The 144179-nt window shown below is 39.5% G+C and overlaps 5 protein-coding genes and 1 long non-coding RNA gene across 6 annotated transcripts; 4 read left to right on the top strand and 2 right to left on the bottom strand.

Moving 5' to 3' along the window:
* Nucleotides 1–24283: 24283 nt before the first annotated feature.
* LOC111608441 (E3 ubiquitin-protein ligase TRIM21-like) lies at nt 24284–26001 on the bottom strand. Its single transcript, XM_023332781.1, has one exon. The coding sequence runs from the start codon at nt 25988–25990 to the stop codon at nt 24284–24286; it is 1707 nt and encodes a 568-aa protein (XP_023188549.1). The 5' UTR covers nt 25991–26001.
* Nucleotides 26002–33129: 7128 nt separating this feature from the next.
* Nucleotides 33130–34147, top strand: LOC111608458. Its single transcript, XR_002752679.1, has 3 exons — nt 33130–33171; nt 33920–33989; nt 34104–34147. It is a non-coding gene; the product is annotated as an uncharacterized LOC111608458 (long non-coding RNA).
* A 14738-nt stretch (nt 34148–48885) lies between these two features.
* Nucleotides 48886–116552, top strand: LOC102216626 (para-nitrobenzyl esterase-like). Its single transcript, XM_023332132.1, has 10 exons — nt 48886–48994; nt 51612–51885; nt 53337–53757; nt 55160–55267; nt 56734–56930; nt 112418–112617; nt 112686–112744; nt 113518–113685; nt 114600–114827; nt 115663–116552. The coding sequence occupies exons 2-10, from the start codon at nt 51619–51621 to the stop codon at nt 115803–115805; spliced, it is 1791 nt and encodes a 596-aa protein (XP_023187900.1). The 5' UTR covers nt 48886–48994; nt 51612–51618; the 3' UTR covers nt 115806–116552.
* LOC106700455 (E3 ubiquitin-protein ligase TRIM21-like) lies at nt 105618–112411 on the bottom strand. The gene is made up of 2 exons (XM_023332133.1): nt 110464–112411; nt 105618–108252 (listed from the first exon to the last, which is right to left on the bottom strand). Exon 2 carries the CDS (start codon nt 108241–108243, stop codon nt 106585–106587), a length of 1659 nt encoding a protein of 552 aa, XP_023187901.1. The 5' UTR covers nt 108244–108252; nt 110464–112411; the 3' UTR covers nt 105618–106584.
* Nucleotides 116553–119123: 2571 nt separating the features above from the next.
* On the top strand, nt 119124–135456 carry LOC102225663 (USP6 N-terminal-like protein). Its single transcript, XM_005812905.3, has 14 exons — nt 119124–119414; nt 123468–123541; nt 125690–125775; nt 125863–125902; nt 125979–126059; nt 127084–127191; nt 127269–127378; nt 128602–128650; nt 129027–129147; nt 129922–130016; nt 130106–130171; nt 131678–131777; nt 133091–133243; nt 133317–135456. The coding sequence occupies exons 2-14, from the start codon at nt 123476–123478 to the stop codon at nt 133847–133849; spliced, it is 1608 nt and encodes a 535-aa protein (XP_005812962.1). The 5' UTR covers nt 119124–119414; nt 123468–123475; the 3' UTR covers nt 133850–135456.
* Nucleotides 135457–142363: 6907 nt separating this feature from the next.
* LOC111608390 (centrosomal protein of 112 kDa-like) lies at nt 142364–143365 on the top strand (the record flags this gene model as incomplete). The annotated part of the gene is made up of 2 exons (XM_023332316.1): nt 142364–143207; nt 143340–143365. Coding segments are annotated over 2 exons (870 nt in total), but the record flags the coding sequence as incomplete, so codon positions are not given.
* Between the last annotated feature and the right edge of the window lie 814 nt (nt 143366–144179).

The following is a 144179-nucleotide window of genomic DNA, read 5'->3' as shown; positions in this document are numbered from 1 at the left end:
ATTCACATATATGTACATTTATTATTATTAATAGTTTAATTAAGGAGGAGTTGTACAAGTTTATGTCATGGGGGGGAAGCACATGTTTGCATTCACCTCAGAAAGTATGTAGTTGCCCTGCGCTGTAGTCCACTTCCTGCTTTTGGAGCGGTCTCCGGTCCGGTTGGCGTTCACATTCAAACTGCAGCAGAGTTCACTTCAGCCAAACAGAGACAGAGGCTTGTAGGATCAGAGTTCGCTCTTTTAATCCCATCAGAGTTTGATTACTCATTCACATCTCCTCAAACGAACCGGAGTTGGATTAAAATGGACTAAAACAAAACACAAACATGCTCCATATAAAAATATACTTTTTCCCACTGCTCTTCCTTATCTTTGCTTTCTGTGAAACCCTGCAGTGAGGCTCCCTTATTGTCAGTGTACATTTGTAACCTCTGGAAACATCTTTAGGGAATATTCCACATGTGTACTGACATTAACTAGATAAATAATCACACCTGACATGTTGTTGTCATACATTTGCTCTTTTCATACTGCAAACAGATTGACGGAACCTCACAGCCCACACTTTGCCTTCCTGAGCGTTGGAAACTGACACTGATCCAACCTAAATATCCCAGCAGCAGGAATGAGTCAGGAAGTCCGGTAAGACGCACTAACTCAGGACTTTCAGCGGAAAGCTAAGAGCTCCGACTGCAGACACAAATCTGGCTGATTTGCAGGAGTCTGCTGAGGAAAGCCTGGACCTCTCCTGGGTACTGAGCGTCCGGCCGGAGTAAACGCTGCGTCAGATCCCTTTCCGATGACTTTGTCACGTTTCGGGATGAATATTTAGGCGCGGCTCCTGCGCGGCCACCCACAGCAGAGAAAATCCCGGGGTCAGCAGACAGCGCGGCTGTGTGCTGGACACAGAAGATTAGCTTTGACAGTGTTTTCCACTGATTGTAATGAAAACAAATTAGCCAGTGTGGAGAGTGGGGCTGTTAATGCTGGGCCCCATGAGGGCCGTAAACGGCCTCGCACAGCAGAGCATGACTAACCTAATTAAAGCTGCTACACAAGTGGATAAATGTGAAGTTTCTCTACCAGCGATCAATACACCGACTGTCTGCAGCTCAATCAATCAATCAATATATCAATTTACATTAAACTCATAAATACACTTACTCAGTCCAAACTGATTGCTTCAGGGTGGCTGCAGTTTGGAAATACATGGAAAAGTATTGAAATACAAATTTAGTTTTAAAACTTTATATGGTCGTCTAAAATATTGACCATATATTTTACACCTTTTTATTTCTTTCTAGATAAAAATGTTTTACATAAATTCAGTGTGAACTTCAGTGTTCAGACTTAAATTGTTCTACGATTATGGAAAAGCAAATAATTAACATTAAAAAAAAGTACAGACAACCCAAACATTTAGTTTGTTCAAATCAAAAATGTTTTTTTAAAATACTTGGACGAATTTTGATTAGATTTTATTGCAATTAGTCAATATTTTCCTATTTTAGATACAAAAGTAACAAGTTGGAACCTTTGTGTTGTGTTTCTGGTACGCCTGTAAATCTGACGCACAAGTGACATCCGCTAACAACAGCGATGGATAACAAAGTTGCTTCTCTCAGCTCTGTGGGGGTTCATTTCCAAACAATCTGATTGGATCCTGGAAAAACTACTGTTGTGTTTAAGTTGTGCTAAAAGGAGTTAGCATGTCAGCAAAGCTATTCAAGTCTAAAGTAGCATCTCAATGCTAAATGTAGCTAATGCTAATGTTAGCGTTCACAGTCCACATTTCTAAAGACCTTCCATGAATGATCAGTGGCTAGAATAACTCTTTGCTTCACATAATAACCTGAATAACCGTTTAAAAATAATAAATATATTTGTAGTTGAGCTCATATGTCTAATTAGTCAATAATTTAACAGCAAAAAGTTTTTTTTTTTAATTGAAAATGTTGCTTATTTTGTCTACATATGATCTTTGAAAAAAGTTATTCTGCACTTTCAGTGACGATGTTGACCTTGGAGTCACAGCAAACTGAGAAAATGTCTTTAATTTCTGTTTGAAGCAGCCAATCAGACGTCAGGGATTCCCCTAATCCCGCCCACTGAGTTTGATGGGTCAGATTGACAAAACCATCATCCTGAAATGTAAATCTGCAGAAATGATAGATGGTTTAGTTTATGTTTCCATAAATTTGGCAAACTAAAACAGATTTCTGTGATCACAAAACAACTTTTATGTGAGAAAACCCATAGCCACTCATAAAGGCGTTATTTAAACAAAGCATTCACAATATATTTTAATTATTGCATAGACTTATTCACAGTCAATATCATTAAAAAAAAGACCGAACTCCAACATTATTTTGCTAAAAAGATATTATTGTAGTTTTTCTGAGGCAGTTTGAGTCAAAAAGAAAGAACATCATCATTTATCTCTGCTGTCAAAGCAATCAAAGCCACAAGGGAGAAAAAGCCAACAGGACTGTCAACACGCCGGCGGTGGCGTTATTGTTGGAGCGCCGCTCAGGACGGCTGACAGCCGGGACCGATGTGTGAAAACTGACACACACGTAACATCCTCTGCCCAGACGCCACTTCACGTTTCAGACCTGAATGTGACACAGTTACATTTTTACTTAGTAAGATGAGTTAGAAACAAACAACTTCAAAGATGATGCTCTGTGTTTACAAATGTTTAATATCTTTAACGTATTTCATCTCTTCAGTTTAACATGGATTTTGTTGCACTATAAAGTCTAGAAATACATAAAATAAAATCCACCTCTTTAGCTTGCTGACCTTATTAATACCTACGCTCACATTAGCATGTTAACTTTTACATCTGGCTTCATAATGTGCATCAAAACTTTAGCCTGTTTATCCTCACATTTCAGTTCAAGCTGTTTAAATTGAGTACAATCACGTTTTTTTACATTTTTTGTAAATAGGACTGACAAAATTACAGAAATTAGCTTTTTAAAAAACACTGATGTGTTTCAGTGTTTTTTAACTAATACTAATGTTGGTATTAGCTTACCAACATTAGTATTAGTGTTAGCGTCTATGTAATAATTTACTACAATCCTAGACTTATTTTGTCTTTTTGTGATAGAAAATGTGTTAAAATTACCTTTTTGAATGTTTTTTCTTAATGATCTGCGGCTCAGATTAGCACTGATATAAAATTACAGTAATTAGTGCTAACATCAATGTTAGCATGCTCAGTCAAATTAGGCCACAGGGAACTATGGTCCATTTTAATTGATTAAATATAATTTTTAACATATTAGATTACCATATTGGGTAAAACACTCAGTCCACATAGAAACATGTTGGATTTTTGGATCATTAAATCTTTGCAGAGGTTTGAATCGGAGCTTTTATCCTAATTTGGACATAAAATGAGGTGGGAATTTGATAAAACTGTATAAAAGTCAATTTGCTGGTAGATGTTGAGGAGTTGAGGGAGGAAAATGCTAACACTGAAACAGCTGGAGGAAGGAGCTACTTCTTGAGCAGACTATATCTGCAGCCTGGTTATGAATAATTAGGTGGGATGGAGCCAAGTCAAGGACGAGTGGTGGAAAAAGTGCTTCTTCCTACCTGGACTAATCTGAAGGCCCATTATATTAACACCACCAGCCGCCGCTGTAAATTAAGGTAAATTGAAATGCACTGTCCACTTTGGTGCATGAAAAATAGGGAACCTGCTTCAGAGTGGATGCATCCTCCATTAATCCACCTGTGCTTTCTGTGTTTGGCGTCCGTTTGAGTGTTTTACCGCTGAACGGAGCTGAATCTATCTGCATACGCCTGAATGAGAGACAGAAACGCCTGCAGCCTCTTTCCCTCCTCTGCCTTCCTTTCACAGGGCTTTTATGTTAATATTGTAACAAAATATGCAAGATAATGTCAGGAGAATCACTGATGTAATAAAAATAAATGTAAACAAAATGTAAATATTCATGTAGAGTTAGCAGTCAACTGCAGCCTCGTTGGTTTTTTGAGATTAAACTTTTTTTTTTAATGCTATAAAATGTTCCTGGACGTTTGACAAGAAAAGTGGTCAAACGTCCAGGCAGATTTTGTTCCAGATGTTTGTTGATGGACACAAGTGGTGGGCTAACTGCTAACTGCTAAACTACAGCCCTACACCAACATGGTATTTATCATAAGCTAATGCTAAATTCAGCCATGTTGATGGAGCCTAATTAGCCTAACTGATCACAGTAGGACTTCGGTCATAAAGCCTGCAGGAACTGTGTAATACAGCAATGCATTATGGGTACAGAATAGTGTTTTAACAGTCTACACCCCCTTCAAAGTAAAAGTATGAATATAAACTTGAACAACTCTTAACCAAAACTGCAGATGTTGAACTTTGTTCAACTGAAAGTTTAGAAAACATCTAAATACATATAAATTAAATTAGAATTTATATTGTTAAATTAATTCAGGAGATGACAGAATAGATTTAAATAAATTTAAAAACTCAAAGCTTGTTTTTAAAATAAATTTTGGTGCAAATAAATAATGAAAAACCCCAAATTAAAGCTGTTCAGGCGAATGATGAGAGGAAAATCCTGAGATCGATTCTGTAGACATTCAGACAGACTGCAGTGTTTATCCAAGCTTAGAGAGGGAGTCTGTGTGGTATGTTTAATGAAATTAGTTTTAAATATATTCACCTTTAATTCTCCACCATCATTAAAACCCTGAACATGTGGGATCTGAGGCAATATGAGAGCCTTAATGTATTTATGGCTCAATTAGTGCTAACTTCTGCGCTGCTTGTTCTAATCATCTGCAATCATGGGGAAAAGCAGCTCATTAAAATAAGATCAGGCACAGGCCAAATATGAAATAACGGTTCTGTAACATCAACAAACTGACGCATGGATCAGTGTGAGGCCAGCTCTTCAGAAGAGGCACAATGGGCTCTAATGGATTCAGCTCGCCTCCTCTTGGAGACATGAGAGGGATTATCCAGAGACAGCTGGAGGACGGAGACGGGACGCAGCGTCAGCTTTGATCCAGAGACTCGGCGATACGTCACAAACACAGAGAGCAACGCAAAGCTGCACCGAAACATGGATATTCATGAGCCGCAGTTTCACCTTTTCCTTACAGGATCGAGTGCAAACACATCAAAACCAGAGTTTTCTGTCAGTAAGTTCAAATTAATTAACATAATTCATAATAATTGCAGGAAAATAAAGTGTTCAGTGAGTTAAACACCTTAATTATCCAGACTGTGTGATACAAAGTGACATCCTGCACAAGTCCTGATCAATTCTTTATTTGTTTTATATTTTATATCTCTGGAGACAGAATGTTCTGTAATTATTCTAGTTTCTACTGAAATTCTGCTGCTTTTTCATACATTTTGTTTATGCTTTTCTTTATTTTTAACCATAATTGAAAAGGTGACAACTGATTTAAAAATATTTCAATTAAACATTTCAGTCAGGTTGTATAAAAAGCAATTCTTATTTAGCTTTTATGAATCATGAACATGGTTTTATTTCCCAAACATTTAGCTAGTATGTAATATATGGATCTACAAGTTTCTGATGTAATCATGCAAAGCTGGTGCAGAAATACATTGGATTTTTAACACCTGCTGGCCAGGGTCACCTGACCAGGGTCACCTGGACAGACTGGCGACCTGGACAGACTGGGGACCTGGACAGACTGGGGACCTGGACAGACTGGCGACCTGGACAGACCGGCGACCTGTCCAGGTGACGCTGCCTCTCACCCGAAACGTTCCCTGGAGATCGGCACCAGCACCTCCTGACCCACCAGGGCCAGCGGTGTGCAGAGAATGGATGGATGGATGGATTTTTAACTTGGGACCAATTCAAATGCATGCCACACTTTTCAGATTTTTGTTTAAAAATAATTTAAAACCATGTTTAATTTTCTTTCTTGGATCATTTTGTGTCTGTCACATAAAATCCCAATAATATGTTAGTTTGTGGTTTTATGTGAGAGAATCTGATGAGAATTGTTTTCTAAGACAAGTTATACAAAAAGCTTAAAACTTCAAACATTATTGAAAATTACTGTAAGTTTATTTCTTAAAAACATTTAGAGACAATAAAGAAAAAGATGTTCAGTAAATGTATATGCATCCTGTCTAACATACATGCAGTGAATTGAACAGTTAGTAATTTGTTTGAGTCTTTCAAAGAATCAATGGATGAATGTCGCAGCTTTGGAAAGTTACTAAGAAATTTTATTACTTTTAGTCTAACATGGATTTTAAAACTATTGTTGCTTTTGTAAATTCTCAGCTGCACCAGATTTTCTTTCTGCACCTTGACAAACATGTTCAGTTATTTCTAAAGACTCAGGACAACCAGCAGAAACGCGCCTGGTGGCCTCGGCTGCTGGAATCTGTCCTCCAAAGCTCAGATTCATTCAAAGGAAGCAGGAGAATTAAAGGACAAACCAGACAAAGTGAAGGTCATCTCATTTATGAAAGAACCTCAGCAGCAGAATTTCACACAAACAGAACAAATAACTCTGTCTCTGCAGACTGATGGAGCAGTTTAATGTCGACTGAACGTTCACAACTGTCTAAATATTATACCAGTAAACTGTCTAAATATTATACCAGTAAAATGTCTAAATATTATACCAGTAAAATGTCTAAATATTATACCAGTAAACTGTCTAAATATTATACCAGTAAAGTGTCTAAATATTATACCAGTAAAGTGTCTAAATATTTATTATACCAGTAAAATGTCTACATATTATACCAGTAAAATGTCTAAATATTTATTATACCAGTAAAATGTCTACATATTATACCAGTAAAATGTCTAAATATTATACCAGTAAACTGTCTAAATATTATACCAGTAAACTGTCTAAATATTATACCAGTAAACTGTCTACATATTATACCAGTAAACTGTCTAAATATTATACCAGTAAAATGTCTAAATATTATATATTATACCAGTAAAATGTCTAAATATTATACCAGTAAACTGTCTAAATATTATACCAGTAAAGTGTCTAAATATTATACCAGTAAAGTGTCTAAATATTTATTATACCAGTAAAATGTCTACATATTATACCAGTAAAATGTCTAAATATTTATTATACCAGTAAAATGTCTACATATTATACCAGTAAAATGTCTAAATATTATACCAGTAAACTGTCTAAATATTATACCAGTAAAATGTCTAAATATTATACCAGTAAAATGTCTACATATTATACCAGTAAAATGTCTAAATATTATACCAGTAAACTGTCTAAATATTATACCAGTAAAATGTCTAAATATTATACCAGTAAAATGTCTACATATTATACCAGTAAAATGTCTAAATATTATACCAGTAAAATGTCTAAATATTATACCAGTAAAGTGTCTACATATTATACCAGTAAAATGTCTAAATATTATACCAGTAAAATGTCTAAATATTATACCAGTAAAGTGTCTACATATTATACCAGTAAAATGTCTAAATATTTATTATACCAGTAAAATGTCTAAATATTATACCAGTAAAATGTCTAAATATTATATATTATACCAGTAAAATGTCTATATATTATACCAGTAAAATGTCTAAATATTATACCAGTAAAATGTCTAAATATTATACCAGTAAAATGTCTAAATATTTATTATACCAGTAAAATGTCTAAATATTATATATTATACCAGTAAAATGTCTAAATATTATACCAGTAAAATGTCTACATAGCATCTTAGGAAGGTGTTGAATTTCCTGCATTTCCCCCTAACAGATAAAATCTTTTACAGTTGATTCATTCACTGGGGGAAATGTTGCTGCTTTAACTGGATCCCAGTTAAACTAGGAAGGACACCAACAGAATTCTCCAGTAAGAACTGGCGTCCTGCAGGTGTGTGTACTCGGCCCTCTGTTTTTCACTGGCTAATTCTGAGGAAACCAAAAGTTTGGGAAGGAAAAACTTTGTTTCAGTTCAGTTTATTAAATAATAAATAATTAAATGTATTATTTATTTATTAAATAATAAACTGAACTTAATTCACTGCTTAATAACTGGGATAAATTGGAATGAAGGGATGCTCGTCTTAAAATAAAGAAATAATGTACGGCAAAAAAAACTCAATTTTTTAGTTCTCAAAAATTTTCTAGAAAACTCAGAAATTTTTAGATTAATCTCAGAAAAATTTAGAAAAAACTTGAACATTTCTGAGTTTCAGGAGTCAGAAAATTTCACACTTTTTTTTATAATTTCAGGGGTTTTTTTTCTGACTTCTCAAAATCAGAAATTTCCAAATTCTTTCTAGAGAATCTCAAATATTTTGACTTTTCCTCTGGAACATTTTCAGCTTTTGGAGTTCAGAAATGTCTTTGTTCTTTTTGTTTTTTTAAAAAATTAATGAAATTAATCTCAGAATTGTGATTTGGTTGTGTTTATTTTGGCATAAATTTACTCCTTTTTTCTATGTACAGTGGCTCTAGTAAGCCATCGTAGTTTTCTGCAGTGGAGTACAAAATATGTGCATATGTAATTTTACAAAGGATTTAAATATTTAAAGTCCTGCATCAGTACCGTGTGAAGCTAAACATCAGCTCCTCCAGGCGGCAACAGCAACTTTTATTCTTTAATGACGGCAGTGAAAGTTTTACATTAGAGGATGCAAGTCGCTAATGCAGCCATAAGTGACCACAAGAGAGCCAGTAAAGCTGGCAGATCATTAATTTAAGGAGACATGTCAGAAAAAAAACTTTTTAGAGTCATCAGCCGCTGAAACTTCTTAGTGCTTATCGGCTCGGAGCGTTCTCATTTACTTATTCAGGACCAAGCAGCATTAACACGCAGCCACACTCGGCTGCATGCGTTCACAGTCCACTGCACCGGCGCCGCCGCGTTCTCACTCCAATGCAACATTAATCGCATTTGTGATATCACTGCACTGATTTCTCAAACATGCAGAGACCTCAAAGGTGAGGCGGAGGAGAGAGCAGAGATCACATCTTCTCCGTCTTTCATGTGCTGGAAATAATTTCATGTAGAAATCCAGTTTATTCTGCCGTTAAGACGCTGCAGGGAAACAGTGGAAGGAAGATTTGAAGGAAAACACTTTAGGAGTGAAGGACGATAAAAAGATTGTAAAGGTGACGACACTAAAACTTCGTCACTGTTTCTTCTTAAGCATGTAGGTGGAATGGAAAACATCCATCCACCGTCTGTAAACGCCTCCCTGCAGAGTCACAGGGCGGCTGGCGCTCAGCGCTGACTTGGTTCACCAGCAGATCGACAGTTTATTTCATATCAACGGTGACCTGGCATCATGAAAATCTGACCCAAACAACAAGAACTTATTTGTGTCGATGCATAACTTTTCATCAGAGTGGAAAAACGTCACATCCTCTCAGGTTCTGGTTCTGCTCTGCATTCAGAACCAGAACCGAACATGGAGAAGCAGCATTCAGCTTCTATTTACCACAAATCTGGAACAAACTTCCAGAAAACTGAAAAACTGCTGAAACACTGAGTTCCTTGACATCCAGACTAAAACCCTTAAGCCTTAGTTGGGTTTGACTCATAATAACTGGAACATTTTTCATTTTAGTCTCAATAACAACGTTTTATTACTTCTCTTAACATTTCTTTGTTGTTGTTCATGGTACATATCCATATCCAGCACAAATAATCTTAACTTGACTTATTGGTCGATCTGTTGCTAAGCAACGACCTTGATTTTAGGTAAAAACATGTTTTAAAATGTTTTTTTCATGTGCAGAGGAGGAATGTCCTCACATTTATTCATAACTTCCAGATTATCAAACATCTAAATCCTCAGTTTGTTTAACGTTTTGTGCTGTTGGTTTAATCCACACGTTGGACGACCAAACTGCAGCAAGTAGCTGAGGAAGCTCCTGGAAAAGGTCAAACCTGTGAATGTTGTTGCATAAAGTAGACGCTGACCTCCATTTTGACAAGGAGACGGCGCCGCGAACTTCCTCGTTTTCCCTCCTAGCAGCGGCGGGGTCAACCGGGTCACTCATTAATGCGTCCAGCTGAGCGACTCGGCGGACAGCAAGGCCACTCCGGTCCTGACAGGGATGAGGGATACTCCGAGCGTAATGCGGCCCCCGCTGCCCTACTTTCCTGCGGTGGAGGAAACGCCGCTCTGCAGAGGAAGGCTAATTGTCTGGAGGGGAGCAGAACCGAACCACCTCTAATTAGGACGCGATTAGGCCCAACTCTCACAGCTGTACGAGTCCATTAACCTTTAATTGTACAGTTCATCACACTGGAGGTTGAAGTGGCTGTGAGTCGTTGCACCAGAGGAGCGAAACATGAATCAGTCTGAGGCAAAACTAAGAAAGAAAAACAGAAGTTAAAGTTTGAGATTTAGTTTTACTTATTTTTTGGAATATTTTTTTATGCAGTGAAATTAAAGATTCATTCTAGGAGAATGTCCAACAGTATTTTCATATTTAATATAATATAAAATATGCAACAATTCTCCATAAATTTGATTTAAAATGTTTAATTCATTCCCTGGACTTAAATTTAATATATAACCCATTTCAAAATTTACAAATTAACAGAACCAAACAAACAAAAGAGATTTGTGTAAATTGTTTAAAGTTGTTCATTTTAAATGGAGATAATCACACAAAGAAAGATTTTACATTAAAATCAAGAAAATTATGGACAAAACTCACAATCTTCATGAGACTGTCAAAGAAAAACCGAGTCTTCAGTCAGAGGCTTCTTCACATTCGCTGCAACACAGACTGCTACAGGAAATCTCTCTACCCACCACTGCTACAATAACTGAAGAATTTTGAGGAAGATTAACGTTCATATACTTTATAAGTAGGAATGATTAGAAAGATAAGGAGAAGGGACGCTTCTCTAATCATTAGTAACCATGGAGACAGTGCCGCACCGTCATGTAGCCTAGCATGTATAAAAAAACTGGTTGGCGTCTCGTCTTTTGTACGTTTCTAACGCTGCTCAAACGCTGTTTATGACATAGAGACATAAATCATGTGGTGTGAATTCAGGCAAAGTCGGTAATTTGGTCAACGGGTCAGGATGGAGGAGGTTCTGGTCGGTTTCTCAGCTGTTTCAGGTTTCTGTAAATCCTGCCGTCTTTGAGCCCAACCAGGCGAGTTACAGACTAATTAGTTTGACTCAAACAAGTAGAGGCCATGAAAACAAGTTTTGGAAATTGTTTTCTGAAACAACTTGGGAATAATTTCAGTCTCTCTGTTCAATATTCCCGTCCCTCATTTCCGACGTCCATCATGATTTTAGCCTGGAACGATTTAGTGACGTAGCTGCAAAGAGCCCGGCCTCTTCAGCAGAGCAACAGCCATGCAGTTTGTCACCAGCTGCAGCTGATGGACCCTAAATTAGTGTAAAAGGTTGATTTTAATTGAAGTGTGTCGTCATGGCAACATTTAACCAGTCTTAGCAACTTTCTGCTGAAAAGTTGGTTTAATTTCCTCAAATGAAATGTTTGTCTGCTGTGCATCTTAAGCTACAGGAGTTTATGTACTTTGTGTAAATATAGGATTTCTGGGTGTAATTAGATTTTCTGAAACTTTATCAGTGTGGCTTTTATTTATTAATAACTTATAATTAGAGCTAACAATCTCTTGTATGTCTTTGTGCACTTGAGGTTAAGTTTAAATAATTTAAGATCTTCTTAAAAATGGAGAAATGCAATAAAACAAAAAGTAGAATTTGAAGCTAACAGAAAAAACAAACCATGAGACGATCCAACCTAAACGTAACATTAAATCAACTTAAATTGGAAGTTTTTAAGCTATTAATCAAATATATAATTAATTTTCTATAAAAAGCACAATGATGCTAATCATTTTATGCTGCAGCACATCCATCCATCCTTGGGTCAGCAGGATGTGACCTGCAGCTCTCCGGTTTCACCTGTTCAGGTCATTAGCCAGTGACGGTTCAGGTCTTTATTTTTCCAGGTATTTGCTGCATCACGTTGAATCGGGCAGCTGCAGCTGGGTCAGCCTCTGCTCATTAACTGGCACCTGTTTGTCATGTAGTTTAAGTGGTCCCAGTCCTCGCAGGTACACAGCGCACCAGCAGCGTCATTATGGCCGCCGAGCGACACTGAGCTGGGCTCTAAATTAGAACGGCAAAAATAAATATTTGGACTGAATGTCAGCAGAAGGCCGTGCTTCAGCTGGAGAGGCGGAAGGAAGTCCAAACACGTCCAAACCACCTGAGCCTTCCCTCCCTGAGCTCAGCTGAAAATAACCACCTTTACAGATCCGGTAAAGAAATCCTACTTCTGACGAACCGAATGTTTCATTTTGTAGAGGCGGACCAGTCAGGGTTCCCAGTTTATCCAGCCTGGAACCAGCAGCAGAAATACACGGCAGATACCGGACAGATGAAAACCACAGCAGCTGGTAGAGAGGTTACATTTATTTGAACAAGTCACGCTGCTGCAAACCTCAAACAAATTTCTAGATAACATTTTTTTGTGTTTAGGTTTTTTTCTAATAATGGATTCTGAGTTTCTCAGGTTTCCTTTAAAGGTTCCTGGTAACAGGAGATCCGTTATCTGACACTGATTCCTCACCAGAGGTTTTTCCTGCTCTTGTTCAGTTTGGTTTATTTATCAGAATATTAACATGATGATCTCACAACATGTCCATGATTTAACTGGGTCACAAACCACCACTCTGAAAATCCTGCAACTTTCTGCTGGAAGATCAGAACCACTGTGGCGTTCAGAGTCCAGACCAAGTCCAGTTTCCACCTTGCAGTTAATTATTTAAACATGACCTCTGTAGGTCTGATTGGCTATGAATTGACCTATAACTAATGGCTTAAGGCAATTATTAACAAAACTAGTAATTTAGATAAAAATTACAAAGTCAGAGCAAAACTTGATTAACAAGAAAATAAACAGTTCAGTGTCAGTTACTCTCTATAAATACCTGCTGGCTAAAGTTTAGGTAAAGTAAACCCTGAAATGGACAATGAAGCAGGACTTGATTTGGTTGCTGTTTTATCTCCACCCAGAAACAAACTCATGTTTCAGTCATTCCTGAGAGTTTTGGAGTAATTTTGATGAACGAGGCAACTTTGGCGAAGTGGTGAGAACCAGCTGCAGTCAGAATATTGTTTCCTCTGATCCTGGAAACAATGGCAGCTGTTAGCAGCAGCAGGAGTGCGTGCAGCTAACACGCTAGCTTGGAGCGGAGGGCACCCTCTTAGCGCTGGTCTAGAACAGACATCAGGCGACCATTGGCTGCTCTTCAACTCCTCCAGAAGTCTGAATAAAACCAAAATCAAGACTTTTTGCTTTGGTCGGAAATACAGTTACTAGATGCACAAAACATTAAGCTGCGTATATCTGGATCCAGGCTTCTGATAAGAGGCGGACCAGCAGGAAGAGGAAGAGGAGCGGTGAGTCTTCTTGATGAGCGACGGGTGAACAAAGAGAGGGCTGCTTCCTAAGCAGAAGGTTCTTGTACACCTGATGTTGGATTTTCAGAGTTAAACTCCTCATTTTCCTCTTGAAACTAAATCTAGATTATTGTCCATCTGAAGAACTCGTCACGATCCTGCAAGACCAAACAGTTTCTGGCTGGTTTATCGGCATAATACCAAGAATGACCAGATAGGACAGACCTCCTTGTGGTTGGAAACCTACTAAGTTACTGAACTTTTAAAGCATTTAATGTTTCTTTGTTTCTCCAGTGTTGCTGCATCTCAGGGAAATCAAAGCAGCTCTGAATGAGTAAAATTAGAAGCCTCTCTAGATTCAATCAGAAGTTTTGTTCCTGAGGGAACATCCAACCTCTGTCTTACTTAGCATCAGATAAACATCGCGTCATAACGCTCCATCATCATGCATTTCCATTAAAGGTCAAACTTTTTTATGCAAACATGTGACAGCACCGCATCCGTTCTTGTTCTGATCTTTACGTCAGGTTGCTGATTGGCCGGAGGGAGATGCTCGAATCAAAAAACAGCGTTTTACATTTTTAAAAAGGCCATGTCTGCTGAAAGTTAGATGGATGACACATCTCGTTACTGGGCCGCCTGGAGGCAAGTGACTCACTCTGAGCTGCTGAGGTGTTTACTCCATTTATTTATTTCCATGTTAATGCAGCCCAGCGCTCTGAATCATGTAAATCTGTTACAAAGCCATGAAGCTACAAGCTCTGTGGAGGCAGAAGAAATATTATTCACCATCTTCTGTCAATAAAAGAACAAACTTCTCCATCCATCCATCACGCCATCGACATTTTTCAGATTTGGTTAAAAAAATTTAAACTACGTGTCATTTTGCTTCCACTTCAGATGAGTTCTACTTTGAGTTGCTCTGTCTCCTGAAATACCAAGAAACTACACAGAAATTTGGGCCGTTATGGTGGAGATTTGTAAGACTGGGGTTCGGTTAACGCTGGTGAGGAAATGATGAGACCAAATGATGAGTTTCTGGTTTTTAATTAGCAGGTTTAGGCAAAAGGTGTGTGCAATTCTACAAAACCAAATAAAGAAAACAAATTATAATCCAATTTAAACGTTAGTCACATACTTGTCCTTTAAGCCTTACTACTAGGCCCAAGACCTTTACTTAGAGCCTAAGCCACATTTAGTAATACATGAAATAAAACATTAATCTCACTGCTCTCCAATCTTGCATTCAAATTGCTAAAGTAAAAGAAAGCAAGTAAGTATGATGAAAATCACCAGTTTAGAGTCAAGGTTAGCTTAGCTTAGCTTAGCTTAGCGTCCAGAAATGTCCAGATTAATCAAACACACAAATGATGATTCTGAAACACAAAATACTCTGTAGCTCACCAGTCTCATTGAGGAACCACATAAACATCACTACTTCTTCTTTGTTATATTAGCGATAGGAAAATAACTGAAGGAAGCATTACTGCCACCAACTGGTAAGGAGTGCGACCACAGGCCAAACAAAACAGAAAATTAAATCCTATTATAACACATATACTGTTTTAAAACATGACTTCTATGGATGACGGCTTTCATGAACACCATTTTACATCTAGAACAAAACAATGCTCACAAAACAACCGCGCCCCCTAGTGGCGAAGCTAAAAACTGCATCATAGTTTTGATTACAGAACAGCTTAATTGGGACAAATGAGGAAAAACGGCTTCACTGAGCCACTCTACATGATTAACTTTACAATTAGAAATATTCCTCTACAAACTGTCAGATTCTTGACTGAAACTAAGTGAAAAATTCCAAATAAAAAACCTCTGAAAGCTTCATAACGTCTGAAAAACATTTGATAGTGTTGTGTAAAATATGAAGAAAGTTGGGCTGTACACAGGATTCTATCCAAACCTTTATATGTTCTCATGAAAAATGTTTCCAGCTTGTTTTTGCCTCTGCAGGAAACTTCCTGTCCTCACATGAGAAACCGCCGCCTTACAGAGAGAAAGAGCCAGTTTGTGTTTTACACCATCAACGCCACCATGGATGCAGCAAATTAGCATTTTGACAAGTGTTGACTTTAATTATACATGATGATGTTGAACAACAAACACGCCTGAGACGATAATGGGGGAACGCTGGCACATTAGCCCAAATGACGGATTATTAAAGTACAATCACACTCAGAGAGGAAGTGTGTGTTGGTGTGTGTGTTGGTGTGTGTGTTGGTGTGTTAAACCCATTTGGAAATATCATTAGGAGAGCTGCTATATCTGCTCCTCCATGTTTTCATCTGCATCATTACTGAGTGACGAGGGTGTGGTTCTGTCATCCAGCCTCAGCAAGTCTACGGAAGCCCATTTGTGCCATGAAAGAAAAATTAAAAGCCCAACAGGAAGTCATACTTATCAGTTTTTTACAAGAATAAAAATTGTGTCTTTGACTCATAACTCATAGTTATGAGCTACAGTCATAATTTGGACTTTTAAACCCAAAGATATAAAGTCATAGTTTTGACTTTCAGTCATAATTATGAGATTTAAGGTCATGATTATAAAATTCAGAGTCACCATCCTAACTTTGAAAGTTGTAATTATGAGGCAATAAGTCATAATTTTGACTTCTGAAATCATAACCTTCAGTTATAATTGAAATACAAAGTCATGATTTTGACTTTTTAAGTCATAATTATGAGATTCGAAGTCAAAGCCTTTTGTCTCCTGATTATTATTTTAAAACTTTTAATTATGACTTATTGTTGGACTTTTATTTTATTTTTTCCATGCTGGAAATGGGCTTCCATAGAGAAAGGGAAAGTCATCACGGCTGTTTGTTGATGCTGCTGCATCAAACTGGGAACATCCTGCTGCAGGCGATTACAAACTGGATCCCAGTACAGACTGGAGGGAGACGCTGGTCAGCAGACTTCAACTCAGAAACACAGAAATTCATTTAAAACCAGACAAGGTGACATGAAGAGAGTAAAAGTGATGATATTCAGTCAAACTTTCTCCAACGCTGTGATGTCTTTACGGCTTCGTCTGGATTGCATCATGTCTCCGTGTTTTATTACAGTTACGTCCAGATGCATCGCGCCAAAGGTTGCGTGTTTGTCTACGAGATCTTCCAGGTTTCCTTTGCATCCATCACTCTGGCAGCGCCGGACAAACTAATCTTCTCCCTGTCTCCTCTCATTCCATCACTGTCGCCCGGGCAGCAGCATCAGCATCCGGCCGGCTCATATCAAAGTACCTGGAGGACGAATTCGTGTCTCTGAGATAGACTGAGGTGTGGATTGCTTTCTTATGACCTAAAACTCTGCTGGCTGAGTGGAAATATGAACTCTGCTGGGCGTTTGGCTGTGGGCGGGCCGTGCAGTTCACAAACTAAAACCTGGAAGTTAATCTGGGAAAGGTGAGATATCACCTGGGTTAGCCTCATTATCTAACGATGCTAACGTAATGAGGTTGTTAGCATCAATGCAGCTTTACAGACTTAAATCATACTGCCAAGAGATAAAAATCAGTTTATGTCTGTTATCTTATAAAGACTCTGGGAATAATGGATTTTTGACATGAAAAATATGTTTGGATAAATACATACAGATACCCCAATAAATGTTTAGTTTGGGGTTTTTTTAGGTTTGGGCTTTAATACAGATGGGGATTTGGGCCACCGTCTGGAAAAAATTAATTCTGACTTTTTTCTCAGATTTCTGAATTAAATTTCAGAATTTTTAATTTTCTTCCAGAAGACTAAAGTCAGTATTCTGAGAAAAGAAGCTGAAAGTAGCCAGAACTGACCAGACTAGTGTCTCATTATCTCGGAATAATTTTGCACAAATAAAATATAATGAGCATGTTTTGAATAGGCCACTTCTCTATCCTAACCTGTCCAGGTAAGTCTAACGGGTCACCTGTAATGTCTGAACATACTAACTGATACTAACTGTATCAGTGGAGGTTTGACAGCCTGTTCTGTTTGGTTTATCTGTTGCTTTTTGTAACTCCAGAAATACGGTAAAACAAACACGTCCTTCATTTCTGTCATGTGAAATGAACCAATCAGTGGGAGCCGTGCTGCAGAACCTTGTGCTGTCAGTTCCAGGTTGCGGCTCATAAAGCTGTCGCCCCCCCGACGCTGCGCCCCCCGCTTGGCCTCCAGAGGAGCATTTTAATAAAGCCACGTAATTGGAGGATGAAGGCCGATGGTCGATTTGTTTTTATGAACACATGCTGCTTTAATTGCAGATGTTCCACAGAAACATTCCTGGATTTTAAATCACTGGGCCTCGCTGCTGTGTGCTGCATGCAGCTAGCAGGCAGAGCAGGACGTTTAAACGCAGCAGAGCAGCTTCAGTCACACACGGTGGTGAAACAGCGTTTCTGTAAACAGGTTTTAAATGAGCTGGAACTCTGTAGCACAGAAAGGTAAGTTTTTTTCTAATTTGTTAGCTCTGTAATCTTTAGGACAATATTTGGTTCTCAAACTAGATTGAGTGATGAAAAAGTAAAGAACTAAACAGTCTGTCATTTTCTAGGGCTTCACTCTGGATTAAACTTTATGACAGAACAGCTAGAAAAAGATGGAAGAGTTTAGTGGAAAAAGCCTCCAGTCTGTAAAGAATCGGCGTTTTGAATGAACCTCAGGGCTTCTGGAAGAGTGATTTCCTTTTGACCTTTGACATCAAAGCAGAGATGAAATCTGATTCCACTCCATTTTTGTTTAGATTTGGTGAAGAAGAAAGTTGTGCTCAGTGTCTTCAGAGGTTTTTGTGTTGTTTCCTGCAGTGGTTGTTGGTGCAGCGCCCCCACAGGCCAGGAGGGGAACAGGCTGGTTTGACTCAGAGCAGAGAAAAAGAACCACAGCATCTGGAGATGGAGCAACATTTTGTAACTTTAGGATTATTTTAGAATCACAAGTCATTTCTTCTGCTAGCGCTATCAGGAGAAATGTTTGTGTTTTGGTTGTATTTACCCAGAATGCCCTGCTCTGTAGTCCTTTTCCTGCTTTTGGAGCGGCCTCCAGTTCGCTTGGTGTTCATATATGCTTTGAAATACACCAGAGTTCACTTTAACCAAACTGAGACCCAGGTTTGCAGACGGACTGGAGTTCACCTTTTGGCCGATTACACATCCAGACGTCTCCAATAGAACCGGACTTGGAACCAGTAAACAAAGTAGAGTTCAGTTAAAGTGGACTAAACAGAGGTGGTGGGAATGCACCCTAAAAGAAGGTGTACTTTCTTTTTACCCTGACACTCTGGCGAATAGCCCGGCCGGAGCGCAGTAACCAGCAGCAACAAACACAAAGTCAAAGCCCCGGATAAATATCCTCATTATGTTAAAGAAATATTCCGTTTCAGCGGTGGATGTGTCCGCTCAGCCGCCCAGCCGCCACATATCAGCCCACAACAACTCCCATCAAAATTACCATGTAAATTACTGGCTTACAAACCGCAGCGGAGCCGTGTTTTCATGATTGAACAGGCATATCTTTATTAAATAAACACATAAAGAGAGTGTGATGTGAGCTCATGAATGCAGAGGTAGAAACACTGCAGGAGGAAAATGTAAATGAGCGGACGATGTCTGTGTGTGTACAGCGAGGCGGTGTGTGTTGTGCCGCTGCCCGCTCCAAAACACGGCACAGATTTATGGCTCTGAGGGAAACCATTAGCAGGCTTCCATTTCAGCTTCCACCGCGCTTTCTAAAAAAGCTAAACAGACATGGAAATATTAGTAAAACTCATTAAAAGGCTGAAATGTTGTTGTTTAGTTTACCAGAGGGGAAAACAAGACAGAGAGGTTTAGGTTTAAGAAGCAGGAAATGGAGGAATGTAATTAAAGGGTAAATGATCATCAGATGGGATAGTTAAAGAAAATCTCTCACTCCAGAAAGAGACTTTAAACTCCGTCAGGGTTCATCTCCTCCTCGGCTGGAGAATTTGGTCTGAAATAATGAGGATGTTGATCTGGTCAAGAAGCTCCAACACTCTCCTCCGGTCACAAGGATCTAATTTCTGACGCTTCCGCCGCCATGTTTCCCATTTAACTCTGTTTTTAGGTTTTAAAGCCTCACCTGAACTCAGAGTTGGTTTCTCCTGTCGGTCCGGATGTCAGGATCTGCTCCTTATCTGTGTTTATTTTGAGTTTCTGTGTCTCTTAGTCTCCGTGTTGTCCTGTCTCCCCGTGATTGTTCCCAGGTGTTTCTTGTCTCCTTGATTACCCTCTGTGTATTTAACCCCACCTGTGTTCTTTGGTCCTGGTCGTGTTTGTCCAGTACCGGTTGTCACTGTTTGTGAGCTTCTGCATCCGCTCCTTTGTGCTGCCTGGACTTTGTGTTTTGGATTCCCTGGATTATTGTTTCTTTATTAAATTCACCATCATTCATCCTACCTGGGTCTCAGCGCCTGCCTCCACCACTCACCACTCACCACCGCTAAACCTGACACCAGACCTTCAGTGGAAGTGAGAATCCAGTCAAAACGAACCGCAGTGCAGAACTAACAACCGGGCCGAGGCCCATTTTTTAGGTGTCTCGATTCGCAGTTCGCTTCTCGCTGTGAATCAGACTCGATCCGAAACACGAACCTTTTTGTACTCCACAAGCCACCGTTGCTGGGCATTATGGTAAGAATTAGCCTCACTGTCTGCCCCAGTGCAGGCCATGGGCGGGCATTGGGGGCAATGGGGGCTTTGGTCACTTTTTTCAGCAGTTAAAACTGCTAATCCGTTGTTAACACGTCGTAACCTGCTTTTCCGAGCCGCCTTTAAACGTAACATGAGCGCTAAGACGCTAGCTGGGTTTACACCTGTGCAGCTACTCAGGTGTGTTTGAATCATGGCAGCAAACCAGCTAAACACAAAGAACTTTGCACAGTTTTCCCCCCAAAACTAAAAGATTGAGTTGAGTAAAGCTGTTGGATGGAGCTAATGTTAGCTAAGTGATGACTAGCTAATGTTAGCTAAGTGATGACTAGCTAATGTTAGCTAAATGATGACTAGCTAATGTTAGCTAAATGATGACTAGCTAATGTTAGCTAAATGATGACTAGCTAATATCAATACAGCACCTTAAGCTTGTTAACTAGCAGCCTGTAGACTACTGTTGTTGTTTATGTTTAAAAGTGTGCAGTACTTGTTGCATTCACTTGAGTAACTTTTTTGGATAAAGGTACTTATAAAAGTAGTTTTACTCCACTAAATGTTTTTCTTTTACTTGATAATATTATTATTGCTACATATTCATTCCCCCTACCCCCCTGGAGCCAGGCTGCTCCAGTGAAAGAGGAAATGCTGTTTATGACATAGTAATATAAATCATGTGCCATGAATTCAAATCAAATTTGATCAAATCAACAAATAGCAGGAAGGAGAAGAAATGAGTCGGTTTCTAAGCTGTTTCCAGACTTTATGAATGTTATGAGTCCTGACTGGATGAACTCCGTCCACAGACACATCAGCTCAACTTGAACAATCAGGAGCCACAGCTAACTGGCAAAAAATAACAAAGTAGCATCTGAATGCTAAACATGTAGCAGCAGCACAGATGCTAATGCTAATGTCAGTATCCACTTTTCTAAAGAAATTTCTGAAAACCAGAAATCTGAATGGCTAGAATAACACTTTGCACCAATCTGATGGTTTAATAACCTGAATAACAGATTACAAACTATAAATATCCCCATATGTCTTTTTATTCAATGAGCTTTCAGCATAAAAGGGTTTTAAATTGAAATGTTGCTTTTTTTGATGGTTCTTGACTAAAATTCTGAGTTAATTACAGATTGTGAAATTAACTCATAACTTTTCTCAGATTGGTGGGAGGAACAGATGTTTTATAAAAGGTCACTAATGATTTTATAGATCTGAGAGTAAAATGGAGCAGAAAAGAGAAAATTAAACCTTGAATTTGTTTGTTGGAACACAGATTCTGTCATGAAGTGCGGGTGGTGAGAGTGGTGAGGCAGATGCAGCGGACCCAGGTATGATGAATGATGAATTTAATGAAGAAGCACAGTCCAAACAACGAACAGCAGGCACATGGAAACACTGACGACGAAGAAGCTAACATTGACGTTGACGAGGACCCGACGAGGAACAAGGAACACAGGTGGAGTTAAATACATGGGAGGGTAATGACAGAACGAGACACACCTGGGAACAATCAAGGGGAGGACAGGACAACGAAGAGACGCAAGGACACAAAAAACTCTAAATGAACACAGAAAACACAGATCCTGACAGATTCATACACTTTCTCTGCATTACCTGCTAATAGCAAGGCAGATCAGTTAGCTTTACATTTTAGCTTTAATGGATCCTGATAAACCGTTAAAACTGAGAGGGTGTATTTCTGTTGGTGCCCTGTAGATTTGATCCAGTCCAAGACAAATCTAAGAGTTTTAAAGGTGATGTATTATGAAATAAACCCATCAGGAGGGAGGAAGCGGTCGGTTTCTAAGCTAGCTGTTTCCAGTTTGCTTCCACAGATAAAACAGCAGGACGCGAACCAGTAGGAGACGTGGCTGTACTGGGAAACAATCACAGTCGGTTCTGTTCGATACTGGGATGTCCGTCATGGCGCCGCAGCGTGATCAGGTGATGTAGTTGCACAGGCTCAGTAGATGCATACATTCATGCCACACTTTTCAGATTCCAGGGACCATCTTCTCTCTTTTCAGTCCTGCAGCTGTTTGTGTTGCTCTGTCACATAAAGCACCATTTGGAGGAGGAGACCTCTGATGCTCTGAGGTTAGAGGATCAGAGGTCTCCTCTCTGTGATCCGTCCTGACACCCGGCCCGTCGCTCCCCTGCCCGACCCGGCCCGGTCCGGCTGCAGGATCATTATCACCCTGAGTTTCCCTCTGCAGCCTCGCTGACTGACAGCTTCACTACCTGCTCTGACATGGAGGTAACAGCAGCAGCTAATTATTTCATGAGCTCTGGACACTTCTGTCACCTCTCCGTCTTTCCCACGCTCGCTCTGGGACGCTGTTGTCAGCTTCCTGGAAGTCCCACAGAGTGAAGTTTGCGTCCTCCTCTTCCTCCTCTTCCTCCTTTCGGCTCTTTCAGGAGTGAAGTAGCAATCTGTCTGCCAGGCAGAGATGGAGGATTTTTATTTCCTCTGACAGCCTCCAGTTTCTCTGGCCCAGTGTCGGTTTTCTCCTCTGTGAACAGGCAGAGCTGCGCTTCAGGTGTGTGTGTGTTTTCAGCGCCGCGGCCTTACTGAGCCATCTGGGCCGACTGCAGGCTGGCCATGCCGGCCCACACAGCCTCAAACCCAGCAGACCGCACACAGGACGGCAGACATGTTGGAAGAGGGAGCTCAGATCGCCGCGCTGACCTGAACGCAGCGCTGCAAATCTGAAGCTTCACCTCCACCTGTTGCTGAGTTTATTCAAAACCAGAACCAAACATGGAGGAACATTCAGCTTCTATGCACCAGAAATCTGGAACAAATTTCCAGAAAACTGCAAAACTGCCGAAACACTGAGTTCCTTTAAATCTAGACTAGAACCCAGCTGGTTAGAGTTTATTTTGAAACAATGACCATGTTGTGATCTGTGTTTTTCTGTATTTATTTCGAGTTTTCTGTGTCCCTGAGTCTTCGTGTTGTCCTGTCTCCCTTTGATTACTCCCAGGTGTTTCTCATTCCCCAATTACCTCCTGTGTATTTAGTGTCACCTGTGTGTCTGTGTCTTTGTCGGGTCCTCGTCTCATTTGGCGTCTAACATGCTCTCAGTCCTTCGTGTGTCCATAAGTAAAACCAGTTGCTACCGGCGTTGAGCCCTGGCTTCCGCTCAGTCGTGCTGCCTGGTGTTTTTGGACTGTTTTGACTTCATTCATCATTAAAACCATCATTTCTCACTGCATCCTGGGTCTGCTGCGTCTGCCTCACCACCTCTCACCACACCGTTACATGACGGACCAACATGTTGATGTGTGATAATGACTGCATAACATAATGTACATAAATTGAGGTTAAATAATACTCTCAGTGTTTTAATAGTAACTAAAAATAGTGAAATAGATCAAGTTTAAAAGTCACAAAACGAGGGATTTTTCTATCATGTTCACATTTGTGAATAAAAACTGTTCAAATACAATGAAATTAATCTAAAAAATTATTTTCTTTTCTTGAATAGTTGTGGAAACCAAGGACAATAAATAAATATATTATCTATTATGACCTGACGAACAGAAAGGTGAACTGGGTTATTGCTCAGGAAACCAGACAGCTCAGTAATATTTGATGTTTTTCAGTGCAGCAGCCCTGGTCATAATGTTTTGTCTCATTATTGCATTAAAATGCAGCGCAGGCTGGAAAGGAGCAGAAGGACTTTAAGGTTTCAGCTTCAGCCAAAAAACTAAAACATTATTTTCTGATTATCTGCAATCATAACATCAAAATTAATAGAAAAAAATCCATTCCACAATTTTCAATTTAATCATCACAAGTTAAATTTTGACTTCTGATTAAAAGTTCAGACCAAACCACCAAGAAGCAGAACTAATGAGGAAAAACAAGATTTAAATGTTACTATTGTTAGAAATCAGTTTAATTTGATGAACAGGTTGAAACATTGAATGCAGGTTTAAAACTGATCATCAATAAAACATGAAAAAGGAAACAAGATGAAACAATCAGTAGAGCAATAAAATAAACTCTGAGATAAAACAATTTGATTTGACTTTATAACTAATCAGAAGCAGAAAATAACTGATTTCCTGCTGAGGATGTTTCCAAACTCTCCTCTCCAGCAGCAGGACTTCACCTGCAGAGTCACTCAGATTCATCTTCATCATCTTCATCAGATCAACAATCAGCCTGATTAACAGGACAGATGATCAGAGGATCAGAGTTTTTACCTCCAGCATTAGGACATGGACCAAAGTATGGGTAGAGTTTCTCCTTGAAGCAGCAGCCAGTAAAGGAGTAAATCAGAGCTGCAGCATCTACATCATAAAAGGAGACCAGACCCTCCTCATAATCCACAAACACCCCCACCTTCTGAGGACCAGGATGGAGATGGAGACGCACTGAAGGTCCAGCAGCAGCTTTGTACTCATTTCCTTTTCTCAGCACAACAGTCCAGAAACCGTCCTGAGGTCTCAGTGTGATTATTCCCTTCCTGTTGATGGATTCTCTGGCCACTCCTAAATCCCAGTTAGTCTTTCCTTTAACCTGAACCTCAAAGTAAAATTTGCCTGCAGAGAAACTCTGCTGTCCTAAAACACACGGACACTGGGAAAATCTCACTGGTTTGTCTGGAAGATTCTTCCTCTCGTCTCCATTTTTCACCTGTTTTCCATCATCAGACAGGATGAGGTTAGGATGAGCTGTATCAGGATCCAGAGTCACATCAACAGCAAACTGATGGATCCTCTTCATCTCAGCCTCCATCAACTTCTTCATCATTGTCTCCCTGATCTTCTGCTCAACCTGAACCACAGCTCTCACCACAGTCCCCTCATATGATGGTGGATGAACTCTGACCTCTGTCCAGGTCTTGGTGGGTGGAGCATCTTTCAGGGAGGAGAAGCTTTGGAGGAGGTGGAGGTGATCTTCATCCTGTGAGAGCTGCTTGACCTCAGAGCTCCTCTTCTTCAGCTCAGAGATCTCCTGTTCCAGATCTCTGATGAAGTCTTCAGCCTGTTTCTCTGTAGTTTCCTGTTTGTCTTGGATCTCCTTGAGGAGCTCCTTCAGGCCTCTCTCAGCAGACTCTATCAGAGCCGTGAAGATCTGAACACCTCCAGCTTTCTCTCTGTCTGCAGCATCTTTACTGATCTTCACCGACTCTCTGATCTCCTGGATCTTCAGTCGTCTCTTCTGGATCATCTCCTGAACTTCAGCCTCCGTCTTCCTCAGCTCTGCCTTCTTTCCTTCAGATTCTTCTCTCAGAGGAACAAACTCGTGGTTCTTGTGGTCTAAAACAGGACAGACCAAGCAGACGCATGTCTGGTCTGTCCTACAGAACAGCTCCAGAGGTTTATCGTGCTGCAGACACATCCTGTCCTCCAGGTTCTCCACCGGCTCCATCAGCTGATGTTTCTTCAGACGTGGAGCGGTCAGGTGAGGCTCCAGGTGAGTCTGGCAGTAGGAGAGCAGACACACCATGCAGGACTTCAGGGCCTTCAGTTTGGGTCCAGTGCAGACGTCACAGGGAACTTCTCCTGGTTTGGCAGCTTGTTGCTCTGAGCTGCTGCTGGCTTCCTGCTGAGCTTCACCTCTGAACTGATCAACCATCTCTTTTAATAAAGTGTTGACTCCCAGCTGAGGCCTGGAGGTGAAATGCTTGTTGCACAGAGGACACTTGTAGGGAACATTTATATCCCAGAGCTGAGTGATGCAGGTTTTGCAGAAGTTGTGTCCACATGGTGTGGTGACTGGATCAGTGAACACATCCAGACAGATGGAGCAAAGAAACTGATCTTTAGACTGCAGGTTGCTGCCAGAAGACATTTCTGAACTCTGAGGACAAATCAGGGAAACTTCAGTTAAAACAAGTTGATTAAGGGGCATTTATTTTAGTATGTAGAGATTTAGAGGCATGTTGGGCCATTTTATCACAATCAAGGGTAAAACTTTATTTGAAGGTTTGTGCATAAAACTGTCACGATGCTGTTATGAACATGAAGGAGTCTTGATGAATGTTTGATCGCTGTCATGAAGTTCATTTGTTAAAGGACACTTTTAATGTACTTTTAATACAAGTTTTTATGTAACTTTGCATTAAAAATGTCATTATTTACAGAATGACACTTTATGACAATATTCATAAACATTCATTAAGACTATATGTTTATGACAGCATCATGTCGGTCTTCACCCCTTCAAATATTGTTACCCAATAGAGTAAATATGTTACTTTAAGTTGTTCTAAGAATTAAATTTGTCAATATTGACATATAAGAAATTTGTCTTCATAACCTAGTGCCTTGAAATTGGGCCTGTCTCTTTAAGAAGCTTCTGCTCTTTCTGAAGCTCCGCCTTCATGAAGTCATCACAACATGGCTCCTCTATTAACCCTTTAACATTTTACCAGCGTTTCATTGAGAAGTTCAGTGGTGATTGTCTATCAAACCCACTGCTGCTGTTTCATACGCAGGCAAAAGAACTAATGCACAAAACTTGAAGGTTCCTCTTTATGGTTTATTTTCTCCAGATTGACAAGCAAATAACAAAATTGAACTTTTCATTGTTTCTTGCTGCCTCTCCTGCTCTGGTAAAAACCTATAGGCCCCAAACCCAGTGCGTGCTGGTTCTGTACCAGTCTCTATAGAAGATGGACCCACAGTTCTTTCTGTCTTACTTAGTGTTGGAGCTATTTATTCTTTATTTCTTTATCCATTTGAATTTTGTTAGTTTATTCTTAAATTTCTATTTTTTGTATTATTTACAGAGTTTATTTGCAGGTTAATAATTGTTGATTCTATTTATCTTTTGTTTTATTATTTTTTCTTATTTATTCTTTCTGAGTCAGACAGGAAGTAAGGTGGGTCAGTCCACTTTCTGTAAATGTAAAGGACCTGCAGGCTGTCATGTGGTCCACACTCCTTACCAGTTGGTGGCGGTAATGCTCACCCAACGTTTTTTGCCAACCGCCAATAAATTTCATCAAGAAGAAGAAGGACCAGCAGGCATTTGGGTTTGGGGCCTATGTTTTTTACCAGAGCGACAGAAGTAGACAGGAGAACAAAGGAAAGTTTGAACGTTGTAATTGTTTGCTGAAAAGGAAAATAAAAGCAACCAAGATAATCAACAAGTTTGGACATTAAACTTCTTTTGCCTGCGTGAAGAATCTGGACCCCAGTGCCATATAGTGGCTGATGGAACTTTTATTGGATGTTTGGTTTGACAAACAATCGCCACTACACTTGGAGAAACACTTAAAAATAATGAAACAAAAATAAATAAAATCAATAATTATTAACCTACCAATAATGACTCATAATGACCTCAGCAGTTCCAGCAGGTGTTTGCTAATTACTGCTGGCTAGTCTGAAGGAGCTGAGTGAGGGAGTCGTAGGGTTACGCTGCTCTGTGAAACTCAGAGGAGGAGCTGCGTCTGGAAGGCGGGGCTAGGTCCACCAAGGTGTTTTCCACAGCTGAATGGCTGCTGCTGTCATGGTGGGTCTCAGAGAGCCAATCACAGACAGGCTGGCATTAGGCTGATTTATTTTCTCTATAAACTTTCTCTTTAACTTAATCAGGCCTGATGTGAGCAAAGAACAGAGCGAAACTGAGCAAAACAGAACAGAAAATCCAGCAGAGCAGGAAACAAAACTAGGAACCTGAATAACTGGTGAAACTGGTTGGTGGTGTAACCCAGTTTGGTTAAATGGGTTTGATTACTGGGACAAAGTAGCTGAACTGAGGAACTGGAACCAAGAAACAGGCCTGATAATAATCTAAGAAAATAAATCAATGTAGACAAGAAACATAACACTAAATAAAGCATCAACATAGCAACACTTAAAGAAATAATGAACAACAAAACTAAATGGTGTTGTTATGATTTATGGTTGAAGGTTCAGAGCCAAAAGCAGAGTTAAACTTAGTTTAATGATTTAATTAATATTATCAGCAAATACAAACTGCAGGCAGAACAGGTGAGCAATAAAACTAGAACTCAAACTCTGGTAGATGTCAGGATCTGCGGCTTCGGCAGTTCCTCTGGTTTCCTTCTAGGGGGCGTTCGAGAGCTCGCTGGCGTATTCACACACCCTCTCCACAGGTGTGTTTCGGCACACCTGTGGATCATCAGCGGGAGCATATTAGGAGCGGGTTCCCGGCACTTCGTCGCCAGAGTGTTGTCGCCTTTGTGGTACATCTGGTCCTGAGATCTCTAGAAAGATATCCAGTCTGTTTCGCACGCTTACCTGTCCTGTACCTTTCTGTGATTCCTAGGCTCCTGTTGTCTGGACACTCCATGCGAAGTACGGGATTTGCAGTTCCATCCGCTGAGCTCCCTGACGAGTTACGCCCACCTACCAGCTGTTCGATCACACCGGCCCGCTCCTGATCGGACACTCCTGCACTACACACCAATTGTCCTTTGTAAATAAATCTTTAATCTGATCTCCTGAGAGTGTCTTTGGATGTAGGTTCGGAGAGTTCAAAGCAGCATGACAGAACACTCTGGCCACTCGAACCCAGCAGAGGCTCTCAGACCGACCATGGCGGAGCAGCATTCCCTACTGCAGTCTCATGAGGTGGTTCTCCACGCTCTGAGCGAGAGTCAGGAGGCGACAAACCAGCGCTTGGATCGTCTAGCCAGCTTGCTCCAAAGCCTTCAGCCTACACAGTCACCCCGACCTGCAGAGGAAGCTGAGACATCCGCACCCGTTGGGCAGCAGATAAGTCCGACTCATGACGTCAGAGCCCCCACTCCCGATAAATTATCTGGTGAAACGGGAGGTTGTGGGGTTTTTTTACTCCAGTGCTCCCTGGCTTTCAACCGATCTCCTCAGGCCTACCCCCATGACAACGCTAAAATCTCTTTTGTGCTCGGGCTGCTCACAGGCAAGGCATTAAGGTGGGCGGAGGCACGATTTGATGATCCGACAGAGTTTGGGTGTTTCTTTTCTGAATTTATTGAAGAGTTTAAATTAGTATTTGACCACACAATAGACCAGGCGAGCATATCTCGCAGCCTGTGGACATTAAGGCAGGGACAAAGATCGGTTGCTGAATTTTCTATCGAGTTCCGTACTCTTGCAGCCGCGTCCGATTGGAATAGTTGCGCACTTAAGAGCGTATTTTTCCAGGCGTTAAATAAGTCAATAAAGGACGAGTTAGCACCGTTAGATGAGCCGCGCACTTTGAATGGGCTTATAACCCTCGCTACCCGTCTTGATCGTCGCCTTAGGGAGAGGAGGAGTAAAAGAAGTGGGAAACAAGCAGTCAGGGTTCCTTTATTGGCCTCCCAGAAATCACTACAGCCACCGTCACCCAGAACCGCATCTCCAGAGCCTGAACCGATGCAGATCGGCCGAGCGCGCCTCACGCAGGAGGAGAAGCAGCGGCGTAGAGAACTTAACCAGTGCATCTATTGTGGAAAGTCGGGTCATTATATTGCCACCTGTCCGGTTCGCCCAAACCCGCAGGTCCGTCAGTCGGAGTGGGGAAACTGACGGACCGTGAAGGCATCGCATCATCCCCCGGTTTCTTGTTACCGGCCACACTACTGTTCAATAATGACTCCATGACTCCATTTCAGCACTCATTGACTCAGGTTGTGAGCAAAATTTTATAGATCAATCTCTAGATCAGCAAGCTGGGATTGAAACCGTTAGACTCCCTGTTCCGTTCAGTGTCTCCGCCCTAAATGGAAAGCCATTACCAAATATTACCCACAGGACAATACCGCTCCAGCTTATTGCCTCAGGTAATCATCACGAGACCATCTCCTTTTTTGTTTTTCCCTCGACTCAGTCACCTGTAGTTTTGGGTTTCACCTGGCTACAGCAACACAACCCGCATATAAACTGGCCACACAATCATGTGGAATCCTGGTCTACTAACTGTCTCTCCTCCTGTCTGCAGTCAGCCATCCCTCCAAAGCCATCTACGGCGGAACGAAAAGGAGCGGACCCCGTAGATCTCACCAGCGTTCCAGAGGAATATCACGACCTTAAACAGGTATTTAGCAAGGACAAAGCGCTCTCTCTACCCCTGCACCGACCTTACGACTGCGCCATTGAGCTTCTTCCAGGTGCTCCGCTCCCTTCCAGTCGCCTCTATAATATCTCCCGGCCAGAACGTCAGGCTATGGAGAAGTATATAAGCGAATCTTTAGCGGCAGGTCTCATCAGACATTCCTCATCACCGTTGGGAGCGGGTTTCTTTTTTGTCAGTAAGAAGAATGGGTCCCTCCGTCCTTGCATAGATTATAGGGGGCTAAATCACATCACTGTTAAAAACAAGTACCCTCTTCCCCTTATTGCTTCGGCATTTGAACCTGTACAAGACGCGACCATTTTCTCCAAACTCGATCTCCGTAATGCCTACCATCTTGTCCGTATACATCAGGGTGATGAATGGAAGACGGCCTTTAAGACCCCGCTAGGCCACTTTGAGTACTTGGTTATGCCATTTGGCCTGTCCAATTCAGCTGCCATATTTCAGGCCCTTATAAATGATGTCCTCCGCGATTTTTTGAATGTCTTTGTTTTCGTCTATCTAGATGATATTCTAATCTACTCCCGGGACATCGAGTCTCACCGCAGACACGTTCGTTTGGTCCTCCAGCGCCTCCTCAAGAACCATCTTTTTGTTAAGGCCGAGAAATGTGAATTCCATAGATCATCCATCTCCTTCCTTGGCTACATCCTAGAGAGGGGACTAGTCTGACCGGACCCAGAGAGGATCAAGGCTGTCATGGACTGGTCAACCCCGAGCTCGCTTAAAAGACAGTGAGGAGGGTTGGCTACCGCGTCGGGGAGCTACACGACTGCTGTTCTTTGTGAACTTGGAGGCGAGAATCGTCTTGGACACCGGAGGAGTTGTGGTTTCGTTTGGAAAAGGTGACCGAGATCGACTACACGGTGGGGACCGGGAGATTCAGTGCTGCGGGAGTCCCTGCAGGAGGCGCGTGCGGAGCCACGACAGGTCCACGCTGTGAGCACGTGAACGCTCTACTCTTCACTTGTAAACGCAACGAGTCAGGTACCGAGTCAATTTCTTTTGTTTGCTCATTGAGTGAAGCGGCCAGTGTTTAAGTTTCCAGGCCCCAACGCACTCAAGCGACGTTCAGGCCTGCAACGTACTTTTTGGGTCATTTTAGTTATTATAAAGCCGGCATAGCTTAGGATTTGCTAATGACTCTGATGATTTTGCTTGTTGTATTTGTTTGTTAATGCCCTGCACTGTTATCCTTTGCTGTATTTTCTACAGCTAAATACCACAAAATGCCCAGTAAAACTACCGTAAAACATCTTTACAAGTAGTTACTGTAGTTTGCATTGCATTATGGGTATAGTACATAGTATTACAGTAACTTACTGTATGTTTTGAATTTGCAGTAATTTACTGTTTACACATTACAGTAGTGGTACTGTACTTATAATATACAGTAAGAATTATATTTGATTCCCAACGGTCATCATACACTGTTAGCCTTTGCTGTATTTTTTACAGTTAAATACCACAAAATGCCCAGTAAAACTACCATAAATAGGGTGACCATATTTTCAGTTGGGAAAACCAGGACACGTTGCAGCGAGGGGGGGGAGGGGGGGGGGAGTCTGAAAGCGGGGAAACTCTTTTGTAAATAGTAGGTAAACATACATTTGCGCTTTCGTATGTTGTTGGCCACTGACAGCCACGCTATCTATCTTCTGATTAAGAACAGGGCTGCCCGCACTGACGCGGCTCAGGGATTACGTCACACGCAGGGCCGTGCGCAGTGCCCTAGTGCCTGTAAATTTAATGGTCCAATGAAGGTAATTTAAAAAACAGGACATTTCCTCACTTTCTAAAAAAAACCCCGGGACGCCCGGGACAGGACGTGAAATACGGACATGTCCCTGGAAATACGGACGTTTGGTCACCCTACCATAAGACATCTTTACAAGTAGTTACTGTAGTTTGCATTGCATTATGGGTATAGTACATAGTATTACAGTAACTTACTGTATGTTTTGAATTTGCAGTAATTTACTGTTTACACATTACAGTAGTGGTACTGTACTTTTAATATACAGTAAGAATTATATTTGATTTCCAACGGTCATCATAGCTGCTTCATCGTGGTTCCCTGTTTCTGTATTTTTACTCCTTTAGTGGTTAACATATTTTTAAGGCAGAAAGAGAGCATGTACTTTTGTTTTTTTCACATCCTAGCTAACATTAACGTGCAGTTTATCTAGCTACGTCATCAAGCGTGGCTTCGCTTCCAACTGTTTTCTGATGACGTTTGTTTTAAACTCCGAAGCTTTTTCTCTCCAAGTGCAAGTGCAGCTCTGTCGCCGTGCTGTGGGCTCACACTGCTTCAGCTCTTCAAGACAGGTAAGAAAACACTTCTTAGAAAACTGTTTGAAGCCAAAACCTAGTCTGGAAATGTACATTTTAGATGGAGTTAACGTAACTTATAGCATCATGCTATAATGCTATAACTTAGAATTGTAGCATGAGCTGGTTTGTGCTGGTTAGCCTGGTAAAATAACGTTACCTTTACGTCTGGTGCATTATATATCAGGCATATTGCAACCTTATAAGTTACGTGTCTGTAAATGAGGTGAAAGATAGGAAAACATGATGTTGTTATTTTTTGAGCTGGTTCGGAATTAACATTAGCTAAGGTGCTAATTTTACCGTTGAAGGTTTTAGCTTGACTTTTGCCGCTTAATCTTCCTCGGGCGGCTTTGGGTTGAGATGAGCTCAGTGCTGAGTGTCTGTTAGCATTGTTGCTACATCCTTTGTCGAACAATATAACCTTAACTGATAATTGATCCCGCCCTTCTCTTTTTTTTTTACGTCTAATGACTGTTCATTTGTTTAAACTATGATCTTGCAGATGTTAAAAGTGCAGATTAGCTACGTAGGTCAGCAAGGATGAATTTCTAACATTGTTCTTTTTTTTCCTTTTCTTCAGATGACCTTTTTTTTTAACTCCCAAGCTTTTTCCCTCCAAGTGGCTGTGCAGTTCTGTCCTGCTGACTGCTAACATAGCTTCATCTCTTCAAAAGACAAGACAACAGGTAAAAAGACAGCTCTTCAAACATATTTGAAGCCACAAAATAGTCTGGAAATGTAGAGGAGCAGCTAACCTAATCTATAACTTTGAGCTTACTACAGCTGGTTATCCTGCTAAAGTACCATTACATCTCCAACACAGTGTATAAGAGTCTGTAAATGAGGACAAAGGTGAAAAACATTAAAGTAGTTTCTGTTATTTTTTGAGTTGGTTCAGCCACAGTGGCAGGTGGACAAAAAAAGTTAATTTCCAACCCTGGTTACATATAAGGACTGTTCACATGTTTAAACCATGCTCCTGTAAATTTAAAGTTAAGTCAGTACTAACAGGTGCAACTATGTACAGGTGTAAATTCTGCAGCATTTGTACTTCAGAATTTACAGAATTTTGTAGTCATGTGAAGAAACATCAACACACAGCTAATTATCGGTTTGCATGTGGAATAGAGCAATGTCCTGCTTCCTTCAGAACATTTTCTGCATTCAGGTCCCACATGCACAGGAGTCACCGCCATTGCAGAAGTCAGACTGAACACTTGTGGAATGTAATGCTTTAAAAAATGCATTTAGCCCCACAAACTGTCATTCACATCCGCTGTTTCAGAGTGGTAGCAGGATGTAGGGGTAAAGTCTAGTCTAGTCTCCGGGATGAGGTTCTCCAAAACCTGTTGTAATCTGGGTGAACTGGCCCTTTAAATATAAATTACTACCAGTAATTCATATTTAAGAGAGTTTTCCTTTTATGTTTTAAAGGTATCTTCCACCAAGATGTCTGTTGAAATGGAAATGACCTTACCCACTACACCAAGGGTAATTATGCTTGGTAAGAGGAATATTTTCTATCACTATAATTTTTTCGTAGCAATGTATGTAATTGTTATGGTAGTCTGTACTTTTACTCACTAGCGTTAGCCTGACAAGGGTTTGTCTATTTTAGGAAATAGCTTGATGTCTGCAACCCGGTGGATGGTCAGTATGGAGGAGAAGGTATTTTTCCAGCCTGAGCAACTACATGACTTTGCCAGCGTCCTTGCTGTCTTTTTTGGGTCATATTCTGTCTTCAATCTGGAGTATCAGGAGTCAGCATCCACCACGCTGGAGATGATACAACGGCAAGTACTCTACACCAAGCCATTTATGAATTAAATTTAATGACAGTTTGACTGATGATGAAGAACCATAGCTGATTGCTGTATTGTACGTCTTCATTAAAAAATACAATTAATATATTTTATTTCTGTTAAAAGATTCTTTGTGAGGATCAATCCAGATGTTGGTACCAAATGCACAGCCAAAGTCGGTACAAGCCGCAAGACGGGAAGTCTTGTCAAGAGGAAAGTAGTCAGTGTCAACTCTCGGATCACCACCTTCTTCCAACAACTTGCTGAATTTGAATGGAGGACTTCCAACTAGGTAAGTATTTTACCAAATGTAAATGTTTATTATTTTGTTGTCTTTTCCTCCTATCTTGCATGCTCTGACTTTACTTTAGCCTTTTTAATCTGATTTTAATGATTATTTATAAATGCCATGTGATTCCTACACAATAGCCCTTTAGAGTAGCCTGCATCTTTTCTGTGTCCGTGGTAAAAAGTGGATGTCGCTGCATCTCTTAATAAATCACAGAAATTTATAAGTGTGTAGTCGTTTAAGTGTGGTGTATTTTTATACTATGCAGTTTTCAGTTTATTAGGCACACCTTTGCAGTAATCCGTCAGCACCAACAAAATGACTAAAAAGATTGTTGTACTTCATCGTCCCCTTGGGGACATTTGTAGTACGCAATCTTTTGAATTACTGAAGACTGACTGACTGCTTTTGCCATAAACAGTCCAAAAACCTGAAGTGAAGCCAGTCCTGCTCATTCTTTATGCAGCTTCTATTATCACTTCAGTCCAATGGATTTTTTTTTAAAACAAATTATCAACTTAATGCTGCTTTATGACAAAGATTTTATGCATGTGAACATTGTCACTTCAGCTTAATTTGTCAACTTCCTGTCGATTTGACAATGTAGATAACTTCCTGACCATCTCATGACCTCCCACATTGTCTGTCTTATTCTTTACAGTTCAGCTTCCACAAGATGGATCCCACTGATTTTGTTTGACGAATGGAATAAAAGTTCTTCTGATGTAGGAAATGTGTTCTATGGTTTTGTTGTTTTATAGCACATTATATTGTATTGTGACATTGTTTTTTATGACATTGCGAATATGTAAATGGATTTTATTTCTACAAATCTGCTGAAAATAAATACCTGTTATTCACAATACTTGGACTAAAATTTCTTTTATGAAATCTTTCGGTTTATGGTAAAATATTCTTATCTTAAAGAAATGTAAACTTTAATTTACAGTAAAACTCTGACATTATGTTGTGAAACAAGTTTACAGTAGACCAGCTTTACTATAAAATACAATTACTGTATTATACTATAAACTACATTTACAGTAATGCAGTTATAACTGTAAAGCACACTCACAGTAAACATTAACTGTGAAATATCATAACAGTAAAGGTACTGTAGAATGGTAATTACAGTAACTTACTGGCAACACTGTTGCCAGTAAGGGTACTGTTGCCTTACTGGCAACAGTGTTGCCAGTAAGACTACTGTAGAATGGTAATTACAGTAACTTGCTGGCAACAGTGTTGCCAGTAAGTTACTGTAAAATTACAATAAAAGGTCTAACAGTGTGAAAGTGACTGATGGACACCGAGGGTTTGATTTTTGAACTTTAAAAGGAAACTTTAATTGTAAGGTTTTGAGTTAAGACACATTCCTTATTGACTGTACATTGCTTTAAAGGTAATTTGAGTTATTTTAAGTTGTGCCCACTCCTTCGAATGTGTTTATGGTTTATTTACAAATGTAAGATATTTCATTTTACTAAATTCAGGGTAATTTCATTTGAAATATATTTTCAGAGTAAAAAGAAGAAAGACATTTACTGTTTCAATTCATTATTTCATTAACAGATTCTATAAGGGAACTCATAACTAATCCGATAATAACGACTACAGATTATCACCTTTTAATGATAGGAACTCAGGGCGCCCGTATTTGGTTATTTTACATGGTTTTCTACGTTTAGCCAGCAATGTAGGCAAAGGGGCGCTACACATGTAACTAAAAACATGAAGTAAAACAGCAGTTTAATGAAAGCCATGTATAATATAAATTAAGCGGCGTCGGGCGGCCCTCGCAGCTCAGCGCCGCTCCGGCCTCTTGGCCACCGCGGTGGTTCTGCCGCCGGCGCGTCACCGCAGACGCTCCCGCGCAGTTCCGTCCGCCAGGCGACACGCATCGATGCGTTCAGCAGCTTTCCCCGCAGATCGGCTGATGTAGCGAGGAGATATAGCTGATGGATTAACATAGGGGGCGCAGTGGAGTCAAATTACAATTCAATGCTAGTTACGTGGAAATCCGATGATGAATGTATGACACTGACCCCTACTGGAGAATTACTGATGTAGTTATTCATCATCTTTTTGTCAGTTTTTACAGTGATTTCTCTGTTTGATGCAAGTTATTTCTCCAGTAGGGGGGTCAGTATTACTCCACCTATCCCTACTGACCCCTACTGGAGGGGCGAATTACTGATGTTATTCATCATTTTTTTGTCAGCTTCTTACATTTATCCTTTTAATGATGTAATTTAAAAAAAATTAAACGCTTGATCATCTGATCAGTTATTCTTGAATAGACTTTTTACCAGACCGTGCGTTGCTTCTCCAACAACAAACCCTGGATTACCAGCGACCTGAAGGCACTTCTAAACAAAAAGAAGATGGCTTTCAGGTCTGGAGATAAGGAGGAGCAGAGGAGAGTCCAGCGTGAACTCAGAGAGACACTGAGGACATGCAAGGACAACTACAGGAGGAAGCTTGAGTCCAAACTCGAGCAGAACAGTGGGAGAGATGTGTGGAAAGGAATGAAGCAAATCGCTGGGATGAAGGGGAAGGACACACAGACATCTGGGAGCCTGGATAGAGCAAACCAGTTCAACCAGTTTTTCAACAGGTTTAGCTCACCTCCTGCTACTCCCCTACCACCACCATCCCCCCACACATCCACACTGCCCCAAGTTGTTCAAACCACCTACCGGCATTCTCCTGCACACCACCTCTCCTTCAGCCCCCCGCCCCCACCCCCTCACCCCCATCTCCACTGCAGACAACAACACCTACCCCCAGCTAACGGTGACTACAGGCCAGGTTAAGAGACAGTTGGAGCGATTACACCAGGGGAAGGCTGCAGGACCTGATGGCATTACAACACGGATCCTGAAGACCTGCTCCGGCCAGCTGGCCCCGGTACTGGCACACATGTACAACCTGAGCTTGAGGCTGGAGAGAGTCCCGCTGCGGTGGAAGACATCACATGTGGTTCCTGTTCCCAAGAAGCCAAGGCCATCCGACCCAGAGGACTACAGACCAGTTGCTCTCACATCTCATGTGATGAAGGTCATGGAGAGACTGGTCCTGGCCCAGCTGAGGCCTCGGGTGAGGACGTTTCTAGACCCCCTGCAATTTGCCTACCAGCCCCACTTAGGAGTTGACGATGCCGTCATCTTCCTGCTGCAACGAGCACTGTCGCACCTGGATGGTGGAGGAGACACTGTGAGAATCACATTCTTTGATTTCTCCAGTGCCTTCAACACCATCCAGCCTCTGCTGCTGGGTGAGAAGCTAACAACAAGCCTGATGGGAAGGAGGAACAGACAGGAAGTCCCTGCAGTTTGACTTTACGCTGCACTGCTCTGGTTTTCATCTGGAGGTTAAAGGAACTGAACTCTGCAGTGGTTCATGTGATGCTCAACACAAACATCTGAACCTGCTGAGGATGAAGATTTTACAGCCAGATTCCTCAGGAATAATCCCAGCGTTCCTGCAACATGAAGCTGTTCCCGCCTCATTATGTCCTCACTGCTTTTCCAAACTCAGAGTCATCAGGACTTTCTGATTTTTTCTGACCCGAGTTTTACCTTGTGTTTGGTTTAAAGTCCTTAGAATATGTAGTAAATAAATGTAAATTATGATGTTTCCCACCACTGATTCACATACATTTAGTCTCACCTGAAGCTTGAACCAGTAATCACTTCCTCCTTGAACATGAAATGTGTTTCAGTTATTGTCAGATCCTGCTTTTGTCATCATCAGCTGCATTTCCAGTACAAACATTGCCGATGTTCTGCTAATGTCGAAAAAACGTGTTTCCATTAAATAAGAAATTTAATTAAAATAGCATGTAAATAATTTTGTTTATGCAATAAGTCATTAAAAACACGCCATCATCCTCCTGCCACTTCCTGTCTTCTTCTATGTTTGTGTCACTGGTGGCGTCCAGTTGTTGATCATGTGACTCGAGTGATGAGAAAAAGCTGTTTCCACTGCAGTTTTCAAAATAAACTAATTGCTATTGAATTTTTTCTTTCTTTTTTTCTGAAAATTGGCTTTTTTTTCCATTAATTAATTTATTTGCTCAGCGGAAACGCAGCCACTGATTGGTCAGAAAGGAAGGAAATGCAGAAGACATGAATGTGATGGGTCAGATTTAAAGCAGAGTTGTGATGCCTGGAGAAAAGAGCAAGTCTGTGCAACGATGAGTGAATAATGAATTTACTTTAATAGTTGTGATCTCAGCTTCCTGGAGGAACCGTCATAAACTTCTCTTTGTGTTTCACTCTCTGCTGGGTCTCTGGTCTCCTGGTCCTTCCAGGTTTTCTGGAGTTTCTCGTCTCCCCAGGTCTTTGCTGTCGATGCGTTTCCTTCATTAAAGTCGTTTCTCTTTCCTTTCCCTCCGTATCTGCAGATGGGCTCCACTCTAACAAACATGACATCCAGAGTGTTTCTGGTCTCATGTCAGAAAATCTTCCTTTTTAGTCGCATTAATCCTTTTTTATTTGCACTCAGAAATGATCCAACTGGTCCAGCAGGAATTCTCCAGACAGAAGTGGAACCTGGATCCGGGAACATTCGGTTTTCTGAAACTGATTTTTGATGCGTTCTCATTTTTTTATGATTTCTGGAACAAAGGCCGACTGTCAGAAGGTGAATTTTGCCGTCGCTGACGTTTTATCTCGTTTCAAAGGCTGCAGCGACACAAAAGCAACTTCAGTTTTTAATTTGTCGCCACAGAAGAAAACTGTGTGAAGAGGTTTTCATGCTTTGGTCCAGTAATGACATGAAGGATTTACCTTTGCACCAGGTGGACATTAATCTGTGACCTCTGCTGCACAGAGCTTCTGCTTCTGCCTTCATTCTCCGTCCATTTCCTGGAATCCTCTTTTAAAACGGTCTTGGGTGGCGAACCTTTGGCTTTTTAATATTTCATCACACCACTTAGCCAGACGAGCATCAATTATTCACAAAGAGGTGGTTGCAATTAAGGACCCTGCCAATCAGCAGCGCAGCGACAGACCACAGCTTCACCCCAAATCCACTGGCAGACAGGGGAGAGAAAATCCATGCGGACAGAAGGCATTAGCTCATCTGGTGGTTCTTGTTAAGAGATATGATGTCTGTTAGCAGGAAGCATATGGAAGCTGAGCGAAGCAGCAGCAGGAGGATCGTCCTTTAGCCTCCCACAGGGCGCCGCTTTCAGACACTCAAACATCTGTCAGTAGGAAACCATCAAACTCCGGTCTGAATCTGGAAATCTGCAACAAAATGGGCTAAAAAAAGTATTAAAGAAGTTTTACACAACTAGATTCAGTCTGTTTTATGGAAAATGTTCCGTTTCTAAAATTAGTCTTTGTTAATTAGAGGAAACTAACTCTAATACAGAAGATGAGCCATCTGCATATTTCTCTATAAATTAAATGATCCTCTCTAATGGCACAAACACAATCAGAAGTAAAATGAACAGCAAGAAAGTTTTCCGCTCTTATCAGAGTTGTCTTTTTGTCTTTACCAGTTGGAATCAGAAACGATTAACCTGACGGAGCAACAAAGACCATCTGGTCAGAACCAACACCGACTTTATGAGGATTATAGTCCAGCATAGTAAATGTCTTGGTATGTTTGTGGCCCTTGGCAGCAGATTTGTGTTTTGTGTGGCTCTCTCCAGACTTAAATAATGAAAAATTTATATTTTGCACATGTTTCTATTTCCATTTGGGTTTCTGCTTCTAAAACCAGTCCAAGTCTTTCAAAAACATCCAGCTGCTCACATTAAATTAGTTGGTAATAAGTTCATGTTTTTTGGTGAAGTCCAGCCAAACAACCCAAGCTGAGCTCCAGCATATCTGGTCAGCTGGTTTTACTGCTGTACAATGGCTGCTGGAAAAGACAAGTGTTTGGTTGTTGACTTACCATCCAGAAACCTTGTACTTTGTCATTCTTGTTGTTTGTGCAGGAGGCTCAACTTCTGCTTTTCAAAGATGTATGATTGTATAATTTTAAATCTGCTTGCAGCCATTTTCATGTGCGAGTGTAAAGGTTAAGTTGGGGGTGTGGCCAGCAGCAGCTCATTGGGATTTAAAGTGACAGACGCTTTAAAAATGGCTCAAAACAGACAGAACTGATCTGTTCTTCCTATGGAAGGTGAACAATGTGACAACAGTCGCTTGCTCTCCTCCAGTAGGACGACAGGCAACATTTGTGTGTGTGAAATTTTGAGTTCATACACATAGATTTGAGACGCGACACAAGAAAGTTGAAAAGTGTTCAGAGAGAAATAAAAACTACAATATGTGGAAATAAACAGTCTTGATCAATGTATTTAAGGCTAACTTGTATAAAGTTAAGACATTTTTGGGCTGTAATTTAAGATGCAGACCTTTTCAGGATGTGTGGACACCCCGGACAACGATGCACTCACTTTGGCAGAACATTCAAACTAAATGCAGGACCAGCCAGTCCAGGATTCAAACCCAGAACCTTCCATCCTGCAGCACTTTTCCTCACAGCAATCTTTGACTAGAATATAGAAAATGACTCTACAGTGTCGGCTATCAAAGCGGATCTGAATCATCGTCCCCTTTAGTGGGAACAAAGTGAACAATCAGAGCAAAACATCAGCAAATGAGAGGCCACTGACCTCTGACCTCTGACCCCGGATAAAACAGCCGGCCTCATTTGGAGCTAAGCTACACATTGAGAAATGTTCTCCTGGGTGTTTTAGTCTATAGTTCAGATGAATTCAGGCAGAACGAGCCGGAGTCTGCTGCCATCAGCTCCGTTTTGCATTCTGGTGCTTCATTCTGCTGTTTATTTATGCAACACATTGTTACCCTGCGATACGCAGCTCATAATTATGAAGCTCTGCTGCTCTCCATTCCAGTCTGAAACGCAGAAACAGCTGCCCTCCACTCCCATTACTTCATCCGCCTCAGAAATCTGTCCTTTATCTGCCTGTTCAATTCGCTGAAGCAGACTAGAAGACAATCAGATAAAAACACGACTGACTAAAAATTATAATTTGCAGCATTTCCAGATTTTATCTGCTGAAGTCTGCATTTCTTCCATCCGGTGGAAAACTGGAAGTTCTGCAGAAAATTCACAGTTAGAGAAGAAGAGGCAGCTTCATGAGAGGAGAGGAAGAAAGAGAGCAGCAGTGCAGCTTTTCAGATAATAATAATGATAACTGGGCTGAGTGAGATGACTGTGTTGGAGTTAATCATAACCTGCAGTCACTGGAACAAAAACTGCTCTCTGTATTGGGGAAAATTAGGCAAAACAAGCCTGCTGCTCATAATAAATTCATCTGCAGCTCCCAGTGTTTCACACACTGATTATTAATACGCTGCTCGCTAAATTAATCTGTTTTTACTGAAGAAATTTCATTTACTTTGAGTCACTGTTGGGCTACCTGGCTGTGGGAAATGAAATAATCAGCTTTTGGAGGCACTGATGGCTGAGGATGCCATAATTTAGCTGGTTTTCTCATGTGTTCACAGTGTTCAGTATCAATAAAATTAGAAAAAAATATATATATTTGCTGTCATTATGAAGCATGGTATGATCATTGGTTGTGCAGTTTTAAGAAAAAAAAACAATTATTACAAAAATATTATTTATTTTTCCTTTTGGAGCAGGAAAGTCTCACATCTAATTTTTTGTTTTGCACTCTGGTCTAATTAGTATGTAGTCACTGTGATAATAAATGTTAATTTAAATGATAAATATGTAAACCTTTGGAGATCCTCAGTGAAAACGTGTTTCCACATTATTAACTCGGTGGTGCAGAAACTGGTTGAAAATTGATTTATTAACTTCATGTTGATGTTTGTTTGTGTGACATCATGAAAAAGACACAACCAACCAACCAACCAACCAACCAACCAACCAACCAACCAACCAACCAACCAACCAACCAACCAACCAACCAACCGTCACATGGTGAGTTAACTCTGAGAAAATTACTCAGAAATAATCCAAACTATTTGGATTTATTTCTTTGTCTTTTCTTCTCATGGAAAGTTTCTGTGATGTTTATGTAAAGTGGAGTAAACAAGGCTGGTGTGAATGCACCCAAAATCTAATTTTCTCTCAGGTTTTAGACATAAATCTCTTATAACAGCAGGTTTTCCTGTTCTAACAAAATAAATAATTTTTTCCCTAAAAACAAACTACTTTGACCTTTTATCTGTCAGTTTCAGCCTTTCACAATCCTGCAACATTAAACACCATAAAACCTTTCAATTTGTGTCATACTTCCATGAATTGGTTTATGGTGAACCTCAGGGATCAGTCTTTACCCTCCTTCAGTTCTCCATTTACAGTCTCACTATTTCTACTCAGGTGACGCATAAAAATTAATTTAACTGCTGAAAATTGAAAATATATGCATGTTTTCATGTTTTCTTGTCTAGATTTGTATTTTGCATGTGACTCATTTTCACTTTGTACTTCTGTTGGCTTAGCTTGGTTTCAAAATACTGAAGCTACACTTATTGTCGGAATATAAGCAAGAAAACATCACCATCAATTTGTTTGGTTTTGTGATGGTTTAAAAAACACCCAAGCACATTCTCTGTTATGTATTATGCCTCCAGATGTTTTATCCCATAAATAAACCTTTGTTCATTTTAAATAAATAACTTTTCTCACTTTAACAAACTCTCTCTGTGAATGTAACCCTTCCTGTAAAAATCCCTCCCTCCCACTGGATGGAGAAACTTTGAAAGTTTTGTCCCAGTTGGCTCTCCGTACACGCCTAATGGACCAGCAGAGAAAACAGCAGTGAAGCATCGCTCCATCGCTCCGGCCCGTCTCCTCGTTCTTTGGATCCGTCTCCGTCACAGCCGGTTTATTGGAGCTGAAAAGACGCAGCTCACCTGGACTACATCCTTCCACTCCAGTTGAGCCTGGAAACCCAGAAACAAACCGAGGGAGGCTCTCTGGGGAACTCCTGTCTGCTCAGTGTGTTTGACTCCCTTCTCTCCTCCTCCGTGTGTGAAGCACCGAGTGCAGAAACACATATTTATGGTTCAGAGCTGACGAGCAGTGGCAGCCTTCCTCTTTCTCTGTAATTGCCTAAATCTGCCAGAAGCAGTCTGCTGCTGCTGCTGAGAGATAGGCCTTTATTGTTTTCTTATGAGAGATAAATCCGTCTCCTTCTCCAGGCTTAAGCCACTTCAGAACCTCTTATGTCTTCTTTATCTGCAGTAATTAAGTCAGAGAAGCTCCACGAAGGACACAGAAAGGCATCAGACAGGGAAAACTTATCTGTAGGAACCATATTTTCAAAAATAATGCACCAAACAGAGCTGTGAACATTTACAGCATACTGCAACAGAGCTGCTGTCTTCATCTCAAATTTATCATATTTATGAAATTACTGCTTTTGCAAATATTGCAGATTTACAAACTCAGATGAGAAGGTTGTAGGAAGGTTGAGAAAAATCTGACACTCAAACTCTGTAAGGCAGAAAGTCACATTTAGCTCTACAAAGCAACTTTAAGCTCATGATACACTGAAGGCTGAATAGAGGAAGTCAAAATGCTGACAAACAGTCAAACTGTCATTCATTCATTTGGCTCAGACACTGAGAAAGAAAATGATTTGGTGTTGTAGCTGATTAGTGCAGGTGAACATCAGCAAGAGTTTTTACAGATTTATCCCAACCTGCAGAGATCCACCAGGTAAAAAAAACATCGTTTTAATTCCAGTGTCTTACAGATTTATTGATTCCCAGTTTGTCAGATTAAAACCATAAACTTCAACACACAAACTAAGATTTCCTATTGGCAGTTTACCACTAACTACTGCATGGAAACAGCAAACTGACCTTGAACACACCACACCCAAAATGAAACATGGTGCTGGCAGCATCATGCTGTGGGTATGCACAGTAACTAAAACGTTAGTTGTACTAAACCTAAAGCACTAGTCATAAACAATAGTTCTGCTAACATTAAAGGTTTAGCAGAAGCTAATGCTAAAGTGCTATCTGTCGTTTAAATATTCCAACTAATTTTATTTTGACATAATTTACATATTCTATAAGATCATTAAATATTGTATTTATGTTTAGATTTTGTTCTCTACTGTGTTTTATTTTGTTCATGTATGTTTCCTGTTTGAAATAAAGTTATTAGAAAAACGAAAGAGAGAGAGAGAGAGAATGAGAGGAGAGGAAACGGAACTGCTGTGTCTTCAACCATTTCAAAATAAGAGCATGGCCATGAACTGAATTATTCTGAACAGGTGGTAAACAAACTTCAACACAGATGTTGAACTTTATTCAGCTGAAGGTTTGAAAAACAGACAAGTATATTAACGCTTTAGAAGTTATCCGAAAATGTTTAAAGTTAGCAAAAGTGCTGAATGAAGCATTAGCTTCACTATTAGCATTTCTTCAGCAGCTACATAAAGCTGATCAGGCCGGATGGACGGATGCTCAGATGTTCTCTGATAAAGTAAGAGCGCTCACTCTGACCTTTTTTTCTTGTCTGCCAAAACTCATCTATACATTCTTTGTTAAGAAAATTGTCCTGCTTCAGTAATTATCCACTTAGTTGTGATTCTTTTACGTTTTCTGGAACCAGAGGAATACATCTGGGTTTTACATTTTGACTGAGAACACTGTTGCCACAGGCCTTTACATAGGAAAACATTGTAAACATATTCAAAGATTAAAATCACTTTACGTGCTGCAGCAGCGTCCCCAGCCAGCACTGACAGTGTCTTTGAAGATGCTGGGTATTGTTTGCTCCCCCCCCGCTGCTCTGACGCTGCTGGGCTCCCCGGGGCCAACACACACACACACACACACACACACACACACACACACACACACACACACACACACACACACACACACGCACACACACACACACACACACACACACACACACACACACACACACACACACGCAGTTTTCTAGTTTTGTATCTTTTAGCAATCAGCTGCTGCACACAAAGAGGGAAGCAGCTGCGCTCCTCTTGTAATCCCCACACAGACCCTCCCTATCGCAGATTTACGTTCCTCTGGGGCCACACACTGAATCTCAGCAGCAGCGGATCCTTAAGACTTACTGCTGTTTACAGCCGGAAACGTCCATGATGCCTAAAACGGATTTTAGCAAGAGATGTTTCACTTGGTGCATCTTTCAGGACGGCAACACTCTCCTGTTAAAATAAGAATCTGTGTTTTGTCTGGAGAAGAACTGATCTCTTCCCTCTCCCATACTATTTCTGTTTCACTTATATCATTTTTTGATATCTTAAAATATTACTATTGTTATTTTTTATTTTATTAAACAAAACAGTATCTTTGTATTCATGTTCTTGAGTTTGTTCTGGGTTTATTTGTCACTTTTCAGATCTGTCACCCCTCAGTTTGTGGCTGCAGAGATCCTTCAGCTGTATGGAGGCTCAATCATGCCAAAATTGGCAATGACTATAGAAATGAATAAATAAACATGCCAACTACTGCATCCAAAGATTAAAAGTACAAACTTTATGGAAATTGGTTGATTCTAAATTCCTTCCCCATTTTCCAGTTTAGATTTTCCAAAGAATTTGATGGTAAAATAAAAAAAATATGATAATTAAAAACAAACAAACATAAAGAGACAAAGGATAAAACAGGAGGGGAGAAAAGGCAAAGAGGAAATATTTGAGGAGAATATGACTCAGTATAAAATAAAAATATATATGGTAAATTAAAAAAATAAATACAGAATATGGAAAACATTAGTAAAATAGTAATGAATAAAATGTGACAGTAATTAAAAAGACATGTTAAATAAATACAGAATATGAAAGAAAAAATGAAATAAAAAAGAAACTGAGAAAACAATAAGATTTGAAAAAAAGCAAATTAGATAATAATGATAATGCTGAACTAATACTACTAGAAATGGTAATATATGTTACACTGTAAAATCAAATAAATAGGGAAAGGTCTTATTGTTTATTTTTCTCATTATTTACTTTATCAAGCCACTTTTTTATTTTTTTAATTATTGCCAATTTTTGCAGGATTAGTCCTCCGTACATCACAAGCCATCCTGAGTCAGGTTCTTCTGCTTTTTCTTATTTTACTGTCATAGTTTTGCCATCTGATCAGAACAAGAGCAGCAAAAGAAAATCCTTAAATATTTTTGGAAAAGAAGAAAAGATGCAGATTTTTATTTAATGTTGCAGCAGTCTTCAGCACCGTTTCAGAATAACTCTGGGAGTAACTGCGGCCTGGATGTGATGAATGTTTCCCACCAGGAGGCTAAACGAGATTCTTAAACCATCAGTGACGATAATATCCAGCTGAGGGAAACCGGATCCGATCCGTGTGAAGGTTTTCAGAAACATCGGCGCTGCTAACGGATTCTGAGTGAGGAAAACCAAAGCAAAGCGTCTCCATTAGGAATAAAAACAACAAACTGCTGCAGAAGCTGCAGGTTCATCTCTGTTAACAAAGAAGAGATCAATCTGCTGGATTAGAGCTTTATTTCCTCCCCAGTGGCTCCAGCTGAGCAGGAAACAGAAAGAAACCACTGAATTCCTGCTGTCGCTTTTGGCTGCCCTGACGGCCACCGGAAAAATAGGAAATATAAAAATAGGACGAGTAAATTTCAGACAGAAAATGTTCTAGAAAACACAAGGGAAGTTTGAAAAGTTTAAAATTTGCTAAAAATAATAAAAGATCTGAAATTTTGATATTAATCTCAGAAATTTTCTAAAGAAAAAAGAAAACAAAAAAATTATTTATGAGGTTTAAACGACAAAAATTTGCTAGAAAAAACTACAAAATTCTAAGATCAATCTCAGAAATATTGTGTTTTTCTTAGAAATTTTCTGAGATTAATCAAAAAATTTCTGAGTTTTTTTTCCAACAAAATTTCGACTTTTGGAGCTCAGAAATGTTTTTAGTTTTTCCAGAAAAATTTCAGATTTTTATGGCAGAAATTTGCTCCTCTTTTTTTTTTATCTCCAGTGGTCCTAATACTCCATCGTACCAAGATGCTTGGAAAATGTTGCCTTATTTATTTATTGTTATCAGTGTAATAGTTTTTACAGTGTTCATCGTCAGGCCTCTGCAGAGCTGAAGGATTTACTGCTGATGAGGAAACTCAGACATTTCAGGTGTGTAGAAGCAGGGATGCATCTAAAAGCTGCAGGTCAGCAGCTCTGGGGGTCTCGGGCCCCTCTACCCCCCCTGGTTTTTAACTAACAGCCTCTTTCCACCCCCAGGATGAAGGTGTGTTTGGTTCGCTGTGAATCGGCGCCGGAGCAGCTGAGCAGGCAAACAGCAGCTTCAGTTCCTGCAACCAAAGGGCCACTGAGGGCGTTTTAGCGGGACACTCATTGATCTGGATGGATTTTACTATAATGTGGTTTGTGTTAACCCTGCGGTCACATGCCGCCTCCGTCCAGTGGCTCAGTGGAGGTGCTGCGACCTGACGGAGCAGCGAAAAGCAAAGCTGATGATGTGATGAAGATTTGTCTCAAAGCAGCTCCTTCTGCAGGTGGAAGCCTTTTTTTTAATTTTCACAAATGAATCGAAATGTTTTGCGAATCAAAACCATGTCAGGGGGAATCTGTAATATCTAATTCAGTGCAGATTTAACCATTCTATAGACTTTAGTTCTATGGCTTCTCCAAATCGAAGTCCTGATTACAGTGTTAAAAATGAATAGTTTTAACAGAGAAAATAATGGGGATTCATTTTTCTAAATCATATTTTCACAAGATTATTCAATCACTAATAAATGCCACCAACTGCAAAACAGATATTTAGGCAGCAAACTAAATATTTAAAATGATTTCCTTTTTTTAATACAGCCTCACTTTCTGTCAGGTATTACTTTGGCAGTAAACATCTACAGGTTCCTGTTATATTTAAAGCTCATTTGTAACTCTCTACCTCCTGTCTCCATTTTAAGTTTAAATAATTCCCATCTTTGTAAAGAAGTGCCCAATATAAATATGGCAAAGTTTTAAACATGAATAAAATACCTTTGGTATGAAACACTGTGACATTACTGCTGGTGCATGTGAAACTAATACTGATTTGTGTTGAAATAAGGAAGTTAAAGGTGTTATCTGCTGCAGGTAAACTGCTCGTAATCTTTCAGCAGAAAATCCTTTCAAAAATCCTGACCGGTTCCTTTAAATAGTTTTATGTTAGAATGTTCAAATTGCCTTTAATACCATGATTTTTTATTTTCTATAACTTTTCAATCTAAATTTGTTTTGAAAGGTTTTATTTACTCATCGCTGTCCCTCATTGAGTCCTTTTTGGGTGTACTGGCCCCTTAAATGTCCTTATTAGGGAACACTACCGCGCATGCGCACTCGGACTCTTCAAAACTGCGTCAACTTCAGGTTTTGACAGCTAAACTTTCTAAAGATTTGGGAAGTTGTAGGACATGGTGAGTCATTAAACTTTTCTTTTGGTGTTTTGTTGATTTCATCCAGAAAGTTCAGGTTTGATTCTGCAGGAAACGGTTTATCTCTAAATGTTTACAGGACATTTTTCTGCTCTGAGAAACTTTTCTCTGCTGAACTTTTACACTGACAGTTTTCGTCCCCTGAATTTAATAATTTATTTACGAATTCATTTTGTTCAGCATGAATGCAGGTTTGCTGCTTTTGTTCCTGTAAACACGGAGTTTCTGGGTGTTTTACTGGTTTAACTGGCTGCATTGTGTTTTCTCCTCCCTGCGTGTCGCTGCTCGTTTCCACGCATTGTGTTGTTTTCCTGGACGGTTAGTCCAGAGATCCGCAACACTCAGGATAAAAATGCACATTTCTGACCGAAGTTCAGCCAAATAAAACTTGTTTCGAGCCGCAAATGTTACATGACATTTTGGGAAAAGACAATATCTGATGTTATGTAAACAGCAGGAAACGTGTTTCTGCTGAAGCACAATTTTATTTATACTTTTAGGTTTTGGAAGATGAAAACATAAAGTGGAGGATATATCTCAACAACTTTTCTTCTCTAATGAGAAGAAGAAAAATGTAAAAACATTTCTGGTACCATTTGTGGAAATTCAATAAATAACAAAAATAGCTATTTTCTAAAATTATATCTGTGTATAAAATAATTTATTTGTTGTCGCAGTTTTTTGGCTAAAGTTTGAATATTTGCGGTAAAGTCAGATTTCTACTAAACATTTAAGGGTAAGAGCACAGCATTGTGCAAAAGTTTTAAACCAGCCCTCATTTCCGTGTTTTCTGGGTTTTATTTTCATCGTTCACTGTGACGTGGATCAGCAGGTTTCTCAGGTTTCTTTGGACCATGGCTGCTTTTTCACTCGGCACTAGTCCAACCCGAACTGGACTTTAGTTCTGCTCCATGAATCATCCGTCCATCTTTGTCTGCCAGCTCAGCGCCGGGCTGCAGGTTGAAACTAAACATTCAGGCAGAAAAAGGAACCTAAACTCAGCAGGCAACTCGGCAAATAAAACGATTTACTTATGAATATCTTAAATATACAGACCATTTAGTATTCATGCACTTAAACCTTAAAAGTTTGCATTTTACTGCTTTGTTTTGTTTTTTATGTTTTGATCAGATCACCATTTTGTCTTCTTGACTTTTATTAAAATAATTACAATCTACAAGAATAACTTCCACATCCTGCTGGTAGTTTTTTAAAATTCCAGTCATGAACATGTTGCAATTAATCAATTAATCAATTGATCGGATGATAAATTAAACAAGATCAATAATTTCCATTCTGAAAAGTTGAAGATGAATTTTGTTTACATCATAATCCATTTTATTTATGTTTCAGTTGTGTGTGGTTTTCATTAACATTTTTATTGTTTTTGGTTTTATTTTGGAAATTTAAAATATCTTCCATTTCCAGTGTGATTATTATGGCATTATTGTTTCTTTATCAAAACATATTGCTCAAAAATAGTCTCAAAACTAAAAATATTATCGTTTATCATTAGATATGCACCGATTTATTGGTGCCGATTTCCCTAAATTTGGGAAATCTGATTTTTACATATGAAGCCGATCTTAACTATGGAGCAAATTTAAATCAACTGCTGTCTGCTGCTGCTCTGCTGTGAGAGAGGTTGGACTAGCAGACCGGCCCACCAGACGTCTAAACGTTTGCAGTTCACAATAGTCGTCTCACTGTTGGCAACTGATCAACTTTCTTGATATTTAACAACATTTTAAACAAAAAAAATAGGCATCGGCCAAAATCAGAATCGACAGTTCAGGATTTTTAATAGATCGGTGATCGGCCAGAAATCGGTGCACCTTTATTTATCAGAATTATTTACTGGGCAATTTATCGTTTACTGTGACAGTTCTGGTCACATCACTGGGTTTTTATAGTCGTAGTTGTTTTGGTCCTGATCTACAGAAACAGCAGAAAATAAATAAAGTCATGAATATTTAGATTTTATATTGAAATTTATTTTATATTGAGTTGGTGTTAGGGTGGGCATTTATCATATAGTTTATCATTTATTATAACAAGTTTATTATCATGATGAATTTCAGTTATTGATGGTAAATAAAGGAAAAACTGACAGTATTGTCAGAAGTGTTATTTTTGTTATTTTTTCCACTGTTTGTTCCATAAGACCATCAATAAATATTAGTGAATTTAAAAATCTGATTAAATGTAATCACTATATGCAGTTTAATGTTTTAAATCACATTTGTTTTTAAGTTAGTGGCCAGAATCCTGATTTTAATCTCAGAATTTAGACTTTTGATCTCAGAAGATTAAATTATGAGGGAAAAACATCAGGATTATTATTTTTGTTTATTGGCTCTAGTTCTCTATTGATACTTAGGTTTAATTTTTAGTATTTTATTGTGTTTTTATATACATTTTTTAAAGTTCTTTCTTATTTCATCTTCATCTCTCTGGTCATTGCTCATTGTTGCCTTATTTTGAAAACTAATTCTCTTGATAAATCCTGATTCTTTTCCATATTTAACCCCTAATTTCCCGGTTCTTTGGATGGAAATCTCAGTCACAGCTGTCTTATTTTTGCTCTTTTCTCCTCCAGAGCGAAGATGGATGAGGACGATGCGTTCGAGGCCCCGCAGAGGAACGAGTACCGCTACCTGGTGCAGGAGGACGAGGACGAGGAGGTGCAGTACGTCCGGCACCGGCACTACATCAGCCCCTTCCTGGTTCTGTCCAAACGCTGCATCTTCCTGATCTTCCTCGGCGTGGTCGCCCTGCTGGCGCTCGCCGCCTACCTGGGCTACGTGGCGCAGATGCTGCCGCCGGGACGCGCACAGGTGTCGACGGACTGCGGCGAGTTCAGAGGAAAACATGTGAGTTGAGACTCAACAGGCTGAAAGCTCAAGAAATATTTCATGTGAGAAACTCCAAGATAAAGTAAAATGTAATTTATAATAAAATATCAGACCTGGGGAAAGAAAATCTGATCTAAATGAATAAAAACAGGAAACTTTTGCTGCTGATGTCAGCACAAATATCTACATTTCTTATTTTTACCTCCAGTCTCAGTTTCATTTCCCTTTTTCAGACTTTAGAGATGAAATTTAGGCTCCTTAGCAGAAAATACTAAAGGTGATACTGGAAGTATTTACTTCTAAATAAATACTAAATAAACAAACAAATAAATATACAATTCTAAATATACAACAAAATATTTCTTCAAATTATTTTTTTATTTGGTTCCCATTTTATAAATGAAATTTGATGAATCTGTAGTGAATGTACTGACAGGAAATACCAGGTGTGACCAGAATCAACCTTTTAGTGACTTCCTGTTTCCATGTGGTACAAATATTAGGCTGTTCAAAATGGGAAAGACAATAAAACACCATTCAGGTTGGATAGAAATGTGAAATGGCTGCAGGAAAGCAGCTCCTGCTCTCAACTCGTCCTTCACCTGGGAGGTTACGAACATCTCTAAAGCTGGGCAATTTGGTGTCGCCATGGCAACCATTAGACATCATGTACATGTCAACCAGGTCTGTTTCAGAAATGAAGGAAACTTGATTACATCCAGATTTACCACCTCTGGCTTCTTCTGATGCAGGTCGTCGAAGTTTCGCCTTTTCCAACTCAGAAATATCCAAGTTTTCTTTCTAGAAAATTTATGAGATTAATCTTAAAATTAGGGCTGCACCGATTGCAGTTTTCTGGCCGATCACCGATTACCAATCTTTTAAAAAGCCTAACTTACCGATTCCAATTTTGGTCGATGCCATTTTTTTGTCTGAAATGTTGCTCAATATATCAAGACGTTGCTGAATTGGTGTGACTGTTGTTAACTGTAAATGTGAACTGTAAACCAGACGTGATCTGGTCGGCCGGTCCGTCAGTCAGACCTCTCTAACTGGAGAAAGGAAAAGCACAGTGGTTAATTTTAATTATTCAAAGTATAATCTTACTAAATATTACGCAGAATAATTTTGATTTTTGAGAATTTTGAAACAATTCAGAATTTTCTGGAAAAGAAATTGCAATTTCCTGTGGAATTAATTTTTTCCATTCTTTTCTGTATCTTTAGTTCTTTGCCAGAAAAGTAAAAAACTGTCTTTATTGGAGGCATAAGAGATCAACTCAAGGTCGACCTTTGCCCAGTTTCTTCTCAGATCAGACAAGCAAAGACCTGAAATCAGGAAATAAAAAAAGAAACATCAGAACCTCCTCCTGTCTGCTGGGTCATTTAAAATCTCCATAAATAAAGTTTGCAGCATTACGGTGTTAAAGCGGCGGCACATTTCTAGATATTCCCATTTGCATTTTGCAGGAAAACGGCGCCTACTCCTTTAAGGGCATTCCCTACGCTGCTCCGCCGGTCGGTGAGCGGCGCTGGGCTCCTCCGTCCGACCCGCCGTGTAAGCAGGGCGTGACGGACGCCACGCGCTTCCGCAGCGTTTGCGCTCAGGTGCAGCCGATGTCGAGCGCTGGGAAGGCGATCGGCCAGGAGGACTGCCTGTTCGTCAACGTGTGGACGCCCACGCTGCGGCCGGACGCCGCGCTGCCCGTCATGGTCTGGATCCACGGAGGATCCCTGCAGACGCTCAGCGGCGGTGAGCCCGGATACTCGCCCACGGAGAAGCTGGCCGCCGACACTCAGCTGGTTTACGTCAGCTTCAACTACAGACTCAACGCTTTCGGCTTCCTGGCTCTGGAGGTGTTGAGAGAAGGTTCTCCAAAAAACACCTCAGGTTAGTCGGCCAATCCTCAACTCCATAAAAACTGCTGATGGTGACAGTTTGAAATGTCAGCTGTATTTATTCTGAGAACCCAGATTCTCTCTCACCTCTGTACTACAATAAATTAATATTGTTAGTATTTACAGTGAAGAAAGGGAAGGAAAAATAGTTTTTATCGCTATTATTTTTTCTTCCTAAATATTAAGCTGTTAAAATTGACCCAGAAGTTTGTGAAGTTTAATGAGAGACTGTAATGAGAAATCGGTACAAAATCTGAACCAACAGCCAGTGATGGGCACCACTAGATAAAAAGTTAGCTTTACTAAGCATAAACGTTACTTCCGCTAACGTTAAAGCTCTTCGCCAACATAAAAATCTAGCCGAAGCTAATCCTGTTAGTGAGCCGCTGCTGCTGTATTTCTATTAAGTTTCCTTTACATTCTTGAAATGTCTGTAAAATTGGACTTAATGCTCAAATTTTAATACATAAACAAATGTTTGTATTTCCAGACTTTATTCTCTGTTGCTTTGTCATCCTGATACATTTCTAAAGATCTGTTGCTCCAAACAGTTTTCGTCAAGTGATAAACGAATAATTAGCGCTATAATTAGCGGATTAGCGATAGTGAACCCACCACTGGCAGCCACTAAAACCTGTCATCTGGAGTTGAAGATGTCGGCTTGTATCACATTTTGGTCCTTGTGCATCGTTGAGGTGGAGTAACAACGGGATGCTTAGCGTAACTAAATCATGTTTTCTGGTTCACTGTGCAGTCAGAGCTGGAATCCCAGCATCATTTCTGGGCAAATAAAGGCACCAGAATAAAAATAAATGTTGTTTTTTTTCTTTACAGCTCAGTGAAGTTGAGGAAGTGACGGTTCACTGCCTGGTTTCGACTGCACTCTGCTGTATTAAGGAACTTCTAATGGCCTTTTTATCACCAGCTCTTTCCTCTCCTGGAGCCTTTTAATATTTATGTTGTTTACGTTTTGCTGCTGCTGCTGCAGCCTGAAAACACGCCTCCATTAACATTTGAATACCTAATGAAGGTTAATGCGATGTGGATAAATGGAGCTCATTTCCGGGTTAATGTTGGCGAGTCCGGCCGGGAAACTTCAGTTACATAACCCAGAACAGCGCTGACCGTGATGTGAAGCGACCCGGTAAATGACGCTGTGATGATGATGATGATGAGGAGGAGGAGGCGAACCGCTTGAGTCGTTTTCCTCCTCCATCAGCTCGTTTCTAATTCTGGTTCCTCCTGACTCCCCGGCCCAGTTCTGCTCTCCCTCAGCTGCAGACCGGTGAATTTAGCTCATCTGCTGATCTGGTTTCGTTTCTGACGGTGAAAATGGGCCAGTGGAAAGAAATCGGGTCCCTCAAAGTAATCGATGCCTTTCCAATCCTCCACAGGGAACTACGGTTTCCTGGACCAGATCGAGGCGCTGAAGTGGGTCCAGAGGAACATCCGTGGGTTTGGAGGAGACCCTGGAAGAGTCACGATATTTGGGCAGAGCTCAGGTACGGAAGCAGGACGTGTCACCGGGTCGGGCTGTGAGATCAGCTCCACAGATCAGCCCCATCATCAGGTGGAAGGAAAACCTGTTGGTGGGGAATTCAGAGGAAGTGCGACTGCTAAATACTTCCTGACCCAAATAAAAATGGAGAATTTAGAGATTTGGGAGAAGATTAGAGGCAGTGGGTTATAATAATATAATTTGACTTGTCTTAAGGATAATCAGATTGAAAGGTTCTGAGCCTTAAAATGGATTGGATCAATAGTTCTGCAGAGGTTCTGTAGCTGTGAAAAGTTTTTTTTACTGTTTCTGCCCAATAAGTAACCATGTGTACAGCATATCTCCTAAATCATGACCTATGACCCAATTATTCAGTCAAAGGCCCCTAAACTCAGGAGATAAAATAGAACAAACATAAAGAAAAATAATGTAACCTGATCTTTTACTTTTTATTGCAGTTTGTCACAAAAACACATTTTATTTTCTGTCATGAACCTTACAGCCCCATCATGCTGTTGTGTATTTTATGGAGCTAAAATGGGGCCAAAAATTTGGTTCAAGAAAAATGATGGAGGTGAATTTGAGCCATAAAGTTTATTTTAAAAAACTTACGGAGCTAAATTGGGGCCTTTTTTTAAATTGGAGCGCTAAACTGCATCCATAAAGTTTTTATTAAAATAATATGGAGCTAAATTGGAACCATTAAGTTTGTTCAAAAACATTATGGAGCTCAGCTGGGCCATAAAGATTATAAAAAAAATTATAATATAAACCACATTTTAAGAGCATGGACCAACATTGGACCAATAAAGCTTGTTTAAAAATATATAAATTGTAGAGTTAAATTGCAGCCATACAGTTTTTATCAAAATCAATATGGAGCTAAATCGGGGTCATAATGTTTGCTTAGAAAAATTACAGAGTTAAGTTGGGGACATAAAGTTAAAAAAATATAAAGCTCTTGATCATTACGTTTGTTAAAAAAAAAATATGGGGCTAAATTAGGGCCATAAAATGTATTCAAAAAAGTTTTTTTGAAACAAAAAAATTATTTGCCAATTAAAATTTTTTTTTTTAGTTAACTTTTTGCTTTATTTTAAAAATTTCTTTTTCAAACAAAAAAAAACATACTTGAAACTGGCCTCTGATGACAGGAGATGTGGAATCATGACTGACAGCAGCAGCTGGAAAAAATACTTATTTTCCATACAAATGTCTTTAAAACATCATGGTGGTATTTACTTTTTCATGTAATAGTGATGCTGTGCAGGACTGAGAGGTGTTGAAGGGCTAGAGAAGCAAAATTTAGTAAGCTAGGCAAGAAGGCTAATATCTGGTTTACCATAATAAATGGGACAAATGTTGAGTTACCTTCTATTCAAAGTCACATTTTTAGAGTGTAAGTGGAGCAGAAGTGTATTTCATTAAGATGAACTGCAGCCTCTTGTGTGTTTCCTCTGACCGATGGAGGCGGGACTTCGGTGTGGACCTTGATGACGTCGCCGCTGGCCAAAGGTCTGTTTCACGCCGCCGTGGATATGAGCGGCTCGTACGTACTGAATGCGACGCTGGAAAAAGCCGAATCGGACAACCTGGTGTTCCTGAAGAAGACGGACTGCAAAGACCTGGCCTGCCTGCGAGGTCTCTCCACGAGACAGGTGCTGCAGGTAAGATACGATCATCTGCAGGTGTAAAGCAGGAGTCACCACACGGTGACACCTGGTCGCCTGCAGGGCCAGTTCTAAAAATAGCAGCTGTCGTCAGGGAGCACTGCCAAAAAAATGTATTTAATTAAATGTTTTTAAATGTTTAGTGTCAAACATCTTGTGCTCATCAGTGTGATTCTGTGGGGTTGGGCACGCCAAATCCTAAATCTTATTGGTCAGTTTACTTTTGTTTACTTTGCAGCTTGGCGTTTTTTCTGTAAGCTAAATGAATGAGTGGAGTTTGATCCTCCCGTAGTTCTAGGAGCGTCGTTTGGACTATATCTGAGCTTTTTACTGTGTGCGTGGATTTATCTCCACAGCAGAGATACAGTAGTTCTCCGGTGTGGAGAATTATCTTTTGTCCATTAGGTTCTTGATGTGTCACGTTGAAGAAGAGTCAGTGAGTTGAATTCATGATTTCCATTTATTAAGACTAAAATACAGCGCTGGGCCATTGTTCATGCTACCCTTATGGGCTAACAGAGCGAAATGCATCAAACAACAGTTTGTAATTCCCTGTTAGCCTCTATCTAAGCTGCACCCTAAAGGCAGCGTTTCTTAACATGACATTTCCTTTAGCTTTAAGCTTTGTGCGATTGTGCTCTATGTGAGTGCATGTATATATATAGGAACATTCAAATAGCTAAAAGAGATGGAGGAGAAGACAGGATTATTTATTCTTAACCCCAGTTTACAAGCTTATTTTTTTTATGGTTTGTGAACTGAAGAGCTGACTGGTCACCCGGATGGCTGACATCTGCCGCTCTGCCTGAGCGTCGTGCTAAAACTATGAATCTAGTCCAGACGTTTGCCAAAGGAGTACAAATTAAGCAAATATTTTTGCTTTAATTAATTGATTAACATTAAAAATGTATAGACTTTTTATCAACTCAGAGATTTTCATTTGGAGAGGTGTCACATTTTCTTGACAGAACCTCAAAAGATTTACAACACATATTTAAACCTTGAACTACTGGTGAAAAACTGCAACATTAAAACATGGATCTGAAACCATATCAATCATAACTCTTCTTCTCATCAGTTTTTCTCGTAACTTCTTGTGCTGCAGCTCCATGCTGCCTTCAGGAGAACGGGATATCAGAGTATCATCAGTAAAATTTCACCCACATGGCATTTACTGTGTAAACCAGAGCTTTAAGTGGAAAAACATTAGTGATGGTACTCCTTAAACCCCTTAACCTTCACCCCCTAAATCACCAAAAACACCTGAAAAGGTAAACCCAAATCAAATCAGCTGCTGTTGTAGGACTAAGAAGGGTCTTAATCCCCCCTATTCCGCTTTCAAGTGGAATCTAGTTAGCCTTAGCAGTTGTTTTTGGGGCCTGCCATGCAAAGCAATGGCAGGAACCTATTACTATTGTCGGAGAGAAGCGTCTCTTTAAGTATTATTGGGGCCTGCCATGCAAAGCAATGGCAGGAACCTATTACTATTGTCGGAGAGAAGCGTCTCTTTAAGTATTATTGGGGCCTGCCATGCAAAGCAATGGCAGGAACCTATTACTATTGTCGGAGAGAAGCGTCTCTTTAATTGGGGCCTGCCATGCAAAGCAATGGCAGGAACCTATTACTATTGTCGGAGAGAAGCGTCTCTTTAAGTATTATTGGGGCCTGCCATGCAAAGCAATGGCAGGAACCTATTGCTATTCTCCCAAGAAAAGTTTCTTTATTATTATTGGGGCCTGCCATGCAAAGCAATGGCAGGAACCTATTACTATTGTCGGAGAGAAGCGTCTCTTTAATCTTTATTTTTCTTCCGTAACCGTTAATGCGGCTCGTACCGCTGGGTGCACACCTACAAATGAGGTATCAAAATGTGCAGAAAATTCACGCCATTGGAGCTATTATTTTTGGTGGGATTTGGGCTTAACGTGGCGACATAATTCGCAAAAAACTACGAAAAAAACCCCATTATAAGTCAATGGGAAAAATCCTGGAAATACCCTATTTTTGAGGATTTTCTGTGTCGTCACAAATTCACCTAGAAATGCCATTCAAATTTCATTTTGTAGATACGTCTTGGATCTCTTCGAAAGTGAAGACGGCTCGTCGATACCAGTTACGGTTTGTCCACAATTTGCCTCTAAGCGACCCAAAGTTTCTCATTTTTCTTCAAATTAGAGTGACAGCCGATCTCGGTTCAGATCTGGGCACAACATTTCTTTCTCTCATCGCTGTAAATGCTCTGAGTGAGGTACAGATATGAATCTCGGGACTATCGCAGAAGACACATAGGCCTCTCATATGCTCGAAACGCTTTTCGAATATGTATTACGGTTCCCGAACAGGAAGGATTTGTTTCCAATGCTTCTTTTCAGTAAAACGTGTTTGCTCAAACACACAATTGTGTGTTTGACAGCTCAGAGCTCACACCTGCTGAGACCATTATTTGCCATAGCAACGGAACTCAAGAGGCTATTGGCTGCTGGTTTGGACTACAAATACGCATCGCTGTAGTTCTATCTATCCTCAGTTGAAACAGATCAGGACTGAACTGGCCTTTAGAACTAATTGCTGCTATGGGCTGTATATAACTGATTTAACTCAGTAACTGTTACACATGGGATTAGTTTGGAACTTTAAAATTAAGCATATTGAAAATTTCACAATAAAAGCCCTGAATATTTTTACATGAGGTAATTGCTCTTTTTTGGCTTTATTTGACTTTTTCATCCAAAGCACTGTTACACATGGTATTAGTTTGGCCCTTTAAAATGAAGCTTAACAAAAATTTCAAAATAAAAGCCTTGGATATTTTTACATGACGTAATTGCTCTTTTTGGCTTTATTTGACTTTTTCATCCAAAGCACTCTTACACGTGGTATTAGTTCAGAACTTTAAAATGAAGCATAATAATAATTTCAAAATAAAAGCCTTGAATATTTTTACATCATGCAATTGCTGTTTTTGGCTTTGTATGACTTTTTCATCCAAAGCACTGTTACACATGGGATTAGTTTGGAACTTTAAAATGGAGCATAATAATAATTTCAAAATAAAAGCCTTGAATATTTTTACATCATGTAATTGCTCTTTTTGGCTTTATTTGACTTTTTCATCCAAAGCACTGTTACACATGGTATTAGTTTGGCCCTTTGAAATGAAGCATACTGAAAATTTCAAAATAAAAGCCTTGAATATTTTTACATGACGTAATTGCTCTTTTTGCCTTTATTTGACTTTTTCATCCAAAGCACTGTTACACATGGTATTAGTTTGGCCCTTTGAAATGAAGCATACTGAAAATTTCAAAATAAAAGCCTTGAATATTTTTACATGACGTAATTGCTCTTTTTGCCTTTATTTGACTTTTTCATCCAAAGCACTGTTACACGTGGTATTAGTTTGGCCCTATGAAATGAAGCATACTGAAAATTTCAAAATAAAAGCCTTGAATATTTTTACATCAGCCACTTGTGTTTTGAGCATTATATAACTATTTTAACCCAAGGACTATTACACATGGGATTAGTTTGGCCCTTTGAAATGAAGTTTAACAAAACTTCCAAAATAAAAGCCTTGAGAAAATTTTAAATCGTACTGAATGGTGCACGTCCGCCTCACTTAACGTTCTTGCGGTTCTCCGCATGCCACTGATTACGTTGCGGCGTTCTTTGGCGTCGACGCCGATTTGTGGCGTGACGACGCCGGGCCCAAACCCCACGGGCGCGCCTTGGCAGGCCCCGGCTAAATTTCTTCCGAAATTTTCTAGTTATTCTTTATTTTTCATCCGTAACCGTTAATGCGGCTCATACCGCTGCGTGCACACCTACAAAAGAGGTATCAAAACGTGCAGAAAATTCACGCCATTCCAGCTATTACTTTTGGTGGGATTCGGGATTAACATGGCGACATAATTCGCAAAAAACTACGAAAAAAACCCCATTATAACTCAATGGGAAAAATCCTAGAAATACCCTATTTTTGAGGATTTGCTGTGTCGTCACAAATTCACCTAGAAATGCCATTCAAATTTCATTTTGTAGATACGTCTGTGATCTCTTCGAAAGTGAAGACGGCTCGTCGATACCAGTTATGGTTTGTCCACAATTTGCCTCTAAGCGACCCAAAGTTTCTCATTTTTGCTCATATTAGAGTGACAGCCGACCTCGGTTCATATCTGGGCACAACATTTCTTTCTCTCATCACTGTAAATGCTCTGAGTGAGGTACAGATATGAATCTCGGGACTATCGCAGAAGACACATTGAACTGTCATACGCTTAAAACGCTTTTCGAATATGTATTACGGTTCCCGAACAAGAAGGATTTGTTTCCAATGCTTTTTTTCAGTAAAGTGTGTTTGCTCAAACACACTTGTGTGTTTGAGAGCTCACAGCTCAGAGCTCACACCTGCTGAGACCATTATTTGCCATAGCAACGGAACTCAAGAGGCTATTGGCTGCTGGTTAGGACTACGAATACGCATCGTTGTAGTTCTATCTATCCTCAGTTGAAACAGATCAGGACTGAGAACTGGCCTTTACAACTACTTGCTGCTTTGGGCTGTATATAACTGATTTAACTCAGTAACTGTTACACATGGGATTAGTTTTACACTTTAAAATTAAGCATATTGAAAATTTCACAATAAAAGCCCTGAATATTTTTACATGACGTAATTGCTCTTTTTTGGCTTTATTTGACTTTTTCATCCAAAGCACTGTTACACATGGTATTAGTTTGGCCCTTTAAAATGAAGCTTAACAAAAATTTCAAAATAAAAGCCTTGAATATTTTTACATCAGCTACTTGTGTTTTGAGCATTATATAACTATTTTAACCGAAGGACTATTACGCATGGGATTAGTTTGGCCCTTTGAAATGAAGCATCCTGCAAATTTCAAAATAAAAGCCTTGAATATTTTTACATGACGTAATTGCTCTTTTTGGCTTTATTTGACTTTTTCATCCAAAGCACTGTTACACATGGTATTAGTTTGGCCCTTTGAAATGAATATTAACAAAAATTTCAAAATTAAAGCCTTGAATATTTTTACATCATGTAATTGCTCTTTTTGGCTTTATTTGACTTTTTCATCCAAAGCACTGTTACACGTGGTATTAGTTTGGCCCTTTGAAATGAAGCTTAACAAAAGTTTCAAAATAAAAGCCTTGAATATTTTTACATGACGTAATTGCTCTTTTTGGCTTTATTTGACTTTTTCATCCAAAGCACTCTTACACGTGGTATTAGTTCAGAACTTTAAAATGAAGCATACTGAAAATTTCAAAATAAAAGCCTTGAATATTTTACATGAAGTAATTGCTCTTTTTGGCCGTATATGACTTTTTCATCCAAAGCAATGTTACACATGGGATTAGTTCGGAACTTTAAAATGGAGCATAATAATAATTTCAAAATAAAAGCCTTGAATATTTTTACATCAGGTAATTGCTGTTTTTGGCTTTATTTGACGTTTTCATCCAAAGCACTGTTACACATGGGATTACTTTGGAACTTTGAAATGAAGCATACTGAAAATTTCAAAATAAAAGCCTTGAATATTTTTACATCAGGTAATTGCTGTTTTTGGCTTTATATGACTTTTTCATCCAAAGCACTGTTACACATGGGATTAGTTTGGAACTTTAAAATGGAGCATAATAATAATTTCAAAATAAAAGCCTTGAATATTTTTACATCAGGTAATTGCTCTTTTTGGCTTTATTTGACTTTTTCATCCAAAGCACTGTTACACGTGGTATTAGTTTGGCCCTTTGAAATGAAGCATTCTGAAAATTTCAAAATAAAAGCCTTGAATAATTTTACATGACGTAATTGCTCTTTTTGGCTTTATATGACTTTTTCATCCAAAGCACTGTTACACATGGGATTAGTTTGGAACTTTAAAATGGAGCATAATAATAATTTCAAAATAAAAGCCTTGAATATTTTTACATCAGGTAATTGCTCTTTTTGGCTTTATTTGACTTTTTCATCCAAAGCACTGTTACACGTGGTATTAGTTTGGCCCTTTGAAATGAAGCATTCTGAAAATTTCAAAATAAAAGCCTTGAATAATTTTACATGACGTAATTGCTCTTTTTGGCTTTATTTGACTTTTTCATCCAAAGCACTGTTACACGTGGTATTAGTTTGGCCCTTTGAAATGAAGCATACTGAAAATTTCAAAATAAAAGCCTTGAATATTTTTACATCAGCTACTTGTGTTTTGAGCATTATATAACTATTTTAACCCAAGGACTATTACGCATGGGATTAGTTTGGCCCTTTGAAATGAAGGTTAACAAAACTTCCAAAATAAAAGCCTTGACAACATTTTAAATCGTACCGAACGGTGCACGTCCGCCTCGCTTAACGTTCTTGCGGTTCTCCGCGTGCCACTGATCACGTCGCGGCGTCCTTTGGCGTCGACGCCGATTTGTGGCGCGACGACGCCGGGCCCATGCCCGACGGGCGCGCCTTGGCAGGCCCCGGCTAAATTTCTTCCGAAATTTTCTAGTTGGGGCCTGCCATGCAAAGCAATGGCAGGAACCTATTACTATTGTCGGAGAGAAGCGTCTCTTTAAGTATTATTATTCTTTATTTTTCTTCCGTAACCGTTAATGCGGCTCATACCGCTGGGTGCACACCTACAAATGAGGTATCAAAACGTGCAGAAAATTCACGCCATTGGAGCTATTACTTCTGGTGGGATTTGGGCTTAACGTGGCGACATAATTCGCAAAAAACTACGAAAAAAACCCCATTATAACTCAATGGGAAAAATCCTAGAAATACCCTATTTTTGAGGATTTGCTGTGTCGTCACAAATTCACCTAGAAATGCCATTCAAATTTCATTTTGTAGATACGTCTGTGATCTCTTCGAAAGTGAAGACGGCTCGTCGATACCAGTTACGGTTTGTCCACAATTTGCCTCTAAGCGACCCAAACTTTCTCATTTTTGCTGAAATTACAGTGACAGCCCATCTCGGTTCATATCTGGGCACAACATTTCTTTCTCTCATCGCTGTAAATGCTCTGAGTGAGGTACAGATATGAATCTCGGGACTATCGCAGAAGACACATTGAACTGTCATACGCTCGAAACGCTTTTCGAATATGTATTACGGTTCCCGAACAAGAAGGATTTGTTTCCAATGCTTTTTTTCAGTAAAGTGTGTTTGCTCAAACACACTTGTGTGTTTGAGAGCTCACAGCTCAGAGCTCACACCTGCTGAGACCATTATTTGCCATAGCAACGGAACTCAAGAGGCTATTGGCTGCTGATTTGGACTACGAATACGCATCGCTGTAGTTCTATCTATCCTCAGTTGAAACAGATCAGGACTGAGAACTGGCCTTTAGAACTACTGCTGCTATGGGCTGTATATAACTGATTTAACTCAGTAACTGTTACACATGGGATTAGTTTGGAACTTTAAAATGGAGCATAATAATAATTTCAAAATAAAAGCCTTGAATAGTTTTACATCAGGTAATTGCTGTTTTTGGCTTTATTTGACGTTTTCATCCAAAGCACTGTTACACATGGGATTACTTTGGAACTTTAAAATGGAGAATAATAATAATTTCAAAATAAAAGCCTTGAATATTTTTACATCAGGTAATTGCTTTTTTTGGCCGTATATGACTTTTTCATCCGAAGCAATGTTACACATGGGATTAGTTCGGAACTTTAAAATGGAGCATAATAATAATTTCAAAATAAAAGCCTTGAATATTTTTACATCAGGTAATTGCTGTTTTTGGCTTTATGTGACTTTTTCATCCAAAGCACTGTTACACGTGGTATTAGTTTGGCCCTTTAAAATGAAGCTTAACAAAAATTTCAAAATAAAAGCCTTGAATATTTTTACATGACGTAATTGCTCTTTTTGGCTTTATTTGACTTTTTCATCCAAAGCACTCTTACACGTGGTATTAGTTCAGAACTTTAAAATGAAGCATACTGAAAATTTCAAAATAAAAGCCTTGAATATTTTACATGAAGTAATTGCTCTTTTTGGCCGTATATGACTTTTTCATCCAAAGCAATGTTACACATGGGATTAGTTCGGAACTTTAAAATGGAGCATAATAATAATTTCAAAATAAAAGCCTTGAATATTTTTACATCATGCAATTGCTGTTTTTGTCTTTGTATGACTTTTTCATCCAAAGCACTGTTACACATGTGATTAGTTCGGAACTTTAAAATTAAGCATAATAATAATTTCAAAATAAAAACCTTGAATATTTTTACATCAGGTCATTGCTCTTTTTGGCTTTGTATGACTTTTTCATCCAAAGCACTGTTACACATGGGATTCGTTCGGAACTTTAAAATGGAGCATAATAATAATTTCAAAATAAAAGCCTTGAATATTTTTACATCATGTAATTGCGGTTTTTGGCTTTATGTGACATTTTTATCCAAAGCACTGTTACACAATGGAATAGTTTGGCCCTCTGAAATGAAGCATACTGAAAATTTCAAAATAAAAGCCTTGAATATTTTTACATCATGTAATTGCTCTTTTTGGCCGTATATGACTTTTTCATCCAAAGCACTGTTACACATGGGATTAGTTTGGAACTTTGAAATGGAGCATAATAATAATTTCAAAATAAAAGCCTTGAATATTTTTACATCATGTAATTGCTGTTTTCAGCATTATATAACTATTTTTACCCAAGGACTATTACGCATGGGATTAGTTTGGCCCTTTGAAATGAAGTTTAACAAAACTTCCAAAATAAAAGCCTTGAGAAAATTTTAAATCGTACCGAATGGTGCACGTCCGCCTCGCTTAACGTTCTTGCGGTTCTCCGCGTGCCACTGATCACGTCGCGGCGTTCTTTGGCGTCGACGCCGATTTGTGGCGTGACGACGCCGGGCCCAAAACCCCACGGGCGCGCCTTGGCAGGCCCCGGCTAAATTTCTTCCGAAATTTTCTAGTTATTATTATAATTCTTTATTTTTCATCCGTAACCGTTAATGCGGCTCATACCGCTGCGTGCACACCTACAAAAGAGGTATCAAAACCTGCAGAAAATTCACGCCATTCCAGCTATTACTTTTGGTGGGATTCGGGATGAACATGGCGACATAATTCGCAAAAAACTACGAAAAAAACCCCATTATAAGTCAATGGGGAAAATCCATTGAAAACCCTAATACCCTACTGGCTAAAACAGAGAATTGTCTCCCCCAGCTGGCTCAAATGAAGTATTGTAAGTCTGAAAAGCGAAAAGAGCAAGTATGAAAAAAAAAAGATTGTGCCTTGGATATACTGGATTAAACAAAACTTTAAATTTGATTGGTAAACATCCAACAGGTAGATGTGAGTGTGGTATGGATATGGAAACAGTAGAACATGTAATAATTAATTGTGGAAAATATAAAGCAAGTACAATAAATTAGGAAATATGATATAGAGACATTTAAACTTAATAAGATATTAATTAAACACAAAATAAATAAAGCGGTTATTACATGTTTGAAGGTAACAGGATTATATGTAAGACTTTAGATTGGGGAGCGGTTAACTGAAACGTGGGGCGTGCTAACCCCCTGCGCCACCACAGCACGCCCCATGAATATTTATGTTATTTCATAAAATTTCTTAAGAAAACTAAACTGATAGAAAGGATTTAGTGTTTTTTTTTTTTAAGTTGCGCCCTGATCCACACTCCATACCAGTAGGTGGCGGTAATGCACACCATTAAGTTGCTTGCCAACCGCCATTAAAAACAAAAAGAAGAAGAAGAGCTTTCTGCTTCCGACTGCTTGGTTAAGGTAAGAAGTGTTTGTGTTCTGTCCATAAAATATACTATTTAATTTCATTACTATATTATTAGAACTGCTTACAGTTGTTAAATGTAATGTGTTCTTTAAGAAATGTGATCGATTTTAAAAGTTTGACTGCTGTGGGATATTTTGTTGTGGCTCTGATAGCGTAGCTGCTAGCTTGATGGAACCACAATTTGTTCACATGTTAGCACTTTGCTAACTGGCTTTCGTGAAACCTGTTAGGCTACAAAATCTCTGTTAACATCAATCTGATCAGCTGAAATAAGGCAATTTTGTTTTACCTCAACCTAGAGCTATTGTGACTTGCAGAAATTGCCACAAATAACCGGAACTAGCATATTAAGCTACTTCACTGAATCAGTTGCTTCGGATACAGATACTCTCAGCTGCCGTCTTGTGCCGACAGTGAAAAACAGCAGAACTACATAATATTAGCTTGGTATGATGTAAATTATAATTTTTGTTTGAATTACATAAAATAACTTCATGATCTGAGTTTTTTTTCGTTATGCTTGGCCTATCAATAATTTCAAATAATAAAACATAAAATATCTGGGTTTATTTTGTTCATCCGAACCAGAACCTCCAGGTTCTCCGTTGTAGAGTTTTACTGAAAATCAGCGGAGAAATATCTGTAGCGCAGCAGCTGCGGTACAGTCTGCCCACTAGAGTAGAACTGAACCGAACCAAACATGAACGTATTTCATCGCCTAACGAAAGACAAGGAAGCAAAGAAATTTCGGCTAAAGAAATCTGAACTTGATTACATTGCAGCATCCTTTAGCGTCGATGCCAATTTGTAGCGTGACGACGCCGGGCACAAACCAGACGGGCGCGCCTTGGCAGGCCCCGGCTAAATTTCTTCAGAAATTTTGTTTTTCTAGTTGGGGCCTGCCATGCAAAGCAATGGCAGGAACCTATTGCTATTGTCGGAGAAAGTGTTTCTTTATTCTTCTTTATTTTTCTTCCGTAACCGTTAATGCGGCTCATACCGCTTGGTGCACACCTACAAATGAGGTATCAAAACCTGCAGAAAATTCACGCCATTCCAGCTATTACTTCTGGTGGGATTTGGGCTTAACGTGGCGACATAATTCGCAAAAAACTACGAAAAAACCCCCATTATAAGTCAATGGGAAAAATCCTAGAAATACCCTATTTTTGAGGATTTGCTGTGTCGTCACAAATTCACCTAGAAATGCCATTCAAATTTCATTTGGTAGATACGTCTGTGATCTCTTCGAAAGTGAAGACGGCTCGTCGATACCAGTTACGGTTTGTCCACAATTTGCCTCTAAGCGACCCAAAGTTTCTCATTTTTGCTCAAATTAGAGTGACAGCAGACCTCGGATCAGATATGGGCACAACATTTCTTTCTCTCATCACTGTAAATGCTCTGAGTGAGGTACAGATATGAATCTCGGGACTATCGCAGAAGACACATTGAACTGTCATACGCTCGAAACGCTTTTCGAATATGTATTACGGTTCCCGAACAAGAAGGATTTGTTTCCAATGCTTTTTTTCAGTAAAGTGTGTTTGCTCAAACACACTTGTGTGTTTGAGAGCTCAGAGCTCACAGCTCACACCTGCTGAGACCATTATTTGCCATAGCAACGGAACTCAAGAGGCTATTGGCTGCTGATTTGGACTACGAATACGCATCGCTGTAGTTCTATCTATAGTGGAATACTCAGTTGAAACAGATCAGGACTGAACTGGCCTTTACAACTAATTGCTGCTTTGGGCTGTATATAACTGATTTAACTCAGTAACTGTTACACATGGGATTAGTTTTACACTTTAAAATTAAGCATATTGAAAATTTCACAATAAAAGCCCTGAATATTTTTACATGACGTAATTGCTCTTTTTTGGCTTCATTTGACTTTTTCATCCAAAGCACTGTTACACATGGTATTAGTTTGGCCCTTTAAAATGAAGCTTAACAAAAATTTCAAAATAAAAGCCTTGAATATTTTTACATGACATAATTGCTCTTTTTGGCTTTATTTGACTTTTTCATCCAAAGCACTGTTACACATGGTATTAGTTCAGAACTTTAAAATGAAGCATACTGAAAATTTCAAAATAAAAGCCTTGAATATTTTTACATCATGTAATTGCTCTTTTTGGCTTTATTTGACTTTTTCATCCAAAGCACTGTTACACATGGTATTAGTTTGGAACTTTAAAATGGAGCATAATAATAATTTCAAAATAAAAGCCTTGAATATTTTTACATCATGTAATTGCTGTTTTTGGCTTTGTATGACTTTTTCATCCAAAGCACTGTTACACATGGGATTAGTTCGGAACTTTAAAATGAAACATACTGAAAATTTCAAAATAAAAGCCTTGAATATTTTTACATCATGTAATTGCTCTTTTTGGCTTTATTTGACTTTTTCATCCAAAGCACTGTTACACATGGGATTAGTTTGGCCCTTTGAAATGAAGCATACTGAAAATTTTAAAATAAAAGCCTTGAATATTTTTACATGACGTAATTGCTGTTTGTGGCTTTATGTGACTTTTTCATCCAAAGCACTGTTACACATGGGATTAGTTTGGAACTTTAAAATTAAGCATACTGAAAATTTCAAAATAAAAGCCTTGAAGATTTTACATGACGTAATTGCTTTTTTTGGCCGTATATGACTTTTTCATGCAAAGCACTGTTACACATGGGATTAGTTCGGAACTTTAAAATGGAGCATACTGAAAATTTCAAAATAAAAGCCTTGAATATTTTTACATCAGCTACTTGTGTTTTCAGCATTATATAACTATTTTAACCCAAGGACTATTACGCATGGGATTAGTTTGGCCCTTTGAAATGAAGTTTAACAAAACTTCCAAAATAAAAGCCTTGACAACATTTTAAATCGTACTGAATGGTGCACGTCCGCCTCGCTTAACGTTCTTGCGGTTCTCCGCGTGCCACTGATTACGTTGCGGCGTTCTTTAGCGTCGACGCCGATTTGTGGCGTGACGACGCCGGGCCCAAGCCCGACGGGCGCGCCTTGGCAGGCCCCGGCTAAATTTCTTCAGAAATTTTGTTTTTCTAGTTATTCTTTATTTTTCTTCCGTAACCGTTAATGCGGCTCATACCGCTGGGTGCACACCTACAAATGAGGTATCAAAACGTGCAGAAAATTCACGCCATTGGAGCTATTACTTCTGGTGGGATTTGGGCTTAACGTGGCGACATAATTCGCAAAAAACTACGAAAAAAACCCCATTATAACTCAATGGGAAAAATCCTAGAAATACCCTATTTTTGAGGATTTGCTGTGTCGTCACAAATTCACCTAGAAATGCCATTCAAATTTCATTTTGTAGATACGTCTGTGATCTCTTCGAAAGTGAAGACGGCTCGTCGATACCAGTTACGGTTTGTCCACAATTTGCCTCTAAGCGACCCAAACTTTCTCATTTTTGCTGAAATTACAGTGACAGCCCATCTCGGTTCATATCTGGGCACAACATTTCTTTCTCTCATCGCTGTAAATGCTCTGAGTGAGGTACAGATATGAATCTCGGGACTATCGCAGAAGACACATTGAACTGTCATACGCTCGAAACGCTTTTCGAATATGTATTACGGTTCCCGAACAAGAAGGATTTGTTTCCAATGCTTTTTTTCAGTAAAGTGTGTTTGCTCAAACACACTTGTGTGTTTGAGAGCTCACAGCTCAGAGCTCACACCTGCTGAGACCATTATTTGCCATAGCAACGGAACTCAAGAGGCTATTGGCTGCTGATTTGGACTACGAATACGCATCGCTGTAGTTCTATCTATCCTCAGTTGAAACAGATCAGGACTGAGAACTGGCCTTTAGAACTACTGCTGCTATGGGCTGTATATAACTGATTTAACTCAGTAACTGTTACACATGGGATTAGTTTGGAACTTTAAAATGGAGCATAATAATAATTTCAAAATAAAAGCCTTGAATAGTTTTACATCAGGTAATTGCTGTTTTTGGCTTTATTTGACGTTTTCATCCAAAGCACTGTTACACATGGGATTACTTTGGAACTTTAAAATGGAGAATAATAATAATTTCAAAATAAAAGCCTTGAATATTTTTACATCAGGTAATTGCTTTTTTTGGCCGTATATGACTTTTTCATCCGAAGCAATGTTACACATGGGATTAGTTCGGAACTTTAAAATGGAGCATAATAATAATTTCAAAATAAAAGCCTTGAATATTTTTACATCAGGTAATTGCTGTTTTTGGCTTTATGTGACTTTTTCATCCAAAGCACTGTTACACGTGGTATTAGTTTGGCCCTTTAAAATGAAGCTTAACAAAAATTTCAAAATAAAAGCCTTGAATATTTTTACATGACGTAATTGCTCTTTTTGGCTTTATTTGACTTTTTCATCCAAAGCACTCTTACACGTGGTATTAGTTCAGAACTTTAAAATGAAGCATACTGAAAATTTCAAAATAAAAGCCTTGAATATTTTACATGAAGTAATTGCTCTTTTTGGCCGTATATGACTTTTTCATCCAAAGCAATGTTACACATGGGATTAGTTCGGAACTTTAAAATGGAGCATAATAATAATTTCAAAATAAAAGCCTTGAATGTTGTTACATCAGGTAATTGCTGTTTTTGGCTTTATGTGACTTTTTCATCCAAAGCAATGTTACACGTGGTATTAGTTCGGAACTTTAAAATGGAGCATAATAATAATTTCAAAATAAAAGCCTTGAATATTTTTACATTATGCAATTGCTGTTTTTGTCTTTGTATGACTTTTTCATCCAAAGCACTGTTACACATGTGATTAGTTCGGAACTTTAAAATTAAGCATAATAATAATTTCAAAATAAAAACCTTGAATATTTTTACATCAGGTCATTGCTCTTTTTGGCTTTGTATGACTTTTTCATCCAAAGCACTGTTACACATGGGATTCGTTCGGAACTTTAAAATGGAGCATAATAATAATTTCAAAATAAAAGCCTTGAATATTTTTACATCATGTAATTGCGGTTTTTGGCTTTATGTGACATTTTTATCCAAAGCACTGTTACACAATGGAATAGTTTGGCCCTCTGAAATGAAGCATACTGAAAATTTCAAAATAAAAGCCTTGAATATTTTTACATCATGTAATTGCTCTTTTTGGCCGTATATGACTTTTTCATCCAAAGCACTGTTACACATGGGATTACTTTGGAACTTTGAAATGGAGCATAATAATAATTTCAAAATAAAAGCCTTGAATATTTTTACATCATGTAATTGCTGTTTTCAGCATTATATAACTATTTTTACCCAAGGACTATTACGCATGGGATTAGTTTGGCCCTTTGAAATGAAGTTTAACAAAACTTCCAAAATAAAAGCCTTGAGAAAATTTTAAATCGTACCGAATGGTGCACGTCCGCCTCGCTTAACGTTCTTGCGGTTCTCCGCGTGCCACTGATCACGTCGCGGCGTTCTTTGGCGTCGACGCCGATTTGTGGCGTGACGACGCCGGGCCCGAACCCCACGGGCGCGCCTTGGCAGGCCCCGGCTAAATTTCTTCCGAAATTTTCTAGTTGGGGCCTGCCATGCAAAGCAATGGCAGGAACCTATTACTATTGTCGGAGAGAAGCGTCTCTTTAAGTATTATTGGGGCCTGCCATGCAAAGCAATGGCAGGAACCTATTACTATTGTCGGAGAGAAGCGTCTCTTTATTTATTTTTCTTCCGTAACCGTTAATGCGGCTCATACCGCTGGGTGCACACCTACAAATGAGGTATCAAAACGTGCAGAAAATTCACGCCATGATTGCTATTACTTTTGGTGGGATTTGGGCTTAACGTGGCGACATAATTCGCAAAAAACTACGAAAAAAATCCCATTATAAGTCAATGGGAAAAATCCTAGAAATACCCTATTTTTGAGGATTTGCTGTGTCGTCACAAATTCACCTAGAAATGCCATTCAAATTTCATTTTGTAGATACGTCTGTGATCTCTTCGAAAGTGAAGACGGCTCGTCGATACCAGTTACGGTTTGTCCACAATTTGCCTCTAAGCGACCCAAAGTTTCTCATTTTTGGTCATATTAGAGTGACAGCCGACCTCGGATCAGATATGGGCACAACATTTCTTTCTCTCATCACTGTAAATGCTCTGAGTGAGGTACAGATATGAATCTCGGGACTATCGCAGAAGACACATTGAACTGTCATACGCTTAAAACGCTTTTCGAATATGTATTACGGTTCCCGAACAAGAAGGATTTGTTTCCAATGCTTTTTTTCAGTAAAGTGTGTTTGCTCAAACACACTTGTGTGTTTGAGAGCTCACAGCTCAGAGCTCACACCTGCTGAGACCATTATTTGCCATAGCAACGGAACTCAAGAGGCTATTGGCTGCTGGTTAGGACTACAAAAACGCATCACTGTAGTTCTATCTATCCTCAGTTGAAACAGATCAGGACTGAGAACTGGCCTTTACAACTACTTGCTGCTTTGGGCTGTATATAACTGATTTAACTCAGTAACTGTTACACATGGGATTAGTTTGGAACTTTAAAATTAAGCATATTGAAAATTTCACAATAAAAGCCCTGAATATTTTTACATGACGTAATTGCTCTTTTTTGGCTTTATTTGACTTTTTCATCCAAAGCACTGTTACACATGGTATTAGTTTGGCCCTTTAAAATGAAGCTTAACAAAAATTTCAAAATAAAAGCCTTGAATATTTTACATGACGTAATTGCTCTTTTTGGCCGTATATGACTTTTTCATCCGAAGCACTGTTACACATGGGATTAGTTCGGAACTTTAAAATGGAGCTTAATAATAATTTCAAAATAAAAGCCTTGAATATTTTACATGACGTCATTGCTCTTTTTGGCCGTATGACTTTTTCATCCAAAGCAATGTTACACATGGGATTAGTTCGGAACTTTAAAATGGAGCATAATAATAATTTCAAAATAAAAGCCTTGAATATTTTTACATCAGGTAATTGCTGTTTTTGGCTTTATGTGACTTTTTCATCCAAAGCACTGTTACACGTGGTAGTAGTTTGGCCCTTTAAAATGAAGCTTAACAAAAATTTCAAAATAAAAGCCTTGAATATTTTTACATGACGTAATTGCTCTTTTTGGCTTTATTTGACTTTTTCATCCAAAGCACTGTTACACATGGTATTAGTTTGGCCCTTTGAAATGAATATTAACAAAAATTTCAAAATAAAAGCCTTGAATATTTTTACATCATGTAATTGCTCTTTTTGGCTTTATTTGACTTTTTCATCCAAAGCACTGTTACACGTGGTATTAGTTTGGCCCTTTGAAATGAAGCTTAACAAAAGTTTCAAAATAAAAGCCTTGAATATTTTTACATGACGTAATTGCTCTTTTTGGCTTTATTTGACTTTTTCATCCAAAGCACTCTTACAGGTGGTATTAGTTTGGCCCTTTAAAATGAAGCATACTGAAAATTTCAAAATAAAAGCCTTGAATATTTTACATGAAGTAATTGGTCTTTTTGGCCGTATATGACTTTTTCATCCAAAGCAATGTTACACATGGGATTAGTTCGGAACTTTAAAATTAAGCATACTGAAAATTTCAAAATAAAAGCCTTGAATATTTTACATGACGTAATTGCTCTTATTGGCCGTATATGACTTTTTCATCCAAAGCAATGTTACACATGGGATTAGTTCGGAACTTTAAAATGGAGCATAATAATAATTTCAAAATAAAAGCCTTGAATATTTTTACATCATGTAATTGCTTTTTTTGGCCGTATATTAATTTTTCATCCACAGCACTGTTACACATGGGATTAGTTTGGCCCTTTGAAATGAAGATTAACAAAAATTTCAAAATAAAAGCCTTGAATATTTTTACATGACGTAATTGCTCTTTTTGGCTTTATTTGACTTTTTCATCCAAAGCACTGTTACACATGGTATTAGTTTGGCCCTTTGAAATGAATATTAACAAAAATTTCAAAATAAAAGCCTTGAATATTTTTACATCATGTAATTGCTCTTTTTGGCTTTATTTGACTTTTTCATCCAAAGCACTGTTACACGTGGTATTAGTTTGGCCCTTTGAAATGAAGCTTAACAAAAGTTTCAAAATAAAAGCCTTGAATATTTTTACATGACGTAATTGCTCTTTTTGGCTTTATTTGACTTTTTCATCCAAAGCACTCTTACAGGTGGTATTAGTTCAGAACTTTAAAATGAAGCATACTGAAAATTTCAAAATAAAAGCCTTGAATACTTTTACATCAGCTACTTGTGTTTTGAGCATTATATAACTATTTTAACCCAAGGACTATTACGCATGGGATTAGTTTGGCCCTTTGAAATGAAGCATACTGAAACTTCCAAAATAAAAGCCTCGACAACATTTTAAATCGTACCGAACGGTGCACGTCCGCCTCGCTTAACGTTCTTGCGGTTCTCCGCGTGCCACTGCTTACGTCGCGGCGTTCTTTGGCGTCGACGCCGATTTGTGGCGCGACGACGCCGGGCCCGAACCCCACGGGCGCGCCTTGGCAGGCCCCGGCTAAATTTCTTCCGAAATTTTCTAGTTATTCTTTATTTTTCTTCCGTAACCGTTAATGCGGCTCGTACCGCTGGGTGCACACCTACAAATGAGGTATCAAAACGTGCAGAAAATTCACGCCATTGGAGCTATTACTTCTGGTGGGATTTGGGGTTAACGTGGCGACATAATTCGCAAAAAACTACGAAAAAAACCCCATTATAAGTCAATGGGAATAATCCTAGAAATACCCTATTTTTGAGGATTTGCTGTGTCATCACAAATTCACCTAGAAATGCCATTCAAATTTCATTTTGTAGATACGTCTGTGATCTCTTCGAAAGTGAAGACGGCTCGTCGATACCAGTTACGGTTTGTCCACAATGTGCCTCTAAGCGACCCAAAGTTTCTCATTTTTGCTCAAATTAGAGTGACAGCCGCTCTCGGATCAGATCTGGGCACAACATTTCTTTCTCTCATCACTGTAAATGCTCTGAGTGAGGTACAGATATGAATCTCGGGACTATCGCAGAAGACACATTGCCCTCTCATACGCTCGAAACGCTTTTCGAATATGTATTACGGTTCCCGAACAAGAAGGATTTGTTTCCAATGTTTTTTTTCAGTAAAACGTGTTTGCTCAAACACACAATTGTGTGTTTGAGCATGTATGACTCACAGCTCACACCTGCTGAGACCATTATTTACCATAGCAACGGAACTCAAGAGGCTATTGGCTGCTGATTTGGACTACAAATACGCATCGCTGTAGTTCTATCTAACCTCAGTTGAAACAGATCAGGACTGAGAACTGGCCTTTAGAACTACTTGCTGCTATGGGCTGTATATAACTGATTTAACTCAGTAACTGTTACACATGGGATTAGTTTGGAACTTTAAAATTAAGCATACTGAAAATTTCAAAATAAAAGCCCTGAATATTTTTACATGACATAATTGCTCTTTTTGGCTTTATTTGACTTTTCCATCCAAAGCACTGTTACACATGGGATTAGTTTGGAACTTTAAAATGGAGCATAATAATAATTTCAAAATAAAAGCCTTGAATATTTTTACATCATGTAATTGCTCTTTTTGGCTTTATTTGACTTTTTCATCCAAAGCACTGTTACACATGGTATTAGTTTGGCCCTTTGAAATGAAGCATACTGAAAATTTCAAAATAAAAGCCTTGAATATTTTTACATCATGTAATTGCTCTTTTTGGCTTTATTTGACTTTTTCATCCAAAGCACTGTTACACATGGTATTAGTTTGGAACTTTAAAATGGAGCATAATAATAATTTCAAAATAAAAGCCTTGAATATTTTTACATCAGGTAATTGCTGTTTTTGGCTTTATGTGACTTTTTCATCCAAAGCACTGTTACACATGGGATTAGTTTGGAACTTTAAAAATTAAGCATACTGAAAATTTCAAAATAAAAGCCTTGAATATTTTTACATCAGGTAATTGCTGTTTTTGGCTTTATATGACTTTTTCATCCAAAGCACTGTTACACGTGGGATTCGTTCGGAACTTTAAAATGGAGCATGATAATGATTTCAAAATAAAAGCCTTGAATATTTTTACATCAGGTAATTGTTGTTTTTGGCTTTATATAACTGATTTTATCCAATGACTATTACGCATGGGATTAGTTTGGGCCTTTGAAATGAAGTTTAACAAAACTTCCAAAATAAAAGCCTTGACAACATTTTAAATCGTACCGAATGGTGCACGTCCGCCTCGCTTAACGTTCTTGCGGTTCTCCGCATGCCACTGATTACGTCGCGGCGTCCTTTAGCGTCGACGCTGATTTGTGGCGTGACGACGCCGGGCCCGAACCCCACGGGCGCGCCTTGGCAGGCCCCGGCTAAATTTCTTCCGAAATTTTGTTTTTCTAGTATTATTATTATTATTATTATAGAACTTTATTTTTCTTCCGTAACCGTTAATGCGGCTCATACCGCTGGGTGCACACCTACAAATGAGGTATCAAAACGTGCAGAAAATTCACGCCATTGGAGCTATTACTTCTGGTGGGATTTGGGCTTAACGTGGCGACATAATTCGCAAAAAACTACGAAAAAAACCCCATTATAACTCAATGGGAAAAATCCTAGAAATACCCTATTTTTGAGGATTTGCTGTGTCGTCACAAATTCACCTAGAAATGCCATTCAAATTTCATTTTGTAGATACGTCTGTGATCTCTTCGAAAGTGAAGACGGCTCATCGATACCAGTTACGGTTTGTCCACAATTTGCCTCTAAGCGACCCAAACTTTCTCATTTTTGCTGAAATTACAGTGACAGCCCATCTCGGTTCATATCTGGGCACAACATTTCTTTCTCTCATCGCTGTAAATGCTCTGAGTGAGGTACAGATATGAATCTCAGGACTATCGCAGAAGACACATTGAACTGTCATACGCTCGAAACGCTTTTCGAATATGTATTACGGTTCCCGAACAAGAAGGATTTGTTTCCAATGCTTTTTTTCAGTAAAGTGTGTTTGCTCAAACACACTTGTGTGTTTGAGAGCTCACAGCTCAGAGCTCACACCTGCTGAGACCATTATTTGCCATAGCAACGGAACTCAAGAGGCTATTGGCTGCTGGTTAGGACTACGAATACGCATCGTTGTAGTTCTATCTATCCTCAGTTGAAACAGATCAGGACTGAGAACTGGCCTTTAGAACTACTGCTGCTATGGGCTGTATATAACTGATTTAACTCAGTAACTGTTACACATGGGATTAGTTTGGAACTTTAAAATGGAGCATAATAATAATTTCAAAATAAAAGCCTTGAATAATTTTACATCAGGTAATTGCTGTTTTTGGCTTTATTTGACGTTTTCATCCAAAGCAATGTTACACATGGGATTACTTTGGAACTTTAAAATGGAGAATAATAATTTCAAAATAAAAGCCTTGAATATTTTCACATCAGGTAATTGCTTTTTTTGGCCGTATATGACTTTTTCATCCAAAGCAATGTTACACATGGGATTAGTTTGGAACTTTAAAATGGAGAATAATAATTTCAAAATAAAAGCCTTGAATATTTTTACATCAGGTAATTGCTGTTTTTGGCTTTATTTGACGTTTTCATCCAAATCACTGTTACACATGGGATTACTTTGGAACTTTAAAATGGAGAATAATAATAATTTCAAAATAAAAGCCTTGAATATTTTTACATCAGGTCATTGCTTTTTTGGCCGTATATGACTTTTTCATCCAAAGCAATGTTACACATGGGATTAGTTTGGAACTTTAAAATGGAGAATAATAATAATTTCAAAATAAAAGCCTTGAATATTTTTACATCAGGTAATTGCTGTTTTTGGCTTTATATGACTTTTTCATCCAAAGCACTGTTACACATGGGATTAGTTTGGAACTTTAAAATGGAGCATAATAATAATTTCAAAATAAAAGCCTTGAATATTTTTACATCAGGTAATTGCTCTTTTTGGCTTTATTTGACTTTTTCATCCAAAGCACTGTTACACGTGGTATTAGTTTGGCCCTCTGAAATGAAGCATACTGAAAATTTCAAAATAAAAGCCTTGAATAATTTTACATGACGTAATTGCTCTTTTTGGCTTTATTTGACTTTTTCATCCAAAGCACTGTTACACGTGGTATTAGTTTGGCCCTTTGAAATGAAGCTTAACAAAAATTTCAAAATAAAAGCCTTGAATATTTTTACATCAGCTACTTGTGTTTTGAGCATTATATAACTATTTTAACCCAAGGACTATTACGCATGGGATTAGTTTGGCCCTTTGAAATGAAGCATACTGAAACTTCCAAAATAAAAGCCTTGACAACATTTTAAATCGTACCGAATGGTGCACGTCCGCCTTGCTCAACGTTCTTGCGGTTCTCCGCGTGCCACTGATTACGTCGCGGCGTTCTTTGGCGTCGACGCCGATTTGTGGCGTGACGACGCCGGGCCCATGCCCGACGGGCGCGCCTTGGCAGGCCCCGGCTAAATTTCTTCCGAAATTTTCTAGTTGGGGCCTGCCATGCAAAGCAATGGCAGGAACCTATTACTATTGTCGGAGAGAAGCGTCTCTTTATTATAATTGGGGCCTGCCATGCAAAGCAATGGCAGGAACCTATTGCTATTCTCCCAAGAAAAGTTTCTTTATTATTATTATTCTTTATTTTTCATCCGTAACCGTTAATGCGGCTCATACCGCTGCGTGCACACCTACAAAAGAGGTATCAAAACGTGCAGAAAATTCACGCCATTCCAGCTATTACTTTTGGTGGGATTCGGGATTAACATGGCGACATAATTCGCAAAAAACTACGAAAAAAACCCCATTATAACTCAATGGGAAAAATCCTAGAAATACCCTATTTTTGAGGATTTGCTGTGTCGTCACAAATTCACCTAGAAATGCCATTCAAATTTCATTTTGTAGATACGTCTGTGATCTCTTCGAAAGTGAAGACGGCTCGTCGATACCAGTTATGGTTTGTCCACAATTTGCCTCTAAGCGACCCAAAGTTTCTCATTTTTGCTCATATTAGAGTGACAGCCGACCTCGGTTCATATCTGGGCACAACATTTCTTTCTCTCATCACTGTAAATGCTCTGAGTGAGGTACAGATATGAATCTCGGGACTATCGCAGAAGACACATTGAACTGTCATACGCTTAAAACGCTTTTCGAATATGTATTACGGTTCCCGAACAAGAAGGATTTGTTTCCAATGCTTTTTTTCAGTAAAGTGTGTTTGCTCAAACACACTTGTGTGTTTGAGAGCTCACAGCTCAGAGCTCACACCTGCTGAGACCATTATTTGCCATAGCAACGGAACTCAAGAGGCTATTGGCTGCTGGTTAGGACTACGAATACGCATCGTTGTAGTTCTATCTATCCTCAGTTGAAACAGATCAGGACTGAGAACTGGCCTTTACAACTACTTGCTGCTTTGGGCTGTATATAACTGATTTAACTCAGTAACTGTTACACATGGGATTAGTTTTACACTTTAAAATTAAGCATATTGAAAATTTCACAATAAAAGCCCTGAATATTTTTACATGACGTAATTGCTCTTTTTTGGCTTTATTTGACTTTTTCATCCAAAGCACTGTTACACATGGTATTAGTTTGGCCCTTTAAAATGAAGCTTAACAAAAATTTCAAAATAAAAGCCTTGAATATTTTTACATCAGCTACTTGTGTTTTGAGCATTATATAACTATTTTAACCGAAGGACTATTACGCATGGGATTAGTTTGGCCCTTTGAAATGAAGCATCCTGCAAATTTCAAAATAAAAGCCTTGAATATTTTTACATGACGTAATTGCTCTTTTTGGCTTTATTTGACTTTTTCATCCAAAGCACTGTTACACATGGTATTAGTTTGGCCCTTTGAAATGAATATTAACAAAAATTTCAAAATTAAAGCCTTGAATATTTTTACATCATGTAATTGCTCTTTTTGGCTTTATTTGACTTTTTCATCCAAAGCACTGTTACACGTGGTATTAGTTTGGCCCTTTGAAATGAAGCTTAACAAAAGTTTCAAAATAAAAGCCTTGAATATTTTTACATGACGTAATTGCTCTTTTTGGCTTTATTTGACTTTTTCATCCAAAGCACTCTTACACGTGGTATTAGTTCAGAACTTTAAAATGAAGCATACTGAAAATTTCAAAATAAAAGCCTTGAATATTTTACATGAAGTAATTGCTCTTTTTGGCCGTATATGACTTTTTCATCCAAAGCAATGTTACACATGGGATTAGTTCGGAACTTTAAAATGGAGCATAATAATAATTTCAAAATAAAAGCCTTGAATATTTTTACATCAGGTAATTGCTGTTTTTGGCTTTATTTGACGTTTTCATCCAAAGCACTGTTACACATGGGATTACTTTGGAACTTTGAAATGAAGCATACTGAAAATTTCAAAATAAAAGCCTTGAATATTTTTACATCAGGTAATTGCTGTTTTTGGCTTTATATGACTTTTTCATCCAAAGCACTGTTACACATGGGATTAGTTTGGAACTTTAAAATGGAGCATAATAATAATTTCAAAATAAAAGCCTTGAATATTTTTACATCAGGTAATTGCTCTTTTTGGCTTTATTTGACTTTTTCATCCAAAGCACTGTTACACGTGGTATTAGTTTGGCCCTTTGAAATGAAGCATTCTGAAAATTTCAAAATAAAAGCCTTGAATAATTTTACATGACGTAATTGCTCTTTTTGGCTTTATTTGACTTTTTCATCCAAAGCACTGTTACACGTGGTATTAGTTTGGCCCTTTGAAATGAAGCATACTGAAAATTTCAAAATAAAAGCCTTGAATATTTTTACATCAGCTACTTGTGTTTTGAGCATTATATAACTATTTTAACCCAAGGACTATTACGCATGGGATTAGTTTGGCCCTTTGAAATGAAGGTTAACAAAACTTCCAAAATAAAAGCCTTGACAACATTTTAAATCGTACCGAACGGTGCACGTCCTCCTCGCTTAACGTTCTTGCGGTTCTCCGCGTGCCACTGATCACGTCGCGGCGTCCTTTGGCGTCGACGCCGATTTGTGGCGCGACGACGCCGGGCCCATGCCCGACGGGCGCGCCTTGGCAGGCCCCGGCTAAATTTCTTCCGAAATTTTCTAGTTCTTTATTTTTCTTCCGTAACCGTTAATGCGGCTCATACCGCTGGGTGCACACCTACAAATGAGGTATCAAAACGTGCAGAAAATTCACGCCATTGGAGCTATTATTTTTGGTGGGATTTGGGCTTAACGTGGCGACATAATTCGCAAAAAACTGCGAAAAAAACCCCATTATAACTCAATGGGAAAAATCCTAGAAATACCCTATTTTTGAGGATTTGCTGTGTCGTCACAAATTCACCTAGAAATGCCATTCAAATTTCATTTTGTAGATACGTCTGTGATCTCTTCGAAAGTGAAGACGGCTCGTCGATACCAGTTACGGTTTGTCCACAATTTGCCTCTAAGCGACCCAAAGTTTCTCATTTTTCTTCAAATTAGAGTGACAGCCCATCTCGGTTCATATCTGGGCACAACATTTCTTTCTCTCATCACTGTAAATGCTCTGAGTGAGGTACAGATATGAATCTCGGGACTATCGCAGAAGACACATTGAACTGTCATACGCTCGAAACGCTTTTCGAATATGTATTACGGTTCCCGAACAAGAAGGATTTGTTTCCAATGCTTTTTTTCAGTAAAGTGTGTTTGCTCAAACACACTTGTGTGTTTGAGAGCTCACAGCTCAGAGCTCACACCTGCTGAGACCATTATTTGCCATAGCAACGGAACTCAAGAGGCTATTGGCTGCTGATTTGGACTACGAATACGCATCGCTGTAGTTCTATCTATCCTCAGTTGAAACAGATCAGGACTGAGAACTGGCCTTTAGAACTACTGCTGCTATGGGCTGTATATAACTGATTTAACTCAGTAACTGTTACACATGGGATTAGTTTGGAACTTTAAAATGGAGCATAATAATAATTTCAAAATAAAAGCCTTGAATAGTTTTACATCAGGTAATTGCTGTTTTTGGCTTTATTTGACGTTTTCATCCAAAGCACTGTTACACATGGGATTACTTTGGAACTTTAAAATGGAGAATAATAATAATTTCAAAATAAAAGCCTTGAATATTTTTACATCAGGTAATTGCTTTTTTTGGCCGTATATGACTTTTTCATCCAAAGCAATGTTACACATGGGATTAGTTTGGAACTTTAAAATGGAGAATAATAATTTCAAAATAAAAGCCTTGAATATTTTTACATCAGGTAATTGCTGTTTTTGGCTTTATTTGACGTTTTCATCCAAAGCACTGTTACACATGGGATTACTTTGGAACTTTAAAATGGAGAATAATAATAATTTCAAAATAAAAGCCTTGAATATTTTTACATCAGGTAATTGCTTTTTTTGGCCGTATATGACTTTTTCATCCAAAGCAATGTTACACATGGGATTAGTTTGGAACTTTAAAATGGAGAATAATAATTTCAAAATAAAAGCCTTGAATATTTTTACATCAGGTAATTGCTGTTTTTGGCTTTATTTGACGTTTTCATCCAAAGCACTGTTACACATGGGATTACTTTGGAACTTTAAAATGGAGAATAATAATAATTTCAAAATAAAAGCCTTGAATAGTTTTACATCAGGTAATTGCTGTTTTTGGCTTTATTTGACGTTTTCATCCAAAGCACTGTTACACATGGGATTACTTTGGAACTTTAAAATGGAGAATAATAATAATTTCAAAATAAAAGCCTTGAATATTTTTACATCAGGTAATTGCTTTTTTTGGCTTTATTTGACGTTTTCATCCAAAGCACTGTTACACATTGGATTACTTTGGAACTTTAAAATGGAGAATAATAATAATTTCAAAATAAAAGCCTTGAATATTTTTACATCAGGTAATTGCTGTTTTTGGCTTTATGTGACTTTTTCATCCAAAGCACTGTTACACGTGGTATTAGTTTGGCCCTTTAAAATGAAGCTTAACAAAAATTTCAAAATAAAAACCTTGAATATTTTTACATGACGTAATTGCTCTTTTTGGCTTTATTTGACTTTTTCATCCACAGCACTCTTACACGTGGTATTAGTTCAGAACTTTAAAATGAAGCATACTGAAAATTTCAAAATAAAAGCCTTGAATATTTTACATGAAGTAATTGCTCTTTTTGGCCGTATATGACTTTTTCATCCAAAGCAATGTTACACATGGGATTAGTTCGGAACTTTAAAATGGAGCATAATAATAATTTCAAAATAAAAGCCTTGAATGTTGTTACATCAGGTAATTGCTGTTTTTGGCTTTATGTGACTTTTTCATCCAAAGCAATGTTACACGTGGTATTAGTTCGGAACTTTAAAATGGAGCATAATAATAATTTCAAAATAAAAGCCTTGAATATTTTTACATCATGCAATTGCTGTTTTTGTCTTTGTATGACTTTTTCATCCAAAGCACTGTTACACATGTGATTAGTTCGTAACTTTAAAATTAAGCATAATAATAATTTCAAAATAAAAACCTTGAATATTTTTACATCATGTAATTGCTGTTTTCAGCATTATATAACTATTTTAACCCAAGGACTATTACGCATGGGATTAGTTTGGCCCTTTGAAATGAAGTTTAACAAAACTTCCAAAATAAAAGCCTTGAGAAAATTTTAAATCGTACCGAATGGTGCATGTCCGCCTCGCTTAACGTTCTTGCGGTTCTCCGCGTGCCACTGGTCACGTCGCGGCGTTCTTTAGCGTCGACGCCGACTTGTGGCGTGACGACGCCGGGCCCAAAACCCCACGGGCGCGCCTTGGCAGGCCCCGGCTAAATTTCTTCCGAAATTTTCTAGTTGGGGCCTGCCATGCAAAGCAATGGCAGGAACCTATTACTATTGTCGGAGAGAAGCGTCTCTTTAATCTTTATTTTTCTTCCGTAACCGTTAATGCGGCTCGTACCGCTGGGTGCACACCTACAAATGAGGTATCAAAACGTGCAGAAAATTCACGCCATTGGAGCTATTACTTCTGGTGGGATTTGGGCTTAACGTGGCGACATAATTCGCAAAAAACTACGAAAAAAACCCCATTATAACTCAATGGGAAAAATCCTAGAAATACCCTATTTTTGAGGATTTGCTGTGTCGTCACAAATTCACCTAGAAATGCCATTCAAATTTCATTTTGTAGATACGTCTGTGATCTCTTCGAAAGTGAAGACGGCTCGTCGATACCAGTTATGGTTTGTCCACAATTTGCCTCTAAGCGACCCAAAGTTTCTCATTTTTGCTCAAATTAGAGTGACAGCCGACCTCGGATCAGATATGGGCACAACATTTCTTTCTCTCATCACTGTAAATGCTCTGAGTGAGTTACAGATATGAATCTCGGGACTATCGCAGAAGACACATTGAACTGTCATACGCTCGAAACGCTTTTCGAATATGTATTACGGTTCCCGAACAAGAAGGATTTGTTTCCAATGCTTTTTTTCAGTAAAGTGTGTTTGCTCAAACACACTTGTGTGTTTGAGAGCTCACAGCTCAGAGCTCACACCTGCTGAGACCATTATTTGCCATAGCAACGGAACTCAAGAGGCTATTGGCTGCTGATTTGGACTACGAATACGCATCGCTGTAGTTCTATCTATCCTCAGTTGAAACAGATCAGGACTGAGAACTGGCCTTTAGAACTACCTGCTGCTATGGGCTGTATATAACTGATTTAACTCAGTAACTGTTACACATGGGATTAGTTTGGAACTTTAAAATGGAGAATAATAATTTCAAAATAAAAGCCTTGAATATTTTTACATCAGGTAATTGCTGTTTTTGGCTTTATTTGACGTTTTCATCCAAAGCACTGTTACACATGGGATTACTTTGGAACTTTAAAATGGAGAATAATAATAATTTCAAAATAAAAGCCTTGAATATTTTTACATCAGGTAATTGCTGTTTTTGGCTTTATATGACTTTTTCATCCAAAGCACTGTTACACATGGGATTAGTTTGGAACTTTAAAATGGAGCATAATAATAATTTCAAAATAAAAGCCTTGAATATTTTTTACATCAGGTAATTGCTCTTTTTGGCTTTATTTGACTTTTTCATCCAAAGCACTGTTACACGTGGTATTAGTTTGGCCCTTTGAAATGAAGCATTCTGAAAATTTCAAAATAAAAGCCTTGAATAATTTTACATGACGTAATTGCTCTTTTTGGCTTTATTTGACTTTTTCATCCAAAGCACTGTTACACGTGGTATTAGTTTGGCCCTTTGAAATGAAGCATACTGAAAATTTCAAAATAAAAGCCTTGAATATTTTTACATCAGCTACTTGTGTTTTGAGCATTATATAACTATTTTAACCCAAGGACTATTACGCATGGGATTAGTTTGGCCCTTTGAAATGAAGTTTAACAAAACTTCCAAAATAAAAGCCTTGACAACATTTTAAATCGTACCGAACGGTGCACGTCCGCCTCGCTTAACGTTCTTGCGGTTCTCCGCGTGCCACTGCTTACGTCGCGGCGTTCTTTGGCGTCGACGCCGATTTGTGGCGCGACGACGCCGGGCCCGAACCCCACGGCCGCGCCTTGGCAGGCCCCGGCTAAATTTCTTCCGAAATTTTCTAGTTGGGGCCTGCCATGCAAAGCAATGGCAGGAACCTATTACTATTGTCGGAGAGAAGCGTCTCTTTAATTGGGGCCTGCCATGCAAAGCAATGGCAGGAACCTATTACTATTGTCGGAGAGAAGCGTCTCTTTATTATAATTCTTTATTTTTCTTCCGTAACCGTTAATGCGGCTCATACCGCTGGGTGCACACCTACAAATGAGGTATCAAAACGTGCAGAAAATTCACGCCATTGGAGCTATTATTTTTGGTGGGATTTGGGCTTAACGTGGCGACATAATTCGCAAAAAACTGCGAAAAAAACCCCATTATAACTCAATGGGAAAAATCCTAGAAATACCCTATTTTTGAGGATTTGCTGTGTCGTCACAAATTCACCTAGAAATGCCATTCAAATTTCATTTTGTAGATACGTCTGTGATCTCTTCGAAAGTGAAGACGGCTCGTCGATACCAGTTACGGTTTGTCCACAATTTGCCTCTAAGCGACCCAAAGTTTCTCATTTTTCTTCAAATTAGAGTGACAGCCCATCTCGGTTCATATCTGGGCACAACATTTCTTTCTCTCATCACTGTAAATGCTCTGAGTGAGGTACAGATATGAATCTCGGGACTATCGCAGAAGACACATTGAACTGTCATACGCTCGAAACGCTTTTCGAATATGTATTACGGTTCCCGAACAAGAAGGATTTGTTTCCAATGCTTTTTTTCAGTAAAGTGTGTTTGCTCAAACACACTTGTGTGTTTGAGAGCTCACAGCTCAGAGCTCACACCTGCTGAGACCATTATTTGCCATAGCAACGGAACTCAAGAGGCTATTGGCTGCTGATTTGGACTACGAATACGCATCGCTGTAGTTCTATCTATCCTCAGTTGAAACAGATCAGGACTGAGAACTGGCCTTTAGAACTACTGCTGCTATGGGCTGTATATAACTGATTTAACTCAGTAACTGTTACACATGGGATTAGTTTGGAACTTTAAAATGGAGCATAATAATAATTTCAAAATAAAAGCCTTGAATAGTTTTACATCAGGTAATTGCTGTTTTTGGCTTTATTTGACGTTTTCATCCAAAGCACTGTTACACATGGGATTACTTTGGAACTTTAAAATGGAGAATAATAATAATTTCAAAATAAAAGCCTTGAATATTTTTACATCAGGTAATTGCTTTTTTTGGCCGTATATGACTTTTTCATCCAAAGCAATGTTACACATGGGATTAGTTTGGAACTTTAAAATGGAGAATAATAATTTCAAAATAAAAGCCTTGAATATTTTTACATCAGGTAATTGCTGTTTTTGGCTTTATTTGACGTTTTCATCCAAAGCACTGTTACACATGGGATTACTTTGGAACTTTAAAATGGAGCATAATAATAATTTCAAAATAAAAGCCTTGAATAGTTTTACATCAGGTAATTGCTGTTTTTGGCTTTATTTGACGTTTTCATCCAAAGCACTGTTACACATGGGATTACTTTGGAACTTTAAAATGGAGAATAATAATAATTTCAAAATAAAAGCCTTGAATATTTTTACATCAGGTAATTGCTTTTTTTGGCCGTATATGACTTTTTCATCCAAAGCAATGTTACACATGGGATTAGTTTGGAACTTTAAAATGGAGAATAATAATTTCAAAATAAAAGCCTTGAATAGTTTTACATCAGGTAATTGCTGTTTTTGGCTTTATTTGACGTTTTCATCCAAAGCACTGTTACACATGGGATTACTTTGGAACTTTAAAATGGAGAATAATAATAATTTCAAAATAAAAGCCTTGAATATTTTTACATCAGGTAATTGCTTTTTTTGGCCGTATATGACTTTTTCATCCAAAGCAATGTTACACATGGGATTACTTTGGAACTTTAAAATGGAGCATAATAATAATTTCAAAATAAAAGCCTTGAATAGTTTTACATCAGGTAATTGCTGTTTTTGGCTTTATTTGACGTTTTCATCCAAAGCACTGTTACACATTGGATTACTTTGGAACTTTAAAATGGAGAATAATAATAATTTCAAAATAAAAGCCTTGAATATTTTTACATCAGGTAATTGCTGTTTTTGGCTTTATGTGACTTTTTCATCCAAAGCACTGTTACACGTGGTATTAGTTTGGCCCTTTAAAATGAAGCTTAACAAAAATTTCAAAATAAAAGCCTTGAATATTTTTACATGACGTAATTGCTCTTTTTGGCTTTATTTGACTTTTTCATCCACAGCACTCTTACACGTGGTATTAGTTCAGAACTTTAAAATGAAGCATACTGAAAATTTCAAAATAAAAGCCTTGAATATTTTACATGAAGTAATTGCTCTTTTTGGCCGTATATGACTTTTTCATCCAAAGCAATGTTACACATGGGATTAGTTCGGAACTTTAAAATGGAGCATAATAATAATTTCAAAATAAAAGCCTTGAATGTTGTTACATCAGGTAATTGCTGTTTTTGGCTTTATGTGACTTTTTCATCCAAAGCAATGTTACACGTGGTATTAGTTCGGAACTTTAAAATGGAGCATAATAATAATTTCAAAATAAAAGCCTTGAATATTTTTACATCATGCAATTGCTGTTTTTGTCTTTGTATGACTTTTTCATCCAAAGCACTGTTACACATGTGATTAGTTCGTAACTTTAAAATTAAGCATAATAATAATTTCAAAATAAAAACCTTGAATATTTTTACATCATGTAATTGCTGTTTTCAGCATTATATAACTATTTTAACCCAAGGACTATTACGCATGGGATTAGTTTGGCCCTTTGAAATGAAGTTTAACAAAACTTCCAAAATAAAAGCCTTGAGAAAATTTTAAATCGTACCGAATGGTGCATGTCCGCCTCGCTTAACGTTCTTGCGGTTCTCCGCGTGCCACTGGTCACGTCGCGGCGTTCTTTAGCGTCGACGCCGACTTGTGGCGTGACGACGCCGGGCCCAAAACCCCACGGGCGCGCCTTGGCAGGCCCCGGCTAAATTTCTTCCGAAATTTTCTAGTATTATTATTATTATTATTATAGAACTTTATTTTTCTTCCGTAACCGTTAATGCGGCTCATACCGCTGGGTGCACACCTACAAATGAGGTATCAAAACGTGCAGAAAATTCACGCCATTGGAGCTATTACTTCTGGTGGGATTTGGGCTTAACGTGGCGACATAATTCGCAAAAAACTACGAAAAAAACCCCATTATAACTCAATGGGAAAAATCCTAGAAATACCCTATTTTTGAGGATTTGCTGTGTCGTCACAAATTCACCTAGAAATGCCATTCAAATTTCATTTTGTAGATACGTCTGTGATCTCTTCGAAAGTGAAGACGGCTCGTCGATACCAGTTATGGTTTGTCCACAATTTGCCTCTAAGCGACCCAAAGTTTCTCATTTTTGCTCATATTAGAGTGACAGCCGACCTCGGATCAGATATGGGCACAACATTTCTTTCTCTCATCGCTGTAAATGCTCTGAGTGAGGTACAGATATGAATCTCGGGACTATCGCAGAAGACACATTGAACTGTCATACGCTCGAAACGCTTTTCGAATATGTATTACGGTTCCCGAACAAGAAGGATTTGTTTCCAATGCTTTTTTTCAGTAAAGTGTGTTTGCTCAAACACACTTGTGTGTTTGAGAGCTCACAGCTCAGAGCTCACACCTGCTGAGACCATTATTTGCCATAGCAACGGAACTCAAGAGGCTATTGGCTGCTGGTTAGGACTACGAATACGCATCACTGTAGTTCTATCTATCCTCAGTTGAAACAGATCAGGACTGAGAACTGGCCTTTAGAACTACTGCTGCTATGGGCTGTATATAACTGATTTAACTCAGTAACTGTTACACATGGGATTAGTTTGGAACTTTAAAATGGAGCATAATAATAATTTCAAAATAAAAGCCTTGAATATTTTTACATCAGGTAATTGCTGTTTTTGGCTTTATTTGACGTTTTCATCCAAATCACTGTTACACATGGGATTACTTTGGAACTTTAAAATGGAGAATAATAATAATTTCAAAATAAAAGCCTTGAATATTTTTACATCAGGTAATTGCTTTTTTTGGCCGTATATGACTTTTTCATCCAAAGCAATGTTACACATGGGATTAGTTTGGAACTTTAAAATGGAGAATAATAATAATTTCAAAATAAAAGCCTTGAATATTTTTACATCAGGTAATTGCTGTTTTTGGCTTTATATGACTTTTTCATCCAATGCACTGTTACACATGGGATTAGTTTGGAACTTTAAAATGGAGCATAATAATAATTTCAAAATAAAAGCCTTGAATATTTTTACATCAGGTAATTGCTCTTTTTGGCTTTATTTGACTTTTTCATCCAAAGCACTGTTACACGTGGTATTAGTTTGGCCCTTTGAAATGAAGCATACTGAAAATTTCAAAATAAAAGCCTTGAATAATTTTACATGACGTAATTGCTCTTTTTGGCTTTATTTGACTTTTTCATCCAAAGCACTGTTACACGTGGTATTAGTTTGGCCCTTTGAAATGAAGCATACTGAAAATTTCAAAATAAAAGCCTTGAATATTTTTACATGACGTAATTGCTCTTTTTGGCTTTATTTGACTTTTTCATCCAAAGCACTGTTACACATGGTATTAGTTTGGCCCTTTGAAATGAATATTAACAAAAATTTCAAAATAAAAGCCTTGAATATTTTTACATCATGTAATTGCTCTTTTTGGCTTTATTTGACTTTTTCATCCAAAGCACTGTTACACGTGGTATTAGTTTGGCCCTTTGAAATGAAGCTTAACAAAAGTTTCAAAATAAAAGCCTTGAATATTTTTACATGACGTAATTGCTCTTTTTGGCTTTATTTGACTTTTTCATCCAAAGCACTCTTACACGTGGTATTAGTTCAGAACTTTAAAATGAAGCATACTGAAAATTTCAAAATAAAAGCCTTGAATATTTTACATGAAGTAATTGCTCTTTTTGGCCGTATATGACTTTTTCATCCAAAGCAATGTTACACATGGGATTAGTTCGGAACTTTAAAATGGAGCATAATAATAATTTCAAAATAAAAGCCTTGAATATTTTTACATCAGGTAATTGCTGTTTTTGGCTTTATTTGACGTTTTCATCCAAAGCACTGTTACACATGGGATTACTTTGGAACTTTAAAATGGAGAATAATAATAATTTCAAAATAAAAGCCTTGAATATTTTTACATCAGGTAATTGCTGTTTTTGGCTTTATATGACTTTTTCATCCAAAGCACTGTTACACATGGGATTAGTTCGGAACTTTAAAATGGAGCATGATAATAATTTCAAAATAAAAGCCTTGAATATTTTTACATCAGGTAATTGCTGTTTTTGGCTTTATTTGACGTTTTCATCCAAAGCACTGTTACACATGGGATTACTTTGGAACTTTAAAATGGAGAATAATAATAATTTCAAAATAAAAGCCTTGAATATTTTTACATGACGTAATTGCTCTTTTTGGCTTTATTTGACTTTTTCATCCAAAGCACTGTTACACATGGTATTAGTTTGGCCCTTTGAAATGAATATTAACAAAAATTTCAAAATAAAAGCCTTGAATATTTTTACATCATGTAATTGCTCTTTTTGGCTTTATTTGACTTTTTCATCCAAAGCACTGTTACACGTGGTATTAGTTTGGCCCTTTGAAATGAAGCTTAACAAAAGTTTCAAAATAAAAGCCTTGAATATTTTTACATGACGTAATTGCTCTTTTTGGCTTTATTTGACTTTTTCATCCAAAGCACTCTTACACGTGGTATTAGTTCAGAACTTTAAAATGAAGCATACTGAAAATTTCAAAATAAAAGCCTTGAATATTTTACATGAAGTAATTGCTCTTTTTGGCCGTATATGACTTTTTCATCCAAAGCAATGTTACACATGGGATTAGTTCGGAACTTTAAAATGGAGCATAATAATAATTTCAAAATAAAAGCCTTGAATATTTTTACATCAGGTAATTGCTGTTTTTGGCTTTATTTGACGTTTTCATCCAAAGCACTGTTACACATGGGATTACTTTGGAACTTTAAAATGGAGAATAATAATAATTTCAAAATAAAAGCCTTGAATATTTTTACATCAGGTAATTGCTGTTTTTGGCTTTATATGACTTTTTCATCCAAAGCACTGTTACACATGGGATTAGTTTGGAACTTTAAAATGGAGCATAATAATAATTTCAAAATAAAAGCCTTGAATATTTTTACATCAGGTAATTGCTCTTTTTGGCTTTATTTGACTTTTTCATCCAAAGCACTGTTACACGTGGTATTAGTTTGGCCCTTTGAAATGAAGCATTCTGAAAATTTCAAAATAAAAGCCTTGAATAATTTTACATGACGTAATTGCTCTTTTTGGCTTTATTTGACTTTTTCATCCAAAGCACTGTTACACGTGGTATTAGTTTGGCCCTTTGAAATGAAGCATACTGAAAATTTCAAAATAAAAGCCTTGAATATTTTTACATCAGCTACTTGTGTTTTGAGCATTATATAACTATTTTAACCCAAGGACTATTACGCATGGGATTAGTTTGGCCCTTTGAAATGAAGGTTAACAAAACTTCCAAAATAAAAGCCTTGACAACATTTTAAATCGTACCGAACGGTGCACGTCCGCCTCGCTTAACGTTCTTGCGGTTCTCCGCGTGCCACTGATCACGTCGTGGCGTCCTTTGGCGTCGACGCCGATTTGTGGCGCGACGACGCCGGGACCATGCCCGACGGGCGCGCCTTGGCAGGCCCCGGCTAAATTTCTTCCGAAATTTTCTAGTTATTCTTTATTTTTCTTCCGTAACCGTTAATGCGGCTCATACCGCTGGGTGCACACCTACAAATGAGGTATCAAAACGTGCAGAAAATTCACGCCATTGGAGCTATTATTTTTGGTGGGATTTGGGCTTAACGTGGCGACATAATTCGCAAAAAACTGCGAAAAAAACCCCATTATAACTCAATGGGAAAAATCCTAGAAATACCCTATTTTTGAGGATTTGCTGTGTCGTCACAAATTCACCTAGAAATGCCATTCAAATTTCATTTTGTAGATACGTCTGTGATCTCTTCGAAAGTGAAGACGGCTCGTCGATACCAGTTACGGTTTGTCCACAATTTTCCTCTAAGCGACCCAAAGTTTCTCATTTTTGCTCAAGTTAGAGTGCGTTTCTGGCTGCTTAGAGTGAGAGATGAAGACAACTTTTTCAACCCAAATCATTTTTGAAATCGCCATCACGCCCACAAATATCGCACGATTAGTATCAAAATCGGTCCTGACATTGATACGCCTGTCTGCTCCGGTAAAATGTTTTCGAAATTTATCTAGACCGTACGGTTTTCTGTCACGGTGCTTCAGAGCAAAGTCATGCGACAGGATTTTCTGAGGCTGTCTGAGGCTCTCTCCCATGTATTTGAATAGAATTTCAGATCTGGGCACAACATTTCTTTCTCTCATCGCTGTAAATGTTCTGAGTGAGGTACAGATATGAATCTCGGGACTATCGCAGAAGACACATTGAACTGTCATACGCTGCAAACGCTTTTCGAATATGTATTACGGTTCCCGAACAAGAAGGATTTGTTTCCAATGCTTTTTTGTCAGTAAAATGTGTTTGCTCAAACACACAATTGTGTGTTTGAGAGCTCAGCGCTCAGAGCTCACACCTGCTGAGACCATTATTTACCATGGCAACGGAACTCAAGAGGCTATTGGCTGCTGATTTGGACTACAGATACGCATCGCTGTAGTTCTATCTATCCTCAGTTGAAACAGATCAGGACTGAGAACTGGCCTTTAGAACTACCTGCTGCTATGGGCTGTATATAACTGATTGAACTCAGTAACTGTTACACATGGGATTAGTTTGGAACTTTAAAATTAAGCATACTGAAAATTTCAAAATAAAAGCCTTGAATATTTTACATGACGTAATTGCTCTTTTTGGCCGTATATGACTTTTTCATCCGAAGCAATGTTACACATGGGATTAGTTTGGAACTTTAAAATGGAGCATAATAATAATTTCAAAATAAAAGCCTTGAATATTTTACATGACGTAATTGCTCTTATTGGCCGTATATGACTTTTTCATCCAAAGCAATGTTACACATGGGATTAGTTCGGAACTTTAAAATGGAGAATAATAATAATTTCAAAATAAAAGCCTTGAATATTTTTACATCAGGTAATTGCTGTTTTTGGCTTTATATGACTTTTTCATCCAAAGCACTGTTACACATGGGATTACTTTGGAACTTTAAAATGGAGAATAATAATAATTTCAAAATAAAAGCCTTGAATATTTTTACATCAGGTAATTGCTGTTTTTGGCTTTATATGACTTTTTCATCCAAAGCACTGTTACACATGGGATTACTTTGGAACTTTAAAATGGAGAATAATAATAATTTCAAAATAAAAGCCTTGAATATTTTTACATCAGGTAATTGCTGTTTTTGGCTTTATATGACTTTTTCATCCAAAGCACTGTTACACATGGGATTAGTTTGGAACTTTAAAATGGAGCATAATAATAATTTCAAAATAAAAGCCTTGAATATTTTTACATCAGGTAATTGCTCTTTTTGGCTTTATTTGACTTTTTCATCCAAAGCAATGTTACACATGGGATTAGTTCGGAACTTTAAAATGGAGCATAATAATAATTTCAAAATAAAAGCCTTGAATATTTTTACATCAGGTAATTGCGCTTTTTGGCTTTATGTGACTTTTTTATCCAAAGCACTGTTACACAATGGAATAGTTTGGCCCTCTGAAATGAAGCATACTGAAAATTTCAAAATAAAAGCCTTGAATATTTTTACATCATGTAATTGCTCTTTTTGGCCGTATATGACTTTTTCATCCAAAGCACTGTTACACATGGGATTTGTTCGGAACTTTAAAATGGAGTATAATAATAATTTCAAAATAAAAGCCTTGAATATTTTTACATCAGGTAATTGCGCTTTTTGGCTTTATGTGACTTTTTCATCCAAAGCACTGTTACACATGGGATTAGTTCGGAACTTTAAAATGGAGCATAATAATAATTTCAAAATAAAAGCCTTGCATATTTTTACATCAGGTAATTGCGCTTTTTGGCTTTATGTGACTTTTTTATCCAAAGCACTGTTACACATGGGATTCGTTCGGAACTTTAAAATGGAGCATACTGAAAATTTCAAAATAAAAGCCTTGAGAATTTTTACATGAGATTATTGCTGTTTTGAGCACTATATAACTGATTTTATCCAATGACTGTTATTCATGGGATTTGGTTGGCCCTTTGAAATGAAGTTTAACAAAACTTCCAAAATAAAAGCCTCGACAAAAATTTTAAATCGTACCGAACGGTGCACGTCCGCCTCGCTTAACGTTCTTGCGGTTCTCCGCGTGCCACTGATTACGTCGCGGCGTTCTTTAGCGTCGATGCCGATTTGTGGCGTGACGACGCCGGGCCCGAACCCCACGGGCGCGCCTTGGCAGGCCCCGGCTAAATTTCTTCCGAAATTTTCTAGTTCTTCTTTATTTTTCTTCCGTAACCGTTAATGCGGCTCATACCGCTTGGTGCACACCTACAAATGAGGTATCAAAACCTGCAGAAAATTCACGCCATTCCAGCTATTACTTCTGGTGGGATTTGGCCTTAACGTGGCGACATAATTCGCAAAAAACTACGAAAAAAACCCCATTATAACTCAATGGGAAAAATCCTAGAAATACCCTATTTTTGAGGATTTGCTGTGTCGTCACAAATTCACCTAGAAATGCCATTCAAATTTCATTTTGTAGATACGTCTGTGATCTCTTCGAAAGTGAAGACGGCTCGTCGATACCAGTTACGGTTTGTCCACAATTTGCCTCTAAGCGACCCAAAGTTTCTCATTTTTCCTAAAGTTAGAGTGCGTCTCTGGCTGCTTAGAGTGAGAGATGAAGACAACTTTTTCAGCCCAAATCATTTTTGAAATCGCCATCACGCCCACAAATATCGCACGATTAGTATCAAAATCGGTCCTGACATTGATACGCCTGTCTGCTCCGGTAAAATGTTTTCGAAATTTATCTAGACCGTACGGTTTTCTGTCACGGTGCTTCAGAGCAAAGTCATGCGACAGGATTTTCTGAGGCTGTCTGAGGCTCTCTCCCATGTATTTGAATAGAATTTCAGATCTGGGCACAACATTTCTTTCTCTCATCACTGTAAATGCTCTGAGTGAGGTACAGATATGAATCTCGGGACTATCGCAGACGACACATAGGCCTCTCATACGCTCGAAACGCTTTTCGAATATGTATTACGGTTCCCGAACAAGAAGGATTTGTTTCCAATGCTTTTTTTCAGTAAACCGTGTTGGCTCAAACACACAATTGTGTGTTTGAGCATGTATGACTCACAGCTCACACCTGCTGAGACCATTATTTACCATGGCAACGGAACTCAAGAGGCTATTGGCTGCTGATTTGGACTACAAATTCGCATCGCTGTAGTTCTATCTATCCTCAGTTGAAACAGATCAGGACTGAGAACTGGCCTTTAGAACTACTGCTGCTATGGGCTGTATATAACTGATTTAACTCAGTAACTGTTACACATGGGATTATTTTGGAACTTTAAAATTAAGCATACTGAAAATTTCAAAATAAAAGCCTTGAATATTTTTACATCAGGTAATTGCTCTTTTTGGCTTTATTTGACTTTTTCATCCAAACCACTCTTACACGTGGTATTAGTTCAGAACTTTAAAATGAAGCATACTGAAAATTTCAAAATAAAAGCCTTGAATATTTTTACATGACGTAATTGCTCTTTTTGGCTTTATTTGACTTTTTCATCCAAAGCACTCTTACACGTGGTATTAGTTCAGAACTTTAAAATGAAGCATACTGAAAATTTCAAAATAAAAGCCTTGAATATTTTTACATCATGTAATTGCTCTTTTTGGCTTTATTTGACTTTTTCATCCAAAGCACTGTTACACGTGGTATTAGTTTGGCCCTTTGAAATGAAGCATTCTGAAAATTTCAAAATAAAAGCCTTGAATAATTTTACATGACGTAATTGCTCTTTTTGGCTTTATTTGACTTTTTCATCCAAAGCACTGTTACACGTGGTATTAGTTTGGCCCTTTGAAATGAAGCATACTGAAAATTTCAAAATAAAAGCCTTGAATATTTTTACATCAGCTACTTGTGTTTTGAGCATTATATAACTATTTTAACCCAAGGACTATTACGCATGGGATTAGTTTGGCCCTTTGAAATGAAGTTTAACAAAACTTCCAAAATAAAAGCCTTGACAACATTTTAAATCGTACCGAACGGTGCACGTCCGCCTCGCTTAACGTTCTTGCGGTTCTCCGCGTGCCACTGCTTACGTCGCGGCGTTCTTTGGCGTCGACGCAAATTTGTGGCGCGACGACGCCGGGCCCGAACCCCACGGCCGCGCCTTGGCAGGCCCCGGCTAAATTTCTTCAGAAATTTTGTTTTTCTAGTTTGTTCATTGCTATAGTAAGTGTCATGACTACATGTGAATATAATCCTCAAATATAAACCTTTTTAAATGTGTAAAAAGTCACTTAAAAGTGGATAGGATTTTTTTTTTACCCCTCCAGGGGGTCTTTTGTGGGCTCTGGTGTCCCTTATATGACAGCAGGCTGACAGGAAACAGGGAAGGAGAGGGGGGAAGACATGCTGCAAATGTCGTCGGGTCCGGGAGTCGAACCCACGACGGCCGCGTCGAGGACTCAAGGCCTCCAAATACGGGTCGCGCTAACCGCTACGCCACCACGGCATGCCCCAAAAGCGGATAGGATTAAGTGAGAGGATAAACATTGCCTTCATGTGTGAATTAACTAATATAATAATTCCTATACATTGATTAACATATTGCCCATTGCTTCCATGATTGTTCTTCCATTCATATAAGATCGAAAAACCCTGTTGGCCTTTTTTGGTGATTTGTATTGTTCCAGGGAAAAAACTACCTTATGGTTCCCGCCCGCAACGGGCAACTGCCAATAACAGATTCTTTTGGCACAAATGTAATACAATCATGGATCCACAGTGGACCAAGTCATAGATATTCATGATAATGAGTAATACATCAGCATTGATACATAATCTTGATGACAGTTTATGAAGAAATATCCATAACGCACATATAATTCAGGGTGATTGAATAATTGGAGTATTGAATCATAATCAAAGTTTTCGTAGAAATACCATTGTAGCTTATTGCTTGTGCTCATCCACATGCTCTCTTACATTCACATATTCATTCAAACTCACATTTTCATTCATACTCACACATATTCTTGCTTACTCACATTCACACATGTTCCTAGTGTACTAACTATGTGTAGGCCACTTGTGTTGTATTGTATATAATTGTGTAATGATATGTGTAGTGATGTATACGAACAGTGTTTTTTCCCATGAGTCCGTTTTATTCCACCCCAGGTTCTGTTTCAGTTCCTTGAACTCCTTAGATCATTGAACAAACCATAAACGCTTTTAGTTCAGGCATCGAAATGTCCTTGAGCTTAGCATGGGTTCATCAGTCCAGGCGGCCTTGTGCATTAGTCTGTGTGATGTCCGCTGTCCTTGGTCATCCATCTGTATACAGTCCCCACGATCCATTTCCTCATGATAGGGATCACACAACACACAAGCAGAAAAATAGCGATTAGTACTACTACTATAGTTATTCCTATTTTGCCTGCTAAGTCTCCCCATTCACCTAAAATTTCCTCCAGACTTTTCCATGGCCAGTTGTTCTTTCCTGCATTTTCTTTAAATTCCACTTTCAGTTTATTCAGTTTGGTCATTACTACTCTAAATGTACCTTTCGGCGAGGTATGCGTAGGTACATAAGTGCAGCATTCATTGGTGAATATATGGCAAACTCCTCCCATTTTGGCCAAGAGCCAATCTAATGCTTGCCTGTTTTGTCTTGTCATTCTACTTGTTTCATGAAGTTGTTCTCCTAGGGCCATAAATCCTTCAATGGTAAAGTTTATCATTTACTGTTGGTTGTAATAAATATAGTTAATCCATTCAACATTTTTATTAATTGTGATCATGGGTACGATAAAAGATTCAATTCCTGCAGCGACTTCATGTCGTACTTTGAATTCATTAGGAATCCCTCTTGGTTGACCTATAAGATCCAAATATACTCCGTCATTTAATCCATAGTCCCTCAGACTTCTATGAAGCCTTGTTTTATTGTGGTGGATTCCTACTATGTCTGCAACTCCTTCATACACTAAGGTTATTGGTACTTTCATTCGAACAAGGGTGCAAAGGCCTACCCATTTTAGGGGCAATGTGTTGATTAAAACGTCATTACCGCACATCCAGTAGCTGTCTGCCACCGGATATGTCTGATCACCTAGAAAAAATAGCGTGGGAATAGCTCTAGTAAAATTTTCACAGTTTTCTTCTGTAAATTCTGGATTTTGATACCATATAGGTTTTGTAACAAATAGTGGTGTTACGTTAGCATGTTTAAACCAAGATAAAACCCAAGTAACATTACATTGAACTGTTGTATTTCCTATGTGTATTCCTCCATCATTTTCAAATCCTCCATTTGCAAAACATTCATATTCTGCATCATAATCTACCTCATAATTCACTGGAGGAGCGGTCTGCGGAGTGGTCATATTAAATTCTGCACAAACGGATTCATACTTCCAACCTGCCCATTTATCTAAATAAAGGTGTGAATTACGTGAACCGTATAATAATCTGTAATTCATACCACACATTGGCACTGTAAAGAATGATACTACATCAAGTACTGGAATAAATTTACCTTCTTTACAGCTTTGTCGTTGTCTAATTGCACACTCTTTAGATGTGTATTTTTCTGGAATAACAATTGATGCTGCTCCAGGAGCAACAGTACAAACTATGCAGTCATAGTCATAGTTGTGTTAATTCTCTTGCAGTATACTAGGACCAGGTATACCATGTATTCTGAATTGCTCTTTGCCAAAGTGGATCTCCTCTTGGTCAAAAAGAGGTATGGTGAACGTCTTGAAGTTTATGCATGGCTCTTGGAGTTACTTTGTTGTCCTGTCTTTCCTTATAAAATGTATCTAGGTTGTGTCAAGGTTTTCATTATCATGTAATGCTTGAAATCATTGTCTTTACTCCACTTTCTTCCCATTTTCAACTTCTATGTCAAATCCGTCATCTCTAATGTACATAATGATTGAACAGTGATCCGTGATATATCTGTCCCTCTGTTTTATAATAGCCTTGCTACACAGTTTTCGGTTAGCATAGCTCACATGGGTTTCATACTCTGTTTCTAACTTTATTTGAAATTCAGTCTCTGTTAAACTTGCTGTCCATTTCCATTCTAGTTTTACGAATCAATTTCTTGGAAACATCTGAGTTGACACTTGCTGGAAAGAACACTGGCATGTACTTGTGTGGAATTTTATATGTTGTGTGGTACTTGTCTTTTTCATTGGAGATGGATCTTTTCACGTGAGCAGTTGTCTCTAAGTCACCGTTTGTGGACTCAAGGCTGTCCTTGAGTCCATGTTCTGTCATTCTGGTTCGTCATGGTCAGTTTGTCCCTTGGTGTCACCTGCAGATTGTATGAGTTCGTCTCTGCTGTCGCCGCCGTTGCATGGCTCACCACTTCTGTCAACATCCACAGTTGGACAGTTATCAGTATCAGTCTCATTGCTGTGAGGCTTCTGCTCATTTTCCTTGTCAAACTCAAGTTTAACTCTGTCCTTATTTTGAACTTTAGTGCAATGAGTCAAATGATGCCAAGTGATACTTCCTTCTACTTGGACAGCCGTTGGGGTTGCTCTTTTGACTTCATAAGGTCCTTCCCATGGGGCCTCATGCCATCTGCGTCTGCACACCTTGATGTACACCAAATCGCCTGGTTTCACCAGTGGCTCCAACACTGCTGACTCTGGACTTCTGGATTTTTCCTGCAAATCACTTCTGCTATCCATAGAGCTAGTTCTTCAGCTCTAGTTCTTCAATGTAGTCTTTCAACTCAGTTTGCAATTGCTCAAGGGGAGGTCCTTTAAAAGGTAACCTCCATTGCGGCACGGGCATCGGTCTGCCAGTTAGAATTTCTTGTGGGGTTAAATGCGTGCTTCTGTGCATTTGCATGCGGTAGCTCATTAGTGCTAGTGGCAAAGCATCTACCCAGTTTAGTTTAGTTGATGCGCAAATCTTTCGAAGTTTTGCTTTCAACGTGGTGTTGATGCGTTCTACCAATCCTTGACTTTGAGGATGGTAGACTGCGTCAAAACGCTGTTTGATTTGTAGCTTTTGCAAAATGCCTTTAACAACTTTTTATACAAAACCTGAGCCATTGTCTGAACTGATTTCAGATGGTATTCCAAATCTTGGAATCACTTCTCTTGTCAAAAATTTGATAACTGTGTCTGCTCCTAAGGTTTTTGATGGTACTGCTTCGACCCATCGACTGAAACGATGGTTTCTGGTTTGAGCATGTCTACGTAATCTATCACCAGGTGTTTGAAAGGTCCTTCTGGAACTGGAATGTGTCCAATACATGGTTTTATGCCTTTTCGAGCATTATTTTCGGCACATATTTCACACTGGCTTAGAATTTCATCCACCATGTCTTGCATGTATGGAGACCAGAAACCTTGTTTTTTTTCAATTTTTCACCTACATGGCATTTACTGTGTAAACCAGAGCTTTAAGTGGGAAAACATTAGTGATGGTACTCCTTAAACCCCTTAACCTTCACCCCCTAAATTACCAAAAACGCCTGAAAAGGTAAACCCAAATCAAATCAGCTGCTGTTGTAGGATTAAGAAGGGTCTTAAACTCTTAATTATATTTTATAGATAGGAAATAATACTCAGAGACGAGTCCTTTTGCTGCAGGCCACGGAGGGCGGAGATTTATTACACTCTTCCACAGATCATCTTACAACTTTGTAAAAATCCCCCAAAATCTCACTGTATTCTTGGAGTCAACCTGTTTTATGCAATTCTCATTCTCACTGGTGTGAGTTGGCAAGTTTTGACCAATAGCATTACTGCTTGTGTTTTGCGTGTGTTTTACGTAGGACTCTTGGCTGCCTTTGTATTGAATGTGTATTGGGTTTTTTCTGGGAGTATTCAGATCTTTTTGACCTCACATCTGCTTCGTTTCAGAAGTGCCAAATAAGCCAATTATTATTCTTATCTATCTAAACAGTTTATTTCCCAGACATTCTTTTAGTCCAACTTTGGGCTTCGCACGCAAGGGAAAGTTGGGAGGCTAAGTTAAATTGACCTTTAATGGCGCCAGATTTCCTCAGTAAAAAACAACTACATAAAAAGTACTTCCACTCTTACACTGTTCTTGAGCAATTTGGAGTACATGCAAAAGCTTGGTCTCTTTATGAAGATGATGAGCTAAATTTTTTATTTTTGCAGTCAAAAATACTTTAACTGTAAGTAGTTTGTAGCTTTTACATTTGTAACACAAAATTTTTTTACAAATTTTGCTTCACCCAGATTTTTCATTTTTATTTCTTGTGAATGCACATTGAGTGTTGAATGTATGGACTGGCAAGTACAATAAATCTGTAGAATAAATTATTCTGCTCGTGGATTTCAAGACTGATCAAAATAGCACAAAAAGAAATGTCGTTTTGGACATGTTTATTTTAGAGGATGTACAGTGTGCCGTTTGGAGTCTCCATTTTTAGTCTCCAAACGGCACACTTGGACAACACAAACTTTAAATGACTGTAACTCCTGAGTGCTTTGACATACAGTCATTAATGAGGCTCTAATGAAAGATAATGACCAGAGGAATCGTCAGATAGAAACAACATTACTGATAGTGAAAATTACTTAGAATTATATAAATAAAGTAGCATATCTGGGGGGCTGGAGGGGTTAGCGTACAGTCAGACCTCCTCCCCCTTCTTGCTGTCCGTCCGTCCGCCCCCCCACCATCTCTCCTTCGACCCCCCGCCCTGCTAACGGTACGCTAGCCATTTCATAACATTATTGGTCAAATGGGGTGTCAATCAAAAGGGGGCGCTGTAGGCTCTGGCAGTTTAAACCCTTAAATCTCAGCCCCACAAAATACAATGGAAAACCAGCAGGCGGGCGATCCGGTGGAGGTTAAGGGATTAATGTCATACATATATGGGACAGAACCTGGTTATTGATTTATAGATCAATAGTTTTATTACAGATATTTCAAAGAACAACGCTGGTTCTTAATTAAATCATGACACAAACAGTGACATAAAAATAAAGACATGAAATAAAATGTCATTAAAGAAATAAATCCATTATTGTCAATTCTTTGTTTTCATGGCCTGATTCTCATCTAGTTCTTTGCTTCGTTCTTTGTTTGAGTTTTTCTGTTTCTGAGTTTTGTGATCCGTGTAGAAGCAGAGCAGTCAGGAAGCATATCGATGCAACACCTGTTAGAACGAAGAAAAGTCCTGGTATGTTGATGGGCAACATTTAGAAGTGCTGGTGAAACCACTGCAGTTTGAAAGTACCGACGTTAACTCTGGGAAATGATGAATCTATATACACTGCTCAAAAAAATAAAGGGAACACTTAAACAACACAATATAACTCCAAGTCAATCAAACTTCTGTGAAATCAAACTGTCCACTTAGGAAGCAACACTGATTGACAATCAATTTCACCCGCTGTTGTGCAGATGGAATAGACAACAGGTGGAAATTATTGGCAATTAGCAAGACACACTCAATAAAGGAGTGGTTCTGCAGTTGGGACCACAGACCACTTCTCAGTACCTATGCTGTCTGGCTGATGTTTTGGTCAGTTTTGAATGTTGGTGGTGCTTTCACACTCGTGGTAGCATGAGACGGACTCCACAACCCACACAAGTGGCTCAGGTAGTGCAGCTCATCCAGGATGGCACATCAATGCGAGCTGTGGCAAGAAGGTTTGCTGTGTCTGTCAGCGTAGTGTCCAGAGGCTGGAGGCGCTACCAGGAGACAGGCCAGTACACCAGGAGACGTGGAGGAGGCCGTAGGAGGGCAACAACCCAGCAGCAGGACCGCTACCTCCGCCTTTGTGCAAGAAGGAACAGGAGGAGCACTGCCAGAGCCCTGCAAAATGACCTCCAACAGGCCACAAATGTGCATGTGTCTGCACAAACGGTTAGAAACCGACTCCATGAGGATGGTATGAGGGCCCGACGTCCACAGATGGGGGTTGTGCTCACAGCCCAACACCGTGCAGGACGCTTGGCATTTGCCAGAGAACACCAGGATTGGCAAATTCGCCACTGGCGCCTTGTGCTCTTCACAGATGAAAGCAGGTTCACACTGAGCACATGTGACAGACGTGACAGAGTCTGGAGTCGCCGTGGAGAGCGGTCTGCTGCCTGCAACATCCTTCAGCATGACCGGTTTGGCAGTGGGTTAGTAATGGTGTGGGGTGGCATTTCTTTGGAGGGCCGCACAGCCCTCCATGTGCTCACCAGAGGTAGCCTGACTGCCATTAGGTACCGAGATGAGATCCTCAGACCCCTTGTGAGACCATATGCTGGTGCGGTTGGCCCTGGGTTCCTCCTAATGCAGGACAATGCTAGACCTCATGTGGCTGGAGTGTGTCAGCAGCTCCTGCAAGATGAAGGCATTGAAGCTATGGACTGGCCAGCCCGTTCCCCAGACCTGAATCCGATTGAGCACATCTGGGACATCATGTCTCACTCCATCCACCAACGTCACGTTGCACCACAGACTGTCCAGGAGTTGGCGGATGCTTTAGTCCAGGTCTGGGAGGAGATCCGTCAGGAGACCATCCGCCACCTCATCAGGAGCATGCCCAGGCGTTGTAGGGAGGTCATACAGGCACGTGGAGGCCACACACAATACTGAGCCTCATTTTGACTTGTTTTAAGGACATTACATTAAAGTTGGATCAGCATGTAGTGTTATTTCACTTTAATTGTGTGTGTGGCTCCAAATCCAGGCCTCCATTGGTTAATAAATTTGATTTCCATTGATGATTTTTGTGTGATTTTTGTTGTCAGCACATTCAAATTTGTACAGAACAAAGTATTCAATGAGAATATTTCTTTCATTCAGATCTAGGATGTGTTATTTGAGTGTTCCCTTTATTTTTTTGAGCAGTGTATATAGTTCTATTACCTGTCTAAGAATTTCTGTCTCATGTGTTCATTTCTCTGAGAGAAACACTGTGAGCACATTGTGACTTTAACAATTTGCTTTGTTGACATGACCACAGCAAATGTAGAAAAATCTACAATAAACATAAAGTGTTATAAAATCAGCCACTTCTGACCTGACAAGTGAACCACAGCAAGATCAACAGTAACAACAAAATGAAACATTAATCAAAATGTTAATGTGTAACGATGGCAAAATGTAAGATTGCAATAATTTACTGTGTTCAATGAATTTTCATTTTTGTGTTTTTAATTATCTAAAGCATTTTCAATCACCTTGTTGCTGAAACATGGGATACAAATAAACTTTATTGAATTGACACTGAACTGAAGCTGCCAGTGGCAGAAACATGGAGCTGCACCAAGAAGTGAACAGAAACAATGAAGAGAAGAAGAATTACCATCGATACAGTTCCAGTCATGCAGGATTAAAGATTAATAGAACATCAAAAATGAATAGAAAACAGTCAATTTCACAGTTTAATATTTATTCATCAATCATCACATGGTACATTTACACTCCTGATGAAAAGTTCAGACCAAACCACCAAGAAGCAGAACTTAATGAGGAAAAACAAGATTTAAATGTTATTATTGTTAGAAATCAGTTTAATTTGATGAACAGGTTGAAACATTGAATGCAGGTTTAAAACTGATCATCAATAAAACAAGAAAAAGGAAACAAGATGAAACAATCAGTAGAGCAATGAAATAAACTCTGAGATAAAACAATTTGATTTGACTTTATAACTAATCAGAAGCAGAAAATAACTGATTTCCTGCTGAGGATGTTTCCAAACTCTCCTCTCCAGCAGCAGGACTTCACCTGCAGAGTCACTCAGATTCATCTTCATCATCTTCATCAGATCAACGATCAGCCTGATTAACAGGACAGATGATCAGAGGAGCAGAGTTTTTACCTAAATCATTTTTGCAGGGACTGAAGAATGGGTAGAGTTTCTCCTTGAAGCAGCAGCCAGTAAAGGAGTAGATCAGAGCTGCAGCATCTACATCATAAAAGGAGACCAGACCCTCCTCATAATCCACAAACACCCCCACCTTCTGAGGACCAGGATGGAGATGGAGACGCACTGAAGGTCCAGCAGCAGCTTTGTACTCATTTCCTTTTCTCAGCACAACAGTCCAGAAACCGTCCTGAGGAGTTGCTGCAATTTTTCCCTTCCTGTTGATGGATTCTCTGGCCACTCCTAAATCCCACTCAGTCTTTCCTTTAACCTGAACCTCAAAGTAAAATTTGCCTGCAGAGAAACTCTGCTGTCCTAAAACACACGGACAGTAAAAAAATCTCTCTGGATTGTCTGGAAGATTCTTCTTCACATCTCCATCTTTCACCTGTTTTCCATCATCAGACAGGATGAGCCAGGGACTAGCTGTATCAGGATCCAGAGTCACATCAACAGCAAACTGATGGATCCTCTTCATCTCCATCATCCTCTTCATCCTCTTCATCTCAGCCTCCATCATCCTCTTCATCTCCTCCTGCAGCTGAGTCCCAGCTCTCACCACAGTCCCCTCATATGATGGTGGATGAACTTTGACCTCTGTCCAGGTCTTGGTGGGTGGAGCATCTTTCAGGGAGGAGAAGCTTTGGAGGAGGTGGAGGTGATCTTCATCCTGTGAGAGCTGCTTGACCTCAGAGCTCCTCTTCTTCAGCTCAGAGATCTCCTGTTCCAGATCTCTGATGAAGTCTTCAGCCTGTTTCTCTGTAGTTTCCTGTTTGTCTTGGATCTCCTTGAGGAGCTCCTTCAGGCCTCTCTCAGCAGACTCTATCAGAGCCGTGAAGATCTGAACACCTCCAGCTTTCTCTCTGTCTGCAGCATCTTTACTGATCTTCACCGACTCTCTGATCTCCTGGATCTTCAGTCGTCTCTTCTGGATCATCTCCTGAACTTCAGCCTCCGTCTTCCTCAGCTCTGCCTTCTTTCCTTCAGATTCTTCTCTCAGAGGAACAAACTCGTGGTTCTTGTGGTCTAAAACAGGACACAGCAAGCAGACGCATCTCTGGTCGGTCCTACAGAACAGCTCCAGAGGTCTATCATGCTGCAGACACATCCTGTCCTCCAGGTTCTCCACCGGCTCCATCAGCTGATGTTTCTTCAGACGTGGAGCGGTCAGGTGAGGCTCCAGGTGAGTCTGGCAGTAGGAGAGCAGACACACCATGCAGGACTTCAGGGCCTTCAGTTTGGGTCCAGTGCAGACGTCACAGGGAACTTCTCCTGGTTTGGCAGCTTGTTGCTCTGAGCTGCTCCTGGCTTCCTGCTGAGCTTCACCTCTGAACTGATCAACCATCTCTTTGACGAAGCTGTTGACTCTCAGCTGAGGCCTGGAGGTGAAATGCTCGTTGCACAGAGGACACCTGTAGGAAACATTTCCATCCCAGAGCTGAGTGATGCAGGTTTTGCAGAAGTTGTGTCCACATGGTGTGGTGACTGGATCAGTGAACACATCCAGACAGATGGAGCAAAGAAACTGATCTTTAGACCGCAGGTTGCTGCCAGAAGACATTTCTGAACTCTGAGGACAAATCAGGGAAACTTCAGTTAAAACAAGTTGATTAAGGGGCATTTATTTTAGTATGTAGAGATTTAGAGTCATGTTGGGCCATTTTATCACAATCAAGGGTAAAACTTTATTTGAAGGTTTGTGCATAAAACTGACATGATGCTGTTATGAACATGAAGGAGTCTTGATGAATGTTTGATCGCTGTCATGAAGTTAATTTGTTAAATGACACTTTTAATGTACTTTTAATACAAGTTTTTATGTAATGTTGCATTAAAAATGTCATTATTTACAGAATGACACTTCATGACAACATTCATAAATGTTCATTAAGACTCCATGTTTATGACAGCATCATGTCAGTCTTCATACCTTCAAATATTGTTACCCAATAGAGTAAATATGTTACTTTAAGTTGTTACAAAAAATCTGTTTATTTACTATGACATAAGAAATTTGTCTTCATAATCTAGTGCCTTGAATTTTTGCCTGTCTCTTTAAGAAGCTTCTGCTCTTTCTGAAACTCCGCCTTCAGGAAGTCATCACAACATGGCTCCTCTATTAACCCTGTAACCCAGTGGTTCACAAAATGTGCGGCGCACCCCCTAGTGGGGGCGGAGTCCCATTGCAGGTGGGATGCTGGAAGCGGTATTGATGAATTATAATAATAATAAACAAAAAATAGTTACACAAAAGTGTTTCACTGTAAAGGTGGTTTGTAGTTTGTTTTGTTACAACCTGAAGTGTGAAATAAACTTCAGTGGAGTTTGAAAACAAAATTTGTGTAAAGGTTTATGTCTGGTTGAACGATGTGAGCCCAGTTGATTATTATTTTTTTTTTCTTTTGGGGGGAATTTTATTGTAATCCAATGGGGGGGGGGGGGCAGAAAATCTTTGGGACTCACTGGTTTAACCCCATTGTTGCTGCACTGGGATGAGGTTTTGTACGCAGGCAAAAGAAGTTCAATGTCCAAAACTTGAAGGTTCCTCTTTATGGTTTATTTTCTCCAGATTGACAAGCAAATAACAAAATCGAACTTTTCATTGTTTCTTGCTGCCTCTCCTGCTCTGGTAAAAACCTATAGGCCCCAAACCCAGTGCATGCTGGTTCTGTACCAGTCTATAGAAGATGGACCCACAGTTCTTTCTGTCTTACTTAGAGAAACAAATAAAATAATGAAACAAAAACAAATAAAATCTATAACTATTAACCTACCAATAAAATCTGTAACTAATACAAAAATATAAAGTAAACTAAGAATAAACTAACAAATTTCAAATGTATTAAAGATTAATAAATGGCTCCAACAGAAAGTTTGTATAATGACCTCAGCAGTTCCAGCAGGTGTTTGCTAATTACTGCTGGCTAGTCTGAAGGAGCTGAGTGAGGGAGTCGTAGGGTTACGCTGCTCTGTGAAACTCAGAGGAGGAGCTGCGTCTGGAAGGCGGGGCTAGGTCCACCAAGGTGTTTTCCACAGCTGAATGGCTGCTGCTGTCATGGTGGGTCTCAGAGAGCCAATCACAGACAGGCTGGCATTAGGCTGATTTATTTTCTCTATAAACTCAGAAACTTAAAGACGTTTGGCATGAGGAAGGAACAAACATGAACGGAGCAAAACAGAACAGAGAATCCAGCAGAGCAGGAAACAAAACAGGGAACCTGAATAACTGGTGAAATTGGTTGGTGGTGTAACCCAGTTTGGTTAAATGGGTTTGATTACTGGGACAAAGTAGCTGAACTGAGGAACTGGAACCAAGAAACAGGCCTGATAATAATCTAAGAAAATAAATCAATGTAGACAAGAAACATAACACTAAATAAAACATCAACATAGCAACACTTAAAGAAATGAACATCAAATGAAACTAATAAGGATGAATATGGAAATCAAAGCACCGATACAAGAACATGGCTGGAATAATACAAAGGAAAAAACTAATAATCAGAACTAAAGAATAAACTGAAACTCAACATGAACTGGAATCACAAAACTTGATGAGGAAGGAGTAAAAGAAACTAACAGAAAATGAAAAGACTTAAACTAGAATAAACTAAATACAAACTATTCAGGAATGAGAATACCAGAATAACTTAGAAAAACAGACCTAAGAACTAATAATGCAAAAACTAAGACTTTTTATCTGCTTCTCTTCAGATGATAGAAAAGTCTGTTATAATTTCTGTTAGTAGAAACCCAGTAAACCAGTTTCTGCTGAACTCACCAGTATCAGTCTGTTGAGCAGAAAATCATAAACTCAGTTTGAAGGAAACAGGTTTTTCTCCACAGCAGCTCAGGCTTTCACCAACTTTTATTTTCATTTCTGGAGAGCCACGTTTTAATCTCATGACTCTGTTGCTCCTCCTTAATGTGAGTCACTCTAAAGGTGGAGCATATTTATGCTTTTCTGTAGCTAAAAATTAATGAGTGGCGTTTGATCCTCCCATATTCTAAGACCGGCCGTTTGGACCCACCTGAGCTTTTTACCGTGCGGTTCTGGTGGGTCTCATATGAGTGTATGAACTGCACACAGTAAAATCCTCAGGCGGGATCCAAACGACCGTCCTTAGAACTACGGGAGGATCAAACTCTGATCATTCATTTTTAGCTACAGAAAAAGCTCCAAGCTGCTAAATGAACAAAAGTAAACTGATAACATTTAGACTTCGGTGTCCCGCCACGTCTACAGACTCACACTGATGTGACAAGATGTTTGACACAAAATATATTTTTCTCTACATTTTGTTAATGGTGAAGAGGGTTAGATAATAAAAACAATGCAAAAACTATTTTCTTTTATGTTTTTCTTAAAGCCGTAGAGCTGCAGGCGCTGCTACATTAATCCAAACTCTCATCTAGAATCACAGAAGGTTTTTAAAGGGCATCAAACTTAAAACTCTGTGAACTAAGAACTTCTGATCACTTAATAACCATTAACCACATCTGCCTTGGTAAATCATTACTGATGAATATTCCTTAACATTAATATGATCAGGCAGCAGGTAATCATATATATGTAAATATATTATTGTTGTAAATGTTCAGCCAAAACCTCCTGTCTGTATGAAACAAGCAGCCGTTTGTGTTCCTCAGTATCCGGCTGAAGGTCGGTGACCCCCGGTGTAAAGAAACTCTGAGGAAAAGATTTATTTAGTGTCAGAGCAGAGAAGATATGCTAGTAATTAAAATACTGTAATCATAATTCTCTTTAATTTCCTTTCTAATATTCAGGCTTTTTATTTTACTCTCCACTGAAGACATTTGCAAAAATGTAAAACCACTTTTTCATCTTTATGGATTATAAATGTCAGATCCGGGTCCTCGTGGACCCGAGCGTCGCTTAATAAATGGAAAGTGAAATTTATGGCCGTGCTTAAACACACATTTTCCTTCACTCTGAAACTCCATTAAGGTTTCCTAAATGGAAAACGTGGCGAGGAGACACCGACATTACCGCAGAGCTTCGGCTCGACGCGTTTCACTGCGACCTCAGGACGACTCCAGAGTTCATCTCTCATCATCATTTTGTTTCATTACTGGAACTGCTGCATCTTCCTCTTACTGGGTTTTTAAAATGTCACTGGAAACTTTTAATGGTGCCTCTCTGGACGCTCAAACACTCACAGGTTTGATGTTTAAACAGCAGGTTGTTCATTTTTATTTAATTTATTGTAGCAAAATTATTTTTGACATTCCAAATCTCCCAGGCAAATTAGTTTTTAAATAACAGTTTACTAGACTTTACACTATTAAAATAAGGCACAACATGTTATTCAGTGATGAGCAACACAAACTGAAAATACTATTAAAATAAAGAATAAAAAACAAACAAATTGTATTTTAAAAATAGAAGAAATTGAATTAGCCACACACACTCTAAAAAATTTATTAAGACAATTTAATAAGAAAAACAAAATAACAAAATTTAGTAACTCTCCATAAATATACAAAACTGTAAAACTGTAAAATGTCTTTATCAAAGACATGCTCTGAGTGCAGAGAAATATATTTTTAAAGAGAGAAACAATAAACAGTTTATCGTTTCTCTCTTCACAACCTCTGGTTCTTCTCTGGCATAATTCATATTTAATCAACGATATTAAATATAATATCAACCATATTTAATAAACCCGGTAGGTCCACCCTCAAGGTTCAGACGGTATCTGTGCTTCTCCCAGGCCATCCCGTGGGACGAGTACCCGTCCTGGGCCGGAAGGGATCTAACGGACCTCCCCACCAGGGGGCGCCTCATCGGGCCGGTCGCCGTGGTGGACGGGTTCGTCCTGGAAGCTCCGCCTTTTGAGGTTTGGGAGAAAAAGCAAAACTTCAGCGACGTGCCGTTTGTAGTCGGGACGATGGAGCAGGAGGCAGACTTCAGGTGGGAACTTCTCTGGTTCTGGTTCCGGTTCTGGTTCTGGTTTCTGACTCCAGTGTTTTCCTCCACAGTCCTCCTGCTCTAAACATCTCTGATTGGACCTGGGGGGATTACAGCCTGTATGTAACAGGTAAGGTCAGAGTGTTCCCGCCTGCTGATGGACGACTTCCTGTTTCTGCACAGGAAGTAACTCTGAACATTGAATGAAACTGATTAAAATATTTTCTAATTTTACTGCAGGAGTAGCTTCAGGTCTGCGATCAATAAGTCACTGATTTACTGCAGAAACACAAAATCTTAAATATTTTTGTACAATTTGTAAAAATCTCAGTACACTTGAAAGAAGACAAAATTAACTTAGAAGTGGGGCGTGCTAACCCCCTGCGCCACCACAGCACGCCGCACGTTTGGAGGCCTTAGTCCTCGACGCGGACGTCGCGGGTTCGACTCCCGGTCCCGACAACCTTTACCGCATGTCCCCCCCCCTCTCCTCACCCTCCTTCCTGTCGGAAAAAATACGAGCCGCTAGCGCCGCAAAAACTCTTCGGAGAAAAAAATAAAATAACTTAGAAGTAATTTTCAGCAAGATTTTTTTTAGCTTGTTTTACGTCAATAAATCCTTAATATAGATTTTTAAAATTATTAGTTCATCTGGCAGATTATTTCACTTATAACAGGAAAAATGTCTCGTCATAAGTGAAATAATCAGCCGGAGGAATTGTTACCATTTCATCAATATTAAGGAATTATTATAAAAAAATCTTGCTGAAAAGTCACTAATAAGATAGTTTCCTTATTTCAAGTGAACTGAGATATTTGCACTAGAATCTATTTAGTGTTTTTAGTGTTTTGTTGGTCTGAATTTGATCTCTCTGCTCCTGTTTTTTTTTTTTTTTTTTTCAGAAAAGCTCCAGTCCTTCGGTCCGGATCTCCCTAAAGACGCTCTGGATCTGTACCCGTCCTCGGCCCCCTGCCCCACCAGAGACCGCTGTCCAGAGAGGGCCTTCACCACCATGGTGTCTGACATCAGGGTCACCTGTCCCAACAACGACCTGGCCAGGAGGGCCGCAGGTAACCAGACCAGCACCCTGTGCTGTTTACAGCGATTCTCCTCTGATCCCATCGGGCCAGGCGGGTTTTATTTGTCTTCCTGATCTCAGAGCGTTAACGCAGGCTGCAGGTTTAATTCAAGTAACAAGTCTGTCGTCTTCCAGGTTTGAGTTGCGGCTGCAGATCGGTGCGTCATGGAGGCTCTGGGCCTCGTTAACTTCGCTCTGAACAAACCTGGCATGAGCAGGTTGAGACGTGACTGAGGGGCATTTTATTTTTCTGCATTTTTAAACAGGCATCATGCTTAAAAATATTTAAGAACAACATAATGAGCACCTTTTTTATCTCCACAAATGAGTTTGGAGAATAATTTCTAAATCAAGCATTTTAATGCTAATGCTAGTTTACATTTTGACAAAAAGTGAGAGTAAATAAACCTTTTTGGCCCAAATATTAACATTTGAAATTGATCATCCTGTATTACAGTGGTGAGCACCGCTAACTAAGCGTTAGCTATGCTGATCCTAAAGCTAAAGCTCTACCAATACAGTATTTAGCAGAAACTGATGCTAACATGCTAACTTCAGTTCCAGTTATATCCACCTTTTAAAGGCAACAATCCTCGAGCATCAGTTTAATTTTGACATCATAATTTACGTTTTCTGCAAATATTGTTGGTTCTTTATAGGAAAGTGATCAGTTGTTTCTGTCCGAATAAAAGCAAAAATTTAATATAAGAGGAAATCAGTCCAATGAAGATGCATAAGTATAGCTCCACCTACAGGTGGGTTCCAGTATCTGCAGGAAAACAGTTTACACATCAGAACATATAATTTATGACTCATTGAGTTTCCCATATTTTTCACCTTGTTGTGTTCCTCTACTTACTCTTTCTGCTGTTGTTGTGATGTCACTTTTCTCCTCCGTCCTTCCAGCGGCTCTCAGCAGTCCGGTGTATCGATACGTTGTGACCCACACGCCCTCCGGACCCGTCAACACCACCAACGGGCTGCTGTCGTTTCCCAGCCGCTTCTCCTTCCACTGCCTGGATGCTCTGGCTTTCTTTGGAGAGCTGGACCGCTTCCTGCCCAAACCTCTGTCTCCTCAGGACCGGAGCTTCCAGCAGCTCTTCACTCACCACCTGGTCCACTTCGCCAAAACAGGTACAGGTTCTGCCGGGTCTCTGTCTGTGAACTGGTTCTGTTTTAACCAGACCTCAGATCAGCACTGGTGGAGCATTTTATATCTAAAATGTTAGATATTTTGGTTCTGTTCCAGCAGAGAGTGAAAAACGATGATCTTCTACTGGAACCATTACCCAGAATGCTAATTATCATTTACATGAATGTTGGATTTTATCTTTTGACCCAAATTGTTGATCTGAAATGACCTGCAGGTGAGAGGAAGCTGCTTTAAACCAGTTTAAACCAGTTTGATCAAAGGCTGTTCCTCAAACCTGGTTTAAACTGGTTTAAGTAGATTGAACTGGTTGGTTCCAGATTGATGAGCCTTGTTGGGTCTGACTGGGTTTCAGCCTGGGATCTGGAGGAGAAGGAAAAATACTGACGTTTCCATTCATCCGTCCGTTTTGCTGATTTGATTTGGAATAGAGATAATAATAATAATAATAATAATAATAATAATAATAATAATAATAATAATAATAATAATAATAATAATAATAATATTTCATTTGTTTCCTTCTGGATTTGCTGTGTTTTATTTCTGTGTGGGTTTTATTGTTGAATTAAGAGCAGATGGAATATAAAGTGGAACCTCATCACAGCAGGACTCCGTCTGAAACCCTGATCAGTGTTAAACCAACCAGTTAACTGCTGAGCTAAACTGGGAGAACTGGGAGAACTGGAAACCCAGCTGCTGCATATTCTGGTCACACACCAGCAAACATCAAATATTCTGATCTGCAGATCTCAATTTGTGCCACCAGATGGCGCTGTTTCCAGCTGTAAGCCGTTTTTCAGCTGTTTTCTCCTGCAGGGAGGATGGAGGCGGTGTGGCCGGAGTTCCCATCAGCCATTGCTCTGCTGTCGGAGAAGCTGGAGGTGAAGAAGAACCACTCGTCCACTCGCTGTGAGCTGTGGGAGAAGAACGGTCTGTACGCCTACGCCTGGATGAACTGAGCTGCTGGTTCCTCCCTGCTGCTGTGACGTTCTCCACCCTAACGGACATTTTTCAGCTTAAATCGCTCGTTTGCTGTGATTTTTATGAACCACTTCAGCTGATGGTAGTTAGACAGTCCAACCAGATCTGTTGGGAGTTTAAAAAGTGTCACTGTGGGAACATGACAGATGTTTCTGGGTGAGTTCAGTCTGCCTGACGGAGCTGAAGACCAAAGAAAAGTGGGAAATGAGAGAATTCAGATGTTTAAGATGGTGACAGAAATAATAATAATTTTCAGATCCATAAAGGGGAAAAAAAAACAATCAAAACTCTTCCAACCACTATGATAGGTCTCCATGTTTCAGTCCAAACCAGGGACTTGAGCTGGTTTTCTACCTGTAAAGGTGAGTTAGTTCATCTGTTCAGCTGAAAATGACTTCATCTGCTGTTTGCTGTTTCCTTACAAACTAACTTAGTCAAGCTGAGAGTTTTAGGGTTTAAATCCTTGAAGACGGACCAATCAGAACTTCATGTTTTATTTTTACTTCATTTTAGATCACAATTTATATTTTCCAACTTTGTTTTAAAGAAACAAAACATTCCTGTCCAATAGGGAATAAAATCATATTGAAAAACCCAGAGATAACTACCCTGCTTGGCCAGTAGGTGGCGACAAATCAGTTCAGCTGCAGCTCAGTGATGTTTTATTCACCTTCACATCTCCTCACAAAACTCCACCTGAACCAACCCTGAAACAAATCTCTGAATAATTACATTCATAAATTACTGAATTAACTTTTTTCAAAAGAAACAGAAATTTAATTTTTAAAATACTTTATTTAAGATTGTTGTTGATGCTGATGGCTGTAAGCAGGACGGATCTCCTGTAGCAGTCTGTGTTACAGCGGCTCTGAAGATGCTCTGTAAAAAAGCTTTCAGAAGTAAAAAAGACATGAAATAATATCCAAAACACTTAAAAATATATGACACAATTTCACCTTTTGGTGAAAGTTGAAATGTTCCAGGAAGTGCTGAACCCTGCTAAGCTGGACACAAGAAGCTCAAAGAGGATTTAAAACCCAACAGAAGAGCAAAGGAGGAAAAAGGTCACTTCCTGTTGCAAAATGATAATAATATCTCTTCTAATTAGAGATAATTTAACCACTCGGGATGAAAACAAGCAGCTGCAGAGAGGTTGATGCTTCACACCTGCTCTCCGTCTCGGCCCTCCCGGGTCGCAGGCGGCTAAAAATAAGGAAATAAATCATTAGAACAGAAATAAAAACGGGTCAAAATAATAAGCACATGTAAAAAAAAATTAAAACTTCAGGCAGATCAGAAAGATTTTCAGAGTTGATGTCTGAAAATCGGCATCTCTGTTATTTTTTATATTTTCTTCCTATACATTTTTGAAATTATAATGTTAGTTGGAATTTGCAATTTTTTCCCTCAGAGTTGAACATCTTCTCTCTGTCCATATCTTTGTGTGACCAGAGTTGAACATCTTCTCTCTGTCCATATCTTTGTGTGACCAGAGTTGAACATCTTCTCTCTGTCCATATCTTTGTGTGACCAAGGCAGAAGCAACATAAAGATTTTTTAATATATTTGAACCAGTTTCATGTTGAGGCTCCATCCTGACTTCCACCTCCAACGTTTCTGCCGAACATTAAAGCATTATTAATCAAGCTGTGACAAAAATAACATTTTGTTGTTCTTGTACAAAGAAATGTGAAAAAAAAAATCACAAGGCATGCCACTGTCACCACCGTGCTTCAGTGTGAGTGTAGCGTTGCCATGGTGATTAGCGCTACCAAAGCAGCAGGTTGAAAAGCTTTCTTTCCTCCTTTCTTTCTCCTCTCGGGTTAAAAACTTGGTCTGTCCTGCCTGCTGGCTGACCTTTGACCTCTCTGATTAATGCCCTCCCCTTCAGTCCAGCAGTTTCATAGCTTTGCCCTTTCACGCCAGGCGTCCAGCTGTTCTATTTTCTTGTTTTTCTCGACTTATTGTAGCTCTAAGAAACGTTCAGAGATTTATGACCCAACCTGACCTGCTTCTCAGCAGAACTTTGTCCCCGACCCGTTTGGAGAGCTTTAAATCGTTTGCATTTCTCTTTTACTGAATTTATTTTGGATTTGTTCGTTATAAAAACAGCAGGAAGTGAAAACATGTCTGTATTTCTCATCTGTCATCAAAATGGATTGTTTGTATTTTTAACAGAAATGTTTGGCAGCCGAATCTAACATCATAAAAATGAGGGAAAATTTTACTTTTCATAGGATAACATAGAAATAAATATTATGTGTGACGTATTAAAAGTTTTGGGAATTTTTTTGCACTTTGCAGAGAACAAATCACTTTTATAATGTTTGTTTTTTCCTGTTTTAACTCATTCCTGGTGTCTGTTGTTTTAAATTGTTTGTTTTTTAATGATGTGTTTGTGGTTTGCAGTCATGTCTTATTTTGTGTTTATCTGCTTTTTATATGATCAATAAATGGACATAATGTGAAAATGTGTAGATGAACTTGGATTTCCTTCATCTGCTGAGCCACAGACCTGATGATATAAATTATACTCATCACTATTTTTATATTTTTACACCAAATGTTTGGCCATAATGCATGTAAAGCACAGAGGTGGAGGAATGATTCTCTGGGCTCATTTGGCAGCCATGAATAAAGTAAAAAATTACTTTTTCGTATCTGCAAATGAAATGTTGCTCAGTTGTGGTAAAATTTTAGGATCCTGCAGAAAATGTTGATTCTGAAAAGAAATTAAAACTTTTTAAAAAAATTAGTGGGTCGTTCCCATTTATGCTGAAAATATTTGGATATATGATTTTTGTTTCTGCTAATATTTGCAGGGGGACACATTGAAAAGCTATTTTTCTTTGCCAAACGTGAATTCTGTCCATTTTCTTGGTTTTCTATGTAAATCAGTGCAGCTGTAATAAAATCTAATCTCATTTATTATTTATTATTAATTCAATGCATATTGCTAATTCATATATTAACAAATTTTAATAATATAATTTTAACTTTTGAGACAATTATTAACCAATTTTGTCCAGTTTACAGATTAATACAGTCCAGTTTGTGTCAGTCACATTGTGATTATTTCAAATCAGGTTTTCTACGCGTTCTGTGGTTCCTTCTGATTTATGAAAATTGTCCCATTAACTAATTAGATCAGGAAGAAAGTGTGTTTTGTGTAACAGTAACAGTTATTGTCCTGTTTTTATGCGGGATTTCATTAGTTCCCACTCAGATCCAGTTCCCGTCATTTCTCCTCTCCCTGCACTTCCCCGTCTGTCCAGCAGATGGCAGCAGAGCTCCGACCCGGTCCGGCTGTTTGTTTTGAGTCGGAACTCTTCCAGGTTCTGTTTCTTTAAGGCCCGGACCGTTCCGGCTGTGATTCGGCTGCCGGTTGCCACGCCGCGGCGCCTGCTCAGTGCTCGGAACCGGGTCCCGGAGCCCCGCTCTCTGCGTGCGGTTGGACCGTCTGTCGGTGACCTTATGTGGGGGAGGCTTTTGTTTTCAACCCGCTGCAGGCTGCACTTTCACCGGAGGATGCCAGGACGAGCTGCGGCGTCTCCTGCACGGACAGCGCAGAAATCCACAGAAACACGGTGAGTGGGTTTGTTCCTGCGAGTTTTTATTCTATTTATAAATAGAATAATAATAAAATAATGATAATAATCACGCGCGATGCTCGTCCACGATCTCCCATCAGGCGATGTTCAACCCCAACTGTGGGTTTGTTTACCTCCAGAGAATAAACACAGTGTTCCGGTTCCGAAGGTTCGGATCACGGTAATGCTGGACCGGATCTGTGAAACCGGTCCGGACGGTGTTGAGGCATCACCGCCGGGTTCCGATGGAGGCAGCGGATCTCAGGCCTGACATCATCAGAACCACCAAACCTGAGGCCAAAACGGAACCAGATTTAAAATATTTATCATTAAATCCTGGACTTGGATCAAATAATCTTAATCTGAGGAGGTTATGATGGATTTTAACATCATTTCCCAGCTGCAGGTCCAGATAAAACCCCAAATTAAGATGATAATGAACAAAAAAACATTTTCATCTTCAGTGTCTCACATTAAATCAGACTAAAATGTTCCTGTTTTAGGACGAACTGAATCATTCCTACAATCCACAGTAGTTATTTGCTTTCTTCAAATTCAAATGTTCACATTGATCTGGAAGGAGACGGTTCTGATGTGAGATCTTTCGATCCGCTCCAGAACCGAACCAGGAACCGATCCTGATGGTGAAAACAAGCCATGAATCCTGAAAGGCCATCAGAGAAGAAGAAGCTGTTAAACCAAAAGCCACATAAAAAACTAAAGTTTGTAAATGTTGTTGGAGTGTTTGGAGATAAAGTCCACCAAAATGGGAACACCATCTTCAGAGGAACGTTTTCATAAATACAGATGCAGGATATAAAAAAGCACATTTTCTGCTCTCTTTTGATCCCAAACCCTGAGCAGGTCTCCGGCCTCCTTGCCGTTTCTGTAGGCCTGGTTCTGGAGGCGCCAGGCCTGGTTTGGTTTGTCGGCCGTCCAGGTGAAGGAGTGCCGTCCAGTCTCTCCCAGTTTGGGCCTCCACCCTTCAGACTGGGACTGCCGCCAGAACTCGTGTGCGATTTACTCCCAACCGCAGCAGCCGCCACCATATGCTTCAGATGACAACTTCCTCTGGGAGCTTTCAACAGCCAGACCTCAGCAGCAACAGAACTGCTGCCTTGCTGCACGTTCAAACGCTCTGCTGATTTATAAGCTGTGAAATCATAACTGAAGGAGGGAAAAGTGTGTTTCTTGTCTGGTTTAGGAAACTTAAAGCCAAAGTATTTTGCGTATCTGTGTGTCTGAGCTGCTGCTCGGGGTCTTCAGGTGCAGATTGATCTTTCTGAACACTATCAGTTTAGGGAAGATCATCATATAACCAACATGGGCTGGAGAGAAAGATCTACTGACCAACCAGGAAGTCGGGAGAAGCAGGAAGATTGACGACCTGTTAGGTTCTGTTTCTGTCTTTTTTCATTCCAGCTGAAAATGTGAGTCTGACTGGATAAACTCTGGCCCAGTTTCCAGCTGCAGCTCGGCGTTTCCTCCTCATCGTCGACATTCCTGTCGAGTTAATTTGGGATTTTAATGTGTTATTTGCACGATTCTTTCTCCAGGAATGACTAAACATCAACTTCCATGGATCTGGGTGCAAAGGTTTTATTTATCCTCATAGACGAGCTCAAATATTTAAATATTTTGGTAAATGTCTGTTAGCAAGTCGCATCTCAGCTCATCGTTCTGTCTGCAGAAGAGTTTGTTTAAGCTGTTGGTTTCCTGAATCAGGTCCGACTTTTAAACATGTTTTTAACAGGCCAGAATCCCAGAATCGTAATGTTGACCTTTGTTATCCGGCCCAAAAGCAGTCTGCGTCCATGTTTCGGATCATCTTGCTATACGGCCAACTGGTACCAAGTCTCAACCTTCTACGATTAATTCCTGGAGTTAGTGACCAAAACCACCCGCAAATTCTTGAGATCTCCTCTAAAATCTCTGAGACGTTCTCATTCTAATAGTTCAAACACCAAATATACCTTAATATGCATTAATACACTCAGTGGAGACAATCTTAGCGATACAGTGGAAGCTAGCGTCTACCGTCTTTCCTTTCCTGTTTTTTGGCATCATATATCATCGTAATATTGTAGATGTTCTCTACAGAAGAATCATCTGGAGTTAGGGTTAGGGAACCACAACTAGACAAAGGATCTGCTGTAGCTGCTGGTCTGAGGTGAAGAGAAAAACTGGGAGGTATTTGTCCTTCTTTAACCGTCCACTTTGTGCAAACAGCTAAGCATGATACAGCCACTGCCATGCTTGATGGTTCACTTACTGCTCTTTGGTTTGTAAGGCTTAAATCCAGCAGCAGTCCAATCTTTGACCATGAAGCTTTTCACTCGAGGACATTTGGCTTGTCCATGCGGACAGCAGCAGATTTTAGGTCTGGGTCTGTAGAGGTAGATTTCTGTCTTGGTTGGTCCATATAGTGACGTACAGCTGGTGGTTCCTGAACATCCTGACAGTTTCCATTGCTCTCAGGGAAGTGATTTGGGTCATTTTTATGTACCCTAGCATAGCATGTCCAGCGTCTTTACGTTCTTACCTGAACAGCTTGAGTTGTTTGACCTGGTGAGTAGAAATAGCTCAGTTTTTTCTTTTCTAAGCTTCATTACGTTTTCTTAAATTTCCTGTTTTGACCTTTTTTTCAGGAGATTGATGCAACAAACCAAATATGAGGCTAAATAAAAGACAAACCTTGAGATCTTGAGCATTAAGGAGGTAAAGGGACGATCAGATGGGATCGCTGTCTGCCGGCCTGGCTGCTGATCGTCACAGCTCTTCCTTTGTTTCTGCTCCTGCTGTGAGAAATGGAGCCATTTGCTTTGTAATCCAGCTTTGGAGATATTCCTAATCCAGATGCTTTGTGTTCTGCGGAAAGCCCAGATTACCCGAGCATGTCCTGCCTTTGTGTCGGTCCGGACGGATAATGTAGATTAAGCTGGATTAATAATCTTGGTGTTTTGTTTGGGAATGATACGGCAGCAGAGCTTCAGCTCTGGACAGGATTGTTTTTAGTCATTTGAAAGATCTGAATTTTTGAAAATGTAAGTACCAGTTTGCATGGTTGACTTTTGATGGTGTGCTAAACAAACCATGTAAAATCCAAAGTTTATTCTTCTGACAGAACTTGGTGGTGTTCTTCGTGGTACTAATGTCCACCGGTGAAATCCAAAGGTAGTTTTACAAATGCTAACCTAACATCAGAAGTCTTCCTGACCAGGAATACAAGCAAACAGCTTGTAGAACCATGTTTCTCATTGGATGTTAGATTGCTGTGGATCTCATGATGAGCCTTTGTCATGCAGTTTGAATGCTTGTTGGGATCATTGCCACATTCATGACCCAGTTTGGACCAAACGTCAGCTGTCGGTCAGTTGGACTTCACATTTGACTCTGGAGAACCTCTGGTCCACTCAGACCCAAGTTCTACCTTCACCCCTAATGCCAGGTTGACCCTTAACCTTTTGACATCTCGTCTCCGAAGTACAGAAAACTTGTGTTTATGCTGATGGGATTTCCAGTACATATCCTCAAGCGAATACTCAATCTCACAACTACGGTGGTCAGTAGTGGGACGGTGGAACAAAGCAAAAAGAGTCGGATGCAAGTGATGCGTCTTGGCTTTAACAATAATAATTATTTGTCTTGTAGGGCCAGAAACGTTTTGTTAGAACAAACTACAACAACCAAACCCATTGGTGTGAACATAGCTAAAGATCCGAAATCATCACCTTTACGCTTCCATGCCTGACTGTTAGTATGAAGGTCCAAACATTGATCTTTGTTGGCCAAACGTCCCTAATTTGGTCTCGTCTCTTCAGAGCACATCATTCCAGAGGCGTTCCTTCCTCAGGCTCTTTCCTTTTACCATGACTGTATCGTTTTGCTACGCTAGCATGAATGTACATTACTGCGTTGATCTTCTGTGAAGTCATTACATTCAAAGCGTGCTTAAGTGGTTCCAGCTCATCCCGTTGGTCTGGACGCCAGCAGTCGCCCACTCGTTACTGCTCTCCGTCTCTAACTCGCTCTGCTCTCCTCTCTCTGCAGATACTGACATGAAGAAAGACATCGAGACTCTAATAGCAGAGGAACGGGCTGACATCATCTTAAAATATGCTACGGTGAGTCTCTGCAGAACGAGCTTCCTGCAGATCTTCCTGTTAAATCTCCTGCTGCTCTGCAGAGTTCAGAGAAGTGGTTGGTTGGTTGGTTGGTTGGTTGTGGAAAAGCCACTGGGAACACTGGGAAGGATGGAAGTAGTATTTAAGATGTTTGTTTGTGCGCTGTGGTTGGTGTCTGTGCGGAGGACAATAAACGAGTGGGAAGATGTGTATTTGGCTACCAAAGAGCTTTTGTTATATAACAGGGTGTTTGTGTCAGATGTTAGGATTATTGGAGAACAACAGATGATTTACAGGGATCTTTAGCTGCAGGATAACCCAGAGATCTGGGTAAAACTCCTCTTGGTGGCAGATTCCCATAGTTTCCTCTCCAGAACCTGTACTCTGGGTCTGAACGCAGGTTTCCAGCCGTCTGGGTTCTGCGTCTTTAAGCTTCCTAAAGAAATGATGTTGGGAACCGTTCTCCAGCTCTCTGTTTAACTGAATATATTGATTGTTTGCTGACGTCTCTTTGATTTAACGAAGTTCCTTCAGAATAGAAACTTTTTCCTCTATAGAAGCAGCAGGATTCCTGGAAAAGCCTGGAAAACTCTGGAATGTTGTTTACAGGTGGGAGTAGAATCCATCCAGTCGGTCGGTTGATCGATGGATAGTCGGAGTTGTGTTTCTGTTTCGGTTTGCTCATAAGGTCCAGGAACGATGCCGTCGTCTGCAGAGAGATCTGGTGAATCTCTGACTGGTTGATGGAAACGATTCATCTCAAGTTTCCCTTTAGGAAATGAACAAAGGTTCAAAATATCAGAGCAGAGAGCTTTGAAATGTTTTAAAGTTTTGTTTATTTTAAAAACTGGTCCAGTTCTGATTGTCAGTATCACTGACTGCTGTCTAAAGCAGGTTAGCTACTGACTGCTCAGAGCTACTCTAGACAACCCCTGTGTGAAGAAAATCTACTCTTAAATCTCTGAGTTGTTTCCTTGTTTCATTCTGAGCTGGTTGCATTAATCGGCTCGGTGTCGTCGTCTCTCTGCAGCTTCACAGAATCTTTACTTCTCTCACGTTCATCACGCTGATGTCAGAGTCCCTCCTCCTCCTCCTCCTCCTCCTCCTCCTCCTCCTCCTCCTCCTCCTCCTCCTCCTCCTCCTCCTCCTCCTCCTCCTCCCCAGGTTTCTTTCTCTCTATTATCTCAACCTTCAACCCGCTGAGAGGTTTTTCTGGACTTTCTGCTCCTTTAACCAGATTCTGATGTCAGTTTGGTTTTACTATAATATCCCACAACTTAACAGCGTCTGATTTTACTTTTCTACATTCTTTTCTCTTTTCTCACTTTGATTTCCTGACTGATTTCTTCTTACTGCTTTATTTTGAAAAGTTTCTCTTTTATACTTTATGTGAATATTATTACAAATTGTTTATTTTTTAAAGATTAAATCCTCTTTTTAAAACAATTTCCAGGTCACTTTACATTTCAAATGGAGGAAATAATTTCAGTTTTTGCTGTTTTCATATCAAGTTTCTGACATGGAGTCTTTTACAGAGTAAATTAAAATATTGAAAAATCTTTGTGAACCATCATGGATTTTAAGTGAAACCTTTTGTTCCATCCAAATGTGCTTAACTCATCTGCAGTAATGTTTAGAAGTCCAAATGTATTTCAGGATTAGTTCTAATCTCTAATCCAGTTTTTGTAAAAATGCTTAAAGAACAACTAAACACTAAATCAACTTTTTTTGCAGGTAAGATTTTCTTCTGCTGTATTTTGTGTCCTTTTTGTGAAAATTGTGACAGTTTTGTGTAAATTTGTTAAATTCTGCATTATTTAGCCCATAACTCGGTGCTGCCCTCTGTGGGTTGAAAAGTGGTACTGCAGTTTAATTTTCTATTGGTTGCAACCTTAGATGTATTGATCCAAAATATTGATAATATTTATATTTTTCTGATTCCCGTTTGAAATTTTATTTTAGTTTGAAATAACACAATTTGGTGGCTAGCTGATGCTAACCTGCTAATGCTAACCTGTTAGCATTAAAACGTTTTTTAACATTTTGAAAACGCTTGCCTTTTCCTATTGGCTGCAGGAGGATTCAACATGTCCGCCCTTCCTGTCTTCTTCTTCATGCCAGTAAATTTGGTTGTTTCTGTGTTTGCAGGGCAGGCAGGGCGGCGTGGAGATCGATCCCTGGGAAGATGCTGATTACAGCATCTATAAAGCCATCGACCGCTTCGGCTTCATGCAGTAAGTCACAGCATCATGCGGCCACTTGGTGGCGCTGTGAGCTGCTCTCTGTTGGTTGTTGCCTGATGGTTTGTTTTTTCCCTCCAGTGAGAATGAGCTGCCGGCCCCAACAGTTCAGGAGGAGAAGGTAAAGACAGAAAACATTTCAAAGCTCAGGAATCAAACATGTTTGTGGTTTTGTTGACTCTCTTCTGTCTCCTCAGCGGAAGCAGCTGGAGATCGAGAGAGCAGAGAAATGGCTGAAGATGGTGAATAAATGGGACAAATACAAGAACAGCGACAAGGTGAGGCACCACTGGGATGCCGTAGTCTGAAAATATGATCAGACACGAGTCAAAACAGACAGACGTCCTGTTTCAGAACCTCTTAAAACATGGATTATGTCAAATACAGCTAAATTCACCAGGACTCTTTTGGTTTCCTGTCCAGCAGAGCCTGACATAATTTACTGAATTTCCTCATATATGAGAGGTTTTTGCACCTCCACCATCAGTTACAGTCTGATTGTGTGGGGAACATACCAACAGTGTCCTAATCAAAGTAGCACCAGCATCAGATGCTGATGGGCTGTCATGACCCATGAGGGGGACGGTTCCCCCTCCAAGATGGAGGTTTGGACTCTGAAGGTTTTTAGGAAAGGCAGAGTGGATGGAAAAGTTGGCTGTGTCAGAGTTTATCACCAAACATGTTTCCATCTTTGGAGCAATAACAGTTTTTTTTTTGGAAAAGCCAAAACCACCTCAAGCGACTGTAAAAACTTTCTGTTGTGTTAAATTGAGGAAGTTGTTTTGAGTTTTTCCATTTTCATCGACCTTTTCTAGTCGTGATGCTTGTTGATGGAATAACGGCTAATGACCATGATGAATGTTAGCTTCGATGTTAGCGTTGCCCCCTAAAGGGCACGTCATGGCTCTCCACGGATCCAGCATTCTGATTGGCTGCCACTAAATGCATTTTAAAACCCTCTGTGGTACTTTCTGACGCTCGGTCTCCATCCTCTATATTCAGGAGGGTTTATGTAAATCTGGAACGTCAATAATCTGAACATAAAGCTACACAGAAATCAAATCTGGTCTGTAAAACATTCATATTTGTACTGAATGTATTTTTATCCTGATTTATTCCCGAATGCTGCAGAAATCTCTTTAAACATCACTTTGCTGCGACTCGGCGTCGGGTTAATCATCTGATCTCTGTGTGACTCGCTAACAGCGCCGCTCTCTGAATATGTTTCTGTTGTGACGAGTTCAGCTTTGTTCCTGTGAAGCCGAGCGCCTGGTTCTGACTCAGTCTGCTCTCTGCTGGCAGATGGTGAAGCGGGTCTATAAGGGCATTCCCCTGCAGCTCCGGGGCCGGGCCTGGACGCTGCTGCTGGACGTGGAGCGGACCAAGAGGGAGAACCAGGGAAAATACGAGGTGAGGATTCATTTCTCTTCGTTCGTTCATCAGATTTCATCATGTGACTGAGTTGGTTTTGCTGCTTTGCCTCTTAGAAAATGAAGGAGCAATCCCGACTCTGTTCCTCTGAGATCAAGCAGATCGACCTGGACATCAACAGAACCTTTCGGAACCACATCATGTTCATGGACCGCTTCGGGGTCAAGTAGGTTTCAGTTCTGCTGAAAGGCAGAAGAGACCGTCGGTCCAAAAGCAGCACAAAAAGTCACATGAAACGTTTTAAATGACCAAAACTTTATCACTTAGTTTATTTATTAGGTTTATTTGACAGGGACAGACACACAACAACACAGACAAACTGAATAAAACATCATGTTTATATTAGCATAAGGTCATTTTTAGTACTTGTTCCTAGACAGGCTTTTCTAAACAGTTTATTTAAAAAACAATTTTTAGATAATAATGCAAAATAATTAAACATTATATTGACAGCATATCTAAATCATACATACCTTAATTTACAGTGACAAGTAAAACGTCAGGTAGACAAAAGTCAAATAAAAGTAGAAATATTTAAATATGTTTTAACTCCAGTAGAAGCAGAAAGTTCTCAACCCCTAACCCCTAACCCTATCCCAAAAACAAATATTTAATAAAAGAGCTAATTTGTCATAACACCTGAATTAATTTGTGAAAATGATTCAATCAGGTGGATGGAAATATTAAATTATGTGCAATTACAAAGACTAAAACAATAAATGAGTGAAAATCACAAAATAGAAAGAAGATTCAGGCAGAAAGAAACATTATTTATTATCACTTAACACAAAACAGAGAAACTGAACAGCTGACAGTTTATCAGATTGATACATTGATCAGTTATTATTCCTGTCCTCATTCTTCATTTAGTCTCATTAAAGGTAAATTTTTCCTTTTCATCCACAGTTGTGCTTCTTGTAGCTTCGCTGTGTTTGTTGATTCTTCCATCCATTTTTCTTTCAGTTATTGTTTTATTGAATCTTTAAATCACTGAGATGTTTTTATGATGATGCAGCTTCTCGTCTAAAGGCTGGAGAGTGAAAATATTTCTGCTGGGGAGGAAAAAGTTCAACCAGTTTTTCTGTGGTGGACGAGAATTAAAGTAGAGTGAAAAAGTATTCACACCCCTCGAACTTTTGCCCAATTTGTTGCATTTCAACCACATTTTGGGATCAACAGAAAGAAAAGTTTAAGTGGAAGGAAAAAATCCATAAAGTTAACAAACAATTGATCTGAAAAGTGTGGCCTGCATTTGCATGAATATTTCTGTTTTGCTAGTACAGATAAACTCAGATGGATGAAATGGAAACATTAGGAGAGAATCTGAGGTTTATTAATAACTGTGATTGATGTATTTTATATTTTATCTCTCTGCTCGCTCCTCCTCAGGCAGCAGTCGCTCTTCCACGTCCTCTCTGCATATTCAGTTTATAACACTGTAAGTAGCTGCTTTCCTTCCAGTTTAACCAATAATCATCTTGGATGTGAAATGTGTGCAGGTTTTTCCTAACAGCCTGCTGACACGACACTCTGCTTCTCTGAAGAAAGAAAAGTATTTTGTGCAGCAAACTTCTCATGTTCTGCTCTGTTAATCAGCAGCTGCTGACAGGCTGATCACTGAATCTGGATTAGTTTGCAGTTCAGTGCTTCACTCTGAGACCAGAAAAACAGAGACAACGTTTTTATATTCTGTAGAGAAATCTTACAGTGGGTTTTATTTCTGCCAGTTGACCTGAAGCTGAACCAGAACCAGCGACCGCTCCAAGCCCTGCAGGAGTGGAACATGTTTTCATTTTGTTTTCTGTCTCCTGCAGGAGGTGAGCTACTGCCAGGGCATGAGTCAGATCGCCGCCCTGCTGCTGATGTACATGAACGAGGAAGACGCCTTCTGGGCGCTGTCGCAGCTGCTGACCAACGATCGGCACGCCATGCACGGTGAGCTGCAGACCGCTGCAGGGCAAAATGTTTTCACCTGACGACCTCCGTCTGCTGCGCGTCGTTCAGTCTGCTCTGCTGGACAAACATGATCCTGGCTTGTGCTGAAAGTCACAGTTCATGATTTTTACTTGTGGTTTTGAAATGATTTCTGGCGTTTCTGAAAAAGATTTACTGCATTAAATGGGAGATGGAAACACATTTTATCAATAAGTTCTGATGTGGTGAACTTCCCATCCACTGGTGGATCTGTGCCTTACCAGAGGCACCAAGCAGAACTGTTTGGTTTCTGTTTGAGGTCCAGGAGACCTCTGAGATGAATGGTTCATGCCAGTTTGTAACCTCTGCTTCCTGTTTATTACAGCCATATGCAGCAACAACATCTCATAAAATTATGCTTTGCATCACCTGGTTGATTTGCTCCAAACCAATAGACAGAAATTTAGACCTTTTTGAAGTTTGAGAATCTCCGGTTTGCAGATACAACTTAATAAACTGATCTATGGAGCTCTGAAAGAAAACATAAAACATTTTCTTACCAGGGAAGTTTCATGTTCCTGTTGAAAGCAGTTGACTGATGCATCATCTCTCCTGTGCACATCCCACAGCTTCCATCAGAGTGAGAGAAAACACCAGAAAAGACCAATCTGGTTCTTTCTGTTAGCACCGTCAGGCTCTTTAAGTCCTCTGTCATAAAAATGCTATCAAATTTGACCTTCCACTAAATAAAGTGAAATAAAATCTTCATTCTCTGTTCGGTCTCTTTGTTTCCAGGCTTCTTTGTTCCTGGATTCCCCAAACTTCACCGGTTCCAGGCTCATCATGACCAGATCCTTTCCAAACTCCTCCCCAAGCTGAAGAAACACATGGTGAGCTCTCAGCGTTGCCGTGGAAACGACACGATGCTGAAGGATTTTGACGTTTCGCCTGCTTCCTGCTCGTGTTTGTCGCTCTGCAGGACCGGGAGCAAATGTCTGCAGGGATCTACTGCACCAAATGGTTCATGCAGTGCTTCATCGACCGGGTGAGGAAGCTCGTCGGGACCCGTCTGTCTCCATGACGATCAGATTAGATAACTTATCTGGATAATTTGCCAGCTTACATCACAAACAGCTCTCTGTTCAGCAGGCTCAGGTTTTAACTAGGCCGATCTTGAAAAGTTTCAGGGTTTTATTTAATTCATTCATGTGTGAATGAGTGAAATAAGCATTTATTCCCCCATCAGCCTGAAGCACTGAGAAAATGTGCTATATAAATAAAACTACTTACCTCAACTAAGACGTTTTCAGCAGCAGCCATAATGTTTCCACCTCCATGTTTGGAGACGGAGTCGCTGATCTTCCAGTCCAAACAGGATGAGCTGATAAAAAACAAAACGTGTTGATGTTGGCGTCTTCTGACCACTAAACCTCTGAATCATTAGGAAACCCAACACAGGCCTGAACATGTTCACTTTCCACAAACTGAATCACAATATTAGTGTTCAACTGATCAGAAATGAGCAAAGATCAACAAGTTCTGGGCTCATTCCTCAGCCTGTTACCTCATTATATGGAGATAAAATTGGGCCATAACTTTGTGTAGAAAAATAATAAATTGGAAATGGAAAATAAAGATTCAAAACTTCAGAAAACTTCAAAAACATATTGATACTGAAAACTAAAATAGATTTAAAACAAAAAATAAATTTCTCATAAAAATAGACTATTGTAAATAAAAAAACTAAAATATATGTTTTTAATTAAAACAAAAAAACTATTTTTAAAAAGTAAAGACAAGAAGTTTGTGTAAATGATAAATTGATTAAATTTCATAACTGTTGGAGTTATGAAATATTTATTTTAATTTGCATGCAAGTTTTTGACTTGATCTTTTTTTCTGAAATGGTTTTTTTCTCTGTTTTCTTACATTAAAATAAAACTACAAAATATTTTTATTTTGTTTATAAAGGGATCAAATACTTAGTAAATAAGGGTGTACTTAGTTTTCTTCACTTTGACTCCAGCTGTGGTGTAATCTGTTGAGTATTTTCTCGTTAAACGCTGGTATTAATTACCAGTGAGAATTGCTGCAGACATACAGTATTATGAGCATCTTATTAGATTCAGTGAACATATTTAAGAAGAGCGCCACCTATAGAAGCTTGCTCTGAATGCCAGTTTGTGTGGTGGAATAAACCCTGGCAGCCCAGCATCTCGTTCCGCTGAAACAGGAGGCCTTCCTGCTCCTGATTTCAGATGATTTCAGCAGCAGAATCCTGGTGAAATCTGAGCCTGGCTCTGCAGTAGATGGGAGCATTAGGAGCTGTCAGGCTGCACTGTTATTAGTCTGTGTGCCACAATCCTGTGGCGGTGATCTGGCGCGTTTCAGCCTCCGTCAGCACTTCTCCATCCTGCTGAGTCGCTCGGAGAACGCGCTGAGGTTTGGGCCCCGGCCAGATAAACTTCCTGACTCGGACCAGAAGCGGAGGGGCAGACCTGTGGATGAAACCAGAACCTGGCAGTGACCCGTTGTGTTTATGACCCTGCAGACGCCGTTCACTCTGACCCTTCGGCTGTGGGACATTTTCATCCTGGAGGGACAGCGGCTCCTCACCGCCATGTCCTACACCATCCTGAAGATCCACAAGAGTAAAACCGCCAATCGTTTTCCACCCACACTGAAGGCTCTGCAGCGCGGACACAATGATTCATTTCTATATGGGAACCAAATCTAGTCTGTAGTTCAAAAGTGTTTTAACCTCCAATTTTCACATCTTGGTTCCAAATTATTCTATTTTTACATTTCAAAACTTCTTTGTTCATTTGAGCCAAATTTTAAATCAAAACCAAAACATTTATTATGAATTTATGATAAATTGGTTTTAGTTTAGTTTAGATATGTAAATAAACAAGAATTGGATGGATGGATGGATGGATGGATGGATGGATGGATGGATGGATGGATGGATGGATGGATGGATGGATGGATGGATGGATGGATGGATGGATGGATGGATTTTGAATGGATGGTTGGTTGGATGGATGGATGGATGGATGGATGTTGGTTGGATGGATGAGTGGATGGATGGCTGGTTGGATGGATGGATGGATGGATGGTTGGTTGGTTGGATGGATGGTTGGTTGGTTGGTTGGATGGATGGTTGGTTGGATGGATGGTTTTTTGGTTGGATGGTTGGATGGATGGATGGATGGATGGATGGATGGATGGTTGGTTGGTTGGATGGTTGGTTGGATGGATGGATGGATGGATGGTTGGTTGGATGGATGGATGGATGTTGGTTAGTTGGATGGTTGGTTGGTTGGATGGATGGATGGATGGATGGATGGATGGATGGATGGATGGATGGATGGATGGTTGGTTGGATGGTTGGTTGGATGGTTGGTTGGATGTTGGTTAGTTGGATGGTTGGTTGGATGGATGGATGGATGGATGGATGGATGGATGGATGGATGGATGGATGGATGTTTGTTGGATGGATGGCTGGTTGGATGGATGGATGGATGGATGGTTGGTTGGATGGATGGATGGATGGATGGATGGTTGGATGGATGGATGGTTGGTTGGTTGGATGGATGGTTTTTTGGTTGGATGGTTGGATGGATGGATGGATGGATGGTTGGTTGGATGGTTGGTTGGATGTTGGTTAGTTGGATGGTTGGTTGGATGGATGGTTGGTTGGATGTTGGTTGGATGCTGTTGCTGAGTAAATGTCTCATGTTTCAGGTTTTAGAACAAAGAACTGATGAATAAATTTATCTGATCTTTTCCTCCTGAAATCCAGACTCTGATTTTTGGTTCATCCAGTTCAGCTTCACATTTAAACTGAACTTGATCAGGTTAAACTCTGGGTGAACTGATTGCTGTCCAGTTTCCAGCTGTTACTGGTGAAACTGGGAGGTTTGGTCCTGACCCCCGTCACCCAGCTGTTTGTTCCTCGCAGAGCGGCTGCTGAAGATGTCTCTGGAGGAGCTGCGAGAGTTTCTTCAGGAACGAATCGCTCAGAGGTTCTTCCACAGCGACGACCTGATCATCGAGCAGCTGCAGGTCTCCATGATGGAGCTGAGGAAGATGAAGCTGGACCTTCCTCCTCCAGGTACAGCGTTGCACCTGAAGGTTGTCCAACTCCAGCTGAGTCTCTCTCATCTTTTTGTTCGGTCTGTTTCCAGGGAAACCAGAGGAGCTGCCTCAGAAACCTCTGGGCCAGGAGCTACCGGTCCTGCTCGGCCCGGTCCAGCCATCCTCAGCCACTGGGTTCCACAGAGCCGGCCTGAGTCTCCACATCATGTCCCATCAGCCGGACTCCATTTCCCCAGACCAGAGCCCCTCCAAGGACCCCAGGGATCTGGATGTGGTGGAGGAGCAGGAGGCCCCGCTGCCCTCTCCAGACCCCATCATCATCCACAGCCAGGTGCCTCTCACACCTGATGGCTCCCCACTGATGGGGCCGCCGCCTTACCGGCCCCCAGGGAGTCCGGGTCATCCATCGCTGCCAGGAGACCAGGACTGGGAACCAGCTGGCCGGTCAGCATCTCCGGTTTTGGTTCTGGCTCAGTCTGAGTGCCTGACTGAATCAGAAAGTACTGAGGACCGAGACACGTCCCAGCTTCTGGACCAAGACTCGACTCTGTCCTCCACCAGGAGCACCGACCGGAACCAGAGTGGAGAAGCAGAGGAAAACCCGCCACCGAACGGTTCATGAGCAGCAGATTAATGGTTAGAAGTTGAGTTTGGCTTGAATGTTTTATTTGGTTCGGCAGGTTTCCGTGGCAACGGAAAATGTTCTGTTTTAAGACTGAAGCGAGTTAGCATGCCACTCCCAGGCCTTCTCCAGGTAACAGGTCAGATGTACATGAAGACTCCAACTCGTCTCAGTCATCCCACAGAGTCAAACTGCAGTCGGGCGGGTTCGATCAGGAAACACCGAACGTAACAGCAGGGTCCATATTTATCAGCCGTCTCAGCTTCCTGGGTGGAGAAACACTCCTGTTAAAGTTTTTATCCAGTTCTCTCTAACCAAATCCCTACTCAACTACATAGTATGTAATACAAGCTAATGCTAAAGTACCACAACAAATTAATTAGTGGAAGCTAATGCTAAGGTGCTAACATTAAACATGTTGGTACTCATCTTATGTCAATGATAAGCTAAAACATATTATGTCACCCTCAGGCTCAAATCTGTCAATATATGATTTATTGACAAATTTGTGCTTTATAATTTATCTGAAAAAATTATTTAGGAAAAGCCAAGTCCACTGAACATTTTCAAAGATGCCAAATGCATAAAACATGGCTGTTAGGGGAAGTTTGTGATAAAAGTTGAAGGATTTTGTCCTTCAGCTGAGAGACGCTGGATGAATATGAACCCAGATCAGATTCCATCAGGTGATCCGACTTCAGAATCTTCTTCCAGCTCCGGTTGGACTTCTAGCTGGAATAAAGCTCTGAAACTTCCCCCTTTACTAATTACACTTTTCTAGATTTGTAAAGTTTTTGGTGACGTAGACCTGCTCAGTCTGCCTTTTTAAACTGCTTTAGTCACACTTTGGTTTTTATTTTTTGTATATAACAATGTCTGGATGCCTTATTTGGATCGGCTTCAGTTCTTCTGTGGACAACTTTCAGGTGTTGGACCAAACAGAACCTCTGCCACGGTGAGCGGGCTCACTCTTCTGATTGTACACATGGAGCTAAATATAAGGAAGTGTTTTTGTAGCTCAGTTATTTATGGTTCGAACAGCAACTCTTTATTTTCTCCTTTAAGATTCAGTTTTATTTGTTGCATAATGGAAACATTGATTTTGAGGTGATAAATTATTTTGTGTTTGAATTTGACAGTAGATCCAGGAGGCAACGCTGGGTTAAAGCTGCTCCGCTCTGGGATTAGAAACAAGGAAACACTGACATCTAGTGGTTGCTTTAGGTTAGAGCGTCTCTAGTTGTGGATTAGCTAAAACAAGTAGAAATACTTTAGAAAAGTTTTTAACTTTAAACTAAAATCAGGACTCAAATTTTGATGCTGTTAATTTCTAAGATATGAATATGTTTATAATATTTCATTAAGTGATAAAATGTTAAATTGTCGGTCCAAGTCGCTTCAGTAAAACAGGTTCTTGGTCTTCAGTGTCTTAAAAATAGATCTTCAATTGTAACTGTTAAAAAATCCAATTCTGCAACAATACATCTTGTACATCCTTTGTCCTCTGAGTGTGTGGTGCTTCTTTTTATTGTTAAACATTTGTCACCGCCCACAGTGAGGCCGTTTTGTTTCTGCTGATCTTGATTAAAATCCCAAAGACCCTGTGACCCTTTCTGCTCTCAAACTGGACCTTGTCACAGTTAAGAGAAGCTGACTGGTTTGGCTGGAGTTCTTTTACTGGTGTGTCTGTAGGAAGAAGATGAGTTAACTGAGACAGAGGAAGAGTTTTTAAAAACCTCAAAAGGAAATAATAAGATCCTGCCTCATTTTAAATTAAAGGGGAGTAGATGTTGCTCCACCTCAGGGGGAAACTGAAGGAACCAATTCTGACGGCAGAGAAAGTGTCTGTTGTGGAGCACATACTCTAGCATCGTGTGCAGAGTTGGAATGATGCAGGTTTCTGCTCCTGTAGCGTCATTCCTGATTCTTTGAAATCATGACAATCATTCATGTTCTGCCACAGGAACCAATAATCAAATACATTATTATTTGCATTAGCTACGTTTGCATTTTAATTATTTAAATACTTTTAATACGTTTAAAATTAGCATTTAATTATTTCGTTGCTTTGACATTTAAATGAGTTATTTAATTTCGTCCATTCTGGCCACACGGGGGCGCTGTAAAGCAGCACTGATCCCAGGTGTGATGTTGAAACTCGGGTGTTATTGGTCAGTTTTCCCCTTTAAACCGGGTTTAACCTCCTCTGCTGTGGGTAAAGTGAACAGAAAAGCCCTGAATCTCAGGACAACATGTCCAACTCTGTGCTGGTGAAAACCTTGGAGGACCTGAGCTTAGACTCGGGTTATATAGCCGGCGAGGCCAGCCTGTCCACCTGCGGCAGGTCTGGTCAGTCTCAGCCGCCCTCCAGCGCCCCTCGCCGGTGTTCGTGGTGGTTCACGCTGGCTCTCTGTACAGCAGGAACGGCAGCTCGGACTCGGTGAGCAGCACGCTGCCGGAGGACTCGGTGGACGCCCTGTCCAAGTGTCCCTGCCTGCCTGAGCTGGAGGAGTATCCGTGGACGGAGCGGGAGCTGCGGGACGTGGTGCAGAAAGTCTCCAGGGGGGACTGCTTCGCCCCGGAGGCCGTCCACCGGCTGTCCGTCCTGCTCTGGAGGGCTGTGTTCAGGGTGTCCCGGGAGGCGCAGCGGCAGAGCGGGCTCCACCGGCGGTGCTCCCGCCTGGAGGTGCAGAGCGCCGTGCGGCTGGTGCTCAGCTGGGGCTTGGCCGAGCGCAGCGTCTCCTCCGCGGTCAGAGCCGTCTCTCTGCACTGCATGAACTCCAGGGGCACTGCTCTCCGTGGGCCGCTTCTTCCGGTGGATGGTGGAAACACGCGTGTCGGTGCGCGTCCACGAGTACTCCGCAATCTGCCTAGCGGCGTGCGTGGAAAGTTTGGCGGAACAGGTGGCCAGACGGGCGCTGCACCTGGCCTGTTGACCTCTGACGGGGTCAGCTGCGGCCCGGTGACCCCGGAGCTGCTGCAGGGAGCCGTGGAGCTGTGGGGACTGTTGCAGCTCTACGAGCATCTGATCTGCGGGAAGAACACCAGCGGTGAGTTCAGCAAACCCAATAAAATGATTCTTAATATTTGTTTTTATTTTATTGACAGTCCTAAACACCAAGATAGGTAGTAAGTTACATTTACTCAGTTACATTGAGTAACTTTTTGTGGACAAAAAAGAGACTTCTAGAAGTTTTTACTACTCTGTAGTTAAATACTTTTGATTGAGTAATTTTATTATGAACTATTTTTATGCTTGAGCTTGAGTAATTTTTATGCTTAGATGACTACTTTTTACTTTCACACGAGTAAACATGTTGAAGTAGTGCTGCTGGTTAGTATAATTTCTTTGTACTCTACCCGCCTCAGCAAACACCAGAGACACTAAAGGACCTGCTGCACATCCACTGCCTGGCAAATCAAGCTTCAGTGAACTGTATTATGGTTTAATGTGTCTGAACCAACATGAAGTAGAACTTTAATTACAAGCAAAAATCTGAAAACTGTGTTGTGTACATATGTTTTCAGCCTTGGCTACTCATATACCCATAAATAAAACCCAAAGTAAGTAATTACTTTTGCCCAAGTGGAGAACAAACAGCATCTTTACGACTCTGCAGAGCTAAATACTGGATGTCCACCTAAAGTGGACAAGGATTTTCTTTGTCTGTCAGTGTCACTAATAAGATGTTAAAACTCATGGTTGACAAAAAGTGGGGATTTTTTAGGAGTATGAATACTTCCTCAAGCCACTGTAGGCAACATTTGATTACAATAAAATTAAAAATAAAATAAAATGGTTGTATTTTGTAGCACAGAAAACTAGAGACAATTTCTGCCAGCCACGATGCCTCACAATTAAAATCTTGCAGCTTTGTTAAGCAGCCACTGTAAAAATTCACAGTTGAAAAACTTTCTGCTGCTCGTAGTTCACATATGTGCGATAAAGTCATTTATGTTCTTCCTCCTGGTGTCCCAGAGATCCGTTCATCAGCGGACGGATCTAGAAGAACCCCAAAGTATCAGTGGATCAGGGAGAGGATGATGAACTCCCCCTCAGACAGGAAACGGGTCATTTGGAGGAACAAACCTCGCTGGAGTCAGACGCTCAGTTTGATGCTTTTTGGATGTTTTGACTCGGTGCAGAAATAAAAACACGTTTCCTCTCTAATGGCTCGATTATAGCTGGATCACTGTACTAATGGCATTTTAACGGCTTCCTTTAATATAGGAATATTGTCAATAATAAAGCTGTAGTTTTTTATTTCTTTGACAAAAATCACCAATAAGGCTTAAAATCCTCTTTTGGTTTTAAATAATAAAAAAACATTATAAAGATCTACCTTCACTCTTTTTTTTTTCTAAAAGTAATTTGCATTTTTGCTTTGTTCCAACTCATCACTCGACATTTACACAAACTGATGTGAATTCAAATCACCTCTTGTTATTCAAGTTTTTTTATTTATTCAAGTTCAAGTTTATTTGTGTTTCACATTTCAGTGACAAGGCAGTTCAACGTGTTTTACATCATAAAATCATACAGTCATCAGTTATGGAACAAGCAAACATTTTGTCAACTGCCACCATCAAAATAATCAAGCAAACATATCAAACATGTTGATCAATGTTTCAGTTACTGCTTATCAAAAGCAGCTTTAAACAGGTGAGTTTTAAGTCTAGATTTAAATTAACTCACTGTTTCAGCTGTTTTTCAGTTTTTGTCAAAGTTTGTTCAGATTTGTGGTGGATAGAAGCTGAAAGCTGTTTGGTTCTGATTCAACACTTTTCCACATCATTATGTAACTCATAACTTGTGTTTTTACTTAAAAACACAAGTAAAGGGGCGTGCCGTGGTGGCGGAGGGGTTAGCGCGACCCATATTCAGGCAAACGTAGCCTCGACGCGGCTGTCGCGGTTCGATTCCCGGACCCGACGACGTTTACCGCATGTCTTCCCCCTTTCCTGTCAGCCTACTTTGAAAAAAAGGGACACTAGAGCCCACAAAAAGACCCCTTGCGGGGCGATGTAAAAAAAAAGTAAAAAAAGTTAATAGATGTTGATTTAATGTCTTCTTCTACAACAAGATTAAAAAGTATAAATAGATTTCATGTCTTATTCTACAATAAGAGTTAAAAAGTAATAAAGTTAAAAATATGTTCATAAATATGTTCATAAATATAGATAAAAAGTGCTAAAAATCTTTAAAAACTGTGAAATATGCCTTTAGTGATTGCTCTTAGTGACGGATTAAACAACCAATAGCTGGCACAGTCTGATTTCACATCAGCCAATAAGGTTGATTGTCCCGCCCCTTTAACTGCTGTGCTGAGATTTTGCTCAGATTGAGTCAGACACGCTTGAGAGCTCAGAGCTGACGTTTGTTTCCGCTAGTAGCCTGGAACATCTTGTCAAATTTGATGAAAAATCTTGGAAACCGGTAATAAAATAACAATGTTGAAATAGTTTCGCAAAATATATAATTCAAAATAGTAAATCCGTTTTTATTAAAAGACGCGGGTTGATAGCAGCTCACCGTGGCTGCATAGCAACCGTCTCTAAGCAACCGTGACGGGGGGCGGGGCGTCCTATTCAGGTACCAAAACCTCCTCAGCTTTCCTGCAGCTCACCTTTCGAAAGACGATTGCTTCCTGGGTCCTCCGACCTGAACAAGCTTCTTCTTTACCAGCAAAGTGTGAAGTTCAGAAGTTTACATACCCTGGCAGAAAAAGACAAACCCAATGACTTCAATCAGGTTTAAATGCTGTAATTACTAAGTTTTGTTCTGTGACATGAACAAACTAATATTTACCTCAGAAATTGTTTATCTTTGTTATATTTTTCACCTAGCTGGCCCGATGAAGCAGGTAGATTATAGTGGATTATAATCTATAAACTAAACATAATAAGTCATGGCTAATGTTGCAGGAGTTTCTCAAAACACAAAACGTTTGGTTTCAGCTAAACTCCTCAAACTTTTCATGAACCGTTAGACACAAGATATCTACTGAAACATGCTAACGTGATTAGCTGGTGATCTGCTTGTTCACTAAGCTAGCTAGAGCTAATAAACTGTAGCTAACGCCATTTTCAGGAGGTAACACAGGTAACAAATAACACTGAAACATTTCTGCTGATAAAAGTAAAAACGGGAATTAATGGAGAAAAACTATTTATAATAAGAACTACATGGTGCCTTTAAAAAGCTAACAAAAACAAACTGAAAATACAGATTACAACTTTCTTTGTTTTAACTGACAGCCATCTTGGTAGGCAGTTGCTATGGCAACAATAAACAAGCCACAACAATACTAGTACATTACAATTATTACTCATTTACAATTTTTGAGTCTTAAGCCTGATATTAAAAACGAGGTTTAATCAATCCGACTCAACTTTCAACAAGATTTAGAAATCAATAGTTACAGTTTTTATCTTTTACTTTGTCATGTTGTTTACATCTATTTATTATACATTTTCTTTCCCACTCTCTTTTTCCTCTGTACAAAACAAAATAAATGTTTGACTAAACAAGCAAAATTAACTTTCCAAAGTATAGATATTGAAAAAAGTTCTCCAGATTATCATATATGGCAAGAATGTCAAACTCAAGGCCCGAGGGCCAAATCTGGCCCGCCATAGCTTTCTATGTGGCCCTCGAGACTCCAAATTACAGCAATAGGCCCCTCCAGGTTTTCACAAATAACCGGAAAATTCACACAGAAATCAACAGATCCCCACATTTTTCTGAGTTTATCAAAAGTTTTTCTCAAAATTGTCCAAAAACATTTTGGTTCAAGTGACCGCTGTCTCAGCCTGACCTGATGTCAAGTTATAGTCCATGACCGATAGAGCGATTAATAAAAGGTCACATTTAACATCATATATTAGAGCAAATATCGTAACAATTCCTTACGAATATTTCTAAATTAGTGCCACGAAATCTGTGATGTTGATGGCAGAAAACCACAAAAACAATCCTGGATGGACTGATTAGTGTGAAAAGATGTTCAATATCATGTTATTTTAAGGAACACTTTTAACAATTGAATTGGTTTTTATCAATACGATCCGGCGCAACAGGAACTTTATGAACATTCAGATTTTGGCCCAAAATGGAAATGAGTTTGATGCCCTGATATTTGATTAAAAACGACTGAATCCTGGACTATTTAGAATGTAAACAAGAATAAAGAGGAAGATATTTGGTGGTGGAATGATGTCACTCCACCAGCAAAGGAAGATTCTGTGATGTCACTGGCGATTCAGTCTGTGATGTCATCAACTGTAGGATTGTATGCAACACAATTCTGCATATTTTTCATTGCTTGCAATATCACTGACCAGTTCAGACGCAAAGCTCTTTCAGGTAGTTTACCAATCGAGGATTTTACTGATTGTATTTAGGAGAAAATGTCTCATTATACGCCGAGATACCACAGTGGGATGATGGGACCCCACGCGAGAAGGGGAGGCCAGCAAAACCCCCAAGGCAGGTTCCCTCCTGCACACCCGAATGCCTTACACGGGGAAATCCACAGGCTGAGTTACCTTCTGGAAATGGAGAGAGCCGGGAGGTTTGAAGACAACCAGAAACTGTCCCACCTGGAGGCCGAGCTGGAAGAGACCAAACTCCAGTTAACAAAGCAGAAAGCTCTCAAAGAAACTTTTATCAACCAGGCCAAAGACGCAAAGAGGGAACTTGAGAGACTAGAGAAGTTCAGTGATCCAGCAGTCCGTAACGCTGCGGTCATTGCTTCCAAGGTTCACAACAACGTGAAGTACATGAAGAAGAAGAACTTGCAACAAGACTTGGAGGAGTTAAAGGTGGCCCACCTCCTCAGCCAGGAAGCATTTGTGGCTGAAATACAGGCTGAGAGGAAGAAAAGTCAGGGACTCCAAGAAGATCTGGACAAACTCCAGACTTCCTACGAGGAACTGCGCTCTGAGTATGAAGCAGCCGATGCTCTGCTGAGGCAGGAGGCCGAGACACAGAAGCTTTATGAAGCGAGGCTGAGTGAGGAACAACGACTGCTGGAGAACTTGAGAACTGAGAAGGACGACATGTTTAAAGAAATGTCCCAAAAGATTTCATTCCTGCAAGACGGCGAGAAACTTTTGCAGGACGAATTAAATCTGATCAAACGTTCATATAATGAACTGACCTGCAAATATGAAAGCGAAGTTTCTTCACTAAAACAAGACTTGGAAAGATGTCGGCAGGAGGCGACAGATGAGAAAGACGCCAACATGGAAAGAACGAAGGAAAATCTGCAGCTTATCAACAATCTGAGAGCTGAGAAGATGGAGCTCTTCCATAAAATGTCCAGAGAAATCACAGTTCTGCAAAAGAGAGAGAAGCAGATGATAAAACTGGACCAGTTTAACTTCTTCTACGAGGAGCTAAAATGTAAATATGAAAGAGGCATTATGGATATACAGCAGCACCGTGAAAAATACCAGAAGAAGAGAAACCAGGAGGAAACTGTTCTTTCAAACAGAGAAAAGAAAGAGAAGTTAATGCATGAAAGAAACAATTGTGAGCTGCAACAACAAGTCGAAAACCTTCAGCTGCAGATAAATCAGGAGCGAAAAGATCATCTGGAGAAATCAGAGGAGGACAAGGAGCATCTAGAGAACCTGAGAGCTGAGAAGGAGGAGCTCTATCAAAACATGTCCAGAGAAATCACAGTTCTGCAAAAGAGAGAGAAGCAGCTGATAAATGAACTGGATCAGGTTAACTTCTTCTACGAGGAGCTAAAATGTAAATATGAAAGAGACATTATGGATATCCAGCAGCAGGCTGAAACGTACCAGCAGGAGAGAAAAGCTCAGCTGGAGAAATCAGAGGAGGACATGGCGCGTCTAGACAATATGAGAGCTGAGTTTGCCGTCCTCCAAGATAAAACAACAACTGAGATTCAATTCCTTCAGGACAAGGAAAGGAGTGTCCAGGCTGAGTTGGAGAAGATTAAGAGTTTGTACCTGGAGTTAAACCGGCTGTATGAAACTGATGTCACTGCATTAAAACAGGAAGCAGCAAAATACCAGCAGGAGATGAGTTGTACGATAAATGATTTGGACAGAGAAAGAGAGGATGTACTGCTGCCCGACACTGTGACAGCTGAGGAAGAAGATCTCCATCAAAAACACGTCCCAGTTTTCAAAGAGGAGAAAGACTCACAGAACCAAGTCAACCTGGTTAAAGTCTTCAGTCCAGAGGTTTCTTCGGAGGAGGAACTCTCAGAAAAAACCTCATCAAGTTGTTCCAAGGGTCCAGAATCCACAGGAGAAACTGAGATTGCTGGACAAACCATCCTGGAGGATTTAAACAATCCAGACACTAAAACCCTGCAGGATGGTCAAAAGAAAAAATCAAAATTTTCAATTTGGAAAAAAGTCCAAAACATTCTGCGATTGAAAAAGCCAAAAAAAAACCAAAAGATTGAAGACGATCAAGAACAAGTTTAATGTTCTTGATTTGGATATTTAGAGGAGAAAGACGTGAGAGGTCTGTGAACGGGGCGCCATGCCACGCTCCGTCAAGAGGAAATTTAAAAACCATGAAGTTTTTCCCCATCGACTAACTAGAAAATAGATCCCTTCCCGACCCGATTGGAAAAAACGTGGGCAGCACGGTGGTGCAGCGGTTAGCGCTGCATCTTCACAGAGACCATCTGTGTGGAGTTTGCATGGTCTCCCCGTGTTTGCGTGGGTTTTCTCCGGGTGCTCCGGTTCCCCCCACATCTCCTAAAACATGTAGGTCAGGTCAGTTGGTCACTGTAAATTGCCCCCAAAACACTTTAAGAAACTCCAACCATGTCCAGTATTATTGTTAAACCTGTAAAATGAATTGAATTAGCCGAACGTTAGCCCTTTTCCCTTCGCTGGTTTAGTGGCAGGCGGCTCAGTGCTGCAACTAGGCTCAGTATTAATAGCAACGTATGGATTTAAGAATTAAAATTTCTTCTTTTAATAGTAATAATTTCTGTTTATTTTCACTGTACTTGTGCTTTTATGGTTTGTCCCTTAGTTTACCTTTTCTACTCACTTTTTATATTGAATTGCACTGAATTGTAGCTCGTTATTCTGTTTAAATCTGTATTTTAAAGAAGATTAGCAAAAGGATCATGCAGTGGCTTTTTTAGGGCGGCTGTGGCTCGGTGGTAGAGTGGTCGTCTTGTGACCAGAAGGTTGTAAGTTCGATTCCAGCTTCCTGAGCCACATGTTGAGCTGCCCTGGGGCGGGGTACTTAGCGGCAAGTTGCCCCCCGACCTGCATGTGGGTGTAAATGTGTGTGTGGGTGAATGTGACTGTAGTGTGAAGCGCTTTG

This window comes from Xiphophorus maculatus, chromosome 4, assembly GCF_002775205.1.
Source record: "Xiphophorus maculatus strain JP 163 A chromosome 4, X_maculatus-5.0-male, whole genome shotgun sequence".
Lineage (NCBI taxonomy): Eukaryota > Metazoa > Chordata > Actinopteri > Cyprinodontiformes > Poeciliidae > Xiphophorus > Xiphophorus maculatus.
The sequence above is the reverse complement of the archived record's forward strand: the minus strand, read 5'-3'. Positions and strand labels throughout refer to the sequence as shown.

Coding starts and splice junctions, on each gene's coding strand:
- LOC111608441 (XM_023332781.1), bottom strand. CDS start 25,990: ATGCCCCTTAATCAACTTGTTTTAACTGAAGTTTCCCTGATTTGTCCT.
- LOC102216626 (XM_023332132.1), top strand. CDS start 51,619: ATGGATGAGGACGATGCGTTCGAGGCCCCGCAGAGGAACGAGTACCGC. Junction 51,886..53,336: donor GCGAGTTCAGAGGAAAACAT/GTGAGTTGAGAC, acceptor TGCATTTTGCAG/GAAAACGGCGCCTACTCCTT. Junction 114,828..115,662: donor GGTCCACTTCGCCAAAACAG/GTACAGGTTCTG, acceptor TTTCTCCTGCAG/GGAGGATGGAGGCGGTGTGG.
- LOC106700455 (XM_023332133.1), bottom strand. CDS start 108,243: ATGTCTTCTGGCAGCAACCTGCGGTCTAAAGATCAGTTTCTTTGCTCC.
- LOC102225663 (XM_005812905.3), top strand. CDS start 123,476: ATGAAGAAAGACATCGAGACTCTAATAGCAGAGGAACGGGCTGACATC. Junction 123,542..125,689: donor TCATCTTAAAATATGCTACG/GTGAGTCTCTGC, acceptor CTGTGTTTGCAG/GGCAGGCAGGGCGGCGTGGA. Junction 128,651..129,026: donor CATATTCAGTTTATAACACT/GTAAGTAGCTGC, acceptor TGTCTCCTGCAG/GAGGTGAGCTACTGCCAGGG.